This window comes from Eleutherodactylus coqui, chromosome 1, assembly GCF_035609145.1.
Source record: "Eleutherodactylus coqui strain aEleCoq1 chromosome 1, aEleCoq1.hap1, whole genome shotgun sequence".
In the NCBI taxonomy this organism is placed as follows: domain Eukaryota; kingdom Metazoa; phylum Chordata; class Amphibia; order Anura; family Eleutherodactylidae; genus Eleutherodactylus; species Eleutherodactylus coqui.
The window spans coordinates 496,638,461-496,760,469 of NC_089837.1; the positions used below are offsets into that span (position 1 = coordinate 496,638,461).

General features: G+C 46.7%; 1 protein-coding gene and 1 non-coding gene across 2 annotated transcripts; both read right to left on the bottom strand.

Annotated features, from left to right (window-relative positions):
* Window positions 1–45,066: 45,066 nt before the first annotated feature.
* On the bottom strand, window positions 45,067–109,054 carry CEP295 (centrosomal protein 295). The gene is made up of 29 exons (XM_066586928.1): window positions 108,916–109,054; window positions 102,138–102,279; window positions 98,453–98,653; window positions 95,042–95,166; window positions 88,917–89,010; window positions 86,770–86,886; window positions 84,375–84,515; window positions 84,022–84,205; window positions 81,063–81,230; window positions 80,774–80,965; window positions 78,972–79,078; window positions 75,383–75,568; window positions 74,356–74,453; window positions 70,577–71,492; window positions 69,399–69,519; window positions 68,021–68,224; window positions 67,676–67,879; window positions 65,609–65,715; window positions 64,493–64,607; window positions 59,751–59,966; window positions 59,375–59,529; window positions 59,167–59,296; window positions 57,176–57,729; window positions 56,485–56,622; window positions 53,523–53,619; window positions 52,372–52,563; window positions 50,445–50,553; window positions 49,697–49,796; window positions 45,067–46,526 (listed from the first exon to the last, which is right to left on the bottom strand). Exons 2-29 carry the CDS (start codon window positions 102,258–102,260, stop codon window positions 46,494–46,496), a joined length of 5,127 nt encoding a protein of 1,708 aa, XP_066443025.1. The 5' UTR covers window positions 102,261–102,279; window positions 108,916–109,054; the 3' UTR covers window positions 45,067–46,493.
* Window positions 65,469–65,537, bottom strand: LOC136594603 (small nucleolar RNA U2-19). Its single transcript, XR_010788595.1, has one exon. It is a non-coding gene; the product is annotated as a small nucleolar RNA U2-19 (small nucleolar RNA).
* Window positions 109,055–122,009: the final 12,955 nt, after the last annotated feature.

Genomic DNA, 122,009 nt, shown 5'->3' on the forward strand with positions numbered 1-122,009 from the left:
ATCCCGTTAGGTCCTCCATTTCTTTTATTCCCTGTACCGCGTTAAGCCACTGCACTATCGACGGAGGAGATGTCAGACGCCAGAGTTTCGGTATGCAGGAACGCGCTGCGTTAACCAGATGACGCACTACCGATTGCTTGTATACTGCAAGAGGGATCTCGTTATGGTGGAGAAGAAAAAAGGCAGGAGTTTTGGGTATTGCATATTGCGTGAATTTCGAGGTAATCTTCCAACTCTCCATCCAGAAGCTCGCCAGCACCGGGCAGTCCCAGAAAATGTGTAGGAGGGTCCCTTGATCTGTGTTTTATCTCCAGCACAGGGGGGAGACCGCAGGGAATATATTTTTTTTTAATTTGGCTGGCACTCTGTACCATCGTGATAGCACCTTGTATCCGGCTTCCTGAGTTTTGCTGGAAATGGATGCAGAGTGTGTGAGTGTGCATATTTTTTTCTATTTCTAGTTGGGAGAGAGTTATTGAGAGATCCTCCTCCCATTTCTGGGCGAAACTGGGTGGTTGGAAGTCTGTCTGTGTATTGAGGATGTCATATACTCGAGATAGCGTGTGTCTGTGAGAGCCTTCGGCACTACATATGGTTTCGAACTGCGTTTTTGGGCCCATAAGTGCGCTCGGGTGTGGGAGTGTGTTGAGGAAATGTCTCAATTGTACAGTTTGCCAGAACGGGATTGGCGGTAGATCTTGTGACCCTGTCAGTTGCGCTGCGTTTAGCCATTGCCCTTCGTGTATGAAGTGAGTTGCTTGGAAACTACCTTTTTGGGCCCAGTTACGGAATACTTTATCCTTCGTCCCTGGTGCGAACGCTGGGTTGCCTAGGATTGGGAGCATTGGTGACGAACTGGGGGCTATGTTTGCTTTTGACAGTGTTTTTGCAGTTATCGCCAGGGTGGGGCCTATTGTGGGGTGTTGGGTCAGTTCTCTTGGGAACTGCTCCGGTAGCCATGGAAGAACTTTCAGGGGGATAGTCGTTACCCCTTGTTCGATGGCAACCCATTGCTTAAGGGACCCGTGTCTGTGCCAGTCTATTATTCGTGTTGGGTGGGTTGCTTGGTGGTATTGTGTAAAATTAGGTAGGCCCACCCCACCTTCCTTTTTGGGTCTCATTAGTGTGTTCCGTGAGATGCGCCTTGGTTTGTTCGCCCAGATGAATTTGGATGTAAGCGAGGAGAGTTGTTGGAGGAACTGCTTGGGTACATGAATAGGGAGCGCCTGGAGCAGGTAGAGGATTCTGGGTAGAATGTTCATCTTAAAGATTGCGCATCTCCCAAACCACGAGTGTAGTCCCTTGGTCCACGAACTCAGGTCTGCTTTAATTTTGTTTAAGAGTATGGGATAATTGGCTGCATACAGTCCTTCTACACCCGGGGTGAGGTTTGTGCCCAAGTATTGGATATGGTTGGTTGCCCACGCGAAGGGGAACAAGTTTTTAAGTTCACTGACTAGTGAGTGTGGGAGGGATACATTGAGAGCCGCCGATTTGTGATAGTTGATTTTGAAGTTTGACACTTCCGAGTACTGTTTGATTTCGGCTAGTAGGTTTGGTAGTGATATAACAGGTCATCGGCGTATGCCGCTATTTTGTGTTCCATGTTGGGGGTTTTGATCCCTGATACGTCAGGGTTGGCGCGAATTCTGACCAGGAGGGGTTCTAGGCACAGAATGAAAATCAAGGGCGATAGGGGGCACCCCTGTCTCGTCCCGTTTGTGATCGTGAATGGGTCTGACACTTGCCCGTGGACTCTGACCGAGGCCGATGGGACTGAGTATAGGCTAGAGATCCACTTTATCATTTTGGGTCCCATTCCCAGGTGGGTCATTGTGGCGAGCAGGAACTCCCAGTCTACCCTGTCGAACGCTTTTTCGGCATCCATTAACAGAAGAAGGGCCGGCGTCGCAGATTTTTTGGCCAGGTGGATTAGGTTTGCAGCTTTTATGGTATTATCTCTTGCTTCCCTTGACGGGACGAATCCCACCTGTGAATTGTGTTTTGAAGCAGTGGGGAGATCCTGCTCGCCAGTATTTTGGCAAACAGCTTTAAGTCCACGTTCAGGAGGGAAATGGGCCTGTAGCTCTGGCATAAAGAGGGGTCCTTTCCCTCTTTGGAGATTACAGTGATATGGGCTCTCAGAGTGTCATTGTGCATTTCTGTTCCTGAAGTGAGTGAGTTGAATGCAAGTAGGAAGTGTGGGGTTAGGGTCTCTTTGTATTTTTTGTAGTATGCCAGGGTGAGTCCATGTGGCCCTGGGGATTTTCCTATTTGACTTTCTGATAGTGCAGCTTCTGCTTCTTCTTGCGTAATTGGCTCTTCTAGCCTCTCTAGCGTCTCCTGTGTGATTTTGCGTATATTTGCGTGTTGCAAATATTCCTTTATTTTACTCCTGTGCCTCTCCCTATCTTCTTCCGACCGCGGGGGGGGGGGGGGGGGGGGTGTTAGGTTATATAAGGCGTGGTAGTAAGCACGGAACGCTCCTGTTATCTGCTGGGGAAGGTGAACCATTTGCCTGGCGTGAGCTGAGATGTGCGGGACGTATGTCTTTGTTCCGTTCGCCCTGAGAGCACGCGCCAGGGTACGGCTTGGTTTGTTACCGTATACGTAATAGTGGCGTCTGCATTTAACTAGGGCCCCCTTTGCTTGACCCAGGCACACTGATCTCATCTTCTCTCTTAGCTGGATTAGTTCTGCCCCCACTGTGCTGTTTTGGTTAGATTTGTGTAGAGTTTCTAGTACTTGAATTTGGTTTAGTAGACCACGTAGGTGGGCTCCTCTTTCTTTTTTAATGCGGGACCCTAAACCTATCAAGTGGCCCCTGATTACGCATTTGTGAGCCTCCCATATAACTAGTGGATCTGTGTCCGGTGTACAGTTATTTTTGAAGTATTCTGCTATAGCTTTTTGGATTTTTCCTGCTGTCTCTGGATTGTGGATGAGGGACTCGTTTAGGCGCCAATGCCACGCTCTTTTGTGTGACGGGGAGTGTTACTGAGATGGAGATGGGCGCGTGGTCGGATAGTGTGATGTTGTCTATCTCTGCTGCTGTCACGCAGTGTTGAGTGGTGTACTAGGGAAAAAAAAAATCGATCCTGGAGTAGTCGCCAGGGTCTACCTGGATTTGGTTGGAGAGTGACTTACTTGTGTCTGTGGTGGTTAGGAAGTGGCAGGGGGTAGGGTTCAGGGGGGAAGGGGGTGCGGGCGAGACACACAGGGGGATGAGGGGGTGGGGGGTAGACGAGGCAAATTCTAAAGTCTTTTCGACTTAACCAGGGGACCAGTGTCCCTCCAGCCGGTGAGAGGACACCGGTAACCCTGTAGCCCTACAGGGGGAAAAACGTGGCAATGCACGGGAGGACCCGCTGCCGCGCGTCTTCAGCGAAACGGGTCGCCGGGGTGCGCCCGTGGGCGTGCTCGTTGTTTATCGTTCCCTTGTCAGGGAAGGTGATCAGGTGCTGTTGAGGTTATTCGCTGCTGTTGCGGTGAACCATGTCGCCGCAGCTTGTATGATTTACCTTTTCATGTGGCCTTCGTTAGATGTCGAGAGGGGGGGGAGTTCGTGGAGAATAGGTTTTGTCTACTGCCCTTTACCACGAGGTGTAAGGACGTTTGGGTACTTTCGTCATGGAGGCAAAGTGTCCTGAGTCAATGAAGATTCCTGTTTGTCTCGGTTGGCGCATGGAACTCTGTTTGACTGGTGGCTGATTTAAAGTCTGCGTTGTGTCTGGCGCCTGTAAACTGTGGCCAGCTCTCCCCGATGTTGGGGTGCGATCACGGGTTCAGGATGCCTTGGGGTCTCTAGGTTTTATATGTTGGGTGATGCTGGGTCTTAGGGTATGGTCCAGTCTGGAATTGGCGTTGGCGGGGTTCCTAAGAATTCAAATGCTCCTTCCAAGTCCGCGGGGGTCTTGACCATAAAGAGCTTGCCTCATTTTCTGAGAATCAAATGAAATGGGTATCCCCAACGATATGTCGCCTTAGCTTTGCGTGCCGCTTCCAGTAAGGGACGTATCAGTCTCGTACTGTTTAATGTCAGTCTGGAGACATCTGGTAGAATGGTAATGTCTGTTCCATTGTATTTGATGGGACCCTGTTCCCAGGCCAGGCGCTGCAGCTCCTCTTTTTGCCTGTAAAAGTGTACCCTGCAGAGTACGTCTCTTGGTAGGTTCGGGTTCCGTGGTCTACCCCCTTGCAGGCGGTGCACTCTATCTAGTTCTATCGATCTGTTCTCAGGGCATTGTAGCATCTTATTGAAGATGGCCGTTACGTGTTCGTATAGGTCGTCTGGGGGGATTTCTTCGGGTAAGCCCCTAAGTTTGAGGTTGTTGCGTCGAACTCTATTTTCGATGTCATCTAGATGTAATGTTAATTCTCTTAGTTGTTTCTGTTGTTGTTCAATTGTGTGTTTCATTTGTTGAAGGTCTGTAGACGGGGCTGTGGCTTTCTGTTCTAAGTCTACAACTCGCTCTGTTAGCTCCTGCACTGCGAGGCTGACCGCGTTGATTTCCGTGCTGTGTTTTTCCTCAATACGCCTGATGTGCGTGTCGAGGTCTGTTTTGGTAGGTAGAGCTTGGATCATTATCTAGAGGGCCTGTAAAGTCTGCGAGTCATCTAGTGGCGGGGACTGCATAGTATGGGCACCCGCTGCACCTGCCATTGCTGGCGTAAGTTAGGCCATCGTGTGTGGGTCTCCGTTATTGTTGCCCCTTTCCGTGCTTGCACTTCATGTGGCCCTTGTGTCTATCCCCTGCGATGGGGAGGCCCAGGAGGTTGTGGTGCCCCTTGCTTGGCCTTTGCTCTTCTTGGCTGCTGCTGGGGTATGGTGTTTCTGGGACTTGCCCTGCAGTTATTGGGGAGGTAGGGCTCTTCTGCTTTCCCTTTTGTGGGTTCTGTGTTGTCCCCTGCTTCAGGTCTTCCTTCCTCTCACTGATCTTGTTGTGCTTTGCACTGCACTGTGTGTCCCCCGGCAGGTCCCCTGTGTTGGGAGGCATGCACTCCATGTGCTGGTCTGGCGCCATCTTGGAGGAGCTGTGCCTGGTGTCTGAGGCGGCCCCCTGGCTTTCTGCTGGGCTTCTCGGCATGCTGCCTGCAGGCACCACTTCTCTCTTGCTGGCTGTAGTCCCCTTCGGGCTGGCCGCGCTTCGCGCTGGGGCTTCCGTTCCTCCTGTGCTGCTGCGCACCGCCTCTCTCGGACTGCTCGGCGCCATGTTGGAGGATTTGCCCGCCGTGTTTCCCGAGCCGGCGCCGTTCAGGAAGCGGCTGATCGGAGTGCCGCCGACGGCCGGTGAATCTCCCCTCTTCCTCCCTCCTCGTTTCAGGGCTGGTAGGCACTGCATAGTGGCTGTTTGGCCGGTATTCTGCTTGATCACGGCGACGGAGCTCTGGAGAACACGACCTCACTCCTCCATGCTCAGGCCACGCCCCCGTGCATCACTTCTTAAAACAAAGAGGATGCGATGTCTCCAGGCATACCCAATTCATCATGGACCTTCTAGCATTTTCACTTACCCATAACTATTTTCTGTTCAATGGCAGGATCTTCCACCAGCTCACGGGCACCACGATGGGGAGTCCAGCTGCCCCATCTTATGCAAACTTGTTCCTGGGCTGGTGGGAGGAACAAATGGTCTTTTCTGAAAGTAACACCGTCTGGACCAAACATATTTTAGTTTGTTACCGCTATATAGACGATGTCCTCCTATTATGGACGGGGACTAGAGTTGACTTTCAGGGCTTTGTTCAACAGCTCAGCTCGAATGAAATAAATCTGAAGGTTGCGTCTGAGCTACAGGAAAAATCCATCGCTTTCCTTTATATTCGCATCACTAAGACCTCACAGGGCCAACTGTCTTCCTCTCTTCATAGAAAGGAAACAGCCACAAACAGCCTCCTTTCTTGGCATAGTTTCCACCCTTTCCCCCCTTCGCAGAGGAATACCGAAGGGACAGTTTCTGAGGCTAAGAAGGAACTGCTCCTCTGAAGCAGAGTTCCTGCAGGAAGGGGACAATCTCAAACAGAGATTTCTGCAAAGAGGATATCCAGCCTATATACTAGAACAGGCAGAACAGAACGGAACTTTTGAGACAACGGGTTAAACCATTGGATCAGACCCTCAGGGTGATAGGCACCTTTGATGATGGTGTTCGATTCATAAAAGATCTCCTTCAGAAATACTGGTACATCCTGAGGGATGATCCTGACCTGAGGAAACCGCTTCCAGAAACTTTCCTTATTACTTTTAGGAGGGGCAGAAACTTGAAGGACAGAATAGTGAAGAGTCATCTAAATTCTTTATCGGACAAATGCACTTGGTTGGCCTCCCTACGTCCAAATGGGACTTTTCCATGTAATGAGTGCCAAGCCTGTACCTTTATTGGAAGAGGAGAGAATTCCCAGAGTGCGGCCACTGGAGTCTCATATAAAATTCGAGATTTCATCAACTGCAAATCCGTCAACTTGGTTTACATCACCACATGTACCTGCTCACTGAACTATGTTGGTAGGACAACACAACAGTTCAGGAGACGGATTTTAGGACATGTCGGCAATATTAGAAGAGGCGAAAGCACACCCCTTGCTAACCACATGCGTCTCAAACATGCGGGGGATGAACTCAACTTAAAGTTTCAGGGCGCAGAATTAATACGCACCCATGGTAGGAGAGGCAATGTCGACAAAAAGGTCTTACAGAAAGAGACCCAATGGATCTATAGAATCAACTCGGTGGATCCTAAAGGCCTCAATGAAGTGCTATCCTTCAACTGTTTCCTTTAATTAAAAAAAAAATTTTTGTTCCACAAGATTGGTCTTTTAGTATCTTTCAATTTCCTACCTTGTTGGTTTTCATTTATCATGTATCCTGAATATTGCATATCATCTAACCATTGAGTTTGTGTTACTATCATATTATTTCTTCATTTGGAATTTACCAGCCGGATATCATCATGTTATTATATGCTTCATTTTACTACTCCAGTAGTATAATGCTCATGTGGCCACTCCAAACTTCTTTGAAGCGATCATAATTCCCCCACATATTCAGCCCCATTCTATCTACAAATTGCTCCCATTACATATATTCTTTATTGTGTTGGGGGTGATTAATTTGCTCTTCATTAGCAGATTATTTCACTTCCCCAAACAATACCTGATGGGATAACATTAGTCTTATCACCATGGTAACACAAGCTCCCTTGGGTCTCCGGTTGCGGAGCACAGTAGCGTCATTACGCTCTGACGTCATCAGATTACGCAGAGCTGGGGTCTCCAGCTCTATAGCAACCGGATCCGACACCGTCATGGCAGCTGGCTCTCGGGCGGCACTGCGTCATCACCCTTGGACGTGATGACGTCCTTGATTTTCATCGCTGCTGCTGGTCTGTGGCTAAGATCATCGGAACGATCCTGCATTCAGCTATTTACTTCATCTATCAGGGGAGCTCATTCTATGGGGACTAAATCGGAGAAGTACATTTCTAGGGTTGCATATATAGGAGATCGCTATTGCTATTGGGTATGACCTTTACAGCCCAACCCATCTGTGGGCGGGACTGAGCACCCTAGCAAGCATTCATTTGCGTCTGGGTACCACACCTCCTTGGGGGGTATCCAATTCTGCCCCACTTAAGGATCATAGCAGCTTGCTGGCCTCATTGATCTCCAGTCTACCTTCCAGGCTGGAGATACTGCCACGTTCGATATCCCTCTGCTATTAGGCATATTATAAGATCTAGTTTGGGTTATTTTTTCCCATTATAACTGATCTTATTTATCTTACGTTGCCTTGGAGCATTATCTCAGATTGGCATAGTGACTTTAGGAGGGTGTTGATTATGGAATTTCCAGCCAAAGGAATCTACACCATGGGGCTATATTCTCAACCCCTCTGATCATCTTTCTAGGTCTCTCAGGGTCCGGAGTGATCATTATGCGCATGTAGCGGGACTCGCTTAATTTCTGGACCCCTGGGTGAACCGTTGAACATGGCACGGGTGACTATTTCTATCCAGTCAAGCGCTGCGGAATAAGTTGGCGCTATACAAATAAAGATTATTATTATTATTATCCAGTTTAAGCAATTTTTGGTGCATGGGTAGTCCCTTGTGCCGCATATTTATCGAAGTTCATTTAAGACAAAACATATTGCTAATATTGTGAAAACATTTAGCGAATCCATAGTGGACAGTCTCCTACAGAGAGTCTCAGTATCCTTGACACATTGTCATTGGCATTCACAGTTGGCCGGTACAATAGGAAATTCTAGTTTACATATCTTTTCCATCTATTATAAGTTCCTGATGAATCAGTCACATGACAGAAACGTGTCAAACCTAATCTATTCGAACGAAATTAACAAATCCATCTGAGTGATCTAAATTGAGCCACTTTTACGTATCACTATTCTTCAGTGTAACGAATGAACCCGAATCGGTCATCTTTGTCTAAAAATTGGTCACAAGGTGTATTAACCAGCTGTCATATTTTCTTTCCATTTGGTACCTTAAAGTATGCTAGGTTAAGTACTACTGGACACTATACTATTGAAGATCCAGTAAAATCGTATTTTGGTTTTCCTTAACCTCAATACACGTACTATTAGGACCCCTTACCTTTATGGGAGGTCCACCAGGGTACCCCTTTCTATATTCATTGGTCTTTGGATGGTTCACTATCCAGTTGTTCATTGATACATATTCTCTATCCAACGCTGACCACGAATATATGTGTTGTGTTTTGTTTTGTTTTTTCGTTGTATGTGTCTTTGGGGCAGTATATTATATTTTAAATAAATTTTAAAAAGTTACATTTTTAAAAGGGGACAATCCAGTGATAGCATCCTCCTTCATCACTCTAGGGTGGAGCTCAAGCTCCTCTGTACCCATAGGGACAGGAAGAACACTAAAGAATGCTGGTGCCCTTTTGAACTCTCCTCTTCCTGTCCCAGCAGGTCAGAGGGCAGCCTCCATGTGTGCTGACAATGGTAAACACTTATTTCTACTCTCTTCCACGCTGATATGTAATGATAATGTATTATTGTGACATTTCATGCAAAAATATTTATAAAAATATTATATAATTTTTCTTCATAGCTCCTAAGTTGTTCCACCATAAGTGATAGGGATGAGGATGAGGTCACTTAGCTTTACATACCTGGAGAATCCCTAATCTGTTCTCTCCAGTTTCAATGCTTCTATAACAGACCAGTGGAGGTGTTATCACAAAGTTGATGATTCCTTCTCCCCGAACATTTGTCCAACCACCTGTAAGTACTTCAAGACATGATGCTTCCCTGATTTCTCCTTGTGCAGATTCCATCCCACGCTCATATTCTGACTCCAAAAGAGGCTCTAGGAATATGATGGTTGTAATAGTTTAAAAGTTTCCTACCAATATGCATTTTCAGTTATTGACCATGCTGATACAGAAGCATATATTGCGCTTACAAGGACACGATCAATTTGCTCCTGACTTTCAGGTGTTATTTTATCTATAAATTAAGGAATTGTGTATTTTTGTGAGGCCAGGGTTTGCAACACTTCTTTTCTTGAAGATGCTGCTGGTGAAAAAACACCTCGTAACGATCCAGAACCAGCAGAAATAGGCCTTATGTCCACGGGCATGTCGGATTCTGCATGCGGATTATCCACAGCGGGAGATCGTGGATACAGGTTTTTTCCATGCAGATGAATGCAATCTCAATAATGAATAAAAAAGGAAAAAAATAAATAGGGTCTCACCTCACCAGCAGTGCCTCCGGTATAGGGGGGGGGAAAAACAATATCTGTTTCCCAGCAGAAGCTCCGTCCTCAGATGGCCGTTGGCAATCAGCTAAACTTCATGAGAGAAACCGTGGATATGGAGGAGGACTTCAACCATTATAAAGAATAACCTTATTGATTAAAACGCATAGATCTGACAGGTAAACGCTGAATGCGTTTCGACCAGACAGTGGCCTTTATCAACAGCTGTCTGAGGCCACTGTCTGGCTGAAACGCGTTCAGCGTTTACCTGTCAGATGTATGCGTTTTAATGCTGCAGGTTGACCATCGCAAGCTTTGACAAGTTGCTGGAGATGCTGCGGCCCCATTTGACATACCGAGACTCCAACATGCGGCAGTGCATCACCCCTGAGCAGCGTCTGCCCATCCCGTTAAGATCAAGCTTCACTCTGTCTTTTTGTCCTTAAATATTTTTTCATTTTGAATTGTTTTGTTTTTTTTAAATTCAGTTTTGCCCTGTAATTTTTACACCTAGAATGTGTTGGCTCAGCTGTGCACGCATAGCTGCGTGGGCACGGCCATGTATGCATGCATAGCTGCGTGGGCACAGTAATGGGAGCTCTTTTGCCTCCTGTGTTGTGTGTGATTTGTATTTTACTTGCCACCCTTTGTTCCTTAAATTAGTTTCTGTGTTTGTCCTTTTTTGCGTAGAATTTTTGAAATTTCTAACCTGTTATCTGTGTTGTTACAGATTCCGGGTCATCGGAAACTCATTTGCTTCATTGCATTTTGAGTTTCTGAGCGCGATGTCACCACCCACGGAGCAGCAATGGCTGGAGATCGCTGATGGATTTGAAGAAACGGCGCAGTTCCGCAACTGCATTGGAGCTATGGATGGTAAGCATATCCGGGTAAAGAAGCCGCGGTACTCAGGGTCCCAATATTTTAATTTTAAACAGTACTGTTCGCTAGTCTTTTTGGCAGTAGCTGGTAACAATTACCAATTTGTACTAGTTGATATCAGGGCCTATGGAAGCTCTGCTAATGCTCGCATGCTTCACGGTAGCTTCCTGGTTCTTCAGGTCCAACGCTCCCAATCGTAATTGGCACAGATGAGGGCTTTGGCCTGTCAACCCACGTTCTGCGGCCATTTCCCCGCAGAGGGTTTGACACAAGACAACGAGTCTTTAATTATCGACTCACGCAGGCTCAGGTTTTCGTGGAATGTGCCTTTGGAATTCTTACCAGTAAATGGCGAGTTTTCCTAGACACTGTTCAGATGGAACCAGAGAACGTGTGCGCAGTAGTTAAAGCTGCTGTGGCTCTGTACAATTATTGCTGGCTCAATGACGCGGGTTGGACGCTTGCGGATGATCAAATTCCTACTACTACAACAGTTGCTGGTGGTGCTCAGAACCAAGCAATTAGGCCAACATCTTTTGGGCTGCGTATTGGAGACCACTTCGCGGACTACTTACTGACTCCAAAGGAAAAAGTTATGTGGCAGTTGGCCTCGATCAACGAAGCCTGGGGAACAGGACTTTCTGAACTGGGATCATTGCTTCTTTTTACCGACCCAAATTATTTTTTTTAGCTAGTGTTTTTGGATTTTTTGATAGTTAGGGACCCGCAAAAAAATAAGTACCTTTGACGTTGGCTTGTGAGCTTACATAATATGGTGAATTTTGCAAAATCACTCCTGAAGGAGTGTTGTGTATTTGTACATTCGCCCATATTATAAACTAATACCTCATTTGGTTTCAGATTATTTTTTTTTTTACAATTTTTTTTTTATAAGTAAGTAATCTTAAAACCAGTGTATTTTTGGGGAGTTTTCGTGTATGCTGAGTGCGTAGTGTGAAGTATCTCAGCACACCTACCATCAAGGCCATGGACGCTGCCATTTTTTATTTTAACAAGATATCTATGGGGCTAATTTAAATGTAGGAGGGTGCTGATAGAAACCAGCAATAGGCACTACTAGTATCAATAGGCTAGCAGAGGGATCGTCCTAGCAGCCTTAGAAAAGCTCTCCTGCTTATCAACCTCTCCTACCTATTTTTTCAGCCAGTACTCAGCACCTGTAAATCAGGTGCTGCCAATACATAATTGAACTAGTACTGGGCTTACTAAGCTGCACCTCCGATAGTACTCAGCCCCTTTAAATCAGGTGCTGTTAGTGCATTACGGAACCAGTATTGGGCTTTGATCTTGTCAATAAGGTGATTGGACCTCTGTTGCCACTGCTGTAATACCAAAAAGCAGTGTCCTCAGACTGCTATCATCCAATTGTGAAACTTAGGGCTTATTTACACAAGCGTATATCGGCGGGCGTTTCCACGGCCGGCCAATATACGCTTCCATATGAGCAGTCCCACCCGCCCCCTCCCAGTCACCGGCTCTCTGTCTCTCTCCGTCTCTCTCCTCCCCTCCGATTGGTTTGCAATGGGAGTGGGTGGAGCTAAGCTCCTACCCCCTTCTCTTGTGCATACCCAGCAATGGGAGTGGGCGGGGCAGAGCAGAGATTAGCGCCGACCCTTTTCCCCCATTGCAAATGCTGGAGTGGAGGAGAGAGGCAGAGAGCCAGTGAGGGAGAGTGAAAGGGGGAACTGCTTAGATGGAAGCGTATATCAAATGAAAATTAGAAAGCACCTTAGCTTTATCATATGCAGTCCCAGCTCCAGCAGATCCTTTCACAGGCAATCCATGAGACCCAGCTTCACCACCCAGATCCAAGTGGTTAAAAAAGCTATTCTTTTCTCCAAGGAAAAATAAAGAAGCCGATGTGTCAATATAAAAAGGATATACTTTTTTTTAATTCCATATGTGCCATTACATATCCACAGGTAAAGTCCAACAGAGGACACGTTTCCACTTCTGCTGGAGCCTTGATCACCTCAGTGAATGACTTCCTTTTATAGGAAGTACAATTAAAATCAAACAGAGCAGCTGGTTTTTAACTCTTAATGGTTCAGACTTGGATTCATTATATACTGACATGCAAATATTATATTATCTTCTCTGAATAAAACACGCGAGCAGTATGCGCTGACATTACAACTGTAGTTCCATCAAATGATACAATATTAATACATAGTATGTCATGTGGACACCACATGTTGCTAGATCAAGAAAGACAACAAGAGTATGTATACAGGTCAAACAACTTATTCAGAATAGAATAACTGAAATATATTATATGAAAACATCATGTATTAATATAAAAAAACATGCGAAGGGTCAATAATCCAGAGGGCCTCTCTCTTTAGGACTTGGGTTTGATCAACATCTAATTTTTTACAATTACTGATTTTTTCTATACCGTAAAAAGGAAAAAAATACATTTCCATGATGTTCTTGGATAAAGTGTTTTGCTGCAGCGGAGGAATTAACACTACCACTTTTTATTTGTCGAAGGTGTTCACTAGAGATGAGCGAGCACTGCCTTTAGCGAGTATCTCCCCCGCTCGGGACGGAAGGTTCAGGTGCCGGCGCGGGGGAGCGGTGAGTAGCGGCAGTCAGCAGGAGGGAGGGAGAGATCTCCCCTCCCTTTCGCCCCACTCTCCCCTGCAGCTCAGTGCCCGCTGCCGGCACCCGAACCTTCCGTCTCGAGCGGGGAGATACTCGCTAAAGGCAATGCTCGCTCGAGCAATTGCCTTTAGCGAGTATACTCGCTCATCTTTAGTGTTCACCAATCCTTATTTTTAGTTTTTGTGTGGTGCAACCCACATATTTAAGATTGCACCTATTACATGATATGATATAAATGATATGTTTAGAGTTACAGTTAATATATATTTTTTTTGCATTATACCTATCTGTAAAGTGTGTGACTGCATTTTATCACACACCTCCTACCTTTGCATTCCACATCTATAAGAACCTTTATGGCTTATCCACTGAAGGCCACCTTTTTTGGGATTTTGAAACAAGATTGGAGACAAGATTTTTGTTCTTTCTAGACACACACAGCACCCCATTTTCCAGAATATTAGGGAATCATCTTGTTTTAAAATAGGAAGAAAATGGGGAAAAAAAGGCTCTTAATCTTATAAAAATCTCTGCTGTATGGGGATGAAAAAAACCATTTTTAAATTTTTGTAGTGAAAATGACAAAGAAAAAGTATCTCCGCGCTCATGTGGAAAAGATGGGAGTAGTCAGTATCTTCAAGGTACGTAATATGGACTTTTAATATAATGGAATATGAGCAGCGCGTTTCGGCTATATGCCGCCTTTCTCAAGCTCAAATATACACAGAATGAAACAACACAGACAAATATAAAACTTACATTTTTCATGGATTTGCTGCGGGAGGACACCGTGGGAGGTACTCCAGCATTACAGCGGGAGGGAGGGCCCGCTGTATGGAGTGTTGCATAATCTCATGTCCCATGGAACGCACGTAGTGTTCCAAATTCTAAACTAACTTTATTACGCTTTGTCAGCGGACATACAGGTTCGCTCAATTATCATATCAGAAAACACGAGTATATTGAGTATATGCTCATATTACAACAACTATTTAGAATCCATAAGCATTCTTTCTAAAACATCATTCACATATTGTGTGCATAGATTTTATTCTTAAAAGTAAATTTCGCTTCCACATGTATACTTCATTCCTGTCGTAATCATTCTGGTCTCTTAATCACTATCTTTTTTTAGCTGTCTTTATAGAATCTTCCTTTTTGATTATTTGTCTTTCAATCTTTATTAAATGCATCATATTTCTCCATTTTAAATGAATCATGTATATTTTTTCTAAACTCGGTATGTCACTTTTTAATTCTTTTAACTTCTGTTCCCCTCACTCCTCCCATCGCAAACGCCGGAGTGGAGGAGAGAGGCTGTGAGGGCGGACTGCTTTAATGGAAGCGTATATTGGCTGGCTGTGAAAACACCGGCCGAGATACGCTCGTGTAAAATAAGCCCTTATAGCTAACAACCTCTGTCAGTCTTCATAATTGGGCTCTTGCATCTCCTGAAGACCATATTGGTGGTGAAACGCGTTGAGCTGAGCTAGAAGAGCTTAAGTTTCATGGTTGGCAGAGTAGGATATTAAAACCCATATATCACAGACTAACTTGAGTCAATACTATTGGAACCATACTCAGTGTCCAACTCATGGACACATGGTTTAGATCGGGTTATTCCACCTAAACCCAATATACAGGGTCATTCTTTTATGACCTGTCTTGAGAGCACTCCTTTCCTATATTTGGGTCTAAGTTTTGTGTTCTATCCGGTCTGTTACTGAGGTGTTAAGGTCCATATATATGTGCATGGGCATCATGCCACAGTTGTCTAGCCCTAGTGTGGGTGTTTTTAATGACTAAAAAAAGTTATCTACAAGATTTTAAAAAAAAAGTCCAGTCTATGACGAGTATCTCAGCACAACTTGTAATATTGGCAGTGCTGACATACTGCTTTTGGGAGTTTTTCAAATAGGATACCATTGATGACATATCCTCCTGATAGGTCATCAATAGTAGTTCTCTTTAAAACCCCTTTCAGGCCTCAGTCACACATGACCAGGGTATTCCAGACTCACCCCGGTATCTGCTATTCAACCCCCCAAGAAACAATCCGTACCACTTCTTAGTTGGAAATTTTTGGCCACAGCAGCCATTTATTAAAAATAGACAAAATTAAAACATTATCAGTTAACCTATACGGGGAGGAGGCCCTTGGAGTCCCAACCAAGAAATAAGGGTCTGGCGTATAATAACATAACCAACCGTACCTGGCCTCCAACCGTACTCCCGGCTCGGAGGCCCAACAAGCTCCCTCTGGGAGGCTATAAACACATAATATAACAGGCCACCCGGGATCACTTCTCTGGCCTTCACCATTGCGCCAGACCCAACCAAAATACCAGTAGGGTGATAATCGCTCCAGGTGAGGACGCCCCCACCGTAACTCCTTCCACCCACTATAAAACTGCCTCCAAGGACCCCCCCGCCACAGCCAGCACGACTTACCACCTAAGTCTGCGCCGCCCTCCACACCATCAGCGCCCTCTCTATGCCTTTCTGTATCCTCAACGACCACATGTCTGTACCTACGTCATTTAAATGCACGCCGTCACTTAACCAGTAACCTCCTACTCCCCCCTCTAGGCTCTCATGTCTTACTTTAATACCCCCGTTCCTTACAACGAAAGCCGAAATATGCCTGTTTATTTTGATCCGGGCTTTATTAATTTTATTGACCGATATCGCCATCCTCCACGACTTTCTGGGTAACATCTCCGACCATACAATTATCATGGCCGGGAACAATCTACGAAGTCTAAGAAAGTTGTGTTGGATAGCTCTCCTCACCTCCCTGACTGGACGTCCGCCGAGATCGTTCCCACCTGCGTGTATAACTAAAATATCTGGTGCCCTATCCAGCTCTGCATATGATGTAATTTCCGGCAACACCCTACCCCACATCATACACCGTATACCCATCCACCGAATAATGGCTTCCCTCCTAGAGATTCCCAGCTGCCATCCGTCCAGTCTAATATGCGCCCATTCTGCTGAAAACAAAGGAATGTCCCAGAATCCACACGAGCGCTGGACTGCCGCATGTCGAAACAAACCAAAAGAAAAAAGGAGGAGGGGCTGTGAGCAAAACCATACCCTTACATTTAGCGTTAGCATAATTCAACATTCACATTTTGTTTTTTTTTCTTTATATGTTCCCAAACCATCCTTCCGGTCGTATGAACAGAAGATACCTATTTGATTTCCAGCGTCCAATTTTTTTGTAAGACTCCAGGACTCAGACCCCGCTCATACGCCTCTGTTGCTGCACCTATTCTAAATGAATGTGATGAATATCCCATCTTCTCAAGGCCCAACTCCCACAACGCTTTACTTAAAAGTGCCCCAAACTGAACCTTAGATACAAAGGAACCATCTTATGTTGAAATAATGGCCCCTTGTTGCCCAGCACCTTTTCCATCAAGTTGATGAAGCACGTTACCGGGCACATCTGAGTACCCGACACCCTCCCTAATATGATCTTTTTCCCCTTTCCCATTTGATCTGTCTTAGATCGTCTCAACCTTATCTCGATCTGGTCTGTTTGCAACGTGACATCTGACCTTTCCAAACCTCTCCTTGTCTTGTTAGGGGACACCAATTCTCCAATGCGAAAGGCCCCAAAGAACGCAAAAGAAAAGACCGCTTGAAATAGCGCAACCTCTGTGTCATCCAGACAAATTTCTTCCAATAGTTTACCAATTTTCTCCAGCATTGAAAACGAAATTGGTCTCCTCCTGTCCTTCACCCTCCTTCCTTTTTTAAAATCTTTTACCGCCTGAGATATAATAAACCTTTTTGTAATGTCTTCCATGCTCCGAAATTTGAAACCAAAAGCCAAACCGGCCATCAATCTCTCAATCTTAGCCACTGACCAATTTGCCCTATGCGCCTCGCTCAACAACAACGCCCCTACCTTATCCTCATCCGAATGTACCTCCCCAATATTATTTATCCACTGCACCCATTCACTTCAGGCTGACTCGTAGGCCTTCCAGGTGCCGGCCACCAGCGACCCCCGAATCAGGTGCTCCACCGCACGTCGACCAATCGCCAAAGTTCTGGAGGGCATGCTCGTCCTTCCATGTCCGCCTCTGGCACCAGGGTCCGAAAGCGCTCCTACTGAAAGCGAGAGAGTGAATCAGCTATGCCTTTTTTTACCCCCGGAACATGTGCTGCAACGAACCAAGCATTCAACGTTAATCCCGACAATACCAATTGCCGCAACAAATCGATAACTGGCGTTGAATCTGCTGACCCTGCATTAATGGCCTGCATGACTCCCAAATTGTCACAACAAAATCTTACTTTTTTGTTCCTGAACGAATCCCCCCAAATCACTACTGCCACAACAATTGGAAACAACTCCAGCAAAGTTGAATTTCTGGTCAAACCGGCTGTCAATAATGCCAATAATTTATCTTTTGGTAGCCTGAATTCCATTGCCTCAGTGTCAATCGTGATCCCTAGGAAACTCAAACACGTAGTCGGCCCTTCTGTTTTTCCAGGAGCTAATGGTACACCGAAATGATTTGCCACCCATTGAACCGTTGCTAACAAATTGCCACACATCGGCAAATCTGCCTCACCGACGCATAAAAATCATCCAAGTAATGGATAATGGAACGCACTCCTGATACCTCATGCATCACCCATTCCAGAAAAGTGCTAAACGTTTCGAAATAAGCACATGAGATTGAACAACCCATGGGCAAACATCTGTCGACATACTACTGTCCCTCCCAAAAACACCCCAAAAGTTTGCAACTCTCCGGATGGAAACGAAAAGCCGATTCAATATCGGTCTTGGCTAACAAGGCTCCCTGACCATAATTTCGAACCCATTTTACCGCTGTGTCAAATGACGTGTAGTCCACTGAGCAAAGCTCAGGGTCAATACCGTCATTGACAGATGCCCCTTTTGGGTATGATAGATGCTGTATAAGCCGAAACTTATTCGGCTCTTTTTTCGGCACAACCCCAAGCGGTGACACAATCAGGTCTCTCCATGGTGGAGTTAAAAATGGACCCGCCATCCTTCCTAACCGTACCCCTTTTTCCAACTTATCATTTACCACTTCCCTATGCGACAACGCGGACTTCAAATTTTTTAACAAAAAAGGAACTATGTGCCCCGGAGGGGGTATACGAAAACCTTCCTTAAAACCGTTGAACAATAATACGCTTTTTTCCCAGTTCCCATATCTATTTAGATAAGGGACCATCTTTTGTAGACTCACCGGCGTCATCCCTTTTTCCACTATTACCGCCGCTTCTTCCCTTGTCCCTTCTAAAACAACGCGCTGCTCCACTGAGCAGACGTGCTTGAAACGACATGTGGCCCAAACTTGCATTTTCCTTCATTAAATAACCGACATACCCCGGGCTTCTTGATGCTAGGTTGCCCTGACTGTTGCCCGCCCCCCCCCCCCCCCACCCCGACCCCAACGCCGGCCGTGCCGACCCCTCCATGAAAAGGATGCCCGTACCTTGCCGGGGCCATCACTTTTAACCTAAGGCCTATGTCTTTGTTATCCCACCTTATACTTGGCCTAACCGCTTTTCGCTGACGAAATTGTTCATCATAGCAAAGCCAAGTCTGCCCGCCATAAGTACGATACGCCTCCCCTATCGCATCCAAATAGCAGAAAAGCCCCGAACAATTTTCAGGGGCTTTCTCACCTATCACATTAGCCAAAATAGCGAAGGCTTGCAACCAATTTTGAAATGTCTGCAGAATCAACCTCCAACGCTTCCTTTCCTCGTCTTCCTTCTTGGAATCAGTCCTTTTTCCTTTATCCAAGTTGAACTTTTCTAAAGGGAAAAGATCTCCACGTACTCATCTCTCCAAATTTTTTTCTTGAATGTCTTTTTTTAAATGGGCCCCTCAAAACACACGTAAACCTCCCCTATAGCCTTGTCATCTAAACGGATCGTGTCCCCATCTTTTTCTGTCTGTATTCCTATGGTTACCCCCGACACCCCGGACCCAGTAGTCAACCTTTGGCTCCCCCTAAAGCGCCCCTCTCCTGCAAACCGCTACCTGAACCTGCAGTCAACCACACCGCCACTGGCGATGCAGCTGCCTGGTTACCCAAACCCAGGCCCTGCTCACAGCGGACCAACATCTCACGCATGTTGCCCAATAATGTGCATATCTCTAATTCCTGCTGCCCGCCCCCTGAACCTTCCCCACTGCCTGCCGTAGCAAACTCGCCACCCCCCCCTAGGCAAATTAACGTTATCAAAGTTATGAAAATGTGACAGACAATCATGCTCACCGGGCCGCATGGGCGCTGTGATCCCATCAACTGTCCTCCGCGGATCCTGTCGTCTGTCGTCCGTCCGAGCTCCCTCTGTCACCGGTTCTTCCAGCTGGTAACGGAAAAGGCTCCTTTGCTGTGATTGTCCCGGATCTCCGAACTGCCCCGGGCCGATTTGACGCCCGTCCGGTTGTGGCACAAATATAGCTGACCTAATCTGCCGACTACCTCCTACCACCTCGCAGTGTATTCCTGCAAATGAGTCTCTGGGGTGCTCCGACAAGCTCCCCGTAGCCCTAGGCGGATATTCCTGCTCCTGCGACGATCCTGCCTCCTGCTGCTCGACTGGTTCCCAGGGGCGCTCTGACAAGCTCCCTGTGGCCCTAGGTGGATGTTCCTGCTGCCGCTCAGATTCTGCCTCCTGCTGCACCGCACGCGCTGAGCCCCTTTTCCCACTATCACGCTGCCTCCCCCCCCCCCCCCCCCCGGCCGTGTCCTGTCTGGACAAGATGGAGTCAGGCCTGGCAAGCCCCGCCCCCCGAGGAGAGCGAGACCTACGGCTGGCCGTTGGACCCGGGCGATGTCCAGGATTCCTCCTGACCGGTCTGTCTCCAGCGCCCCTGGCTGTGGGCGATGAGCGACCGGTCAGAGGGTCCCCGGAGGGGCTCCTTATCCTGCGCCGAGTCCGGGGCTCCGCCTCCTCGGCTATAAGCCTTGCTGGAGGTCTGGCTCTGCGCGCGCCGCGTCTGGGGTTCTTCACCGCTGCCTGCTCCCCTCTCTCCGCTCCTGACACCTGAGCCTGCAGCCACCCGGGGGGATGACGTTCCGGCGCTGCCCTGAGGACCGCTATGGCCTCTTCTACTGTCGCCATACCGGTAGGTCCTTAACCTTTTCTCCTCCTGGCCTCGTCCCGCCGCTGCACGCTCTCCGCTGCTTCTCACCGCCGCTATCAACTCCGGTGCTGCTGGGCTGCACTCCGCTGACTAAACTAACGGTGTTTATCGCTGGGCTCACTAGCTGTAGTTCACTCTCCACTATCTTCTCAAATATGGCGCTCCTGCCCAAATTACCCCCCTTATATGCACTCCCCCCACTGACCCCCCCCCCTATTTCCTTATCCAATCCCTAACCTGCCTAATCCAACTGTCACTCCCCCATCTCACCATATTAATTAACCCTTCCTATGCCTTTTTTGCTTTCCCTGCTAACCCTGTCATGCAGGGCCTACATCTATGTGCCCTTCGTGGCACGTTCTGGCCCTTTTCTTTACATGTGTACAAAACATGTGACCGAAGCAAAAAACAAAAAACGTACATAAAATAGTGCAATTGCTATCCCTTGATGCGGCTGTGACAGCTGCAGCAGGGGATTCATTGGATGTTAAACCCTTGGATGCTGTTACCTTCTGGGGCTTCACCTGGTTGTCAATGGGGCTGGAAAACATAAGGAGAAGATCGCGATTCTCTGCCACCGCTGTGACCGGGGATTACTTCATCCCTGTGGGGAGTCCCCTGATCACTGAACACTGTGACAGCACTGCCACAGTGTTCAGTGATGAGGGGAGTCCCGGTAGGGATGAAGAATTCGCCTGCCACAGCGGTGGCAGAGGATCGCGATGCTATCCCATTGCTTTCAATGGGGTCAGCGTTGCTGCCGCCCCATTGGAAGGAATGGGATGAAGGCATCCTCTGCGGTGATGGTTTTTGGTGGGGGGGCAAGAAATACAAGCCCTACTCCAAAAACAATCCATAGCTGCAAAAAAAAAAAACATCACTGTAGATAAACCAATCAGAGGCAGCGCTTTCAGGAAGCTGGGATTTTTCAATCCATGGCCAGAAGGGATGCCGAAAAAGAGTGCCGGGGACCAAGGAGATTGCACTTTTAAGGTGATGGATTTCTTTTTTCTTTTTTTTTTGGTCTGCAGCTAGGGATTATTTTTGGGGTAGGGCTTTCATTTAAAGCCCCTCCCAGAAAATAATTGCCACAAGGAGTCCCCTCATCAATGAACAATAGAACAGTTCTGTCACTTTGTTCAGTGATGAGGGGGACTCACCGTGGAGATGAAGCAATTCCCTACAACAGCTGTGGCAGGGGGTTCCATCAGTGCGATGTGGCACTCTGATTTTTATACGCTGTCCTTTCTTTTACAGGTGGCACTTTTTTTTGCGTTTCTAAAAACTGACATTAATTTTAATAGAGCCAATTTTTTTGCGCAACTATATATGTGCAAAAGAGGAAAAAAAAGCTCGTTTAACTGCGGCATCAAAAATAAAACAAACACAAGGCATTTTTCAGAAAAGAATGTTTTTTAAAAATACACAAAGATTTATCTATTATTATTATTTTTTTTTTTTTTTTTAACAAGGTCGCCTATAGACTTTGATAGTGGGGACCTGTGTCACTGCCAGAAGCTGTAGATTGCATAGAGGGCGCAGCTGGCTGTTGTGGGCTTTTCTACCAGTGGAGTCCCCTCATCACTGAAGCAGACAGATGCTGGCGGGTGTGCATATTGCCATGAGGATGATGGGGGTTGGTATGCACCATATACATGCCTATGGTACTGCTCAGGTGGGGTTGTTGCTGGTGGAGGGGTGGGGGATGTGGAAGAGTGGAGGCTGCTTATTTGCAATCAGACATTGTTGATGGCGCAGCCTGAGCGGCTCGATATTACAGTGCAGCTCATAAGGTATGTTTGGGGGGATTGGAAGACAGTTTTTTTAACAGGTAAAGAACTTTTCCTTGATTCCTTAGCCGCAGGCGTTCGGTCAGGGTTCTTAGAATTGCGGCCACATGGTCACCAAATAATTGTGCCGCTCCCTCCGAAGGGCTTTGACACTCAAGCAGTGCAATGACCTGTTTTTGCATCTCTTGCTGCCTCTGTACTGATGCTACAACTGTGTCATTTAATGACATTGCAGCTGGGGGTCTTCCCACCCTCCTTGGAAGTGGTTGGCTGCTAACGGATGGCACACTGTCGTCCTCCCCTACTGTAGGCTGTTCAGCCTCAGGTGCTGTTGAGGCAAGTTCAACTGCAAACCGGCACCAAGCATTTTTGCTTTTTCTATTTCCCATTTTTCCCTTTCCCCTTTTTAAAAAATTTAAACTCATTTATTAAATCGACATAGCTAAATGAGGATTTGTTTTTGTGGGACAAGTTGTATTTTCAAATGGTCCAATGTAATGTTCTTCAAAACTTTTCAAAAATTTCTGGGGAGAATTAGACGAAATAAATTTCTCTATCTTTCACTGCGTCTTGTTTTGACAGTGCATTTCTATTGTTTTTGTTTTTCCTTTTTGTTTCGAATCGTGACCCATAAAAGAGGATTTTTTAACTCACTGTAAAATCTCTTTCTTGTCTCGTCATTGGAGGACACAGCAAAGGCCGTGGGATATATACTACTGCCGCTAGGAGGCAACACTAAGCACAAAAAGTGTTATCTCCGCCCACTGGCTATATCCTCCCTGCCGACACCCGGCTAATCAGTTTGTATGCCAGCAGTAGGAGCAGCCATGCGGGAACGGAAAAACAATAGATAGCAATATGTCACAAAGGTTCTTACTGTAATGAAAACACAGCACCGTGTGCGACTTACAGAACCGGGGTCCTGGTCAGGACTAAACACGGTGTCATATAGAAAGGGTGGGTGCTGTGTCCCCCAATGGTGAGACAAGAAAGAGATTTTATGGTGAATCCTCTTTTCTCGCTCGTGTCACAGCAAACACCATGGGATGTTCCAAAGCAGTCCACAAGGGAGGGAAAGAAGGAAAATCCCCAACGCATGCAGTCAGTTTACAGTCGTCTGTAACCTTCCGCCTAGCGAAGCGTCGGCTGATGCAAAAAGTGTGAGTTTGGTAAAACTTAGAGAAAATGTGTAGGGACGACCAGGAACTCCCCTACACCCTTGCAAGGTGGAGGCACCATTGCCGACCGCCCATGAGGCTCCCATCACCCTGGCAGAGTGTCTTGTAACCTGAAACTGCAGTATCTTACCCATAGCCCGGTAGGCCTCAACCAGCACCGAGCGGATCCAGCGTGAGATGACAACATTTGGAGGCGGTGAGACTATGACTCAGACAGTCCAGTATCACGAATAGAGAATCAGAGCATCGGAATGACGAAGTCTGTTCCAAATAGATCTTCAGAGCTCGCACCAGGTCTAAAGAGTGCAGAGCCAGTCCCCTTGGGTGAACTGCCAACCGACAGTGACAGCAGCAGCAGTGTCCTCATTGATATGGGAAGACAACACCACCTTGGAGAGGAAAGAAGGAACCAGATGCAATACAACCTCATCCTGGTGGAACCCTGTAAAGGGTGGCTTTGCCGTGACCTCAGAGACCCTTTGGGGGGAAGTAACCGCCACCAGGAGGGCTACCTTCCAGGATAACCACCATGGTACCCTTGCTAATGGTTCGAATGGATGAGCCTGTAGGGCGTTCAAGACCAGATTCAAATACCAAGGTGGTACCGGGGAGCGAAACGGGGGTGCGGTGTAAAGAACAGTACCCAAGGGATGGAAATATAAGGATTTTTGGTATAACTTTTGGTAAAATCTCTTTCTCGTCATGTTCATTGGGGGACACAGCAAGACCTTGGGTATAGCTACTGCCACTAGGACTCGACACTAAGCAGAAATTGTTAACTCCTCCTGCACGGAATCACGCTAATCAGTTTTGTATGCAAGCAGTAGGAGCAGCCCAGTAGGAGCACAACATAGGAATAATCAAAAGTATGCAACAGAATAAATACTCTGGTACAGACATAAACGCCATATGCGACCACAGAGAACAAAAAGTTCTAACAGAACAGTTAGCCTCACAATGGGTGGGTGCTGTGTCCCCCAATGAACGTGCCGAGAAATATATTTTACGGTAAATTATACCAAAAATCCTTATTTCTCGTCCGTATCATTGGGGGACACTGTAAGACCTTGGGACGTTCCAGAGCAGTCTCAGAAAAGAGGGTGGGTTACTTACAATAAGACCTGTGCAGTCAGGGAACGGCTGCCTATAAGATTCTCCAACCTAGAGAGGTGTCCGCTGATGCAAAGGTATGTACCCTATAGAATTTTGAAAAAGTATGCTTTGAGGACCAAGTCGCTGCCTTGCACACTTGGAGGGCTCCATGGTGAACTGCCCAGGAAGCCCCCACCGTCCACGTTAGGTGAGCGGTCACAAAAAATGGGGGAGGCCGTCCCTTAGCGCGATAGGCCCCTGCCACCACCATACAAATTCATTTGAAAATGGTCACTTTGGAAGCCGCAGATCCCCGACGCGGCCCTTCAGGGATTACAAACAAGGACACTGTCAGTTGGAAGCCCTTGGTCCTGGAAATGGATATCCGTAAAGCCTGTACCAGGTACAGCCGATGCAAGGTCCATTCCTTTGGATGAGCTAGTGACAGACAAAAGGATGGGAGCACAATATCCTCATTGAGGTGGAAAGAGGACACAACCTTTGGTAGGAACGACGGTACTGGACGCAACACCATCTTGTTCTGATGGAAAGCCAGAAAGGGGGGCTTGACCGATAACGGGGCCAGCTCGGACACTCGGCGTATTGATGTGATTGCGACGAGGAAAACCACCCTCCAGGACAAAAGTCGCAACGGCGCCTCCTTTAACGGCTCAAAGGGATGAGGCTGTAGCGCATCCAGGACAAGATTCAGATCCGACACAGGCGTGCGTGATCGGAACGGAGGGGCCGCGTGGAAAACCTCCTGAAAAAAAGTGCGGATTGCCCCCCAACTTGGCGGCTAGCGGCCTCTGATAGAGGACAGACAGGGCTGAAACTTGGCCTTTCAGAGAGCTCAAATCCAGGCCCATGTCCAGACCCGCTTGTTGGAAGGACATATGAGCCAGAAAGAACCGCATTGTATGGAGATGACATTCTTTGCACCAAACAAAAAAATCGTTTTCAGACCCGATGGTAAATCTTGTTGATGAGGGTTTCCCTGCGCTAATCATGGTTCGAATGACCGGCTCCGTAAAACCATGCTCTCTCAGAATCGCGGCCTCAACAGCCATGCCGTCAAATGAAGTGACCCTAAATTCGGATGGAAGAGCGGACCCTGCGAAAGCAAGTCCTATTGATCCAGTAGTTGCCACGGTAAGTCGACGAGTAGGTACCATGCTAGCCAATCCGGCGCTATCAGAATTACGGGGCGTCCCTCATCCAGATCTTTTTGAGCACTCTTGGTATGAGCAGAAAAGGCGGAAAAACATACGGAAGGTGGAAATCAGACCACGGTATCACCAGCGCATCTACTGCCAGTGCTTGAGGGTCCTGAGACCTGGCCACAAAATGCTGTACTTTGCGGTTGAATCTGGACGCCATCGTGACCACGTCTGGTTGACCCCCAGCGATGACATATCGCCTGGAATACATCTGGGTGCAGCTCCCATTCTCCCAGGTCTACAGTTTCTCGGCTGAGAAAGTCCGCTATCCAATTATCCACCCCTGGTATGTATGCTGCTGAGATTGGTGGTAGGTGCAGCTCAGCCCAGTTGATTGAGTATCTTGGATACCTCGTCCATAGCTTGCACACTTCGGGTTCCTCCCTGGTGATTAATGCATGCGACCACCGTCACATTGTCCATCTCTATCTGCATTGGTCGGCCCCTGAGGTGGCGAGCAAAATGCTGCAGTTACCGTAGGATGGCCCGCAGCTCCAGGATATTGATCGGAAGCGTGGCCTACAGCCGGGACCAGATGCCCTGGGTGGACAGATTCCCCAGAGTACCCCTTCAACCGTAAAGGCTGGCGTCTGTGGTCAGCACTATCCACTGACAGGGAAGCAGTGAGCGTCTGCCCTGAGATCTGTCAGGGACCAGCTACCATAGCAGAGAGAGTCGGGTCTGGGATGAAACTAAGATCTGCTGGTCGAGAGAGTGTGTCGACCTGTTCCAATGCGATAGAATGAGTTGCTGAAGCGTCCTAGAATGAAACTGGGCAAAGGGATTTGCCTCGAACGATGACACCATCAAGCCCAGGACCCTCGTGCAGTACCGAATGGAAACTGACCTTTGAGGTAGCAACGACCAAATGCTCTTGTCAAGCAACGCCATCTTGGAATGGGACTGTGGGACTGAAACAGCTAGTGATTTTCCATGTCGAAGATGAAACCGAGGAATATCAGTCTTTGCATTGGAATCAGGCATGACTTGCTGCGCTTGATGATCCAGCCGAACCTTTCCAAGGTCTGCAGTGTTATCCGGAGACTTTCCAGGTTGTCTACCCAACATAGAGCCTTTACCAGTATGTTGTCAAAATAAGGAATGGCGACAATACCTCTGGTGTGGAGGAGAACCATCACCACCGCAAGTACCTTTGTGAACACTCGTGACGCCGTGGACAACCCGAAGGGCAGGACCGCGAACTGATAGTGACTTCCCTGAATCTCGAAGCGAAGAAACCGCTGGTGGGATCCGGCTATTGGGATGTGTAGATATGCATCTTTGATGACGATCGAAGAAAGGAACTCTCCTGGTTCCATGGAGGCGATGACCAACCATTGAGACTCCATGCGGAAATGCTTTGTCTTAATATAACGATTCAGCCATTTCAGGTCGAGAACCTGTCTGACCGTGCCGTCCTTTTTGGGAATCACAAACAGATTTGAATAGAAACCCCGTCTGTGCTAAAAAGGCGGAACTTGTACGACTACTCCCTGATAAAGCAGGTGGTTGACTGCGATAATAAGCTGTGCATCCTTTCTGAAGCCCTCAGTAACCTTGACCTGAAACAATGATTCGGTGGAAATGTTGCGAACTCTATGGCGTAGCCGGAGGAAACAATTTCCCGTACCCAAGTCGGACATGTGAGCTAGCCACACATCCCTGAACAGGGATAGCCGGCTCCCCAAACTGCCTTGATCGGGTGGGGACTGACCTTCATGCAGAAAACTTTGCTCCCATCGATTTAGATGTACAGGGGTGAGGCCACCAGGAGGTCCTGGTTCTGAAGAATGGGCCCCTCTTTTGTTCCTGCGGCTTTTTCTTGCTCTGTGACCATAGTCCAGATTAGGTACGTGGACTGTAGCGGCGAAAGGACCGGAAGTAGGATCTCTTTTTTTTGCGGAGCCTTTCCTCTTCTAGCCCTGTTTTGAGGAAGGAACGTGCTTTTTCCGCCCGTAGCTTCTTTAATTAACTTGTCCAGCTTGACTCCGAACATTCTGTTGCCAACAAAAGGGAGCTTGGTCAGTGCCTTTTTAGAGGACATGTCAGTGTGCCAACTTTGCGGCTGGAATGTCCTGCGAGACACCACTGAGGCTGCTGATGCACGGGCTAGGAATTTCACGGAATCCAAAGTCGCCACACAGACGAACTTTCCGGCCTGGATGATGTTGTCTGCTGCATCCACCAACTAATCGGTCTATGCACCTGAAAGAATGTCCCCGCGTAATTGTTTTGCCCACATAACCTTACTGACCCATGCAGATGCAAAAGTAAGTCGTAGAGCAGCCCCTACTGCCTGAAAGTTAGATTAAGACAAGGACTCTAACTTCCTACCTTGCAGATCAGAAAGCGATGCCACTTCGGTCGTGAGCAGAGTGGTGTGTTTGGACAGGCGCGACACAGTGGGATCTACAACGGGAGCGACCGACCCCTTCTCAAAGAGATCCTCTGGAAAGGGATAAGTGATGTCCCATGTCTTGCCAGGCTCCTTGAAGCGCCTGTCGGGGACTTTCCACTCACTCTCCAGGATCTACTCGAAGTTCTCATGGGGAGGAAATAACTGGCTTGGGGCACTTATGCCGCCTGAAGGACATGGCCGCAGTCGGAATAGCCAACGGCTCCTCTGTCACGGGGGAAACAGATGCTGTCAGCCCTGGAGCTTGCCGGGATGGGAGACAGTTTGCACAGCAAGGCTCAGACTGACCGCACGGAAATTTTGTGCTACAGTGAGCACAAGCATAAACCTTCTGGTCTGGGGTCGGACATGGTGTTAACAATACTGCGCGCAGAATGCTGCAAGTGATAACTGCAGGAGGGGTACAGCACAGGGGGAAGTTGCCTCATCAGAACTTACCCAATCCAGGGGCTGCCAGATCCCAGCTGGAGCTTCTGGGTTGCATAGAAAGAGTTTTCACAATGCAGACGCAGCAGACTGCACAAACGTGTGCCAATATGTGGAATTCTGCCAGAAAGCTCTGAGGAAGGAGGGATCAGACACCCCCAGTCCTGTAGTGGACTGCCTCCCATGTTTCCACGCTGAGCCACATGGGCGTGGCCTAAAGCCGGGCCCTACATTTTTAACCTCCAACTGGCCCATCCTTGAAGAAAATGCCGGGGAAGCGGCCCGCAGGGTGTGAAAAACAAACGCCGGCTGCCGCAGCCGCGAGCTCTGGAGGTGAGGTAGGCCCTGATGAAGCCTAGGCCTAAATCTTGTACCCCACCCGGCGGTAGTGACCTCCGCGTTCAGCGCTGTGGCCACCGCTAGTCAGGCAGAGTCCCGGCCATGTCATCAGCAAGAAGGTCTGAAAAACCAGGGACTAAAGTCTCAGTAGTCCGTCCTCGTTTCCCCACGGCAGTCCCTTTTCCAGCAGTGTTACTCACCACACTCGCCGTCACAGAAGATGGGAGTTGCTCCAGGGTGGGGAACACTGTGGCTGGCAGGCAGCGATCCATTGCGCAAAGGCATGTTCGAGCCACCTTGTCGTCTTTGGGTCGGGCACAAGCAGCACGGCGAAGACCTCGTACTAATCACCCTCCCCTGGGAGGCCATGGAAAATCCCTGCCCCCCCATATTCCCACAATCTTTGTCTTTTTGACGACCTAACTAACACATGTCTGCCTCCTGTAAACATTAAAGGGGTTGTCCCACGGCAAAATTGTAAATTTCTTCTCTGCCCAGTCCCCCTCCTAAAGCAAACATGATAATCTACCCGTGGAAAGCGAGTTTCTACTCACCGTTAGATCGTTTCATGAAGTTATAAAAATTCTTCCAAGATGGCCGCCTTCATTTCCCATGGTGCAGTGCAGGTCTTCTCCCATGGTGCACCGTGGATGTTCTCCAGTCTGAGCTCCACTGCCGATTACAGCCACCTCATTGGCTGATTGGCACCATGTGACGGGGCGGAGCTACACGATGATGCTGAGAAGGGGGAGGGGCCAGGACGCAGTTCGTGAGCAAGGACCTTCCAGAAGGGGATTCCTCTCTGCGCAAGCGCGACTGCTCCGGCGACCAGAGAAGCAGTTTGCTCGTCGCCATGGAGACGAGGACGCCAGCACCAGGAGAGGGGGTAAGTGTATAACTTCTGTATGGCCAATATTTAATGCACGATGTATATTACAAAGTGCATTAATATGGCCATACAGAAGTGCATAACTGCACTTGCTTCTGCGGGACAACCCCTTTAAGCTAACAACTGATTAGCATGATGCCTGCAGGAGAGGTATAGCTAGTAGAAGGAGTTAACACTTTCTGCTTAGTGTCCCTGTAGTAGACATGATGATTAATTAGCGTAAAATGTCTATTAATTTGTATAAACTAGATGTATTATGCAGCTATAGTGATTTAACTCTGTAGAGGCTAATGGCCGCATAATTCCATTATGGTAATTGCTGGACAATGGCATGGTGAAAGATGTGTTCTATAACGTTAGCCTAATGTAAAGCTCCTCTGCAGCCTCTTAAGGGTTAAAGTCCCATTGCTACACTACAAGACTGAAGAACGGTATCCATGTTGGGCGTTTTCCCAGCCCTCCCCCACCCTCAACTTCTGAGACAAAGAAGCTACTTTTGCCTGACCACTTGTTGAGGAGACAAAAACTGGCTCATACACTGGACCTGAGAGGGGTGTGTGGAGGGGCGAGGGATTCTATATGGCCCAACAAATGAAAATGCAATATGTTACTGATGTAATGTGTTATAGATCCATAAAGGACCGGTATTATGTGTTTCAATAAAATGAGGGTCTGAGCAATGTACCGCCCAGATCCTGTTTAGAGCTGAGACTTACATCTTGTGTCTGACTGGTTGTTATAAGGCATGTGCATGCCATACTACACAATTAGGAAGCTACAGAATACCCCAGAACCTGCTGGAGAAAATAGCTTCCAGTTCATCGCCTCCTATTGGCAGTAGCTATACCCAAGGTCTTGTTGTGTCCCCCAATGATACGGACGAGAAATATAAGCAGCCGCATATAAAGAAGTGAAATCAGATCTTTAACCACAAATACATGCCTAGGCATCTCGCATGCTCAGAGACGGAGGAAAAAAATAGATTATACCTACCCGACAATCGGGTTTCCAGGAGTCTCCACGACAGCACCAATTGAGATTGCCTCCTCCTCATGGGACAGGAACATACTGAGAGGTTAAAAGCTCCCCCACTTTCCTCAGTGGATTCTAACGAATTGCCAGGGTAGGGGCTTAACTTAAATCTTTACCCAACTGTTTTTTTTTTTTTGGGGGGGGGGGGGGGAATTATATTCTATAATTTCTTTTCCATCTTTTTAGGGGGGGAAGGTACGGGTGCTGTCGTGGAGACTCCTGGAAACCCGATTATCGGGTAGGTATAAGTTATTTTTTCCCCAGTCGTCTCCACGACAGCACCAATTGAGATGTACCAACTAAAGTCTTTTTCTAGGGTGGGATTGCCGCCGAGAGGACTTTGCGACGGAAGGCCATGTCCTCGTCCTGCTGCATTTTTACCCTGTAGTGTTTAATGAACTTGTGGGGTTTTTTCCAGACTGCGGCCTTGCATATCTGCTCAACCGAAGCTGAGCTATGTTCGGCCCATGAGGATGCTACTGCCCTTGTAGAATGGGATTTAAGAGCTAAGGCGATTTCCTTCCCGAGGGCTTTATAGGACTCTATGATGGCCAGGCGGATCCACCTGGCTATGGAGTTTTTTGCTGCTTTGCTCCCTTTATTTGGGCCACTGAACTGGACGAACAAGTTGTCGTCCCGCCTCCAGTGGCTTGTCGCCTCTATGTAGCCTAGGACTGCTCTCCTGACGTCCAGGCAGCTTAGGGTTTTTTCTTCCTCGTTTTTAGGCTTACTAAAGAATGAGGGAATTATTATATTTTGGGACCTATGAAAATGTGAGGCTGGGTTCACACAGGGCGTATTTGTCGCGGAAATGTCGCAGTTTTGCCGCAACCTTTCCGCATCTACGGCAAATCCGCATGCAATGGCCAAATTTAGACGCGGTTTTCACCGCGTATTTATCAGCGGTTCTACCGCCGGTAAATCCGCAGGACCTTTGCTGCGGAAAAAACGCAGCGTTTTTTTTGAGAGAGGCACGGTTTTAGTTGCTGATTTGCTTGCGTATTTTACTAGGTGCAGATTCTAAAAAAGACTTTCCTGTGAGGTCATCGTTCCCGCCCATTTCTGCACAGGGTAGGAAGAGCCTTGTATTTGTGGCCATTTTGTCTTGAGCTTTACCAGACATGGATCCTGCAAGAAGAATCCGCCTGAGGCGCGCGTATCGCCACACACTGATTGCCCTAGTGCTCTTCATTCATGGAGAAGAATCAGAAAAGGTAAGCAGTGGTTTTTATGGACATTGTGTGCTTCGTTTCCTTGTTGTTCGTTGATGCTTTGTGGACTACAGTGCGATTGCTGCCATGTGCTTTAATTCCTGCTATTATTCTTTTACAGACTGATCGTGCTTCCCGGCGTCAGAGCCGCTTTCGGGGGCATCCTATACTGACGGAGAGGGGGGGACGAGGGGCTATTTCGTGAGCCTGTACCAAGATTTAAAAAAGTGAAGTATAGCACGGGAATAGGTTTGAGGTTGCGCAAAGAATTTTTATTTATTTTAGCCCGCTCTCCCTTTCTCTCTCTGCAGCCATCCGGAGAAGTTCGTAGCCTTCTGCAGGCTGCCTATGGAGGCCTTTGAGCGCCTTCTGGAGCTGGTGCGCCGGGACCTGACGTACCAGGATACACAGATGAGGAAGGCGATCACTGCAGAAGAAAGGCTGCTCATCACCCTTCGGTAAGTAACCTTTGTTATACTTTCACAGTTGTTATATCTGTAATGTAATTTGCGACTGTAGAGCAAATTTTTATTAAATTATTTTTTTTCTGCGATTTTTGCGCAATACCGCTTTTTATTTTTCATGCGATGCTGTGATTGCTCCGGCAGTAGGACGTAATGCTATAGCATAACGTCACACTGCTTTTGGACAGCTAGGCTATCGAGCACCCCTTTCATTAGCACCCCGGCCATCATGACACCTGCACGGCTACCCCGATCTCACCGGGCGGGTGGGTGGTTGGTTGGTTGTCCGTGCGTGACACCAGAACAGCATTTGGGGTATGTAAAGTGGCATTTAAAGGGTTAACCCATTCCAATCCAATGTCGGACCTGCCCCAGCATCATAATTTCCCTCCACAGCTCCGATGTCGGGGCAGGCCCGACACTGCAGTGCAGGAGTGCATCTGCACCCGATCATCAGACACATCGGGTGATGATTCACTCCTGCACTGATCCTCATCAAGAATCTCCGAGGAGAAGGCAGAAATGGATTTTAACCCTTTCTGCCTCATTACATAGCGTAATGCAGGAGATTCCAGCCGGCGATCATGTGACCGTCGGTGTCACCTGACCCCCAGCGGTCCATGAACGCCGAGCCGGGAGCCTGCACTGTGGGGGGACCTGCTTACCTGTCCGGCGTCTTCCACATTCTCCCTTTTGTCTCCCAGCTCGGCGATCATGTGACCGCTGGGTGCCATCTGACCACAGCGGTCATATGATCGCCGAGTCGGGAGGCAGAGGGAGAATGTGGAAGACGCAGGACAGGTAAGCAGGTCCCCCCACGGTGCAGCGAGCACCTGCACCCTTCTGAACTCTCAGTTCAGGAGGGTGCAGGGAAATGTATTTTTTCTCATCCATTCTCCCCAGCTCCAATTTATTTGGAGCTGGGGAGAATGAATGAGAAAAATTTATTGGATTGGAAAGGGTTAATAGCCGCCACCGGCCCAGTGGCCGCGCACGGCTCTTGACCGCGTGTCTTAGTTGTAGCCACCTGACGCCCGTGCTGCGTGGAGGGAGACAGCGCCGCTAGCTCCCGCGATACACATTCTGCAACTGCTGGACATAGGTTTACTTTCGCGCCGTCACAAAGGGGTTCATGCAGCGGACGACTCACTCCATTGTTTAATTCGCAGGCGACGTTGCAGAAAATGTAAAGTTGTTCGTTTCGGGTATTGATCTGTTATCTTTCGGAGAGGCCGGTTGAACTGTTCGTTGTCTTCGGCATTTTCTCTTCTGCTACATAACACAGCCATCATCATCTGGTGGCTGGTTGACTTCGGAAAAAAATTGGCAGCAGAGAGATTGTTGAACTTACCATATCAGCAAACTTTGTTGTGCACCGACAGTCAACGGGACCTTGTTACGTTCCTGAGTGTGGCAGGAACATGTTTGCATTTTCCCATTCTCTCTCCCCTTATGTTGTGGATGGGGAGAATGGAAATCTGAACCATGTGTGGCGTGGAAAGTGGGAATTTAACCTCCCCCATGTATACCTTTGAATTGCACATCTTATTTCCTTCACACGAATTCTACTGCGTTCTCCAATAAATTTCGTGTTGAGAACAATATCTGAATACTGTATATATAGAAGTGTTGATGTAATGCAAATCTTCAGAGTGTACTAACTTTTGTTTCTCTTCTCTGCTTCTTTTCAGCTTCTTGGCCACAGGAGAGAGCTATACATCCCTGCATCTCCAATTTCGTGTTGGTAAATCTACCATCACCGAAATTGTGAGGTGCACATGCAGCGCCATCTGGCAGAAGTTGCAGCCCATCGTGATGCCTTCACCTACCGAGGACACTTGGCAACGTGTTGCAGCAGGCTTTCAAGCTGTTGCCAAATTTCCTAACTGCATAGGCGTGGTCGCCGGCAAACATGTGCGTGTGCTTCAGCCAGCCCACTTAGGCTCCAAATTCTACAATTACAAAAAAATTTTTTCAATTGTCCTGATGGCGGTGGCTGATGCACATAGCAAATTTGTTTGCATCGACGTTGGCGCTTATGGCAGCACTGGAGATTCTCGGGTGCTGCGAACTTCAGATTGGGATGCAAATTCTCCGAGATGGCGTTACGCTCCCAGCCCCACAACCTTTCCCGGGAACCACACATCCGCTCCCCTTTGTGATGGTATCGGATGAGGCTTTCCCGTTGATGCCAAACCTGTTGCGCCCATACCCACGAAGAGGACTGAATGCCCGGAAAAGGATTTTTAATTATAGGCTGAGCCAGGCACGTCGAGTGGTTGAGTGTGCCTTCGGGATTATGGTAAGTCAGTGGAGAGTTCTAGGGACTACCCTAATGGTAGACCCTAAAACAGTTGATGACCTTGTCGAGGCATGTTGTGTTCTTCACAACTACCTCCGGGACTATCGCCCCGAGGTAGATGTCGAAGAACCCGATCCTGACTTTGACACGGTCATCAACTGGGGGGGGGGGGGGGGGGGGGGGGGGGGTCGCACGCCTGCGACCACAGTGCAGGTACAAGAACTCTTCACTGACTATTTCCTTAATCGCGAAGGCACCGTGCCATGGCAGTTCTCCTGTGTCGGTAGTGTGCAGCCCTAACTGCAGTGTGACCCTCCCCCGGCGCCCAGCCCCAGAAGGACGCGGAAGACACATCAAAGGTCACTCCATGACGAATTTTCTGATTAAAGAAATTGTTAAACTGGTTGCACAATAAAATGTGTTTATATTTCAAGAAAAACATTGCTCTTCCATTTTTGTCGCCGCACAAAATACTTTAAATAGCTTAATGTGTTAGGGTATATGTATATATTGCCATATGTTTTTTATACCTGTATGCAAGTTCTATTCAATTCTAAAATGAGAAAAACTTAATCTGTCGCCTTACATCAGATATTCCAAAGGCCTTGCAAGGCGAAGACAAAATGTATCTTGAACACCACAAGGAAGAACAGGACACGAAGGCCGCATGCTTGGCTGTTTTCCCAGAAGCGCCGTATCTAGATAACGACTGTTCAACTACGTATATAATCATCAGTGTCTCAGCCGAAAATCCGGACTTCACATATATGGTTATGCAGGGAATTTGAGCCAATGAGATAATTACCCATTCCTTGTGATGAGACCAAAGGGTATAAGATCCCATGTAATCTGTAATAAAGTGCGCAGTCATGTCCCGTTGTGAGGAACTAAACCAGACCAGCAGGGCATTGGGGTGGGCCTGATTGGTGCTGTACGCAGAGAATTTCCCTGACAAATGAACATTGCAGGAGTATTGGTGTTGAAACGTATCCTTTTTGAAGCGTAGTTTACGATTACCACTACATGACTAGGAGAACAAATTTTGCACAAGCAATGGAACCACTTTCACAAGCTTGACGCCACACCACAACCTAGCGTTACATTAGCCACGCACCAGGAGTACATGAAAGCAACGTATGTTACCCTTTTTTTTTTTTACACGTAAATCCTGACAGAATTTTACATCACTGTCGGATAGCAGAATTCTGTGTTTGCTGTTATTTCTAGCCACAATAAGGAGGGCCTGTAGTTGCACACATTTGGCACGTGGTAACAGTACAAGTTTGTGGTGTAACGTTTTTCTCCGTCGCAGGTCGATCCACAACCAATTTGGCTTTCGCCACACTTGACAGATATACCGCAAGCGAAAATGCTGATGGGAACAGGCCGACAGACTGCCCCTGTGCACATCAGCATTTTTTGTAGTTTTTTTTCATGCTCGAACTCCGCTAACATACATTACACTGGAGCGAACATGAAGATACACACGAAAATAAATAAAGGCAAACAACAAAGAAGGACAATGACACCGAGAAGTGAGTTACCCCAACCTTGGAGGACAGCGAGGCAGCGGAAAAATCACACTGCACACGCAAACACAATCCTTCACGTACAGTCGCACAGCCAGCGAAGAATTTAATGGTCATGCCACTGACGGGAAGGAATGTGTGTGCCTTGCCTATTTAGCAGCAGAGCAGATAGTAGCCGGCAGTGAGCGATGTAAAAAAATTGCACCCCAATCTTTCCCATGACCATCCATTAGGATTTCTGGGACACCAGGCAACTCCATGCAGTGTTACACAAGGAACCAGCACTTTCCAATGGTAGCGTCTAAGACATTGCAGTTATCCCCATGCAACAGTTGTGATCACTGCAATGTCGTATAACTAATAAAAGAGCCTTCTCCAGTACTGGATTGAGATCCGGTTGGTGGGGAGTAAAGTACCGAGGTTGGGTGTTGCGATACAGAGGGCTGTTCATCAGTGAGAGAAACGACGATTGGGAAGGGGACCCGCCAGTGTCTTGAGAGCCATGGTGCATGGGGTATCCCGTTGTCCTAGAAACCCTGCCTGGTTGGTCAGGGAAAGATTGGGCTGGAGGCAACATGTGGTTTGATGGTGGTACTGCAAAGGCTGCATTTTTCATAGCCAAAGTGCTATCGGCAATGGGCCTTTGAGAAGCAAAAATGTGTGACACCGACCCGCACGGTAGATTACAGCATGGTGTCTAGGAGGAGGTCTTTAGGACCAAGAGGCGCCTTGAAAGACTAAGGTTTGCTAGAAAGTGCTGGAGTGAGAAGCAGAGAGACAGTCAGAGAAAGTTAGATATGTACACATTATTTGTTTAAGAAAGTATCCGTAAGTGAAATGTTGAAAAGTACAGTAAGTGATCAAGAGGTCAGGAGAGTGTCTATTGAAGGTTATATTGGCAGTTAGGTAGGGGAGAGAAGTATGAGGAACAAGCAAGTCGAGAAGAAAGTTACAATGCATGTGATTTTTTGGCAGAGAGAAAGAAGAAAAGGTGTATAATACAAGATAGATAATAGATATATATGTATATACTGTATGTGCAAATAGTTAACTGAGCTTGCTTTTAGAAGAGAAGGGTTTGTTTACCTAAAGCTGTAGAGTCTGTGTCTCGTTTTCAAGGACAAAGGTGGGGGCTTTCAGATTCACTCTAAGCTCAGGGCCACGTATTCTAAAATACTTCAGCGTTTAATACAGCATATAATAGCTTCAGTAGATAAGAAAGATAGAATGTCTCAGTCACTCAGCAAATTTTTTTTTCACATAATTTGTCAAAAATAGCGCTCATTCACAATCTCATCTCAATAGAATCATGTACTTTATAACATTAAAAGCACTCACCTCAATGTTTTTCAACTGATGTATGTTTGTAAAACTTTTTTTGTCTGTGCATCTGCATGTACTGGGACACCTTCAATAGGGGGTGACGGAGCAGACTTGAGCGCATGGATGAATGAGAGTTAGTGACCCGTGTTCGGGCTGTGGTGAGTGTGTGATGCAGGTAATGACTGGGGATAAAAGTCCCCCCCATGCATGGGACTTTGCTTGGTTGAGATGTGGACGTGTAGACTGTTAAGCTGAAATAAGCTGAGAAAAAAGACGCACGCAGCCAATATCAAAGGGGTGGAGCTAGATTATGTAGTACGTAATGTTTCATCCCTCTTCTCGACAAGGGAGGGGGTGAGGATCTTGAGCAGCTAGTAAAAGTTTTTGTTTTGTTTTTTCTCCTGTCTCAAATTTGATAAGACATTGCAGGCAGGAACAGACTAATAATGAATTCCCTTAAAGGGATATCACATTTCAAATATTAATAGATGTTTGTAGATTATTCTGCCCCGATGTAACTCATGTCTCTGTTATTGGTGCTAACATTTTACAGGCCTTATCTGCATCCATCAAATCTTTTTACAATGTTGTACTAACTTGAACCCTGCTACTATTTCTTCCAATTGCGTACCCGGGTTCAAAGGGCGGGAGGAGAAGGCATAGGTGATCTAGGTATTGCAAGTCAGCCATTTTTTAATTTTTTTTGCAAGCCATTTTTTAATTTTTTGCAACAAGATTCTGATCTATTTGAAATAGAATACCAGCCTGATTGTCTAGCATTAATGCAACAAGAAAATTTAAGTTTTAAAAAAGTTACTGAAAGCCCTTGTTAACAATGCATATTTTGAGTTGTTTTTTTATAGATGGTACCCAGGGTGATTGACGACTCCACACTGGATATGCAGTGGTTACGCAACAAGATGTCCTAAAAGCAGAATGCCTCCGCATGTCGCAGTACAAGAAGCGGAACTAAAGGCCCTTGCTGAGGCGAGTAGAGTGGCCACAGGTAAGACGGCAACCATTTACACTGACTCCCGGTATGCATTTGGCATAGCTCATGATTACGGCCCAACATGGAAGGCCAGACAGTTTTTTACCTCAGCAGGACAGCCAATTAAGAATGATGCAACAGTGCAGGGTCTCATGGAGGCCCTACTTCTACCTAACAAAGTGGAAAGCTCACACCAATTCCTACACCGGAGAAACCAGAGGCAACGCCATCACAGGCCACACAGCAAAAGCAGCGGCCCTGAAGCCATGGAAGAAAAGAAGAATTTGACAATAACTTTGGACTTTGATAAAAATTTGAACTTTGATAATAACTTTGGACTTTGCTATGCTAAAGACTTTACAGTTACAAGCCAGCAAGGAAGAAAAAGACAAATGGACTAAAAAGGGACGGCATATGGTGAACAGTCAGCAGCACTTGCCTACCACAGTCCCTGTGCCCCATGATGGCCCAGCTGACGCACGGAAAGACGCACCTCTTAAAGCAGTAATGATGTCGACGCTTGAACGAGGACGGGTGGCTCCTTGGTTTTCTGTAGCTGCTGCATCATTTGTCCAGTTTTGCATGATCTTTGCCGTAAGCAACAGGGCAGAAGTAAATTTGCCACATAACACTTGCCTAGGCCACTCTACCCATTTCAGGGATTGCAAATTGGCTACACTCAAATGTGCAATATGAATCCTACACTGAAGGTGAGAATCCAACACCGCATCGTGCTAAGAGAGAAGTTGACGCTCCAGGTGGTAACTTTGATCCACATGTATACATAGATGCAATAGGAGTGCCAAGGGGGGTGCCAGATGAATTTAATTCTAGAGATCAGGTTAAAGCAGGTTTTGAGTCCTTATTTGCTATTGTCACTGTTAATAATAATGTAGATTGGATGAATTATTATCTATTACAATCAGCAGAGGTTTGTAAACTACACCAGAGATGCTTTACAAGGGTTAGCTGACCAGTTAGGGCCCACTGCATCCATGGCGTTCCAAAATAGAGTAGCCCTGGATATGGTTTTAGCAGAAAGAGGTGGGGTATGTAATTTCATGTATGTGTATTATCCCTTTGATCAAAAAGAGTATGAGTTAGGGACTGGATAATGTGACACCAATGTTTCCCTTGTTTGAAAAAGATGAAGAGCCAGTTCCGATAATGCCAACCACATACGTTACCAGAAGAATGGAGAGATGGACTAGTACTGTGTCTTCCCCGGTCTCATAAGATGGACTGTCAGTGGAATTCCCATATGCCTAGGGACAGCACAGAAGACCTTAGGTTCCGGCGAGGGCACACCCTGTGGGGTGTTAACTCGTACAGATAGAGGGTATGGATGCCCGGAAATAAGCCCAGGGAATCCATGGCCTCCTTCTGAGGTGAGGTAGGGATCCCCCCCCCCCTCTTAGGAGTAGGGACTTACGGGCAAGTGGAGAAACCCTGACGCAAGGGAGAGACGACTGAGGAAGCGTGCAAAGTCTGATGCTTGATCTCCATATTAAGTTTTTTAGGGGGGTTTGTGAGGGTATATATATATTGCCATATGCTTTTTATGCTTTATACCTATATGCAAGTTCTATTCAATTCCAAATGAGAAAAAACTTATATGTCGCCTTACATCAGATATTCCAAAGGCCTTGCGAGGCGAAGACAAAATGTATTTTAAACACAGCAAAGAAGAATCGGACGCAGGACGCGTACTTGGCTGTTTTCCCGGAGGCACCAGTATTAAGATAACTATTCAACTATGTACATAATTTTCACTGTCTCAGGCCGGAAATCCAGACTTCCCATATATGGTTATGAGCCCATCACCCATTCCTGGTGATGAGACAAAGGGTATAAGATCTCATGTAATCTGTAATAAAGCGCGAAGCGCAGTCATGTCCCCGTGTGAGAAACTATACCAGACCTCCGTGTGGTGTCTCGTCTTACCGCCGGCAGCGGGGTGGGCCTGATTGGTGCTGTACTTAGAATTTTACCCTGACACTAGTACTCTTCCCAATATGGAAGGTACCACAGATCACAGCAAAACCAGATTAACGCAGAGTGGATTGGGCAGGGGGGGGGGGGGGGGCGCAGGCCTGTGGCACTCTAGCCAGTAGTGTCCCATAGTGTTCCAGTCGCATAGGACCCTACGCGCATGAAACACCGGCCGCCTCGCAGACCCCAACAGGGACTCCTTGCGCGGCGGCTGCATGATGCGTGGCGGACAGCGAAAATACGCAGCACAGTGCAAAATATATACCAGCCGGACCAGAGGATGCGCAGCCACCAAGCCTCAACACACATTGACCAAAGGCACAGAATAGGCATATACATACGCCACAAGGCATAAATAGAAGGCGCGCAGCAGCAAAACGCAGGAAAAAGGCTGCAGACGTGCTAGCCAGGACGGAGAGCGTCGCACAAGGGTGCGTGCCCATCCTGGGTCAACCACCTAGTCGATAGGAGCAGCAGGAGGGAACGGCAGCGGTCACTACGGGAACCTGCCGGAAGTTGAGACAGTCCACACAGCAGGACTCAGACTGACCGCGTGGGAATGTCGTGTTACAGCGAGCGCAGGTGTAAAGCGTGGCTCTGGCTGTAGGCTGTCCGGAACCTCCCGGTCTGGGGTGGGACATGGCATTCACACAATACTGCGCACAGTCACTGGGCAGTATTGGCGCGAGGTAAGCTGCAGGAGAGGTACAGCGCAGGGGAAGGATGCCTCAGGCAGAGCTTACCCTAAAGCGGACAGACAGATCCCAGCTGGAGCTTCTGGATCAGCGCTTCTCTTGTGCAGCAGCAGTTCTGGACACTAGCAGGTACCACAGGTCTCAGCAGTAGCCAGAGGGGGGGGGGAGGAGGAGGCAGAGCCTGGTAAAAATAGGGGGGGGGGGGGCAGGGTTCATTTGAATGGCCCTCCTATTGTGATTCCCACCTTCTGCCCTAGGCCCAAGCCGGGACCTAATGTTATATTAACCCCCATGCCGTCGCAGGCAGCCAGAACAGGGCGCCGCCGCAACTAATGGGCCCAGCAGCGACCGTGGCATGCGCTGTCCCGCACTCTGCCTGCCGAAGCACCAGGCGCAGGTGGGCTCGAAAAGCCGGGGGCCTCGATTTTCAGCCGCGCTGACCGGAAGTCCGGCGCGGGCCCGTGCAAAGCTCGACTCGGTCCGCCGCTATGCTCACAGGGGCCCCAGACAGGCCAAGGGAAGTGCAGGGCCTCAACTCTACGAACGCCGGCCAGGGCACGGTGTGAGCCGCACACATCGCCGCTGCTTGCCGCTACACCCACAGGGATCCCCAACTGCAGTGGGGGCCTATGCTCATGCCAGAGAGCAAGGGCAGCGCAGGGCCTGGAGGGCACGAAAAGCTGGGGTCCCCATGATGGCAACCATCCGTTGGGGGTAAAGGGGGGTTTCCTGCTGGTAGCTGACAGCCACAGAGGCCAAAGGCAGTGCTGGGGCTAATAGAGCCGGAAAAAAAAACAGCCAAAAAGCGCAGTGCTCACCGCGCCGTCATCACCGCGGGCTCTCACAGCAGTGGCGAGCCTCAGGTGGAAAAAGAAAAAAAGGGAGAGGAGAGGGAGGGTGGACAAAGGGAGAGATACTTACCCTCCTGTATACTCACCTCTCTTCCAGAAAATCGTACAGACATCTGTCCCCGGCCACGATGAACGTCCGTCGCGGCGTCCGTCTCCAGCAGTGTTCCCCACCGCACTCGCCATCGCGGAGGATGGGAGTTGCTTCAGGGTGGGGGTCCCTATAGCTGGTGGGCATTGATCTACTGCGCACAGTCACGATTGAGCCACCTTTTCTTCGTTGGGTTGGGCGCAAACACCACGGTGGAGACACGGTACTGTTCGCCCGTCCCTTGGAGGACAGGGAGGCCAGAGAAAAGCCCTGTCTCCCCGTATTCCCATAAGAAAAGTCTTCCATGCAGACCTAAACTACACGTCTGCCTCCTTGCAGACACTAAGCTAAAAACTGATCTAGCTGTATGTCTGCAGGTGGGATATAGCTAGTGGGAGGAGTTAACACTTATGCTTCGTGTCGCCTTTTTAAAAAAAAACAAAAAACACCATTTGTGTCCCTCTGGGGGACTTGCACCATACCACCGATGATCGCTACGATAAGGCATTGCAGGACTTCTCTCCTGCCATGCCTCATCGCTTATTATATCATTGGCAATGACAATGCAGGACGCCGGTATCTGGCGTACTGTTGCCATGGCAACCAGCCGGGCTCTCTGCGATAGCATCGCAAGAGCTGGCTGAAGTCACAGAGGGAGCGCCAGGGAAGGTGTTAACAGCGGGGTGGGGGGGGGGGATGAGGGTGGCGCATCTCTGATGCACCCCCGCTGTTGCAGCGGGAGGCCGGCTATTATCAGTGACAGCTGGCTCCCACTGCCGGATAGCGCGAGATCTGTCATGATATCGTCATTTTGCAAGAAGTACCCCGCTCCCATGATCTACCCTTACGTCATAGGGAGGGAAGGGGTTAAGAACACGCACAGAACTTCTTGCCAACACTAAACATCATGTTCGCCACAAGAAGTATAAATTAATTTTTTTCCACTGCTTATAGTACTTGTTTAGGGCTATTTCGCAATCGAGCATCGCTTTTTTTGAGTAACTGCCCACTCGGGTGAAAAGATTCGGGGGGGGGGGGGGGGGGGCGGCGTGGTGGAGCGGGGGGTAGAAGTGGGGAACCCCCTCACCTCCCCCCCCCCCACTCCTCTGCAACTCCCCGCTCAACCCAGTGCCCCCAGAATCTTTTCCCCGAGTAGGCAGTTACTCGAAAAAAGCGATGCTAGATTGCGAAAAAGCCCTAAACGAGTACGTTCGCTCATCTCTAGTAGGAATTTTTTCAAAATTAGATTGGTTTTGCAGCATCTGCCAATTCTTGGACAAGACAACAAATTGATGTCATACTTGACGAAGGAATCTCATGTGTGGCTAAACTTGGGTAAAGGCTCGGTCAGACAGGCATTTTTTGTTAGTTTCGGTCATCCTCTGGGCCTTAACTATCATCTTCTGTATACCAACAATTACTCGACTGTAGGAGGCCAGACCAGGTATACAAGTAAACTAGACTGGAGGCTTTTCCCTGCAGTACCCCCTAGTGGCACAAATGCATATTTCTTCTGCTTGAGAACTGTATTGAGAAGTACAGGGTCCAGGATTTGCCTGTCTTCAGCTGAGAGAATGTGCAATGATTTAAGACTTTACGAAAAGTCTCAGAAATCTTTCATTAAGGTCTTCATGTTATATAGTTTGAATACCATGTCATAGATATATTAATCATCATTGGAAAATAATTGGTTCATAGAGCGCTGCAGTGATTGGTTCTCAAGCGTGCGGCTCAGCCAATCAGAGCCAGCACTTCCTGGAAACTGGATTTATGAACTACCTGAGCAGGAAGCGCTGGCTACAAAAACAAGTGTCGCGGAACTTATCACCCATGTAAATAAGTCCATACAAAAGAATGGAGTTCATATTTGTGAGTTTTCTGCGTCTCTCAACACACAAAACTCATGTGAGATTTTTGCCCATGTCAATAAGCCCTAACAAACGCCTTTTTCCAGTTGACTCTTGGGAGAACTTAAGGGCTCATTTCAGACGAACGCAGCTTTCGCGCATGAAAAGAACACTTATATAAGAACCAATGGTTTCCTATGAAGCGATCACATGAAGGAATTTTAGACGTACTAAATACTCGCACTAATCAAATATAGGACATCCGTAGCTACAATGCTCGCATCTAAGGTCCATGCTGAGAGAAAAGATAGGAATTGACCTATCTTTGGTGCGCGATGTGCAGGAGTTTCCATTGACTCCTATGGGAGCAAGAGTCTATGGAAACTCCTGTGCGGGAAAAGAAGATTTCTGCCAGACTGAGGGAATATCCCGCTGTAAACTCCTGTTAGTCCTCGCAGGGTCTAAGAGGAATTCACAACAGGACATTTAAAATGTGCTTCTGGCGAGGCAGGAGTTACGGGGCTTCTCCAAGAACGCATGAGGGGTGGAGCTAGAGGTTCCACCCTTTAGCCCCGCACCCATATCTGCACTATGAGGATATCCCTCAGGGAACCCCCATAGCCCTGCTCTTTCTCTCACTGCTATGGGGAAATACTGAAGCCCTGCAGGGCTTCTTTTCCCTCTCTCCTCCTGGAACAGCTGTGCTTTTTTAAATGCAGCTGCGCATTCACGCAATTTTTCGCGCAGTCTAGACGATTTTTTTTGCGCACCTATACTGCGCTAATACAGCACTCGTGTGAACGAGGCCTAACACAAGTCTGTTAATAGTCAGATTGTGTTGGTCTATAATTGATTTTGCTAACAATCGGACCACATTTTATTAGGAATCCAGGAAATTTCAAAGGCCTGACTTATTTCTGGCAATTAGAATACAAAAAGCCAGTAAAAATCATCATGACCAACATTAGTTGTACAGAAACTTTTATTAAAAGGGAGATAAAGGAAAGTAACAGAATCCTTACACTCCATAAATAAAATAATCACATTCGATATATGAACAAATAAACATCTTAAAATAAAATACATTCATCATATGTTCCAATGGGCGTATCTGAAGCAGAAAATCAGCAGCAGATATAAAGCAGCCAAATCCAGACAGAATGATGCAGATTTTAATGCGGGTTTCAACATTTGCATTGCAAGAGGTTGAAATCTGTTGTCAAAATCCGCAACATAAATTGACATGCTGTCAATTTAAAAGGGAACCTGTCAGAGTTCATGCTGCCCGAATCAAGCATGTACCCGCGACAAGTCGGTGCATCGCTCCCTTGTAAGGGTTATTCTAAAACGCTGCAGTGTTTCAGAATAAACACATTATAAGGTTTTAGTCAGAAAGGAGCTCTTGAGTTTGAGGCCAGACGTGCCGCTTCTCCCAATCTGCATGCTGTCAGTTTTCTCCCTGTACATAGGCAGGGAGAGGAGCTGTCAATCAACATGCTGCGGGCAGGGAGAAGTCAGCGCAGCCCGCCTCTTTGACCCAAGAGCTCCGTTAAGAGTCAAACTTAAAAGTGTGTTAATTCTGAACCCGCTGCAGCACAATCCTTCCATGGGATCACAGTGCAGCACCAACCTGCTGATAGATTCCCCTTTAAATCCACATCGTATTGCAATTCTGATGCGGATTCCTCACCGCATGAATGAGATTCTTTAATATCTCGTCTCTGTATCTTGTACGGCAAATGCTGCAGATTTCCCTCAGCATTTACGTCCTATGTGCCCATAAACCTTTAAACATTGCGCACATTTGTTGGTAAAATCTATGAAGAGAATTAGTGAGGTCGGTCCGTTTTCAGTTGCAAGTTGTAAAATATCTTCTGACCGTATGAGGCAACAGCGGTGGAATCATAGAAGTGTTTATGCCAGAACAGTGGCATTTATTTAAAAAAAAAAAAAAAAAAACGATTGTGCCAATCAAAAAAATTTCCACCACTCTTACCACTTGTAACAAAAGTGAGCAACAGGTCTGCCTAGGAGCCGAATACATAGAACTGTGGATATTTAAAATCATCAATGCTATATATAAAAAAAATAAAACATAAAAGTAGTTTGTACCGGCGTAGAGACCCATAAAATGTTGGCCAATTTGGCCATTTCTACACACAAAGATCAGGCATGAATAGTAGGAGATGTCGTGGTAATGTAATGTTACATCCCCTGCTGGTTGCTGCCTGTCAGGGTTGTATGGGATTTGTAACAAGGAAATAGCTGCCTCCAATTCACCCACCATTATAAATGATCATAAAGTGCACGTGGGTGCCAGGAGACGCACTTTTCATGCAGCTCCAGATTTTTGGCATCAGATGTCTTCTTAGAAGTAGCTCACATTTGCTCATTCTGTCCCGCTCATCTCTTTGCTCTCAACTTTTCCAGCGTTCTCTGCAAGCAATAAGAAGGATTTAGCGCATTAATCCAGAGGGTTTACTAGTGTATAAAGGCCCTTTTACACGGGTAGATGATCAGCGTGTCTAAATATGCCAGCGGGCAGCTGACTCTTTCATGTGGGCATAACATTGATCACTGGTCGGCGGAGAGTCTCCTTTGGTAAGCAGGAAGACGTTCTGCTGAGTATGGAGACAAAACGATCCGACGATCACCGGTACACAAACGATTTATCGTTACAGTGTTAACCACGGTAACATGTGCTGATCGATACATTTGTCAATTGACACCCATTAAAACACACTGAGTTTCAGCCCATGTAAAAAGGCCCCACCGCCCATTAACTACTGTTGTCACAACTTATGCAGTGGGCTTCATTGTGGTCCTGTCACTACCGCCTGCCTCCCTGTGACTATAATGACAGCAGCTCTTATAGGCACAGAGAAACTTAGGAGAAAGACCACAATGTAATATATGTCATAAAAGGGGCGGTCAACCTTACAGGGAACAGGTGAGGTCCCCTAAACTGCCCTGGCACCACACTATAGTGACGCACGGTTTTCAGCAGTCTGTCACATAGTGATCGGTCTCTGGTGGTTTTACAAGGGTTCCTTTTGAAACTTTGTGGGCTGGAATAGAGACAAGTCCAATAATCCTTTATGTATGTTCTTATAGTCACACTCTCCCCGCCCTCTTCCTCCCTCCAGATGCTGATTGGCAGGTCTTTCTGTGTTACTGTGCGTAAAGAGGGACCTGCCAATCAGCATCTGGAGGGAGGAAGAGCGACTATATGAACATACATGAGCTTTATTGGACTCATCTCCATTCCAGCCCTGTTAAGTTTCCAAAGGAAGACTTGCAAAACCACCAAACTGATCACTATGTGACAGACCGCTGAAATAGAAATGTCACTATAGCTTGCTGCCCACAGTCCAGGCAGCTTAGGGGACCTTACAGGTCTCTTTAAAAGAAACACTCCAGGTAACACAGATACAATGTGATATGTCTAAATTTGCGCCCATCCTGCGCTTTTTGGGCACTGCTAGCTGATCATTAAATTCAGTCCAACTTAAAAAAATCACCATTCAGCCTTATCAGCAGTTCTCCATGGGAGTGCTGATAGCATTGTTTCCCCCTGGAGAACAAACCATATGAGTACAGATAAAAGCCTGGGCTATTAACTGCATTCAGCTAAGGCTTCATTTGCACACTAAATTGCTATTGAGTAGCTGAGTAGCTACTTGAAACTTTATGCAAAATGATCGCTCAAAGCCGTCACTCAAACTGTCGTTTGAGCGATCATCTGCTGGTGTAAATGGGCCTTTAACCCCTTAATCACCCGGCCCCTTTTTCTTTTTCCATTTTCGTTTTTTCCTCCCCCTTTCAAAAAAAAAAGTAACTCCTTTATTTATCCATCAACATCGCTGTATGAGGGCTTGTTTTTTGCGGGACAAGTTGTATATTTCAATGGCGCTATTTAAAGTACCATATAACGTACTGAAAAACTTTTAAAAAATTTTAAGTGGAGTAAAATGAAAAAAAAACAAAACATTCCACCATCTTTCGGTGCGTCCTATTTTTTATGGCGCACAAACTAAAACAAAAACGACATAACTTTATTCTAAGGGTCGGTACGATTACTACGATACCAAACCTGTATTTTTTTCAATTATTTTCTGCCGTCATTTTGTGCGCGCAATAACTTTATTTTTCCGTCGACGTAGATGAGCAAGGGCTCATTTTTTGCGGATTGTCCTGTAGTTTCCGATAGTATAAATTTGGAATAATACGACTTTTTGATCGCTTTTTATTGCGTTTTTTCTGGGAGACAGTGTAACTAAAAAAGGGCATTTCTGGCATGCTTTATTTTTCGGACGACGTTTACCGTGCGGGAAAAATAATGCGCTACTTTGATAGTTTGGACTTTTACGGATGCGGCGATACCAAATACATCTATTTTTATTTTAGGATTTAGATTTTTTAATAGATATGGCAAAAGGGGGGTGATTTAAACTTTTAAAACATTTTTTTTTTTACTTTAAAGTAAAGTCCCACTGGGGGACTACAACCAGCGATGCTTTGATCACTCCTACAGTATGACGTAATGCTATAGCATTACGTCATACTGCCATTTAAGAGGCAGTCTATCAAGCCACCCAACGGGGATGGCTTGATAGGCAGTCTGCTAAGGCAGCCCTGGGGCCTTTCATTAGGCCCCCAGCTGCCATGACACCTACATGGCTCCCCCGATCTCACCGCGAAATTGACAGCGGCATTTAAATGGTTAATAGCCGCGATCAGCCGAACGCGGCTATTGCCCGTGAGAGTCAGCTGTTATAAACAGCTGACCCCCGCACTGTATGAAGAGAGGTTGCCCCGCAACCTTTCTTCATACATACCCCGCCGCTCCATGACATACCTATATGTCATGGAGCGGGAAGGGGTTAATTGGCAGGAGGAATGGCGATAGCCAGTTGCCAATTTATTCATACGTTTCAAGGAGGAATAACAGAGGAACAAGAGACAGTAGAATTCTAAAGGCTGATTTACACGGGCCGATGATCGCTCAAACAACAGTCTGAGTAACAGCTTTGAGTGATAATTGTGCATAAAGTATTAAGTAGCTACTCAGCTACTTAAGTACCATTTAGGTGTGCAAATGAAGCCTTCACTGAACACAGTTAATAGCCCGAGGCAATTATCTGCGCTCAGATCCTTTGTTCTCAACGGGGAAACAATTCTATCAGCACTCCCATGGAGAACTACTGATAAAAGTGAATGACGATTTTTAGGTTAGCTTGAATTTAACGATCAGCTAGCAGTGCCTGAAAAGCGGACGATGGGCGCACATTTACACGCACCGATTATCGCTAAAACGATCGCCGATGAGCGATTTATTTTAGCGATTATAGGCTGATGTAAATGGGCCCTAAGAAAAGCTAAGCCAGAATTGTTATTTGATAGGGAATACAAGTATTCCAGACAAGTCAAGAGGTGAGAGATCGTCTTGAAAAGGGGATGTCCAAGAATCTCAGAAAATAGTTGCTGTCCATGCATGGAGCCTATGGAAACCTGTCCTAGGAGGGAGCGTGCATGTGCAGACCAGAGGCTGGAGAGTCCATGCATGAAATCAAGTCCATCTGTACAAGTATGAATAAAGTTCTCACCTTCTTAAACTCTTTTGCTTTCTCGCGGTTCTTTGCGTAGCTTTCCTGCCGCATCTTGTCATCTCTCCGCAGTTTAACTTCATCAAGCTGATTATATAACCTTGTGGGGAGTAAATACATACAGAGTATGAACTGGCAAGTAGTTGTGCTACATCCAGCATCAGTGCTATATTCCTCCTTTCACTGCTGCATCTTTTTGCACACTTTTTAGGCCGGTTTCACACAGATCCGGCTCAAAATACCGGAATAAAAACCGCTGCATGCATTCTTCATTCGGAGACCAGGAAAGCAGAACCCCGAGTGCAGATGTGAAACCACCCTCCGACCTACACGTTATACCTCCAGGAGGTGCAAGAATAAAGCTGACACTCGTTAATAGGATAGGAGAGGATGTGTCCCTACAGTCTGCACTAACTTCGTCCTGCTGCAGAGGAGTTTGTATCAGGTAAATAGGAAAAAGATTAACTAATAGAATGGAAAGTCACATTCCAGATCCATGACCAATCACATAATAAAATACAAGGCGTCTTGTCAAGGTTTTAAAAATTTTGCACCAAATTCCACATCTTCCAGGAAGCTTTTAATGCAAATTTCACACTTAAAGACAGCAATCCTGCAACCAAATCCGCAAGCAAAGACATACAAGTTTGCTCGCGGTGGAATCATAAATAATGAAAAACTACAAAGAACAGTTTTTCTAGAGCCCGTTGTGTTTCTTCATAGGATGGGCTTTATTTACAATAATTACCGTATAGTGCGCTGGTGCATCTCTATCTCAGACAGTCTGCGGTCTTCCGGGGTGCACACTTTGACCTCAACCACCTTTTTCAGCCGTCCTCCATCATGAGGGACCGCTTCTGTGAGAGGAACAAAAAAAATAAAAAATACAGTTAGGGCTCATGTCCACGGGCAAAATAAGAATTAAAATCCGCAGCGGATTTTAACTCTTATCCTGCCCGTGGATCCGCACCCCATAGGGATGCATTGACCACCCGCGGGTAGATAAATACCTGCGGATGGTCAATAAAAGGGATTTTAAAAAAAATGGAGCATGAAAAAATCTGGACCACGCTCCATTTTCATGCGGGTCTCCCGCGGGCTTCTATTGAAGCCTATGGAAGCCGTCCGGATCCGTGGGAGACAAAAATCGGGATTTACTCACACGCTCCGTTTCTTCTCTTCGCGCGGCGTCATCTTCTCTCCGTCGCGGCCGGATCTTTTTTCTTCGGGGCGGCGCATGCGCGGGGCACGTCACCGACGTCATCATGCGCATCCGCCGAGCCGAAGAAAGAAGATCCGGCCGCGACGCAGAGAAGATGGCGCCGCCGCGAAGAGAAGAAACGGAGCGGATGGGAGGTGAGTTTATTCTCATTTATTCCTATTTTCAGCGCTCATGTCCGCGGGGCAGGAGGGACCCGCTGCAGATTCTACATGGAGAATCCGTAGCGGGCCTGATTTTCCCCGTGGACATGAGGCCTTAAAGAGATTCCACAACACGTGAATGGGAAAGAAAAGTTGACAAGACTGTCCAAGATCAGGAAAGAACAAGAGTTTTTTCTCCTTCAGAAACAGGAGCACCCTATGGGTTGTGTCTGGTACTGCAGCTCAAACCTATTCAAGTGAATGCTGCAATACGAGGCACAACCTGTGAACAAGAAGGGCAACGTTTTAAAAGAAAAAACATAAAATATAAAGTATAGACCTCACCTCAAACCTCTAGAGCCTGGCGATTGTTGCGCCATACACACAATCAAATTTGAGAGTACAATAAAGGCATCATGACACAATCTTTCGCTGTGTAGCCCTTGCCTCCCTCTCATTAACTCCTCTCCATATGACGTAAGGGTACGTCCTGGAGGCGGTGTACTTACCGCAACTGGACGTACCCTTACGCCATAGGGATAGCATGAAATCATAAGGAGATGCCGCCACCCCCCCCCCCCTGGCAAAATAATCGTACCGACCCGCAGAAAAAAAAATGTAGTGTGTCACGTATGCTGCATAATTAACGCTTTAAAAAAAAATTTATGGCAGAATTGATGCGTTTTCTCTCCCCGCGATCATAAAAAAAAAAGTTTTACAATATAGTCTATGTACCCAAAAATGGCACCAATAAAAACTACAGTTCACCACGCAAAAAACAAGCCCTCATACGGCGTCAATGAAAAAATAAAAGTTATGGCTTTTGAAAAATGGAGATAAAAATCTGCCAAAAATCATTGCGTCCTTACGCCCAAAATAGGCCGTGTCCTTAAGGGGTTAATATAATAACACTGATGCTCTAATGTATGAAAGTCTGTAGTACTGACAGGAATACCCCTTTAAAAAGAGCCTCAGACTTATGGCATATCCACAAGATGAGTGTGGGACCTATACCAGAGTTAGGGCCCCTGGTGACCCCGAATGTGGTAGCCAAGTGCCCTGCACCACACTGTGTAAAACCCATTGAGTCCCGTGTGCAGTACGCAAGCAGCGAGCTATACGGTTTCCATAACTAGTGAGCTGCAGAAACAGTGTAGCTCAGTCAAGTTTGGCCGTTGACATCATCCCAGACCCCTTGTAATCAGTGGTGTTATCTCTGTCTAGTCTAGCTGAGGTCGGAACAGCCCTTTTAGTGCATTTATGGCATCGTGTGTACTATAAAACAAAGCAGACAAGCTGCCATAAACACTCACCAGAGCTGGAGCGCTCATCCTCATGGGTGGCGGACACATTCGTGAGATTAGAGGACTGACTCTCCGGCTTTGGTTCTCGGCTTTTCTTCATTTCTTGGACTCTTTTGGAGGAGCTCTCAATGAAACCTCTTTTCTTCCTTAGTAAGGCTTCTTGCAGGCTTGCCGGAGTAGATGTATATTCAAGACTCATTTCTGAAGGCGCATATATAAAAGACAGGTGATTGGGGGTGAAAAAACTTTAAGTGCTATTTTATCAATTTCCCAAGTGGTGACATATCACTATGTGCCGACTGCTTGGACCCCCCCACAAACCTGTCATTGAAAGACTCCTAGTTCTCTCCTGCACATCTGTGCCCCAGGCCAGGTAGTCTGCTGCTCCAGATCCGCACTAATCAGCTGATATCAGGCCAGTTGTCACTGCAGATATCTGTCCACACTGCAGGCACTGACGTCAATGGGAGCTGTGCTGAAATACCAACCCGGCAGCTGCACTACGGACCGAACCCAACAACCAAGTGGTAGAGCCCATCCAATCAACTCTTGGTTAGCTATCCTAAGGACAGGTTATCAATAGTAAAGTCCTGGACAAGCCCTTTAAGCAGGCCCGTGTTGAAGCGCCCTGCACACCCATTAGCCAGGTGCACAGCTGTGCAAGAGAAATGCTGAATCAGACTATTATCGATCTTAAAGGATTTATCCAACTTTATGCTTCAATGGCAGTTTTTCCTCCCAAAACCGCGGTCACACCTTTCGTTGCCCTCAGTGGTGCGGTGCTGAAGCTCCAGTGGTCTCTCTAGTTATTGTTCAGACGCAGGCACCATGTGACCGCTGCAGCCAAAAGGTCATTTGCCCTACTATTGGCATCACTACTCAGCAAAGGGAGCCATAATACCAGAAGTACAGCATTTGACCACTGATTGGCTGCAACAGTCACCAGTAGTATTAAACATCCATGCTGCCGGCATGTAAACAAGAGACCGGTAAAGGACGGTTGGATCATCGGGGAATGAGAGCACGATCCTTTTTTGTGCACAAATAGTAGCCATTTGTCTACCGCAAAACTCCGATATCGCACCTATGCCATAAAATTATGTGATGGAAAGATCCCTTTAAAAATCGACCCTGTGATTCAGATGATCAAAACTGGTTACCTGCAAAGTGCTGTGATAAAGACATGCCCAATGAAGCCCGATCAGATACTTGAAGGCCTGAAGCATCCACCTCTGGCTGAAGATGATGAAAAGAGCTCTGTCAAGAGAGGAAAAGGGTTACAATCAATATTACATACTACACTAGGCTGACAAAACTATTGGGACATAGAATGAAATTCGGTTTTATTCACATTTTCTTAAATACTATGCTGGGTCACCTTTGGCCTCAACGACTGCAGTGCCCTTCCTAGGCTGCTTTCCACCAAATTCTGATAGATGTCTGGGGGGGGTTTGCCTGCATTCCTCGAGGAGGGTTTCAGATAGTGATGGATGGGAATGATGGGTGTGCAGACTTGGCGTTTTGTGTTTGTCCCAAAGATGCTCAATGGGATGGAGATCTGGATTTTGGGCTGGTCAATGAAGTTTGCAGACGTTCCACTCCTCAAACCAAGCCTCAACTCTGCATGCCGTATGACATGGTACTCGGTCATGTTGGTGGAGACATAGAGCTGTACCTAAGTATTACCACTGGTGTTGAGGGTAAACTTCACTATAAAAAATGGCCCTAGTTTTTCCCAGTAGAAACACCCTTACACCATAACCCAACCTCCTCAAGACCTCACGGTTGAGATAATGCAGTCGTGTAGAAACAGCTCTCCAGACAACCGCCACACCCAAGTGCAGCCATCCAATCGGAAGCTGTTGTACCGTGAATCAGCTCTCCACAACACTTGCTTCTACTTCTAGTCCAAAAACAACGCTCCAAGCACCTCTGTACATTCACTGCTGTGATGTTGGGCTTGTGTGCAGCCGTTCGTCCACGGTAACCCTTCACATACAGTTCCTACAGATGATTCTGGTGCCAATGGAGGTTCCGATGGCCTGCGAGATCTCCTGAATGAGTGTTTCAGCAGACGATACACATGATGCTTCACAGCTCATCCAAGGTTTCGTCGTCCATGTTCCTTCAGTCTACAGGGTCTCCCTGAATACGGTTGCACCGCACATACCAGATGTTTTTCCATTTCTGAGTAACATTGCCAACAATAAGACTTTGGAAGGTCCAGAAGTGAGGCGATGTCCCATACTGATTGGTAAAGCCCCATTTAGACATAAGGATTATTGCTCAAAAGACATCTTTTGAGCAATACTCTTTGTGTCTAAATGTGCCCATCTTTCAGTTTTCTGCCGAACGATGGTTTTCAGTTCTACTTGAAAACCATGGTTTAGCAGAACAGCTGATAAGCAGGACCACATGCTGTGTTCTGCCAGCTGAGATCTGATAACAGTTGATAACATTGTTACAGCTGTTTTCAGTTCTCACCCTGCCATGGCAGGCTGTGACTGCTGTCCATGATGCTGAATTCTGCATAGGGAGCGTGGCTGAACAATACAGCTAATTACAGAGCTCAGACCTCCTGCTGAGTTCTGTAACAGCTCCTCGAAGCTCATTTGATGCAAGTGAAGCTGATAAGTACTAATAACAATTAGTACCTATTAGTACTTTTATGCAAAACGATCGCTGATCTTTCAATATTTGAACGATATCCGTTTGTGTAAATGGGCCCTTACTCAGGTGCCATCCCACCACCAGACCCCATTGTCAAACACCTGATGGCATTCCGATGGTTTCTGGGATATCCTGCGTGTTATTCTCCTTTATACCCAATGATCACACATCCAATTTTCATGTCCCCTTTCACCTGACAGCGCAGGTTAGTGAGAATACGAATGATTTCGGTCGACATAGTGTATGTAGTCAGTCAGTCGTCAGATATACGAAATCAGTGACTTGATTATCAATTAGCGTATTCCAAATGTCCTATGTAACACATGCGGAAGTGATCTATAGCCTGGGATTACACACAAACCCGGTGGTGCAACAGCTGCAGTGCAGAGGATTACATACACTCAGCTTTCAGAGGTTTTTCATGCAACCGTTTCACAAACATACGAATGATGACATACTGCTGAACCTGACCCCTCTTCAGGTATGTTCACACTGCGCAAGTCTCATGTGGGTTCCAATTGTAATGGAAATCCAAGAATTAATTCAAGCAACAGATTTTTACATAGGTGAGTGTGCGGACCCCCCCAAACAGCATATTACTTATTGATGTGGATTACAAGTTGCACATGGTACACAGATCAACCCTACTGAATGCAGCTAATCCGTGTGCAGATCCGCAACAGAAATCCAAGGTTTAGTCTCAGATTCCACCAACAGATACTACTGCAAAATCTGCCATGTGAACGTACCCTTAAAGGGGTTGTCTCATGAAATCAAGTGGGGTTATATACTTCTGTATGGCCATATTAATGCACTTTGTAATATACATCGTGCATTAATTATGAGCCATACAGAAGTTATTCACTTACCTGTTCCGTTGCTAGCGTCCCCGTCGCCATGGATCCGTCTAAAATCGCCGTCTTCTGGCGATTTTAGACGCGCTTGCACTGTGCGGTCTTCTGTGCGGTGAATGGGGCCGCTCGTGCCGGAGAGCTGGTCCTCGTAGCTCCGCCCCGTCACGTGTGCCGATTCCAGCCAATCAGGAGGCTGGAATCGGCAATGGACCGCACAGAGCCCACGGTGCACCATGGGAGAAGACCCGCAGTGCATCGTGGGTGAAGATCCCGGCGGCCATCTTAGTAAGGTAAGGAAGAAGTCGCCGCAGCGTGGGGATTCGGGTAAGTACTAAACGTTTTTGTTTTTTTTAAACACATGCATTGGGTTTGGCTCGTGCCGAACGGGGGGCCTATTGAAAGAAAAAAAACCCCGTTTCGGCGTGAGACAACCCCTTTAAGGATGCAGCCAATATTAGTGTGGACGTCATTATGTGGTGTGGACAGTCAGATAGCCATAACCTTTTACTTTTTCTGCTAGTTACAAGAGCTGTAATTACATGGTGAAAGGCTCTTCATCGAACAGGTAAGATGTGTTACACCCAGGAGAGCACCTTACCTGCGGCGTGTTTCCATCATCTTGATCAGAGACCGTTCTGGGGGTGGCCAGGGGCTCGGAGCATACCACGCTGCTGTCGTTCAGGCTGAGCAGAGTTAAATCTGGTTCTTCCAGGATACCGCGGATTGAGTCCGAGTCCTAACACAAAATATACTGATTATCTGTAAAGGGGTTTTCCCACCACTGAAAATAGTTTCACAGCCACTCTGTCTACTTCACAGTTGCTTCTGACCAGGCCATGTGACTGACCAAATTGCCCTCAGCATGTCCCGAAATTCTGATAGTGGTAGTCACAAATGCACACCACTCACTTCAATGGGACTGCCAGAGCTAGCGGAGTGCTTGAATTCTGCTATCGTCAGCAATTCCAACTGAAGTGAATATTGGTGCATGCGCAGCACCACTGCCAAAAATTTAGAGATGCGTGCAGCAGTTGGACCCCCACTGAGCAGAATGTTCTCAATCTATAGGATGGAAAATAACGTGTCAAACCCCTTTGGGGTGCATTCACATAGCCGATTTGCTGCGAATTTTGGTGCAGATCTGCAGCAGATTCAACTCTTTCAACTTGAATTTAATAGAAAGGGTAAAATCTGCTGCAGATCCGCAACAAAAATCAACAGCAAATCATGAAAGTGTGAACGCACCTTTAATGGGGATCCTATAGACTAAGCATTAGTATTTTACTCACCCATGTGCGGATAACGCTTGACAGAAAACCAGCAGAAGATCCTGTCGTCAGGCTAGATAAGGACTGGAGAGAAGATCTGGAGTGAGATGAGCGAGTCATGTTCTCAGATCTTGGGGTCTGATCAGCTTGATTAGAGCCTTCGTCAGAATGTTGAGGATCCCTACGGTATGTGCTCGCTTCTGCACCCTGATCCGCCTGTGCAGTAGGCAGCTCCTCAAAACGAACGCTTCTCACGCTGTTTCTCTCCAAAGATTCGGATATTGGATGTTCAGACAGTTCAGACTCCTCCAGAGTCGCCTGTGCGGCCACAAGTTCATGGAACGATCTGCTCTCCTCTGCCGCACTCATCAGGATGTTAGACAAGTGTTGACTAGCGAAGGGTCTGTGACTGACGTAAGGCTTACGAGAAACAGCAACAGACTGTGAAACATCACGCTGCAAGGGATCTTCCTGTTCCTGACTGGAAACTAGATAGGACGGTTCTTCGTGTCCGCTTATATTTGGCTCATTAAGTGTGGACTCTGGGTGTAATGGAAGAAAAGATCCAGAAGAATCTAAAGGGGGAAAAACATCAACCATCAATCCTGACCCACATGAGCAATATTTAGACATTGTCATATATTACATGCAAAATAAAAAAAGCATTTATCCCAAAAGGCTGTGTTACCGCTACGCTGGACTGGCTGGACGAGCAATGAGTTTACAGAAGCACCGTTTTCTATGGTTACCTGCAACTGCCACTAGAGAGCGCATGAGCTTACGGAATACTGTTATACATTGAAAGGGGGTTTCTGAACTTATATTTGTGTGCGCTGAGCGCTCATCAGATGATCACAAGTATTTATTGTTTTCATGATCTCACCCAGCATGTTGCTGCACCGCGCATGCAAGGGTTGGATCACATCAGTGTCAGAGGTTCCACTAAAAAACGTGACGCAATTGTGCAGCAAGCAGCGCTATTTCGTCCTGTATATTCTGGTAAAATGCTGGACTGCAATCGAACAGACCCCATTATAATCCACGGGGCTCCATTCGGTTACATCAGACAGAACCGGTGACGTTTTCCTGCTCCCCTAACAGAGCAGGCAGTAGAAACTCCCTAATGCTGATGTGAACGAGCCCGGATCCATTTTTAAAGATGGGAAAACCCTTGAACTCAATAACTAGACTGTATGGAATAGGTGACATTTAGAGGCAAGCTGCAGGCAATCTAGGAGATTACGCACATCTGTTCAGAGATGAGGTCCGGAGACCCACGGTCAGGCGGTGGTACACTGCTGCACTCCGTACGTGGAATATATGGAGCAGAAGACAGTGTGGCCGGGCCCTAACTGAGAGCAGACATCTTTAAAGGGGTGTTACAATCTTGACTTTTCATAGCCGAGATGGAAAAACTGAGCTGTATTCAAACAGCTGTCGGAAACAGTCAAGTGCTTCAGCACAGCACTATTGGCATAACTCTTATAGAGGTGGAGGAGAGCTGTACAGACAATGCAGGACAGAGCGCTATGTGGGTTCTGTAGGTCCCATTCACTGCAATGATAGCTACAGAAAAGGCATCGGGCTGAAGGGCTCTGCTATTTTCGTAGTTAACGGCTGAGTGGTTGGTAACTATAGCAGCGGTTTCACACGTTGGCTATGAAAAGCGAAGAATTAGAACAAAGCCACAAAAGTTGCAGAACTTGTTATACAATCAAGTGAACTTTATTTTTGACAGACGCATACAATATGAACTCGGATTAAGTGTACGAACCCTCACAGGTTGAACGGTCAGAACAGAAAAGTTCAGCACTGCTCAATGTGAAAAACCTGCAGTCCAGACAAAAAAAAAATATATTTTTTTTTAAAAAATCACGTGCGCCATTTACCACCTAGCACATATTTATATAAGACACACACGAGCTCTGTTCACTCAGCAGAAAGCGTCATCATATGAAAAGCTTGTGACCGCTATATATTTATCACTGCCGCCTGTATTGTACTCCACTTACCTGCCTCATGGTGCCTCCTGGGCGAACTTCTCCCCATATTCTGTGAGTGGAACAAACCGACAGATGAGCCGAGAGTCGGCGTGTTATATGGGAGCTGGGATGCAGAATGATTTCTGCCGCTTCTGGAACTCTTGGAACAAACAGAATTCAATCAGCAGATTTGGATGAGACAAAATATCAGAGCAGGCCATAAACAATGAAATCCTACCTGCCCCAAGTCCGGCATGCTTTGTGGGCTGCTCCGGTCCTCAGAATGGGCATAGGATAGAGTGGAAACACTGAAGTCGGGCTTTGGATCCAGTGAGTGGAATGTGGTTGACAGGTGGTTATCAGCAGCCGAAATATCAGCAGGCACTTCAGGAGCTGCAAGAAATCAGAAGGGGGTAATGATCACCATCTATCCACAAAGTATAAATGTCTCCGTACCCCGCACCTTTGACAACTGGAGAGTCCCTGTATGGAAATTAGGCCCTGGACCTCGGAGTGCAGCATAAAAAGTTTTCTGTGGGAGAACAATATCCTAAGCAACTGTGTAACCCCCGAACTGCCCGGAACTAAAGTGTTACAAGAGTCACGTTACTTACAGTGAAAACTCAGGTTTCTTTCTAGAGAGGCGCTGAGATCTTTGGTGTATTTCTCTATGATTTGCTGGATTTGGCTTCGATTTCCCACTGAACTCAAATAATCACTCCATGTTGTTGCAGGAGGGATCCCAGTTGTAGCAGCTGATGGACTGGAGACGCTGTCATTATTTACCTCAATGGCGGAATAGTTACATCTCTGGAGGTCCGATAGGAGATCTGAAAGACATTATGTGTGTGTATAGGGGGAATCTGCACATCACGGACATTTACTGCGAGTGTTGAAGTGTACATATAACACTAGTGTTACAGTAATGATATCTGTATGCTATACATCACCTGGTCATGTGTTTCTTATATCAGCTTAGGCTAATAAATAATTTGCAGAAGCATATAATGTTATTTCACTTTTGATACTTTACCAACATGTGAATTACCATATGACTGTATTAACCAATCCTGTATGAGCACAATAACGCCTATTTTGTGATGTAACGCTTGTCCATAAAAGCGATTGCATTCCTTTAAATAAATCAGAAGCGTACTGACTTGATACAGAGCATTGTGCCAATCTGTTACCTTTTGTGCACAAGCGTCTGCATAGCTTGGTCCACAAAGTGACCTTAAAGGGGTCAACCCCGATGCAGGGACTTAAAAAAAAAACCGCACAGCGCTTACCTGAATCCCCACGCTCCGGTGACTTCTTACTTACCGGTTGAAGATGGCCGCCGGGATCTTCTCCCTCGGTGGACCGCAGGGCTTCTGTGCGGTCCATTGCCGATTCCAGCCTCCTGATTGGCTGGAATCGGCACGTGACGGGGCGGAGCTACACGGAGCCGGCATCCTGCACGAGCGGCCCCATTGAGAAAAGAAGACGACCCGGACTGCGCAAGCGCGGCTAATTTGGCCATTAGACGCCGAAAATTAGTCGGCTCCATAGAAACGAGGACGCCAGCAACGGAGCAGGTAAGTGAAAAACTTCTTATAACTTCTGTATGGCTCATAATTAATACACAATGTACATTACAAAGTGCATTAATATGGCCATACAGAAGTGTATAGACCCACTTGCTGCCACGGGACAACCCCTTTAAGAGGAGCCTTGGTCGCTCCGCTAACTAGGCAACAAAAGAAAACGCAAAGTTTATTTGTTCCGGTTAGCTTATTATAAAATAGAATGGAAAGTAACTTTTCACTTCGAAAAAAGTTTGCTTTTGTTGTCAGGACATCGATAACTAAAAGTAAAGAATTTCGAATGGTTCAAGGACATACACCGTGAGAAAAGAGATTACTTACAATCATGAGCCAAAGTCATTATACAATGCAGAGATGTCCATACAGTTCAGAATTAATGAAAATGTCTGGTTCTTTCCATTAACCCCTTCCAGCAGCTCACTCTGCACATCTCAAGGAGTACAGTAGGGTCACATTCCTGTTGCAAGTTCTGAAGTATGATCAGTATGGCTGGGAGGCAAATGGAGACTTCCTGATGATTGTTTTCCCAATGGGTCTTCAAGGTGGTTTCACAAAGTTTCCTTGCTATCTTTGTCTTTGGGATAGCAGAGCCAAAACTGGACAGTGCCATCGATGAGACTGGCCTGAACGTATTGACTTCACTGTCGGATGAAGCAATGTCTAGTGAAAACCCCTAGTAGATCCCAAGATGATTCTGATGCCACCTCTTCACGTAAAACTTGGGCTTATGAAACAGTTTGTCACAACTCTAGATAAAGAATAAGAATCTACAGCGATGAAACCTCTACTAAAGGTCTTCCTGAAGCCGACGGAGGCCAAAGTAAAAGCTTGCATCATTGTGGGACCACAGATCAAGAGGATGATAAAATGTCTGACATTTCCTGACCTGCTCACAGAAGTACAGAAAGCAGTTTGGAACAATGTTCTTGTCGCGGTTCAGGTGAAATCATGAAGCAGACAACTATGTGGAGTTGGTGGAAACTATGGTGAAGAGATACGTCGCTATGGGCTGCAGTATGTCACTCAAGGTTCATATCCTGGATTCTAATCACGCTGGAGCATACTCCAAGGAACAAGGAGAAAGGTTCCACCAAGATATAAAGCAGTTTGAGAGTCGCTATCAAGGACAATACATCAAGATAATGATGGGTGACTACATGTGGGGGCTGGTGCGGGAAAATGACCCAAGTACACAGTAATCAATCGAAAAGAACCAGACAGACATTTTAATTAATTCTGCATTGTATGGATATATTCTGTCAGCTGCACCTCAAGAACATCACAAGAATCCGCTCTTTTCTCACTGTAGACACGCTAAAAACGCTTATTATTGCCCTAATCTATTCATGGCTCAATTATTGCAACCCGTTGCTGATCGGCCTCCCCTGCTCCAGACTCTACCCCCCCCCCCCCCCTCCCCAATCCATCCTGAATGTGGCAGCCAGGCTCATCTTCCTGTCCAGACGGTACTCGGATGCCTTTGCCCTGTGCCAGTCACTGCACTGGCTACCTTCATCCACAAAGCCCTCCACAGCGCAGCATTACCAAAGTCCCAGGCAATCCAGGACTCGCAGACCTTCAGACGTGCTCTAAAAATGCACCTCTTCAGGAAGGCATACCTTAAACAAACCCCTCTGTACTCCACCTGATAACATGCTCCCTGACCTACTGACTGCAATCCCTGCTAGCCATCATAAACCACTCCTGCAGTCATACCGATTCTGTCGTCACACGGCTAAATGTCTGACCATTGTCTATGTAGAGCATCCCTCACTCTCCACCTCGCCATACCGTGCACATCTCCAGCCATTTTACCCTCTGTATCACCCCATTACTTGTAGTATGTAAGCTCGTTGGAGCAGGACCCTCACCCCTATTGTTTTATCAACTGATTACTTTGTAACCGTGGTCCTGTAATTTTTGTACTTTTGTCTTTCTGTATCCCCCGTCTATGTAAGCGCTGCGGAATATGTTGGCGCTATACAAATAAAGATTATTATTATTCTGCATTGTATAATTACTTTGGCTCATAATTGTATGTCATTTTTTGTCCTTTAAACATTCAATATCCTATATTTTTAATTATCGATGTCCTGACCACAAAAGCAAACTTTTTTCAAAGTGAAAGTTATTTTCCATTCTATTTTAGAATAAGCTAACAGGAACAAAAACTTTTCTTAGACACAAAAATTGTGTTGCTTAGTGTAATCTATTCGCAATTCATTCTAAGGCTACAAACACAAAACTCATTTGAATATGAACTCCATTCTTATGCAGGAACTTCTTCACGTTAGCCATTTTGTTCCTCGAAGTTATGTTGGAAGGTAAAAAAAAAATAAATTACTGCACGTTTTATTTTTTTTGCGTGCCTCGGAACACATCTTTTCAATGGGACCTTAAAGACATTGCATAGAACTCGCAGGTTGTGCAATGTTATGTTTCTCATTGAAATCAATGGGAAACACTTGCGATAGGCTGACGTGCGTGTCACAGATGTGATGCAAGGCTTTTTTTTTTGCATGAAAAACACCTTGCATCCGTGAGCAAAACGCACATGAACAAGCGTGATATCTGGCAGAGTTTCAGTCGGATATCGCGCTCACCCGTGTGAATGTAGCCGAAGACAGCTGAGACTATCTAGGATGGTTATCACTAAAGCGAGATCTTACACCGAGACTCTTCAGCAGTTTTCACCTGCACAGCGATGCTTGGGGGTCACAAGCTGAGCGGAGAATGGAGCTGCAATGCTGAAGGGACCTCTGTTCTGTGATTCTTGGAATGTGGGGACCCTCCGCCAATCATGATGTTATTGCATATTTTAGCAATAAGCCATTATATGATGGGAACACCCCCTTTAAGCCTAAATGTACCCCAAGTACTATAGCATGTTAATTAGAGATGAGCGAATATACTCGTTTCGAGTAATTACTCGATCGAGCACCGCTATTTTCGAGTACTTCCGTACTCGGGTGAAAAGATTCGGGGGGCTCTCTCCCCCCCCCCCCTCCCCACTCCCCGCTGCAACCCCCCACTCACCCACGGCGCCCCCCGAATCTTTTCACCCAAGTACGGAAGTACTCGAAAATCGCGGTACTCGAGTGAAAAAGGGGCGTATCCGAGTATGTTCGCTCATCTCTAATGTTAATCCTTTCCAGTCACCTGACAGGCTCCACACCAGGTGAGTCCACCATTGATTTTTTCTATGCCATCTCTATATAGAATTATATATTTCCATGATTTTATAAAACTGCTATTTATACAACTCGGGAACATGGACACACTATTTTCTCTTCTTTCCAAGGTTCGACATTGAGATCTCCCTGCATAGCTCCCATGTTAGGAGAGGTCCAACACAGGTTTTTAACACTATGCAGAAGAGCGGTCAGATATCGGAGTTCTCTTCTACATGCATATATTACACTATGTGGAGGGGTGGGGGCACCTCCGACATGGGACCTCTCCATACTGTAATATACATATGCAGAAGAGAACTCAGATGTCTGACCGCTCTTCTGCATATTGTAATATACATATTAACACCTTTAATTTTCAAAAAATTGCCAATAAAATCATCCTGACTGCTCATTTTTATGCATTTCTGTTGAGTGATTCCAAGGAATCCACAAAGCGCTTTCCCACAAAAAAAAAAAAAAAAAAAAAAAAAAAGGGCTGGGGAGTGGGTGGCAGGGGAATGGGATTGGAAAGGGTTAATATTTTCTACTACTGTATTAGTAGTTTGCAGTAAAGAGTACATCACACAAGGAAAATACCAGTGTTTCCAGGACTTGAATCAGTTTTCTCGCTGGTCAGGAAGCTGCCTGATGATATGGTTGTGGAGGATAAATCACAGACCGAATTTGGGCTCCTTCCTTGTCCAGTTGACCCCTGGATAGAAATATAGGCTTAAAACCGTTCCCCTTACCACAATGCATTACAGGAGTTGTACTAAGATAACAAGTTATCCCCTATCCTGATCAATGCTGAGACCCCACTGATTGAGAACAGAGTCCTGTGTCCCACGTCGTCCTCACTGAGAGGTTACTGCACCCCCACAGTGTGGAGAACACTGAATGGAACGACGGCCGCTCCCATTCACTTTCAATTGGACTGTGGAGATGGTGAGCGCAGGCACTTGGGTATTTCTGCCAGGCCCAATGAAATGAATGGGGCTGACGGAAATGCATTATTCCACTCATTCTGACATCACTGTAGGGGCAAAGCGACCCCCACAGTGCCAGGCAAAGGGGAACACAGGACCCCCGTTCTTGATATCGGTGGGAGTTTCGGCAGTGAGACCCCCACCGGTCAGCATGTTATCCCCTTACCTTTGGATAGGGGAGATCTTGTAACTCTGGTACAACCCTACCTGTGACACTCTGAGCTCAGATCAAGTGTAGAAACCACCACAAGATGTGTCTGGTGAGAAGAAGATGCATCATGGCTCAGATTGGAGAGACATACAACACACAAACATTCCTGAAGGACACTTCCACATGTACAAGGAGTTAGAAAGCCGCCTGCGTTCAAGGCTTATAGAAACTGTTCTAGGGAACAATTCAGAAGAACAGACTCTATAAAAAGCAGCTGTCACCGGTTTCCCCACTGATGTCAATGAGAAAATCCATGTCAAGTCCAAAAAAAAAAAAAAAAGACTGCAGGGGCCACAGCAAGCACTTGTGAAAGTACCTATCACACTCTCAAGACACACACAAGGAAAAGCAGGACACAAGAGACAAAACACGGGCTTCTCAGATCAGCATAAATCATGTACCGGTTGCCCAAGTACTCAGATTTGGCTAAATTTCATCATTGATCATTTTTTCAAAAATGACCTCAGAGGGTGGAGCCGGTTTACGGATGGCATCAAATGATGTAATAATACTTACGGGGCCGGAAGCTCCTTCCACCATTGAAAGGGGTTTAGGGAATGAATGCCTGTGACCGGTGGGAATCTCATACGGACTTTGGTGTGAGCCTGGAGTAAATGAATGATCTAAAAAGGATATAAAGAGAATTGGACGTGTCCAACGTCACGTCACTGTTTTTGTAAAGATGGTTAAGGTGCATTCACACACACGAGATCTGCCCAATTAGGGTATGGCCAGATATTGCACATGAAATGGATTTAAAATTATGTAATTCACATCAGCAATATTTCTTTTAGACCGATGGTCCAAGATAGAAAAACTTCTGTGTGTTGTATTTTTGGGCGATTCTTGTATAAGAATCTTCTATTCTTTCTTACGGCAAGAGAAAAAAAAAAAAAACACACGCGCGCGCATGTAAATTCAAGTTTCATGTGAGTGATAAAAGTTTTATATCTTTACTATTGAAAAATATGCAATTTTCAATCATGCAGACCAGGAAAGGACCATGGTGCTTGCAGGAGGGGTATAGCTAGTGGGAGGTGTTAACACTTTTATGCTTAGTGTCGCCTCCTAGTGGCACAAGCTATACCCAAGTATTTACTGTGTCCCCCCAATGATACAGGCGAGAAACTTACATTGCTGCGATGAATTTTGCTAAAAAAAGCGTATTGCATCGCAATCACAGGTCAAGAGTGCAATGCCATCTTCCTTTAACCCCTTCATGACGCGACTTTTTTTTTCTTTTTTCCATTGTTGTTTCCCCCCCCTTAAAAAATCATAACTCCTTTATCCATCGACATCGCTATATGAGGGCTTTTTTTTGCAGGACGAGTTGTATTTTTTAGTGGTGCTATTTAAAAGTACCGTACTATATAATGTACTGAAAAACTTTTAAAAAATTCTAAGTGGAGTAAAATGAAAAAAAACAAACCACATTCCGCCATCTTTCAGTGCGTCTTGTTTCTACGGCGCACAAACTGCAACAAAAATGACATAACTTTATTCTATGGGTCAGTACAATTACTACGATACCAAACTTGTATAGTTTTTTTTTTTTTTTTTTTACTATACTACTTTTTTTTTTAAAGACATTTAATTTTTTTCAAGTATTTTCTGCGGTCATCTTGTGTGCGCGATAACCTTTTTATTTTTCTGTCGACGTAGTTTAGCGATGGCTCATTTTTTGCAGAATGTCCAGTAGTTTCCGTTAATACCAATTCAGAATACATACGACTTTTTGATCGCTTTTTATTGCGTTTTTTCTGGGAGACAGGGGGACTGAAAAAGTGCATTTCTGGCGTTTAGTTTTTTTTTTTTTCCCCCGGACGACGTTCACGTTACGGGGTAAATAATGTGCTACTTTGATAGATCGGACTTTTATGGACGCGGCGATACCAAATATGTATTTTTATTTTATTATTTAGACTTTTTATATTTCTATTATAGATATGGCAAAAGGGGGGTGATTTTAACTTTTATTATTTTTTTTTTTACAATTAAAAAAAAACAATTTTTATTGCTTTTTTTTAACTTTACTTTTACAACATGTGATACTTTGAGCGCTCCTGCAGTAAGACGTAATGCCATAGCATTACGTCATACTGCATTCTGACGGGCAGTCTCTCAAGGCAGCCCTGGGGCCTTTCTGAAGGCCCCCGGCAGCCATGACACCTGCACGGCTCCCCCGATCTCACTGCGGTTCGGGGGGCTTTAAATGCCGCTGTCAGAATTGACACCCGCGGCTATTGCCCGCGGGTGTCAGTGGTAATAAATAGCTGACGCCCGCGCTGTATGTAGAGAGTTCGCCTCGCGACCTCTCCGCATACATACCCCAACGCTCCAGGATGTAAATGTACATCCTGGAGCGGGAAGGAGTTAAAGTAACCCTCCAGTCCTAGACAAAACCTAGATTGCCACACCGCTTCTCAGACTACTCACGTGAGCAGCACAGGCCAATCAAAGCAGTGTGTTTAAAACTTCCGATACACTACTAATGCACAGTGAGCATCAGGTAGCCAGATAAGTGGGGCGGCCATCTTGATTTGTCTGAGAGTGGAGAGCTGCTTTAAGAGTTTTATCCCTTACCTCTTCTTGTTGGGTCATGTGATCCATCTAAAGACAGGGTGTCTCTCCACGATAACTTCACATGATTTTGGTTTGGTGTCTCGTCTCCGATGCTGACCAATAACCCAGACAGGTCCGCTGGTATTATAGTGGAGTCAGTGCTCATCTTACTGATGTCTGGGTGAGCACCTACAGGTTCACCGAATCCAGATCCAGCATCCTGACCTAATATATATGGACCACAGAGAATTAACATTCTACGTTGTGCGACAACTTCTAAATATAGTTTGGCAAAGTAGTAGTTAAACCAGAAGATCATAAGATCATGTAACTCAAAATCCAGCTACACGATAGGTTCCACTTTACCAGGTTGGTTTTCTTTAAGTTCAGGAACTCCTGTGCTGGAGCGTCTGAAACTGGCGCTGGGCGTCTCCACTTCCAGGATGGCGCTCAGCTCATGCTGCTGCAGGAACGGTCCCAATTTTGTCTTTGTAACAGGTGGCTTTGAAGGCCTCCACTTCTGATCTCTTCCTGGAGGTCTCATCAGGGAATGATTATGGGGTGAAAAGTCTAAAGAAATGACAAAAATTCAAAAACGGGGGACGATTACAGTTGCTATACTTAAATAGAGGGGGTTGTCAGAGTTCAAAAGGGGCTGCCCAGTGTACCATTTTTAAATTCATTAATAGAGTAGGAATGTATAGGAGATTATATATACACACACACACAAAATTCTGCTCGCATCCCTTTCTTATATCAGTACAGTAGCCTCTATCTGCACAGCAACATGGACTAAACATCGCTTCCATCATGTGAGCCACCAAACATGTGACTCCTGTGTGCCGCTCTGCCCGTTTCTGGGGTTGCTTCTCACCCGTAATGACATCACTCTGACTATAGTGTGGCCGAGCATGTGCGGTCAGTGGTCCATTTATTTCAATGGGAGTGATGGCAGATGCTGCTTAGATATCTCGGCAGTCCCATTAAAAGTACACTTGTGGGCTTGTACGACCAGACCTTCATTTAGCCTCCTTCTCACTGCCAGGGGGTGCAGTAATCCCGCAGTGAAACAATGGGGAACACGGGACCCCCATTCAAGATCAACGTGGGCCACCCGCCGAGATCACTAACAAACAGCGCATTATCCCCTATGATGTGGCTAGGGAATATCTTGAAACTCTGGTAAACCCCTTTAAGTTAATCACCAGAGGCGCAAGTGTAGGACCCCCGCCGATCAACTAGTGATGACCTACCTTGATGATAGGTCAGTAATAGTAAAGTCAAAAAAAAAAAAAAAGAAGACCTTAAAGTTATGTTTCAATGGAAAGGACATCTTGAGGTCCCCAAGTCCAAAGCGTTAATGAAGCAGTTGTGAGCATGCGTGGCTGTTGCTCCATTCACATCTATTGAGATAGCGGAGTACAGCACTTGGCCATCTCCTTCATTCCCATAGAACTAAATGGAGTGGTGGTCACACATGTACATCCCTCTCACAGAGCTCTCAGGACCCCTGTTCTCGTGAACAGTCGGGGTCCCGGCCTTCATACAATCACTTATCCTATAGAAATGTGGTACATGCTGTTTATGAGAAATCCTCTTTAATGAATTAGATTATTTTTTTTCTCCAATTCGCCACCTTGGCCAAAAAAATAAAGATCAGGTTCTCTACAATCTAAAAGGAAAAACTAAACCACAAATTTGCAGCTTTTGAATTCATTCGTTGGTGGCCATTAGCTTCACTTACTTGTAATTGTTGAGATGTCTTCCGCATCGTCCTCCATTGCCTTCAGCAGTGCTGACATAAACCGATACCGCTCACGTTCAGGAATCATGTGGAGATCAGCACCGACCGCCCCCTGTTCAGGCTTCAAAACAGAACACAAGTGGCGATTTAGAGCTCCTGTCCATGGGGCGATTGTGCATTGCGTTACTCGCGGCGATAATCCGGCCAAGGGCAACACAGTGCACACTTTCGATAGCGTTGCTATGAAAAGCGCAGCCTCCTGTCCATGAGCGGAGAAACGTAGCGATTCTCTGCTCACAGGACTCAAAAAGCGGTATGCCGCGGTGAGCCCATCTGTCAGATAGGCTCACCGCAGAGAGCTAACAGTTCTCTCTTCTGCTTCCGGGGGGTGGAATATTGCTAGCAATATTCTGCCTCGCCCGTGGACAGGGGGCCTTAAGGGCTATGGAAACCTTTGTGCATGAAAAATCAACACACACATATCTAAGCAAGTCCCTGCAGAAACAATGATGCACTTATCTGTTTTTTTGCATTAAGTTTTCTTTCTCACGCATTTAGAAATCCTCATACTTGGTTTAAAGGCTCAACTGCGTTCACATTTCTGTCTGTGTGGGGTTTGTTCCCAGTGCTGGTAAGCTGGTCTATCATGAATGCGCACAAACTCAACATCCCTGCTCTTTTAAAGGCTGTGTAGCATAACCACGCCCACTCAATATTACACAGCTATCTCTCAGCCTATCTCATTCTGAGAAAGTGCTGGTTGTTCCTCCTCACTGCTGATAAAGCCAGAAAAATAAACCCAGAATGAATTACAGCCCTCTGTAATAGTAGCCATCTCTGTGCTTTGTCCTCTTGATCTTCTCCATCATCCCTGCTATGGTAATAGCTCAGTGGAATGGCAGTGAATGCAAGTTCACTACAGGCTAGGCAAGAGGCTGAGAAAGAACCTATCAGTTTGCTAAAATTTTAGTCTTTCAGTTTCAGGGTCGTGGAAAACAATGCAAGCATAGAAATCAAAGCAGAATTTTTTTAAAGAAAACTAATTATAAAAAAAAAAGTCTTAATTTCTAAAAACACACTGATTATAAGGAAAAAAAGATATACATAGCCTTCAAGATATTGCAAATGACTTCTATAAATAATTGTTATTTTTAACCACTTTTTCTACTATTCCTCACCTCTGTGGATCCAAGCAGCTTCTCTAGTGACTCCTGGTGCCTTAGCATTTGTTCCTCCAGCTCCTTCTGTTTGTTTAGGAGATGCTGCTCATGACTTTTTTGGTTGGACAGTAGAGATTCTCGTTGCTGGTCCAGATGTATTTGCATTTCCTTCAGATGGTCCTGTTGGTTACGGATCTCTGCAGCAGAAGATAGAAGTCTCTCCCGAAATTCTTGCACACTGGAGAAGTCTCCCAGGGGTAGAGGCTCTCTTTTTGCTTCAGGAAGCGTGAATGAGATGCTTGGTTCGGAAAACTCAACCTGAGGCAGATCTAAAGAAAGTGCCAAAGGAAGTGGGAGGTAAGAAGTAGCAGAGGAGGAGTCAGGATCTCCCGGACTAGAGGTTGAGGAAAGTTTTTCTGAACCAAGTAAAATATCTTGAGATCTAACTCTGTCTTCAGTTGGACTGTGAGAGAATAGTCCTTTTGGACTTCTTCCTCCAAGGAAAGTTTGTTGTGAAGAGTCCACACTAACAGGGCTCTGTGTTGTAGGTTCATAGGAATCCGTGGCAAGGAAATCACTTACAGATGAAGGAATGGAATCAAAATTCTGCTGAAGAGACATACCACTTCTCAGACTCCTTTGTTGAGTCTTTGCTGGATCTTGTGACATACTCTGAGACGATTTCAGCTTTTCTGTAGACAGAGAACGACCTGGTGAGGATACTAAGGCACTCTGACCAGGAAGGGAGGACGGGATAGCACGTCGATTATTTTCAGAGTAGTCCGATTGTGACTGTTGAAGACTCCTTGTGTTTTCTTGACCCTTATTTGGGCTTCCTACACTTGATGTGGACAAATGAGGATAACGATTCTTCAACAGTAACTGATATTCCTGTAAACGTTTCCGTGCTTCCTCCACAGATTGCTGGTGAACCCTAAAACATGAAGGAAAGTCCATTAGTATGAAAGGCAAGGTGCAGATAAAATATTCCTAGGGCATTTATAACCAACTAGCTCACCAGTCGAGCGTTGCTGCGAAGACAGACAGACATACGTTTTTTTTATATATAGATAACAACCAATCACAGCGCAGCTTTCATGTTACCTTAGCAGTATAAAATATAACAACCAATCACAGCGCAGCTTTCATGTTACCTTAGCAGTAAGAGAAACAACAACCAATCACAGCGCAACTTTTATTCTGCCTCAGCAATATAAAAAATAGCAACCAATCACAGCGCAGCATTCATTTTACCTCAGCAGTATAATATATAGCAACTAGAGATGAGCGAACTTACTCATTTAGGGCGTTTTTGCACTCGAGCACCACTTTTTCCGAGTAACCAACTACTCGGACGAAAAGATTCGGGGGGCGCCGGGGGTGAGCTCTCCCCTGTTCCCCACAGCAAACCCCGTTTGCTCCACCACGCCGCCGCCCTCAGCAGTATAAGAAATAGCAACCAATCACAGGAGTGTACTCAACAACTTCCCAAAGTTTCATGGCGATTGGATGAATGGTGTAGGAATGCATAAAGGACGGACAGAGATATATATATATATATATATATATATGACATCAGGAAGTGAGAGAATTAGATTCCGTACGTAAAATTTGGACGCTAATTCTTTTGCGCTTAGAATTGAATAATCGAGTTGGGACCCATTAGCTTTTCCTTTTTATGACATAATCAATGGCCGTGCCAAATTTCACATTGGGAAGTGAGAGAATTAGTGGCAATGATGGAAATCGAACGATCTACGTGGGGGGGTTGTAACTGTCGATGACGCACGCACGCCATTTATCGTAGCATAAATCTACTATGCCTATAATCTTCCCAGGAGTGTACTCAACAACTTCCCAAAGTTTCATGGCGATTGGATGAATGGTGTAGTAATGCATGACAGACAGACAGACAGACAGACAGACAGACAGACAGACAGACGGTTACAAAGATTAGGAGGCACGTGCGTGTGTTTTGTCTAGTATTAGACTTGACCTTCATTGAAGCGGATATTACTGCACTACAGTATCAGGCACAGCCTATGGGCAAAGATGGCATGTTTCTGTAAGATAGCAATTCATTCTACAATAGTCTTACAAAATCCCTTAACCCTTTCCAATCCACTGTATGACGTCTAAAGACATTATAATTTAAGGCTGTACAGCTCCAATGTTGGAAGACACCGGTCAGGGTTTTCTAAGGCCTCATGTCCACAGGTAAATTGTCATTTTAAATCCGCAGCTATTTTCCCGCACACGGATCCACGCCCCATAGGGATGCATTGGACACCCGCAGGTAGTTGGAATACCTCCGGACGTCATTTTCCCCTTCAGGCGCGGATTGGGTGTGCGGGGAAAAAAACGCGACATGCTCCATTTTAGTGTGGGTCTCCCGCAGGCTTCTATTGAAGCCCAAGGAAGCCGTCCGGATCCGCGGCACACCCGCGCTTGAATTCTGATCTCCACGCGCAGAAGAGCAGGAGTTCAATTAGAAAATGGAGTGCCCAGCGCATGCGCGCGGCACGCTGCCGGCGTGCTGAGCACATCCGCCGGGCTGAAGAAAGACGATCCGGCCGCGATGGAGGGCAGGTCCACAGCGTCCGGACAGGTAAGTAAATTCTTATTTTTTAGCATCATTTTCGCGGGAAAGGAGGGACCCTGCAGGATTCTCCATGAATAATCCACGGCGGGCCCGATTTTCCCCGTGGACATGAGGCCTTACTGTATACTGCCAGCCTCTCTGCTGTCGGAGCCAATCCAACATGTCACCTCATGCAGTACTGGCTTTAGCCAGCAGATAGTGCCATTGTATAATGGCAGAAAAAGAGTAAGCCCCCAAAGAAAATCAGGATGCTAATTGGATTGGAAAGGGTTAAACATACTGGCAACCAAAAACATGTGCAATACATTACAAGGTTATCAGAGTGGGAGATGGTACAATGCCTCAGCATTGCCACTTATTACATGGTAGCTTACCTGCACGTTAATGCCCAAACTATTACCAGGTCTTGTAAGAGGACTACACTATAAGCCAGAGTCTTCTCCAGAAGGAAATAACCATGTAGAGAGACTTTTTTTTTTTTTGCTTTTTTTTGGGGGGGGGGGGGGGGGGGGGGGGGTTTGCCCCTCATCAATGTACATTGTCATCCAGTCAGTGTAAAGAGACTTACAGGACGTGCAATGCTCTTCTGGTATGCAAATGAGATGTTAGAATGCCTCTACAGCGCCACCTACTAGAAGGTAGCTTTCCTGCAAGTCAATGTCCGACCTTTTAAAGTCGTACATTGTCTTGTAACAACGACTGGCAATATAAGCCAAAACCAGAGTCTTCTCCCGGAGGAATAGATTTCATGGCCTTTTAAGTCTCCTTGTGTGAGCCTTATGTTCACGACCTGAAGGTTGTGAGTTCAATCCCAGCATGGATCAGGTAGCCGGCTCACGGTTGATTCAGCCTTCCATCACTCAGAGGCCGGTAAAATGAGTACCCAGCTTGCTGGGGAAAGGAATAAAAAGATGACTGGGGAAGGCAAACAACCTCGCAAAATCAGTGCGCCGAGAAAACGTCACAATGTGACGTCACCATTGCACCCGGGGACTTTAAGTCTCCTCCTCACAGTGACTAGGTGCTCTCCACAAGGAGAACCTGTACCCCTCCCAGCTAGAATATATAAGGGCTAAGGCTTTCATTATGGTATTTTAAAAGGCATGAATCTTCAAAATGCTAGCAGCATTAAAGCTTTGATCAAGATCAGTAGAGAGTGGCACACTTTGAAGTTGGTGAGTAGGTTAATAAATACCTATTTTGCTCTATCAGTCGCTGCTGGTACTCCCGAATTATCTGAATATGTAAACTTTCGGCTGAGGTGTTTAACTGTGCAGCCGTGACTGCAGACTCCTAGAAAAGAGAAGGATGCATTAAAAAAATGTAATTCCATAACCCATCACACTTTTCCATCTGAGCAGAACGCACCCACACCTTGCCATGTTATCTGTGGTTGAGCATTTTGGTAGATAAGGACACAACATACAACACAAGACGTTTATTATACTAAAAGGCAACTTCAAATCTCAACTTCGCAGAAGAATGTGGGAGTACAAACTTAGGACTATCTTTGATACTCTCAACACAGGCATAAATGATTCTCAAGGTTTTATGGTGGGATGAGCTAAGAAATCTGGTGCAAAGATAACACACAGGCCCGGTCCTCCCTTCTCTGTGGACGAGAGAATCTGTAACAGACCCCGAATTCTGTAAAGATCTTTTTTTCTCCCCATTACACATAAATAAGATTTTTAAAACCCCATCCACAAGCGTTTCAGGCAGGTATGGAAAAAATGCTGTAAAGTAAGAAGTTTTTTCAAAAATAGATGATGTCTGATTCCAAACTTATTCTGCAGCAGAACAAGTAGCCAATATCATTAAGATTTTCAGTATAAAGAAGAACAAGGAGTCCTGGAAGTGAGGATATGGCCCCACAGAGCCCATAGAGTCTGTCTGGAATTACAGAAAGAGACAGAAGGAGTGGAACGAGCTAACATCCAAAGATCTGTGCTTAGGATATTTGGAACCACCTCTCTGCGGAGCTCCTTCAAAAACTGTGTGCAAGTGTCCCTAGAAGAATTAATGTTGCTTTGGCAACACCAAATATTGATGTGATTCACATTTCTCTTTTCTTCATTCACTTAGTAACTTACAAACTCTTGTATTTTTGAAAGCATTCTTACTTTGCAGCCTTGTCCCACACCTGCCTAAAACCTTTGCACAGTCTGTAAAGTGCTGCAGACTTCCGGTGCGGGGGCAGTAGCTTATATTTGTACACTCACCGCTGGTTTCTCATCCACCACTGCTGGCACTGGTTTTTCCTTCTGTTCCGTCGCACTGCTTTCCTGGTCCACTTCCTGCGCCTGTAGTCGCACCTTATGAAATTCTGCCTCTAAACTTCTTCTCTGCTCTTCTAGTTTATTTATCAATTCCAGCTGTTCTCGCTTCTGTTGCTCCAGGTCTTCCATCTGTAAAAACAGGAATACATTATCAGAGTTCTAGAGGTACATACAAAAACTGTGGAAAGTCTGAGAATGCTCTCAGCAGAGTACACGTCGGGAACCCGAATCTGCAATCCCTACCTCCCAGCCTTTTCCCCACCTGCCTAATTGATTTTAACCCTCAAATGTGTAATTGTATTTGCGGATGTACTGCGGAGCGTCCGCACCCATTGACTTTTATTGAGCCCGCCCGCACGGAATCCGCACTGAAATGGAGCACGCTGCGATTTGTTTTCCCCACCAAATGGTTCGCTAAACAAATCCGCATGCTTAAATTGAGTTGCAGGTGCCAGGGCGTCTCTATGGGCACTTTGCATTGCGGATCTTCCATAGGGGTGACCCGTGTGGATTCCGCAAATCAAATCCGCCTGTGGACATTGGGGGCCTTAAAATACTTTTACTAGTGACGATCAATAGTTGATTGGCAGGGGGTACTCCACTTGGAAGCCTCACCAACCAGCTGATCCCTGGGCCAGCTGTCAGTATGGACAGTACTAGATGCAGATAAAAGCCCATTTACACACAACGATTGTCGATAGTTAAAGCAAACAACTCAATGACTTTTTTTGCTTTCGAATGATGTGTTTACATGTTAAGATAATCGTTTTAAATTCTCACCCATTCCCTTCTTTGCTGGGTATTTGGTACTATTTATATGAAAAGTGCCCATAGATAAGATAAGTGAACAATTGTTTGCTCAGACAGTAGAAATGAGCGAGTATACTCGCTAAGGGCAATTGCTCAAGCGAGCATTGCCTTTAGCGAGTACCTGCCCACTCGAGACAGAAGGTTCGGGTGCCGGCGCGGGGGAGCGGTGAGTAGCGGCTGTCAGGAGGGAGCGGGGGGGAAGAGAGCGATCTCCCCTCCATTCCGTCCCACATTCCCTCACAGCTCCTTGCCCGCTGCCGGCACCCGAACCTTCTGTCTCGAGCGGGGGAGATACTCGCTAAAGGCAATGCTCGCTCGAGCAATTGCCCTTAGCGAGTATACTCGCTCATCTCTATCAGACAGGTATTTGTTTATGTGAAGACTCTAGGTGGGCGTTTTTTAATTAGTGCGAAGAAAAAGCCATCCTGTTTGGCTGGGCAAACAATCGCCCCTCCCCTCAAGTAGTTAGATTTTAACTGCATTTGTTCAGTCTTTCAAACGACAAGTAAAAAGAACTAACGACTATTTTTCTGCAGACAAGCTCAGCGACCAACGACAAGTGAACGAATCGTGCACGATGGCTTTGTGTTTACATGGAACGATTATTGCTCGCTTTCGCTCGTTGGAATGAATTTTGAGCAACAATCGTTGCGTGTAAATGGGCCGTAATGCTGTTTACATTGCAGGTGTTCAGTCAGACATGATTTTAGCTACCCATCATAAATTCCATTTCTCGTCATGCTCATTAGAGGACACAGCTACCAAAAGTACAGCTGCTGCCACTAGGAGGCGATATCAAACACGAAGTGTTAATTCCTCCCACTAGCTATGCGCTTCCTGCAGGCACCAAGCTAAAAACAGTTTATACATAAGCAAGAGCAAGGATCCTTGTTGTAACCGAGACGTTTGAGTTTCTCTTCTGAAGAACCGGATGGGTGCCGTAACCCTCAATGAATGTGATGAGAAATGGTTTCTTTTTATGGTAACAATCTTGTTTTCCTGTCAGTGTCACTGGGGGGATACAGCAACCTTGGGGTATTTTAGAGCAGAGCACAAGGGGTGGGTAAAAAAAAAAGTGAGCGCGGTCAATATAATCGAATGATCCACCAGTTTCCTTAGAAGTTAGAAAAAACATGAATTAATAAACAGCCCTCCTTGCTAGGAAGGCTGAGGCTCCATGATGTAAGCCACATAGGAAGAGTACACTGGGCTGGAAAGAAAAGGGTATTGGGGTGGGGGAGGCCCAGCAGGGGACCCCATGGCTGACGGGAAGCAAAGTAATTTGTGATACTCTAGTCCACGTTTTCTTCTTGGAGATGGGAGTAACACAGACTTATTTAGCACTTTTGGGGATAAATAGGGAAGTTATGTGCCCTGCAAGGAAAGCCTCCTGATTGGCCACAAGGAGCTTGCTTGCCCACCCCTTGGGTAGTGGCTGTGCTAGGCCTCAGACCACTGCCTGGATTAATACATGGCTCTGCAAGACATTCTCCCCTACCCTCTCCCAAGTGCAACCCGCAGAGAAGCCGCAAATGAGCGGCATAGAAGATCCGACCCGTAAATCAAATCATGGTATTTGTATAGCGCCAACTTATTCCGCAGCGCTTTCAGGTAATTATTACTTATTAAGGAAGGTGAGTGAGAGCAACGTAACAGACAGCCAGCGGAGGGGGCAGAGCCCTGAACACAAGCAGAAGTCCTACCAGGCAAATGACAATCCCTATCAGGAGGAGGAGCACAGCAGGAGGAAGCGGCACGTGGCTAACCTGTGACCAAATAGCTGGAAGGGGAGTCAGAGGCTATAGAACCATAGCGGTAGCAGATGAAAAGTGGGGTTATGTACACTTACCGGGCTGTCATACTCGCCTATGTAACGAGAATGGTGTCTGTACTTCAGCAACATGTACCCCTGAGCTTGCCAACCTTTGTAAAGCAAGAGTGCTGTGGTAAATGGGGGTGGGTCTGCCTCCAAGTAACAGCATCTATACCTGCGGTCTTCAGCTGTATCCCCCAACAACACAGTCAAGAAATGGATTTATCTCAGTGCCTGCAGAAGGGGCATAACTGGTGGGAGGAACTAAGACTTTTTGTAATTCATGTTGCCTCCTAGTAAAAGCAACTACACACTAAAGGCCCATTTAGACAACGATTATTGCTTAAAATTCGCTCAAAATCTTTTGAGCAATAACCATTCATCTAAACGCGCTGCCATTGTGCACTATTCGTTCATCGCTGATTTTTAGCAAGCTAAAAGTCAGTGATAACTTATCAGCACCGCACGCTGAGTTCTCAGCGGGATACCGCTGATAGCATTCTTTCAGCTGGTATCCTGCTTGGACTTCAGTGGGATAGCTCTGATAGCTCCGAGAACAAAGCAGACGTTTGCATATATAAAGCAGCTGCTGTTCTCCGAGCTGTCAGAGGTCTCTCGCTCTGCCTTCATTTAACTCTTAAGTAGCTAATTAGCTACTTAAGCGTTTATGCAAGGATTATCGCTCAAAAGTGTGACTCAAACTGTCGTTTGAGCGATCATCTTTCAGTGTAAATGGGGCTTTAGGTTTGCTGTGTTGCAAAGATGGACAGAGCATTTGCATAGGAGGAGATTAAAATACCAGAATGATACCTTCTAAATAGTACAGTCTGGGTGGGGCGCTGTATCACCCTTAAAGTACCCTGAGCAGGTAACCAAGTGCCCTAGTAAGAGCAGTGAAGAACAGCTCACCTTTTTCTTCTTCTCTGCCTCCATTCTGATGCGCATGGCTTGTTCCTGAGGATGGAGCAGAATCGACTTCCCGGCTAGAACTGTGTTGTCAGTCACTTCATTAAAGTCTAAGAGGGCGAAAAAAACCCGATCAAAGTGCAGAATTACTGATTGCGTTAAATAATACATCTGACGGGAAGAGTCAGAGATACACATGGTACAGGGGAACAAAGACATCAAATAGAATATTAGAGCAAAGCGCTGAACAATGACTTATCCCAAACTCCAAGAACTTGTTCGCATTTGTCTTGAGAACCTTCACTGGCCTTTCTGGTATTATTGAGGGCTAGATTAGAGCGGTCTACTAGAGAAGGGCTATTCCTACCAGAATTTTGATGAAACCCATATAAAGTATATGATCATTGTCAGGGCCTGGCCAATATCAGTTTGGACTATGATCCAAAATTCGGAAAGTGATGCACGCCGCTCATAGGCTCTCAAGTTAAAAAAAAAAATGAGGCAAAGTTTAACTTGACTTTTAACATCCACGATAACCTTCTGTGCCAGTTTATTTACAGTGTACCATTTCAATTGCTTTCCAATCGGTTTTGTTAAGATAACAGCTTTCAAATGGCTTAAGACAAGATAACTCTTCTGATAGCTTTCAGCAACAGTTAAACGTTGCTACATTTGTTTACTGTTCAGTATATGTTTTTAACCGAATTAAAGAAATAAAATTAAAGTTTTATTAAAAGGATGACTGGGCAGAAGAGGGCTTATGGATACATTTGACATTTTATGATGCAAGCTTTCCCGTTACGTACACTGCACAGAATGAACGCATCCTTACTGTCATGAACGGAAGCAATGAGGCGCATGAACCCTTTTAGCAAAGTGAAGAATTGTCCTGGAGACGTGTCCATACTTCACCTGCATCTACATATGGTAAAAATGAATGGCATATGGATCTCTTTAGCTTTGTATATGCATACAATACACTCAGTGGCCACTAGAATTAACCCCATCTAGTAGAGTGTTGGACCTCCTTTGGCCTTCAGAACGGCAGCAGTTCGTTGTGGTATAGTTGCTGCAAATTAGCTGGAGGTGCTGACATTCTCTGACTATATGACAAGAAGGGGTCATCAATTCCTGCTGCTTATGCCAAATTCTGATCTCCCATCAGCTAGAGAAATCTGGATTCATCTGACCAGGTTTTTCCACTGCTCCAATTTTTACACTCTTTTGCCCACTGGAGTCTCACCTTTCTGTTTCAGCAATGGTGCTGAAACTAGTTGTCTGCTATTACAGCCCATGTGTGATAAGGAACCATGAGTTATGCATTCAAACACACTATGTGAAGTAGTATGTAGCTGCAATTTCCATGACTGTGCAGCACCTGTTTATCAGAACGATTCCCAACATCCTCCTCTGACCCCTTTCGGCGAGGAGCTGTCTACATCTGCAGGATCTCCTTTCGCTGGATGTTTTCCTTCATCACACCATTCTCTGTATACTCTCCACACCGCTGCATGAGAAAACCCTACACGGTTGGCAGTGACATCCTGGCCCCGGCTAATCTACTACCGATGACCGGGCCTCGGTGATAGTCACTCAGATCGATGGATTTTCCCATCCTAACGTGGATTCACAATTAAACGGATCCACAGAAAACTTATGTAATTTTATGCTGCACTCCAGGGCCACAAATCTAAATTTCCATACAGGGTGGCTCTAATTTTGAGAGGGCCTTGGCTCTAGTAAAGTGACCAGTGTATACAGAAGTGTTAACTAAGCCAGCCAACAGTATGATTGAGAGGAATTACCGATCTCAGATTTCTTTCCCTCCTCTTGGATAACTTCTCCGGATTCACGTTCGGTAGGCAGAGACCCGGACTCCAGCGTGTCACTGATGGTGTCTGCAGTGTCGGCTTTAGCATGCCACTGGTCCTTCTGAGTCCTTATTCTGTTTAACAGCCTCTTCAGCACTTTCTTGGATTGTGGCTCTTTGGCTTCTTCTAAACAAAAGAGAACAAAAACACAGATAAAAAAATCAGGACTCCGCATCATACTCCACGGGAGGCCACACCAAAACTGCAGATCCCACATCCTTACCTTGTGGTTCTTCTACAGAGGAGACGTCCTCATGTCCTCCCGAATGCTGCTCCGTTCCAGAGACCACCTCTGGCTCCACAGTCAGATCAAGATCTTCATCCACACTGGTTACAGAGGGATCGGGCAGGGGCTGTGGTTTGAGATGGAGGACCAGATCGCCTCGCATTTCTTAAAAATCACAAATAAAATGGGATGAGATAAATGTAGGAAAAGTTGTGGTTGTAGGCGCAAATCCTATATAAACTCAAAGAGGCACGAGACGGGTTTTTGAATTAGACTCCTGTTTTTAATTGATAATTCAGCATATAGGCAGGATTTGGGGCCGTTGTTCCCCTGCCTCAGTATTTTAGCTGGGGATACACTGTACATATAATGGGGGGATACGTTTGATAGATAGGGGCATAATTACATAAAATGTAAATTTATGATCGGAAAAGAAAAAGAATTGTGAGAGATAAGTAAACAAAATGTAGAACACAAGCAAACAATTAAATTACCAATTAAATAAGAGTAATTGTGTACAGAACTTCCAATTTGATGTATGAGCCAATTCTAGGTTCACGTTTATAACGATATAATTAGATGCTTTGAAATATTTCAAATACTATCACTAATCAATGTGTAATAAAAAACTGGAGTTTGTTAAAAATGAACTACGTATAATTTATTGAACTCGTGTTTTTATCATACATAGATTAGTGATATTTAGAGACGAGCGAGTCTACTCGCTAAAGGCAATTGCTCAAGAGAGCATTGCCTTTAGCGAGTATGTCCCTGCTCGAAACAGAAGGTTCAGGTGCTGGCGCAGGGGGAGCGGTGAGTAGCGGCAGTCAGCAGGAGGGAGCGGGGGGGAGGAAGAGAGGGAGAGAGAGATCTCCCCTCCGTTCCACCCCGCAGCTCCCTGCCCGCCGCCGTCACCCGAACCTTCTGTCTCGAGCGGGCAGGTACTCGCTCATCTCTAGTGATATTTTAAATACTATTTCGAAGTATCTAATTATATCGTTATAAACGTGAACCTAGAATTAGCTCATACAAATTGAACGTTCTGTACATAATTACTCTTATTTAATTTGGTAATTAATTGTTTGCTTGAGTTCTACATTTCTTCATATCTCTCATAAATCTTTTCTTTTACTATCATAAGTTTAAATTTTACCTAATTATTTCCCTATGTATCAAAAGCATTCCCCTTTATATGTACAGTGTATCCCCAGCTAAAATACTGAGGAAGGAGCGCAACGCCCCCAAAACGCGTCTATATGCTGGATTGATTTTCAATAAAAACAGAAGTCGAGCTCAAAAACCCGTCTCGTGCCTTTGAGTTAAATGGGATTGCGCCTACAACCACAATTTTTCCTACATTTATCTCATGTACTTGCACCCCTCCCCTTGGAAGGTGTGACGTTTCATGGACTGGCTGCACACTCTTAGACTCGTCAAGAATCAATCAATTTCATTCCCATACTTAGAATAAGGGAGGAGAAAAAAACAAAATAAATTTTCAAACCAAACATCCGTATATAGATTTGCTCCGCCCCTTTTTTTCTTCTCATCTTTCATTAAAAAGGGTTGGCTATTTTTGAAAAATGTTGAAGAAAGGGTGTTCCATCACCGGGTGCCCCTGCAAAGAGTCATTATCTACAGAGGAACCTGGCAGCAACTCATCAAATCCTCTGCAGTGCAACCTCAGGTGAACTGTCCATTTAAAGAGCTTTTCTGGGACTGCGATACTAATGAGCATCCCTTAGGCTAGGTCATCAATGTCCAATTGGTGGCAGTTCACCAATTCAGACCGACCCTGATGATCAGCTGTATGAAGAGGACGCAGCACTCAAGCAAGCACCACTGCCTCTTCCCTGTATACCAGGGACAGCACCGTACATTTTGTAGTGGTGGTGCCTGGTATAGCAATTCAATTGAATAGAACCAATCTGCTCTGAGGACACATGATAAATGAACATAGCAATTTTGACCTAAGAAGAGGCCATGGCACTCATCTGAGCATTGTGGTGTTATGAAAACAGCTGAACAGCAGGAGTCCTGAGCAGCGGACCGCCCAAAAATACAATATTGATGATCTATTCTAAGGAGGACTCCTCAATATCAGTGTCGCAGAAAACCACTTTAATTGACGTGCTGGGTCTTCCAAAGTAGAAGACCCTCTTTGTAGCAGTCAATCTCTATATATTGGGTATATTCACATGGATGAGATTTTAACAAATCTTATCCTCATATTGCACATATTTCCTCAGAAATCCACATGGAATGGACATGAGGCGCAGATTTCAAATCCACAGCAGGGGAATATTTTTATGGCGTGGATTTTCAGCACAGATTTTTCCTCTTCTGAAATCTGTGTGTTGCCTGTAGATTTGGATGCAGATTATCAGACGGATCTGCGGTGGAAAATGCGCTACATGTGAGCGTGGCTTAATAGTTGTAAACGTTAACAACTATCTGTAAGAGCTATTTAAAGTCATCTAAAGTTTTTGCAAACTCACTCATCACTGGGATACGCCAGATTTTCACTGGTTGGGGGAATGAGAGTTGGAAGCCCCCTAATAATCACTAAACGTAAGGGCAACCAGTGGGAACTATGAGGTCAGACATGACATAATTTACTCAAACCCACAGGATTTCCAGAGCACTGAGAATTATATGCCAATAACACCCTATACATTGAAGGTGTGAAATCTGTGCGGCATGCCCAATTTTACACATGGGATGTGTTCAGATATGGCAGATTTGCTGCCAATTTGGGAACTGATTCTTCACAATTTTGAAAGTCAATTTTCTAAGTGTGTGTTCACGCAGGCCACGTTGATACTCTTTAGGATTGAGAAAGGATCCGTCTCCTGTGCTTATTGTCGCCCACTCTTGAACTACACCATCAATACCAACAACCCTACTATGTGGGAAGAGCAAGGATACAAATGAGATCAGATAAAACTCATCTTACTTGCACTTCTTGTATACATGTCCTCGAATGCAGTCTCAAGATCCCTCTGCCATTCTGCCCGGACTTCTGCTCGTCGGTAGGCGGGCTCAAACAACTGCTGCGGCATCTTTGCCACAATCTGCCGCCGTCTGGACAGGTCGTCCTGCTGCATCTGTTCCAGTTCTTTCATAAGCCTCTCCCTGTCCTTGGGGTGTGGGGAAATAGAAGTACATAAAAGCAAATCCGACCTAAATTATTAGCACCACTGACGTATTTCAAGCTTTGTTGGAATATCTATCCTGAAATTTACATTACGAATATGGATTTCTGGGTTTTGCCCATTAGTGCCGATTGCATCCACCTGTATTACTTACCTGTGCGAGCTGAACCATTTTTAAAGCGTGAGATCCGCGGAGGCTTGCCTTCTCCATTTGTTCCCGCCTGTCGCGTTCCTCTTCTTGTTGAAGAGCGATGAGCCTCTTCTCTTCCTCCACCGCCGCGGAGCGAGCATCAGTCTGGCAAGTAATAGATATGGCTGGTGAATGATACATTCCCATCGGTGCTCATTGCCGGTCCAGAGGAACAGGTACAAGACGTGTATCCAAAGGAGCATCCGGCTAGGGCTACGCGGACACTTCAAGTCCAAACCAGTCAAGCTACAAAAGTCATGCGTGACTTGTCTGGGACTTGCTGTTACAACATCATTGGTTGCATTCTGTCAGGTGTAGCAAGTCGACCGCGTTCATATGTTAGGGCTGCATGGTGACATTGGTTGAGCGACACCAAAATCCCAAAGTCACATCACTACATGCAACATGAAAGTTGCAAACACTCTAAAGTGGTTAGATATGTGGTCACGGATCGCAAGTGACTATTCCAGCACAGAGTTTAGGGTTAACCCTGCTGAAGGGGCCGCTCCGGCGCGAGCACGCCGGACAGAAGAGGGCAGACTATGCAAGCGCGTCTAATCCAGGCAGAAGAAGGCTTCGGTCGGCGCCATGGAGACGGGGACACCAACACCGGAGGGGGTAAGTATATAACTTCTGTATGGCCAATATTTAATGCACGATGTATATTACAAAGTGCATTAATGTGGCCATACAGAAGTGCTTAACCCCACTTGCTTTCGCGGGACAACCCCTTTAACCCTTTCCAATCCACTGTCTGACGTCTTAAGACATTCTGATTGAAGGCTGTACAGCTCCGATGTCGGAAGACGTCCGGCAGGGTATTCTTATTGTATATTATTAGTCGCTCTGTTGTCGGGGGCCTCTCCAGCATGTTCCATACCACAGTACTGGCTCTAGCCAACGAGTGGCGCCATTGTATAATGGCAGAAAGAGGAAAAACTCCTAGGAAACCCTGAATCCAAAATTGGATTGCAAAGGGTTAAGATAAATTCATCACTTATATCATTTATTGCAATATAATGGTATTACTGCTGGTATTCTATGAAGACAAGCTAAAGGAAGGCCCTTCAAAAGGTCCTGGGCTGGCATGGCAACCAAACGGCACCTCGCGATCTCATCAGGGTGGGCTATTCAGGATCCCTAGACCTCAATTGTAGCATTTAATTGCTACAGTTGAGAGCACCATTGCAATGGTTAAAGCGAGCTTACCCCGGGCGCATATGGAGCAAACTGTTCTCTGGATCTGGCTCCAAACAAACCCTAAGCACCCAGGATATGCATATACATCCTTGGGCAGTAAGAGCTTAAAGCTGTGCCACCCAATATGGCTGCCCACAGCACAGAGGACACCAAGCTTTTCCACAAAATTAACAAAAGATCCTGAATAAAAGGGAATGCCTGAAGCCTACATTTTATTTTTTACTAATTAAAAACCAGATACTAACACATAATCCATTTTCCTTATCTAGTTTTAAATTTTCTGAAAAGATTTTTTTTTTTTTTTAATTTTGTACAATGTACATGACTACGGGGGCGGCCATCTTGCTTGACCGGCTGGTCTACTCTGTTAACAGCTTCAACAGATTTCCTTTACAGGAACCTGTAAGTCTGCAGATGTACATTGACTTCTATGGGAGAGTGTTGTGGGCATGCTCTATGACATGAAGGAAGGTGGAGGAGGTGAGCTGTGACCATCAGCCATTGTGAATGGCAGATCCTGTGTTCTCTATAAGTGTTACCTTCAATTCTAGAGATACCTTTACATGGTACAACCATCAGGTGCATAAGCGACTACACAGGAGCAATAGTCATTCAAGTGAATGGAGGCGGAGCAGCTGGGGAGCGTTATGACCTGCCTGCCTCCAGTAAACAGGACACGCTCATAGGAGTGACTCCTGTTTACACTGAGCGAGAAGCAGCTCAACAGTTCCGTGAACTGAACGGATAACGACAACTGAGAGACTTCTTGCTCAGCACCCTTTCAGGGGCCGTGTGTACACCGGCTAACAATCTATCATTTGAGTGATTACTTGGGCGGCTATCGGCCTGCGCAAAAGGTACCTTAACCGTGCCTGTGATAACGAGGCGACTGCTCAGATGGTCTCTACAGAACAGGAAGTGTCATGTCAATAGTGGTCAGTGTGAAAACTGCAGGATTTCAGGATTTTATATATAAATATATTGATATACAACATGACAGAAAAAATAATTCTTCAGAAAAAGATTACAAAATTTGATTTAACCCCTTAATGACGCAGTCCCTTTTTTGTAATATGTAAAATAATACTTTATTGATCTTATTTTTCCTAAGCCCTCCTGGAAGGGGGGTTAACAATTTGAGGTATTCCATTTTATTCACCTGCTCGGTGTCCATCTCTCGGTCTACGTAGGCTTCAGGTAAGTGGTAGTGGGAGGAAGAGAAGCTGTTGACATTGCAGACATTCACCAATGGGAGACGCTTTGCAACTTCAATGTTCTGTTTTCAAGTAAAAGAAAAAAAAAAAAAAAAAAAAACACCACCTTTCAGCACAAAGTTCTCCACCAAAACATTCTTGTGGGTTCTGCAATTTAAAAGCATTATAAACACTTATGGTGGGTGCCTGGCTACTGAGACCCCCTGCCTGGGTTCCTTATCCCAGTGGTGAATATTTCAGATGGTGCAACAATTTAGTTCAACTTTGTGTGAGTTAAGGCCCACTTACACGCAAAGATAATCCTTCAAAAACGACTGAAAAATTGAAAGATTTAGTGGTCTATTTGCATAAAATGTTAATAGCAATTAACGCTTTATCATCTTCATTTGCATGTAAAGGGCCTCCATGTAAAAGCTGTTTGCAGAGCCCAGCATTGTTTAATCACACACTAAGCTGTGCACACAACTGCATTGTTCTGCTTGTGGCTCCCAGCAGAATACAATGTTATCTGCCCCCTCCTGTGGAGATAACAGCTTGCGGTCTATTGTGAGATACTTTATATCTCAGTAGCTGAAGGATGGATTTTAAGTTCACCTTAAAATCATCGTTCAGAGGAAAAGTGAACAATGGCAGCGTTTACATGTAACGATTATGGCTCATTTCCGGTCGTTTGAACTCATTTTGAGCATTAATCGTTACGTAAATGTGCCTTTACATTACTTCCCCAGCAAGTATGGTGACCACCACCCTGTTCTCAATATCATGGGGGTGTCTCAGTGGTCAGACCTCCAGTGATCGTATTTTTATGACACATCAACTAAAAATATACCACAAAACCGCACCACTTTAATAACGTCATACTGTGTGTAATAATCATATCCCAATCCCCATCCAAGACTCTAGAGAATATCAGGGTGGAACTCAGGGACCCGAAGCCAGAAGAATACATTGAACGGCCACTCTATTAGAGACACCGGCTCTTTCAAGATTGGAGCTTCCCTCTATGAAAATCCTCCCCGTGACCCCGGAGTGCGGCATAAAAATCACATGACAAGTTTCCCGTTGATCAGTTTCAGTGTGAATGCACATTAGATAGGAAAATTGAGCGATCGGAGCGACTTCCAACGAGGCCGGTCAGGTAGACTAACTGGGTCTACAGTTTCACTGCCAGCCTTGTGGGGTTTCCTCATGCAGCGGTGTGGAGACTAGACAGAAAATGGTGTGATAGAGGAGGAACATCCAGCGAAAGGGGATCCTGTGGATGTAAACAACTTGCCGCCCAAAGGGGTCAGAGGAGGATGTCAGGAATCATTCTGATGAACAGGAGCTGCAGTGTCAAGCAATTTGTAGCTGAATACAATGCTGGCGCTCCAAATAACATGTCCAGATGCACAACTTGTCGTTCCTTAGCATGGATGAGTTATAACAGCAGGTGACCAGTTCAAGCGACATCGCTGTCTAAAACTTGTATCACTGAGCTGTGAATAAACGTGATCAGATGGATCCAGATTTCTGTTGCCCCGTGCTGATGGGAGTCAGAATTTGGCACAAGCAGCATGACTCCATGAACCCTTCCTGTTAGCTGGTCAGAACATGTCAGCACATCCATCTAATCTGCAGCGACTACAAGAAACTTCCTGTCCGCAGGGGCCGATATTCCTGCAGAACCATTTCATCACCCAGTGGAATCAATGCCATGATGAATTACTGCAGTTCTAAAGGCCAAAGTAGGTCCAACGTGCTACCAGATGGGTGTCTCTAATATACTGACCGTTCAGGAGGCAACCACCCAACCCCTTTGAGTAACCCCTTCGCGGTGCAGCTCACCCCCACACATAATTGTTGTCAATTACAGCAATGAAAGGCTTCTTTTGCTTGTCGGATTCTTGTAATATTGAAGACAAGTCCATAAAGGATCCCATTATACTAGAAATGTTATGTAGCAAGCAACATGTTCACAGTACAAAGCAGAAAGTACAGCAGAATAATGTATATTAAGGTGAACCGGCAGCAGCCGTCAATACCGCCGCAGAATGAGGTCACGCCAGCTGGGAGATTATTCAGTAAGTCCTTTATACCGCTATGGATTTACCTGAAGTGGATCCGGCGGTGGAGGTGGGAGACTGGCAATTTTTGCTGCTCGTTCCTTTTCAATGTCAAGTGCTTTTTTCCGTGCTTTAATATGCCTGAGAGAGTGCAGAAAACATAACGAGGACACTGTGAAGAGGATGAAACGCTCGCTGCCGAAGGCTGTAGGAAAAACTGCAATGAAAGTAGTGAGGGGTATTCCCATCTCAGCGAGTTATCCCTTATCCACACACTAAACTTTAGGCCTGCTCTAAAAACGCACCTCTTAAGGGAGGCTTACCACATCCCCTAAACCAAACCCCTCTGAACTCCACCGGATAACATGCTCCCTGACCTACCGACTGTAGTTCCTGCTAGCCGCAATCAACCGGCTCACAATTTGACCATTGTCTATGTCTATAGCATCCCTTACTCTCCCCCCGCCATACCGTGCACATCTCCACCCCTTTACCTTCTGCATCAGCCCATTATCTGTAGTGTTTGAGCGGGCCGATCACCCCCACTGTCTCCATCAATTGATTACTACATGTAACCGTGGTCTTGTTTGCTTTCCCTTGATTTGTAAGCACTGCGGAATATGTTGGTGTTATATAAAGATTATTATTATTATCCACAGGAGAGGGGAAAACTTGCTGTTTGGTGGGGTCCGACCACTGGGGCTTCCACTGATCCCGAGATATCACCCCCAATCCACCCTGTTGACACTGTGGATAGGGAATAACTTGCTAACATGCGAATACCCCTTTAAGGCCTCATGTCCACGACACATGCGGATTCCACATGGGGAATCCTGCACGGAATCCACCTGCTCTTCCCACAGAATCTGCGGACCATCCGCAACGTCAACTGCGGACGGGCTGCAGGTCGGACGGCTTCAATCAACTACAATGGAAGCTGTCCGTACGGGAACCGCAGTAAAATGGAGCATGCTGCGATTTTTCAGCCGCGCATGGAAACCGCAACTGGTTTCCCCTCCTGTGCACGAAGAATCATTTTTCCATACCAACGTCAGACGCACATCGATCAGATATTGATGACCTATGCAGAGCATAGGTGATCAACATTATACTAATGGAAGCCCCTTTAAAGGAAAGCAACAATTTTTGTTACATCCTGTAAAATTCATTTTTAGTCATGTTCTTTGGAGGACCAGCAAGACCTTGGGGTATAGCTGCTGCCACTAGGAGGCGACACCAACATCGGTTTAGTTCCTGCCCCAAATTATACCCCTTTTACAAATAAAGAAGGTGGAATAATACCTCCACAGTGCCACCTATATTGGAAGGCAGCATTCCTTTAAGTCAAAGTTAGACTCTCTATAAAAGCCTTGTAACAATGACCAGGAATTAAAAGCAAAGCCAGACTCCGTGTACAGACAGCTGTTCAGGGTGTTTGCCCTTTACTGGTGTACAGCAGGATTCTGGCCTATGACGAGGGTCAGAAACGCTATCTTTTCTCCTTAGGGAAAGCACCTAGACGGTGAGTAAAGAGACTCAAAAGGCCATTTATGCTCCTCTGGGTAATATGCAAATAAGGGAGATGAAATAATACCTCAACAGCACCAACCATTAGAAGGCAGCATTCCTTCAAGTCAAAGTTAGACTCTTTATGCAAGCCTTGTAAAAACCCTGACGCAGCCACATGTATATAGAGCCTGGCTTTTCTTTTAATTCCTGGTCATGTTATAAGGCTTGTATAAAGAGTCTAACTTTGACTTGAAGGAATGCTGCCTTCCAAGAGGTGGCACTGTGGAGATATTATTTCATCTCCCTTATTTGCATATTACCCAGGAGGAGCATAAATGGCCTCCTCACTGACCGTCCAGGCGCTCCCCCTAAAAAGAAACGATAGTGTTTCTAACCCTTCTTGCAGGCACTGATCTAAATCAGTTTGTATGTAAGTGGTGAGAGAACACAAATTAAACAAGTCAATTATTACAGACCATAACAGGAAATGGTACAGGTAAAAAAAAATCAGGAAAGACTGAGGATCCCTTCTGGAGAAATCACAAAAGTCAGCTAGGTGGGTGCCACGTATCCCCATTGATGTGACCATGGTGGTGGGGAGGGATAATGGGACAGACCGTGGGATGTTCGAAAGCCATCTCCAGGGGCGAAGTTAGACCCATAGACCCATGTACGCAAGAGGATGCAAAGAAATGCACTCAGGAGAACTTATTATATAATTTAGCTTTGTACTCATTTTACCGACCTCGGAAGGCTGACTCAACCTTGAGCTACCTGAACCATGCGGGGATTGAACTCACAAACCTTCAGGTTGTGAGCAAGAGCTTAGGACTACATTCTGCTGCCTTAAAGGAGATGTCTCAAGGAAGCAGTGAATTTTTTTTTTTTTGCCCAGTCCCCCTAATTAAGCAAACATTACTAATTACGCCTGTAAATGACTTTTCTAGCTGGTTTCTACTTACCGTTCCAGCGTTTCAGCAACTTATAAAAATTTTGCCAAGATGGCCGCCAGCTCTTTTCCCTTCGCTCGCTGCAGCCCGACGTGCGCGCTCCCGAGACGCTACCAGCTGTGTCTCCATGGCAACCAGACGCCCCGCAGCCGCCGACCGGACCCCTGGAGTGAACACGGCCGACCAGTCACCCACCGCCAGGCAGAAGGTAACCGGCGCATTGCCGCCCCCCCCCCCCCCCCATCACAGCGGCAGCCCCCCCGGTTCAGCGACAGCCCCCCCCCCCGGCGTAGCAACAGCCCCCCCCCCCCGGCCTAGCGACAGCCCCCCCCCCCCCCCCGGCCCAGCGCTAGTTCCCCCGGCCCAGCGACAGCCCCCCCCCCCGGCCCAGCGCTAGTTCCCCCGGCCCAGCGACAGCCCCCCCCCCCGGCCCAGCGCTAGTTCCCCCGGCCCAGCGACAGCCCCCCCCCCCGGCCCAGCGCTAGTTCCCCCGGCCCAGCGACAGCCCCCCCCGGCCCAGCGACAGCCCCCCCCTGGCCCAGCGCTATTTCCCCCGGCCTAGCGACAGCCCCCCCCCGGCCTAGCGCTAGTTCCCCCCCGGCGTAGCGCTAGTTCCCCCCCGGCCTAGCGACAGCCCCCCCCCCCGGCCCAGCGACAGCCCCCCCGGCACAGTGACGACAGCCCCCCCCGGCACAGTGACGACAGCCCCCCCCCCCCCCCGGCACAGTGACGACAGCCCCCCCCCCCCCCCCCGGCACAGTGACGACAGCCCCCCCCCCCCCCCCCCGGCACAGTGACGACAGCCCCCCCCCCCCCCCCCCGGCACAGTGACGACAGCCCCCCCCCCCCCCCCCGGCACAGTGACGACAGCCCCCCCCCCCCCCCCCCCCCGGCACAGTGACGACAGCCCCCCCCCCCCCCCCCGGCACAGTGACGACAGCCCCCCCCCCCCCCCCCGGCACAGTGACGACAGCCCCCCCCCCCCCCCGGCACAGTGACGACAGCCCCCCCCCCCCGGCACAGTGACGACAGCCCCCCCCCCCCGGCACAGTGACGACAGCCCCCGCCCCCCCCCCGGCACAGTGACGACAGCCCCCGCCCCCCCCCCCCCCCCGGCACAGTGACGACAGCCCCCCCCCCCCGGCACAGTGACGACAGCCCCCCCCCCCCCCCGGCACAGTGACGACAGCCCCCCCCCCCCCCCGGCACAGTGACGACAGCCCCCCCCCCCCCCCCGGCACAGTGACGACAGCCCCCCCCCCCCCCCCCCGGCACAGTGACGACAGCCCCCCCCCCGGCGCAGCAGCAGCCCCCCCGGCCCATCACTTACCAGGACGGCAGGACAGCTGGGCGGCTTCTCCGGACAGCTGGGCGGCTCTGCACCTTCCTCTAACAGAGGATGGTACAGAATGGCCGCTCCAGCGCGCTCCCGAGCAGTGACAGCTCATCTGCGCATGCGCAGAAGAGCTGTTGCGGGGAGCACACTGAAGCGGCTCGTGCTGAAAGGAGAAGACCGGACTGCGCAAGCGCGTCTAAAAAAGCAAGCTGCCAGCGAATTTAGACGGAACCATGGAGACGAGGACGCTAGCAACGGAGCAGGTAAGTGAATAACTTCTGTATGGCTCATATTTAATGCACAATGTACATTACAAAGTGCATTAATATGGCCATACGGAAGTGTATAGACCCACTTGATTTCGCGAGACAACCTCTTTAACACTCTGCACCACAGGAGGCTCTTAGAGCAAGTGAGAAGACGACTGACAAGGGCTTTGAGCTTCCTAGAGATAAGGACGCTTCACAAATTGCTGAAGGTGAGGGAGAAGACAAAACTTGACCTTCAAGTAGGCTGAAGGACGGGCAAGAAAAAGAAAAGAGCAAAGTACAGTGCTGTATCAGGTTTGCTAGCAGCAAAAGACAAACCAACATTATGGTTGAACCGATGTTGAAAATGATCTTCTACCTCGAGTTCGTCAAGGAGAAAAGGCTCCATTCTCAGGACTGCTTGGTACTGACTGTGAAGTTGATCCTCTAGTTGTCCACTATCAGAACATAGCAGGCCAGAAGAGCTTGAATGTGGGACTTAGTCCACCGTAGTATGCTGGCCGTGTCTGACGTGGTAATGCAGGTTTTTCACACTAAAGACCAGTAAGCCATCATGGGCCTTGGCAACTGATGAGGAAAAAAAAAAAAACACATGGGGAAGCATTTTATTTCTGCACTGTTACACTTGAACAGGACTGACCTGTAGCTCCAGCGCTGCAAGGCAACAGCGTTAAACACAGAAACCCCATGCTGTTCTTAGTTATGGCCAAATGATTACCGAGCCTCCACGTAATCTGGGAACGGAGACTGCAGCTCCTATGTTCCTGTATGCAGGGTGTACGGGGGCTTAAATTGATGGCCAACTATGTGATGATGAGGGAAGTGAGGTGGAAAACTACTTAGTGCAGGTATGAAGCCTGGACGTCAGGATGATACTTTCCAGAGAGATTTGTGCAGTTGCTGATGCATTTTGATACAACTGGCCAACAAAGCATATACAATAGTTGCGTTGATTTCTTATAGACTTACTCTCAAGGCTCCTTAAGAGGAGGTTGGCCTGTTTGAGGAGTTTCTCAGGGCTGCAGATTGCAGTGTAGAGAAGTCTTAAGAAGATGCAGGTGGTCGCTGGTCGAGGAGAAGGGGCCTTGAAATATGCAGTAAGTAGGAGGACGTCACTCCCCATATCACATGCAATCTGGTAGACGTGAAGCATTAGGCCTAAATTAATGATGGCTTCGGGAAGAGGCAGTGCTCTGGTCTGGAATCTGCAGCTCATGTTGTGACATCTATGGTTCGCTATATTACCTCTCCCCGCTGCTGTCGAACATTAAGACAAGGATAGGAAGTTTCTTCTTAGGTGGCTCTATTGTTAAGCCCCCTGCAGATAGCAAGCAAGGTCGCTTGATGGGAGTGGCGAGTGCTCCTGATCTATGATAAGGGAGTGGGGAAGGGATGCTGCATACTTACCTCCGTGGTTGTCCACCTCTGGTATATAGATAGGTAACTCCGAGTCCAGCAGGGTTACCACTCCGGTGTTCCTTCCCCTTGTGAAGGGAGGACCAGGAATTATGGCACTGGATGACCCCATGGCTGGTGGGTTACAGGAGAGTTAGTGCTTCGTTGAGCCACCTTTTCTTCTGTGAGGTAGGGAAGAGAATAGTGGGTTTATGGCCTAAGCTGTACCCCCTCCTGGGTGGGGTAACAAGAAGATAATTCCATTCTGTATTCCCAGCCTAGGAGAAAACATAAAACAATGGACCTGCTGAGGTCTGCCTCCTACGGACACCAAGCTAAAACCGATTAGCTCAGTGCCTGCAGGAGGAGCACGGCTGGTGGGGAGGAAGTAACACTTTTTGTACTTTGTGTCGCCGCCTAGTGGCAGCAGCTTTACCCCAAGGTCTTGCTGTGTCCAATAACACGGAAGAGAAAACAAGGCTTTGTTTTTCTGGTAAGGAAAGAATGTCCTAACTCCACACCAGCAAAACATCTCTACATCCTTGACATCTTGTCCAGATTCTATAACCTCTACAGCAAATGGCCATCCGATTGTGGAGGGAACCAACCGCATCTACAGGAGCGCCTCAGAACCATTAACGTAAGGCTTACATGGGCGCTTACCACGTCTAGTGCCTCAGAACCATCAACGTAAAGCTTACACGGGCACTTACCAGGTCTGCGCTTGATGCTGCTTCTCTTTGTGTTGCTTTAAATCTTTCAAAGCCTCCCTGTGTCTCTTCTCAGCTTTTTCATTATTTACAGCCACTGCCTTTTTACTTGCCTTCAAATCAGGCTCCTTGGAGTGAAGAAAAAACATACAGCGAGGTAATGAGCCAAGAATGACATAAAGAACAACAGGGGGTATGCAGTACAGTCATAAACCACTACTTAGTTAAAAGATATCTCCTATCCAAAGTATAGGCATAACTACGCTCGGCAGGGGGCTCACCACCGAGATCCTCACCAACTCTAAGAACGGGGGTCACTGTCTGTTCTAATCTATACTCCCACTCACAGCGATGTCAGACTGAATAGAGCGCTGCTGCTGCTCCTCCATTCATTTCAGTGGGGCTGACAGAAATTGCCAGGCACTTGTACTCTATCTCCGGCAATCCCAAAGAATAGAGCAATCTAGTCTTCCATACAGGAAGGGGAGAATTCAGTAAGCCCACAGTGAGGATGAGGGACACCGCATCCCCATTTTCGGGATCGGTGGGGGTCTCAGTTGTGACCCCCCCCCCCCCCCACAGATCTAAAAGCTATTCCCCATCCCATGTATAAGAGGTTAACTTTACATTTTGGGATAACCCCTTTAAAGGCAATCTGTCACATTTTCTGACCCTTCTGAATTACTTACTACTTGTATTCACCATGAAATAAGAATTCCGAATTATCTTTATTGTAACTCAGGACTGTGTTGTTACTCTCATTCCTCATGGAAATTTATGAATGGATTGACACCTGGGTGCTACTAGTTGGGGGGAGTGCTCCTTTACAGCAACACTGTCCAATCAGTGCTAACAGTGAGGCGGTGTAGAAACATGCCCCTTTGGCAAGGACAATAGTAACACCCAGTGTGACCGTGAATGCGAGTCTCGTCAGGTGCATAATCACATTGCTATAGAATGACCACCAGGGGGAGCCAAATGTCTTCGCTCTGCACTAGAGCAACTTGTAAAAAGGCAAATATTGCTGTTTTTTAGGATGTATACTAATATATTTAAAAGGGAACCGGTCACCTTCTATGAGCACCATAAACTAAGTTATGGTGCTTATAGGACAGGTCCTGCAGAGTGTAGGAATGTAATTCTTATACTTACCCGGCTCTCCGTTCCCTCGCCGTCACCCCAGGAAGTCGGCACTTTGCCTATTAGCGTGGATCTTTTCATTTAGCCGATGCTTGCACACTCCACTGCTCTCTGTGGAAGTGCATGCACGGGCTGAATAAAAGAAAAAGTCATGCTTATAGACAGAGTACCAAATTCCTGGTGTGGCAGCGTGGGAACGGAGAGCCGGGTAAGTAAAAAGTACACCCCTGGATTTAGTATGACCTATCCTATAAGCACCATAACTAAGATTATGGTGCTTACGGGAGGTCAGATTCCCTTTAAAACAGTTGTGCCAAGACCATCACCACTGATCATAAGGCGTATTAGTGCGTAGAACATCATAGACTGGAGTCCAACGCTCCGGACCCCCTCTATGACCTACGATGGAAAGCAGTTCAGTTGGAGCAGCTCCCCTAGTGGCAAACCTTGTACTAGCCAGGTATTACAGGACAGCCATTTATATGAAGGTCAGTGCTGTAATACTACATTTTCCCTGCAGCGGACGTATACGGCTGACCACTACACCGCCTAGCAAAATCAGTCGATTGTTGGGAGTCCCAAAAGCAGGACCCTGCGTTCTCAGAGGGGTTATACGAGTTTGCAGAACCCCTTCAATGATGGGAAAATCCCTTCTAGACCATCAGGTGTTGAATTAATGGAATTCAATGATAATATACCCCTCAAATGCACATCAGAGGTACACTTTAAATGAAGTTTCCGCATAGACTTAATTAGGATTGGCCCTAATCTGTTGTGAACGTTCTCATAGCTTGCTTTAAGGAAGTCACACGGCATCAGATGGTAATTAGCTCAATACTCTTGGAATAAATTATGGATAAATCTAATAAAACAAAAGTTGTCTTTCATTCTTGCACCCGGAGCGAGATGTGACAAATTAATCCCTTGTCTGCAAAAACAGGATTTACCCAAAGCCTAGAAGCAGGAGGATTACAAGGTAAGGTTCTTAGGTGGCTTAAGTAGCTGCTTCTGTGGGATCAGTGATGAAATAAGAAACAGAAAGCGAAGGTAGAGAACCCGGGCGCTGCAGACTATTGCAGAACTACAGTAACCAGCACGGTCAGGAGAGGCTAGAGCTTCTGATGATCGGCCTTATGTGATGACTGCAATGTCTACGTCTGAGCGTCTCTGTAACATCCTTCATATTCCAAATGATGGAAACCGGCTTATACAAAACACAAAGCTACCAATTTAAAGGGATACCAAAACTTAAAGGGATTTTCCATTCAAATACTACTCAGGATAAGCCATCAATAGTTGATCGTCTAGGATCCACCGCTCGGGACCCCGGCAGGTCAGCTGATTGAGCGCCGATAGTCAGCATCCCAATATACAGAAATTGTCGCGGAAGCAGTTGGCTCCGATCCCATGTCATGGCTGGTACCTGTAATTGCAGGTGTAGCTGTTACTCATTTTAATGCAATTACAAGTGCCAGCCACTACATGGGGGTTGGAGCTAAATGATTCTGCTCTGATCCCTATGTATTATGGCGCTAACAGTGGGAGCCCAATCAGCCAGGGTCTAGAGCGGTGGATCCCAGCCAATCAACTATTGATGGTTTATCCTGAGGATAGGTTATCAATAATATTTCCTTGGAAAACCCCCTAAAAAGTCAACATAATTATAATAAGTGCTACTAATGTCAGTCACACGTGTATGTAAATGTATCTGGAGGGTGCAAGAACTAAAGGTAAGTAAAGGCCCATTTACACGTAACGATCATTACTCAAAATTAATTCAAATGACTGATAATTGTTGCATGTAAATGCAGGCATCCTGCAGTTTTCGCTTGAACGATGATTTTAAGGTGAACTTAAAATCCATCATTCAGCTAATGAGAGATAAAGCACACTTATCTCCAGTCGGTAGATAACATTGTAATCTGCCGGCAGCCGTGTCGAGAACAATGCAGCTGTTTGCAGAGCCCTGCGTGTGACCAATCAGATGCCAAGCTGTGCAAACAGCTCCTGGAGGTCCTTTTACATGCAAATGAAGATGAAGTGTTAATGGCCATTAACACTTTATGCAAACAGATCGCAAAATCTTTCGTTTGAAATATTATCTTTGCGCGTAAATGGGCCTTTACATAAAGCAGCGTGCTTGAGGACAGGACTCCATTTTAGCTATCGCATAGTGACTCTCTCCAGCCCAAATTGGCTAATAACAGAGGACAATAGATTACAGTCGACAGGACGCCGAAAAGACATTTATAGACTTTAGGGTCAGTGTCGTACATTTTCTTTGGCCTGTCTGTGTCCTTCTCCGATGGCGCTGAGTGTGGACAGATAGATTTTTTCCAAGGCTTGGAGCTTCTCGGCCTGGGCGGCTTCCCACTTGGCTCTCAGGTCTTCTGCCACTTGCTGAAGCTGCTGATCTCTTCTTTCCTTAACATCTTGGCGGATCTGCTGAGCGATGAACTTCTCCTGCTCTCGGACCTGGAGAGATCACAAGCCAATTAGCAGCATCAGAGGGTAAACCGTGACAGAACAAAGTTTGAGAGTAGAAGAGAACCCCATCTATAGATGCTCCTAGACCGAACAATTCTAGTTTTCTAAAAAAAAAAAAAAAAAAAAAAAAAAAAGAAGTGTCTGAACAAAAGCCAACAGCGAATGAGAATCGTTCACTTTTCGTTCGACGTTTATTTTCTGAAGGCATAAAAATCATCCCGCGCGACCGAAATACGCAACGATGAATATACACTGGGCAAAAAGACGCCTATGGGAGCTGGACGAAGGAAGGAAGGGAGGGGGAGGCATTATAGCAGAACTAATGCTACAAAAGCTTACAGGTACCCCTATGTAGGCATTGGCAGGCATCCTGAGAACTTTTGCTAGCGAGGGGTTTCCGGGGTGAGAGATAGAATTTTATTAAAAATTACGCTCACGGTCGTGTGAATGGGCGAGAAGACGATGGCTGTGATAGCGGAAAAATGTCCATTCATGCCAATAAACCGCGTGGACGAGAAAACGTAAAACCGCCTACGCTCATGTGAAAGAGCTCTAATAGTGACAGAGGATTTCTCCATTATATACCTAGCTATCCATGAAATATGGAATATGTGGGTTTTTAAATACCCCTTTTTCAATGCGCGCCAAAGAAGATTAGACCTTTTAGTATAATTTGGGTTATAGTGCCTCAGGCAAATTGTGAATAGTCACGTACCAGAACTGTTCTTGGGCCGCTCTCACACAGGCGGTGTTTTATAGCGTTTTAGTGGGCGTTTCAAATGCTGTACTGAACCTCCATTGATTTTATTTTAGTGTATTTCAACGTTTTTACTGTGCCACATCACCCATCGCAATAATGGGGTGCGTTAAAAACACTGAACATGTTGAACGTGTTTATAAAATGCTATTCCAAAATGCCTGTGAGAGCCTGGCCTTTGTGGGGCCGCTGTTCACTGGTTAGCAAAGCTAGAAGCCTCAATTCAAAAACTAGTACCCCCGAAAACCAGTTAGAGCTTTTCATTGAAAGCGTTGTACCAGAATTAAAGGGGTATTCTGGTTGTGAAGCGAATTCGGAAAGATTCCAGATATAGAAGGTGTTTGCGCCACGTTTATGCCCAGCTGGTTGTGGGTATAAATCGAACAGTCATTACCTTGTTATCCTCTCCTCAGTTTCTGATGGTTTGCCACATCACCATTTTCCAAGATGGCCACCGCATTCCAGCTTTAAAAACTACACTTCACATAATTCCCTGCTCTGTACTTTCTTCCTGTGCATTTTCCCACTAAGCGCTGCCCTGCTATTGGTCAGCAATCCGGTCCCGAGAGCTCAATAGGAAAAAAAAAAAAGAAGAAAAAAAACAGTTCCTACTGAGCATGCCCGACCTGTACCACTGTCTACAGGACGTATCCAGGGTAACGTGGGAAGACACACTTCAGATGTGTCGGGAGAAGGTAATGGTTTAAAGCCCTTTTAAACGTGATGAGTATCAGGCAAGCGGTGCCCGACACTTCCCCATGTATCCTCGCTCCGTGCTGTTACCAAGAAGCGAATATCGCTGGATAGCTCATAGGCGGCCAAGCAGGGTGGCGGGCGGCTGCAGGAGACTTTGCAAAAAAGAGTATCCTTTTAAGTATCCACAGGATAGGTGAGAAGTCTGATCAGTGGGGGACTCACCACTAAGACCCCCATGGATCCTAAGAATGGTGGACCCATGTCTCCCTCTTCTCGTTACTGCAGGGTTGCTTCTCCTACCGATAGGGACTTCAAATGGAGTGATGACTGCGCAAGCACGACCGCTGCTCCAGGAGTTTGAATAGGGTTGATTGAAATAGCAAACACTCAGATTTGTTCCGCAGTCCCTCTGAAGATGACCGGAGCTCCATGTATGACCACTGCTCTGTTCAACCTCCTTCTCACTGTAGGGATTGCAGAAAGCCTGCAATGGAGGAGGAGAGGGGGACACGGGACCCCCATTCTTGGGATCACTTGGGGTCTCAACAGTAAGACACCCACCGATTAGACTTTTCTCACATCTTGTGGATGCTGATTCTGGTAAATGCACTTTAAATATCTTTATCCTGCCCCCCCCCCCCCCATAAGCTCTATGACTTGGGGTCCTTTTACACAAGCTGAGTTTCGTTAGAACAAGCGAGTGACATCACCGCTAACTCGCTCGCTCTCGTGCAGCCTATATATACGGGCAGATACATCGTTGGCTCCTTCAAATGTGAACCGTTCAGTCTTTCACACTCGCTGACTGAGCGATAGCTGTTTAAGGGCTCGTTCACATGGGTGTAATGTCACCTCGTATTACACACGCGTAATATTCTGCAGGTAATACATGGTGAGGGGAGGCAGTGAAAGTCAATGGACTTTCACTGTTCCATGCACACCAACGTGTAGAAGTAAATCACAGCATGCTCTATTTCTCTGTGTAGCTGTGAGCCGCAAACCTACCATGTTTCCCCAAAAATAAGACCCTGTGTTTATTAATTTTTGCCCCAAAAGAGGCACAGGGTCTTATTTTCGGGGGATGTCTCATCATACTTACCTAGCAGGCACCGTCTGGGTCCCTCCCACTGGTATCTGGAGCTCCAGTGCTTTTTCTTCAGTCCTGAGCCACCAACAGAGGATCGCTTGCTGGTAACGGGGTTTGTAAACCCCGCCTCCAGCAACCGATGGCTCTGATTGGTTCTCGAGCGCCGCGGCTCAGCCAATCAATGCAGTGCTTGAAGAACCAATCACAGCCATCGAATTGGACCAATCAATGCAGTGCTCGAAGAAATAATCACAGCCATCGCAATGGACCAATGCGATGGCTGTGATTGGTTCTTCATGCGCTGCATTGATTGGCTGAACCGCGGCGCTCGAGAACCAGAGCCATTGCTTGCTGGAGGTGGGGTAAATAAACCCTGTTACCAGCAAATGATCTTCTTGCAAGAGCAATGGAGCTCTCGAGACAAGCAGGAGGTAATTTATTGCCTTTTTAAAAATTATTCTTATGTAGTGTAGCTAGGCCTTATTTTAGGGGTAGGTCTTACTTTTGGGTACACACGGTAGTATGGGCAGTGTACAATACAATGTCCATATGCAATGCATTGCGTATGAGCAGCATTTCCATACACATCACCCCCTCAGAATAGGACTGGGAATAAAAAAAAAAAAGGAAGAAGAAGAAGAAGTGTCACAGGACGCAGCCCATACAGGGTCTCTGCCGGCTCCTGCCAGCAAAGAGTCTGGCTGCTAACGTGCAAAACACCCTTTACGCATACGCCCGTGTGAATGAGCCCATAACCAAACAATAGGTGAGCGAGCCAACGATGGTTTTCATGACTGCAGAAAATGAACAACAATCGAAAAGAATGATCATCGCTCGGTCGTTGGCTGTGTTTTGACCGAAAGATTGTGGTTCACTTTTGCTCATTTGAACGCTGAACGACTGTCTACACCGGATCTATACTGCAGACTCACCTGCTGTAGGCGCAGCTTCCTCCTCCGCTCCCGTTCTTGCTGTAGTATTGAAGCCTCTTCGTTCGGGCTCAGCCTCAGGGCGCTCGTTGTGGCCACTTTCCGCTTCATGTTTTCGCTGCACATCAGACATCGGCACCAAGGGCTGTAAAATTTTAGACATTAGGTTCCTCATTTATCAAAACTGTCTAACAGTAAGACGGTCCTTGTTGCTCATAGCAACCAATCACGGCGCAGCTTTCATCTTACCATAGCAGTTTCAGAAATGAAAGCTGTGCTGTGATTGGTTGCTATGGGCAACAAGGACAGTCTTAGGCCCAATGTCCATGGGCAGGTTTGATTTGGGGAAGAACCGCAAATCAAGCCATCCATAGATACACACGGGCGTCCGCAATTGAAATAAAGCACCCAGATTTGATTTGCGGTCCGGAAAAAAATAAAATAAAGTTGCAGCATGCTCCCTTTTCCCTGCAGATCCCGCACAGGCGGCTTCCTGCGGATTTCACGGGAAAGCAGGAGTTTAAAAAAAAAAAAAAAAAACTCCACTGCGCATATGCGGCGGCGTGCTGGACAGCACTTGCGCACATCAGCAGGGAAGTACAGAGAAGAGTAGAATCCCGCCGTGTCCTCGGTCGCGGTCAGGGTCGGATTCTGCTGCGGGCTACCACATATGGAATCCAATCCGCCCGTGGACATGAGGCCACAACATTCCCAGTATACACGTAAATATATCCAACACCAGGCAATTATCTAATTACAGGGCGATTATCTCGCTAGGAAACGCAAATATTCCTCAAGGCCTGTGCAAGGGTGGCTCACACAGGTGTATGATTACTGCATATTCCGCGTGCGCTGTATGCCCTGCGATACGCTGTAATTCCCAGGCAATCAATTACATTGCCTCACGCAGTTCCGCTCACATTAGCGTATTGGAATTGCGTAATACACGAGCGTAAGAAAGAACACAGCACGTTCTATTCTGCCGCGTATATACGCATGATAGAGCCATTGTTCCTTATGGGCTCATATATACGCATGCCCATACACCATTACATTCGCGACGGCGCAGGAAATATAAACAAGAGGGAAAATAAGTCATGCGCAGTACAATTTCGCTACCATACGTGGCACTATGACGGCTCTAACGCGGTAAAACGCTCCGTGACCCATGCAGCGTTGTACACTAACGGCCGTGTGAGCGCCACCTAAGGCCGCGCCCACATCTGCGCTGAGACCGCCATTTGAAGGTTTTATCAGAAGGATTCAGCAGAAAATAAGTAACGCGGGACTTTTTTTGTTCGGTAAAACGCCAATCAGCTGAACGGACCCCCCTATAGTCAACGGGCGCGTTCAGATAGTCATAAGACGGATCCGTTCGGCCTTTCGTGCTTCCATAAACGCAGGACGTGAAAGCAGCAGAATTTCTGTCAGATTCTGTATGAAAAAAAATGACCTGAATGAAGATTTTGGCGCAGATTTATGAAGACTGTCTAACACAATCTGTCTTTGTTGCCCATAGCAACCAATCACAGCGCAGTTTTCATCCCACCTCAGAAGGAAGAGGAATGGAAGTGGTGCCGTGATTGGTTGCTATGGGCAACAAAGACAGTTATTGTTTTAGACCGTTTTATGCTACCCCATAATATATGTCTATTGAACCATCACACCTCTCAACAACACAGACCGTACCGTGACGCCAAGGCGCGACCGCCACATATACGCAGTGTGTGGTTGTTTGTGAATGCTGACAAATGGGATCATTTAACCCCTTCAAGGCCCAAGATGTACATGTAAGTCCGAGCTGCGCAGAGTTAATACGGTGCGGCTGCAGAAGCCGAGCTAGCTCTCTCTCTCTAATTATATATATAGGCTGTACAAGCCACGATCAGCGTTCACGTAGATCGCTCTCGTTAGCCTTTCCATATTCACTACATACTTGGGCAGCAAGACAACGGGCCCTTCTGTGTTTTTTTTTTTTGCGCATGTAATTACACTGAGTGTATACATGTACAAAAACCCGCAGGACGGGCCGAAATATGCAGGGTGATGCCAAAACCCGGATAGGCTGCGCGAACGAGCCCGTAGGATGCTTTCATGCGGGACGGAAGCGCCAGCACAGCTGAAATCTGCCCGCAATTCCACATCAAAGTCCGCAGTTGCCCAGAGTTAGGCCGCATGCACATGGGCGGATTTGAATTGCAGAATCCACAGCGGGCATCTGCCCCCGGATTCCGCAGGAAGTACTGCCCATAGCATGCTACGGCAAAGTGATTGTTCATGCACATGGAAATTAATTGCAATTTCCGCTCACAGAGGAAGACAAAAAAATTTAAATAAATAATTTTAAAAAATTTTAAAATTGCAGCATGCTCTATTTTTCTGCGGCCCCGCACGGACGGCTTCCATTGCAGTCAATGGAAGCCGTCCGCCCTTGCGCAAATAACCTTGTGGAAGGGTCACAGGACCTGCGCCGAACCATCTGCAGTAAAGAAAAAGACGACAGGTACGCAGGGTTCCCGGCCGTGGCCAGGACCAGACTCCGCATGCCGGCGGGCCTTAGGGGTTCCATATAGTATGGTACATGTAACAGGCTGCACGTGGCCCACTCCCCTATACAGTGGGGGAAAAACAGTATTTAGTCAGATCCCAATTGTACAAGTTCTAACCTGTAATTGACCCATAGGTAGACCTCAACTATGAGAGACGACATGAGAAAACACATCCAGATATTCACATTGTCTGATTTTTAACGAATTTGCAAATTATGGTGGAAAATAAGTATTTGGTCAATAACAAAAATTCACCTCAATACTTTGTTATATATCCTTTATTGGCAATGACAGAGGCCAAACGTTTTCTGTAAGTCCTCACAAGGTTGGCACACACTGTGGCTGGTATGTTGGCCCATTCCTCCATGCAGATCTCCTCAAGAGCAGTGATGTTTTGGGGCCGTCGCTGGGCAACACGGACTTTCAACTCCATCCAAAGGTTTTCTATAGGGTTGAGATCTGTAGAATGTTAGGCCACTCCAGGACCTTGAAATGCTTCTTACGAAGCCACTCCTTCGTTGCCCTGGCGGTGTGCTTGGAATCATTGTCATGCTGAAAGACCCAGCCACGTTTTATCTTCAGTGCCCTTGCTGATGGAAGGAGGTTTGCACTCAATCTCACGATACATGGCCCCATTCATTCTTTCATGTATATGGATCAGTTGTCGTGGTAACAGCCCCAAAGCATGATGTTGGCGACCCCATGCTTCACAGTAAGTATGGTGCTCTTTGGATGCAACTCAGCATTCTTTCTCCTCCAAACACGCCGAGTTGTGTTTCTGCTAAACAGTTCTACTTTGGTTTCATCTGACCATATGACATTCTCCCAATACTCTTCTGGATCACCCAAATGCTCTCTGGCAAACGTCAGTCGGCCCCGGACATGTACTGGCTTAAGCAGGAGGACACGTCTGGCACTGCAGGATCTGAGTCCCTGGCGGCGTAGTGTGTTACTGATGGTGGCCCTTGTTACGTTGGTCCCAGCTCTCTGCATTCACTAGGTTCCCCTGTGTGGTTCTGGGATTTTTGCTCACCGTCCTTGTGATCATTTTGACCCCACAGGGTGAGATCTTGCGTGGAGCCCCAGATCGAGGGAGATTATAAGTGGTCTTGTATCTCTTCCATTCTCTAATTATTGCTCCCACAGTTGATTTCTTCACACCAAGCTGCTTGCCTATTGCACATTCATTCTTCCCAGTCTGGTGCAGGGCTACAATTTTGTTTCTGGTGTCCTTCGACAGCTCTTCGGTCTTCACCATAGTGGAGTTTGGAGTGTGACTGCTTGAGGTTGTGGACTGGTGTCTGCTAGAGATGAGCGAGCATACTCGCTAAGGCAAACTACTCGAGTGAGTACCTGCCCGCTCGTCGGTGAGTTGCGGGAGTGAGTAGGGAGGAGTGGGGGGTGGGAGAGAGAGATCTCCCCTCCGTTCCTCCCTGCTCTCCCCCGCCGCTCCCCGTCGGCACCCGAATCTTTAGAGATGAGCGGGCAGGTACTCGAATAAGGCACTACTCGCTCGAGTAGTTTGCCTTAGCGAGTATGCTCGCTCATCTCCAGTGTCTTTTATACTGATAAGGTCAAACAGGTGCCATTACTACAGGTAATGAGTGGAGGACAGAGGAGCCTCTTACAGAAGAAGTTACAGGTCTGTGAGACCCAGAAATCTTGCTTGTTTGTAGGAGACCAAATACTTATTTTCCACCATCATTTGCAAATACATTTGTTAAAAATCATACAATGTGATTTTCTGGATGTGTTTCCTCATGTTGTCTCTCCTAGTTGAGGTCTGCCTACGATGTCAATTACAGGCCTCTCATCTTTTTAAGTGGGAGAACTTGTACAATTGGTATCTATCTGACTAAATACTTTTTTTCCCCACTGTAGTTATGACCTACGCACTGTTTGGAAAAGCAGAAGGGTCCAGGGTAAAAATCCCTAAGAGTCCCGTGTAACAGAATCCTGGGATACGGATGTTTTTAGGCCTCATGTCCACGGGGAAAATCGGGCCCGCTACGGATTCTCCATGTAGAATCTGCAGCGGGTCCCTCCTGCCCCGCGGACATGAGCGCCGAAAAGGAGAATAAATGAGAATAAACTTACCTCCCACCCGCTCCGTTTCTTCTCTTCGCCGCGGCGTCATCTTCTCTCGTCGCGGCCGGATCTTCATTCTTCGGCCCGGCGGATGTGCACGATGACGTCGGTGACGTGCCCCGCGCATGCGCCGGTCCGAAGCAAAATTATCCGGCCGCGGCTGAGAGAAGATGGCGCGGCGCCGAAGAGAAGAAACGGAGCGGGTAAGTAAAATCTGATTTTTGTGTCCCGCGGATCCGGACGGCTTCCATAGGCTTCAATAGAAGCCCGCGGGAGCCGTCCCCGCGGGAGACCCGCAGGAAAATGGAGCATGGCCCAGATTTTTTCATGCTCCATTTTTTTTTAAATCACTTTTATTGACGATCCGCGGGTATTTATGTACCCGCGGGTGGTCAATGCATCCCTATGGGGTGCGGATCCGCATGCAGGAAATCCGCTGCGGATCCTAAATCCTATTTTCCCCGTGGACATGAGCCCTTAGTGCCTTTTTTCACACATAATTAAGGTCAGCATTTTTCGTAGAGGCCTCTCTACAGAAGAGAAAAAAATGTAACGCGGGCTTTAATGTAACAGCCTGGCCAGGTTTACGGGGAATCCTATTTGCTGCAGCAGTCATGCGGCGTTCTATATACTCATATACACTTCACCCCCCTGCCCCCCACGTATTTATTTTACTCTAAAAACCCAATTACGGGGGCGTTCACACAGCAGATTAGCAGTAGTTTTTACCCTTTCAATGGAATAGAAGGGGTGAAATCTGCTGCAGACCCTCACCCCACTGTTTACACGTAACCATGGTAACCACTACAGGAACGACCACATGCATTACTAAGACCTCACGCACACGGGCGGATTTTTGCTGCGGAACCCAGAGCGGGCGTCCGCAGCAATAACCCTCCACAGCAGGCTCTGGGAAAATGTTCCTTCATGCACACGAGCGAAGACCAATGGTGGTCTCCACTCGCGGATGGAAAATAAATACATTACAACATGCTCCATTTTCCCACACGGACGATTTCCGTTGAAGTCAATGGAGGCCATCCGACCCGTGGTCCTTCTGCGGGAAAAAGAAGATTTAAAAAGTACAGAGAAGCTAGAAGAAGAGCGGTCCACTGGGACGCCGGCGAAGAAGGCCGCTTCACACACAGGTATGCAGGGTCATCATCCGCGGTCAGGGTCGGATTCCGTGCGGGATTCCGCAGGCGGAATCCAGACCTGCCGAGTGCATGAGGCCCAACCTGAAGGTCCTTCTACACGGGCGATCACGGAGCCAGAAGGGTCCCCCAACGCTTATCACCCATCAACCAGCCAATGAGCAGGCGAACGCCCCGTTGTCAGAGCGTTGAGTCTCACGGAGAGATATACAGCCGGCTCATCGGGACAGACCATCGCTCGGCGCCATAAGACATCGCTCGGCTCGCACGGACGGATTAAGGCAGCGCTGACCAGCTGGCAAGTCGTCACATCAGCGGCTTCTGGTGCAGATCCGTAAGACAAGTCACCGGACAGAATCCAGATGTGTTTCTGCATGCGGACGCGGTCCATAGGCAGCGCTAAAAACCGCAAAGTGGATTCACGCCAGAAAACCGTAGATTTTGACGCAGGTTTTAGAGCGGGTCAGACGAAAAATCCCACCGTGTTAACAGCCTCCGGCTCCGTCCGCACGGCGCAGATTTGAAGTTCGCAATCAACATTTAGCAGAAAATCCACATCGAAAAATCGCACCGTTTAGTGCAGAATTCACCCCCTCATCTGAAAAGGGGAAATCTGCACAGAAAATCCACAGCAACCACGACTTCTGCGCAGTGGGCGGAGTGAAACCAACGGGCGCTGAGCCGGAACTGCGCTAAAGTTGCAGCAACAAATGCCCTGACTTGCATCCATTTCAAACCCTTGGCTCTAGAGCTGGTGAAGAACCACAAGTCCCAGCATGTTATTAGAGCTGCAGAGCATGCTGGGACTTGTAGTTGCAGAAAGCCTGGAGACCCGGATGGGTGCAGACAATAACAGGAGTGTTCCACAATGTAATGGACCTAAAAACAATGGAAGGTCTAATCTGCAGTTCCTATATCTGACCACAGGTGGAGCTATATAAATGTACGCAATGCACTGATAAGACCGGCTCGGCGTTGCATCTCCCGTACCTGCTTCCAGCCGCCGCTCAGCTGCTCTCCGCTCCCGTCCGCACATCACATCCACTAAACGGCTGTGTTCCTCTACAAGAACCGTCACTTCCGCTCTTCAAACAAGCCGCCAATGCCGAGCCAGACAGCGGGAAGCATGGAGCAACGCAGCGGGGGAGGAGCGCTCTAACGACTGCACGGGAGAAGAGGACAAGCCACGCCCACTTCATGCTCCAGGAGGTGGTCGTAGCGCCAGCATCACCATAGAGTTCACTAGCAATGAAACCATAGAGTTCAGCATTGCCGGCGAGAGTGCTCTGCGCATGCGCTTTATTAGCAGCGTACAAACTAATCTTGCTATCACTTTGGGCTTGTGTGTTGGGGTCTCAGTGATCTGTGGGCTGGGCGAGCGTGACATCGGACCGATATATAAGATTGCGTGTGAAGGTCGCATGTATTTTCAATAGGAAAAATTGAAAACCAGTGCGATTTCTTTCTTTAAAGGCGCCTTCACACTTGCGATCGCGATATCGCTGCGTTTTTTTAACGCAAATGTCAATAGGACTTTCTAATGTTAAGAAGCATTGCAAGTTGGCGCTTCTGCGATTTTTGTGCGACTGACATTTGCGTTAAAAAAAAACGCGGCGCCCCCTTCGGAGATTTCTGCAGACTTGCATCACAGTCGGGTGCGATGTGACTTTTAACACTGAAACTACTGGAAGCACTGGTGAGCTTTTCGCATGGGTGAAAAAGACGTGCGCCAATCACAAGTACACGGATGTGAAGCAGTGCGTTCAAGCAAGAACGCACCGCGCTCGAATCATAGGTTTAAAGTATGTTCACACTGCAGAACTGTCCATGTGAATTCCGCCCAAAAACAACACGTAAAAATCCATGTTTTTGACGCGTTTTTTGCCGTGGATCCGTACGCGGAGTGGGCAAAATTCTAGTTCGGAATTCTGACACAGAAACTAAAAAAGAAACAGGATGTTACTGCTTTTTAGTGTCGTTTCTTCATCGGAATTCTGTACCCAGATTTTGCCCATTGACAGGGTAAACTCCACGGGCGGGTCCGCGCCAAAAACAGAAGCAGAAAACCAGAGATTTTGAAGCCGTTTTTGAGGTGGAATTCAAGTGGAAATTTTCTTGGAGAATTCCACGGTGTGAATGAACCCTGCGGCCCCTCACACTACGGCCCCTCACGCTGCGGCCCCTCACGCTGCGGCCCTCACACTGCGGCCCCTCACACTGCGGCCCCTCACACTGCGGCCCCTCACGCTGCGACCCCTCACGCTGCGGCCCCTCACGCTGCAGCCCCTCACGCTGCGGCCCCTCACGCTGCGACCCCTCACGCTGCGACCCCTCACGCTGCGGCCCCTCACGCTGCGGCCCCTCACGCTGCGGCCCCTCACGCTGCGGCCCCTCACACACAAGCATTATAACGCCGCGTTTTACAGTGTTGAGAGCATCATTTTCCGCGTTTTTGTGAGCGTTTTACTGCCTATTATGTGCCGTGACAACGCAGGCAAAGTAAGCGGATGGCGTCGCCATTTTTCCCCCCTCCTGGTGGCACAGTCAGCAGTGTTTAAACCGCTCTCCACTGCATTTTTAACGCCATTCATTTCAATGGGCGATCCAGGGCGCCAAAAATGCGCTGAACGCCTGAAAATAAAACATACAGCGTCCTTTTTAGTGCGTGTTAGAAACGCTCGTCCGAGAAGCCCACATGAATAGAGGCTGCAGTGTTTTAAAAAACCGCCTATGTGAGAGAGGCCTGAGAGCGCCTTCACACTGGCAATCGCGATATCGCCGCAAGAAAATTATAGCACAACCGCATATGTGCTTATGCGATGTCTGAGCGTCAGCTCACGCATTGCGAAAAAAATTGCGCTATTTTATCGCCCATATGAAAACCGACCTAAGAGTTCCATATCGGTCTGAGAAATTCGAGATAGATATCGCGCTTGTAAAATTGCATTTTTACCTCGCGTGCGAATCGCATCGCGTTCCTGAACATGTGGTTTTCACGCTTGTTTTTTTCAATTGGAAATTCCCACGATCTTTGCACGTACGCGCAAGTGTGACACAAGTGCGATGTGGTTTTTAACTCACCCGAGTTTTCTGCCAAATTGTAGAAAAATAGTAATTTTTAAAAATCTTTTCTTGTGTGCAATTTTTTTCTTTGGTGGGTGGTAGCGCTGTTCAGGCAGTGCATACTATTAGTAGCGCATGTCTACTGATGTTTTCTCAGTTTTCGTAGTTTTTTAGTTGTAACTAGAGATGAGCGAACGTACTCGGCCACGCCCCTTTTTCACCCGAGCACCGCGATTTTCGAGTACTTCCGAACTCGGGCGAAAAGATTCGGGGGGCGCCGTGGGTGAGTGGGGGTTTGCAGCGGGGAGTGGGGGGGGGAGAGGGAGAGAGAGAGGGCCCCCCCTCTTCCCCGCTGCTACGCCCCGCTCCGCCACGCCTCCCGGCGCCCCCCGAATCTTTTCACCCGAGTATGGAAGTACTCGAAAATCGCGGTGCTCGATCGAGTAATTACTCAAAACGAGTACATTCGCTCATCTCTAGTTGTAACATTTTTAGGCTAGGGCGCTATATGGGGCTATGAATCCCGCCCCCATATCGCACTCCCCAATGTGAATTTTCCGAGGATGCAAGGTATTTTCCTGGTAAAACAGCCTTGCATCACTGCGGGGATGAAGGGATCCTCCATCACGGCTGCGGCAGAGGATCGCAGAGTTTCTCCCATTCCTTTTAATGGGTCAGGTGCCGCGAGAGCACGAAGAGTCAAAATCAGCTGCATATCGGCAGCTGATTTCCGCAGATGTCTCCCGCATAGCAGCGCATCGCATCGCGGTGCCATACGGGAAAACATCGCTCATGTGTATGACTCCATTCAAAAGAACGAGGTTCATATTTGTGCGTCTCGCAACGCACAAGTCTCGTGCGATTTGGTCGCCCGCGTGAAGTCAGTCTTAAGGCAGCGGTACGTTATTATGTCCGTTTAACTTGAGCTGTTTTTTTTCTTTTCGGCTTATACGCCGTTCTTTAAAAATAATGGCGCGTAGGAGGTAAAGTGTAGAGCAGACCTACGCAGTGCTTTGTTCCAGTAGTTCTGGTAGCGATTCCAAAAGTGCAACAGAGGCAGAAATTAATTCCGGCAGCGATGGCTCTAGTTTTAGCGCCAGCCCTACAGTAGGTGAAGCAGTTGTTAAGTCGTCAGGGCCGAGTCCTGCGGTGTCCCCCGCAATGTGGGATTCTGCAGATTTATTTCCCCCCAAAAAACCCAATTTGCAGCAACTCCGGGTGTAAATTCCCCCCTCCAAGACTTCTCCAGAGCAGCACCGGTCCTCTGGAATGTGCTACCAAAGGCTAACCAGGCAATTCAGGACTCGCAGAACTTCAGGCGTGCTCTGAAAACGCACCTCTTCAGGGAGGCATACCGCATTCCCTAAACAAACCCCTCTGTACTCCGCCTGATAACATGCTCCCTGACCTACTGACTGCAATCCCTGCTAGCCATCATAAACCGCCCCTGCAGTCATACTGTTTCTGCCGTCACACGGCTAAATGTCTGACCATTGTCTGTGTATAGCCTCCCTCACTCTGCACCTCACCATACAGTGCACATCTCCAGCCCCTTTACCTTCTGTATCCCCCCCATTATCTGTAGTATGTAAGCTCGTTGGAGCAGGACCCGCACCCCTATTGTCTCCATCAACTGATTACTATGTAACCGTGGTTCTGTAATGTTTGTATTTTGTCTTTCTGTATTCCCCCCTGTCTATGTAAGCGCTGCGGAATATGTTGGCGCTATACAAATAAAGATTATTATTATTACATGTGGACGGCACTAGTTTTGCCGCCTTTGATTTTTTAAATTTATTTATCAGTAATAAAGTTGTGGAATTAGTTGTTCAGCAGACGAATCTCTATGCTGGACAATTTATTGCAGAGCATCCCACCTCTGTCTATTGCAGACGGCGGACCCCCACAAGTGTCCCAGAAACATTTTTTGGGAATCATTTTGTTAACCCTTTCCAATCCAATTTTGGATTCAGGGTTTCCTAAAAGGCTTTCTCTTTTTGCTGTTATTCAACGGCGCCATCTGCTGGCTAAAGCCAGTGTGTGTGTGCCAGAGAGGCTCCGACAGCGGAGTGGCTGGCAATAGATGGCAAGAATACCCTGTCGGACATCTTCTGACATTGGAGCTGTACAAGCTTCAATCAGAATGTAGGAAGACGTCAGACAGTGGATTGGAAAGGGTTAATGGGTTTAGTGAAATAAATCTTCCATCCGCTCGTACTGGTCCACCAGGGCTGTGCATGTGACCCCCTGTATTACTGGCAGTTATACCCTGAACCCTCTTTAAAAGCTAACACGTTTCTTCCATGTAACTGACAATTCCCAAGTCCCCCCAAGAGATGACTTGCCTGTGATCGATTAATAAATGGAGCCCCCTAATCTCCGTGCTAAAAGAATCCTTTCAAAATTTCCATACCCCTGAGAAGAATCTGTCAGTTGATGAGTCCCTGATGAGCTTCAGGGCTCTAACTTGCGGAGCCGCACTCAATAGAGGCCACCGGGTGAAGGGGTGCGCTGAAGGCGCGAAGACTCTGCAGGTGAGGGGAGCGCTGTGTCTGCGGAAATCAGCTGCCCATATGCAGCAGATTTTGAATCAAAACCTGCACCGAGGTTGTGAATGTGGAAATGCTGCGGGATTTCCGTTACGTGTAAACGTACCCTTAAAGGGGTTGTCATGTTGTAAACTATTGATAGCCTATTTACAGGATAGGCCATCAATAGTAGAACAGCAGGAGTCTGCCGACCAAGTTCCTTAAGGCCCATTAAGACACAACGATTATCGCTTAAAATATATGACTTTTGAGCGATAATCGTTGTGTCATTTACAGCGCAAGATAATCACTCAAACGTTGAGCAATGACCTTGCGCTCTGAGGGGAGGATGCAGAAGACAAGCGGGGCGACTTGTCTTCTGCATCCAGCTGTTCCCCGCTCAGAGCGCCCGGCCACCTCGCTTGTCTTCTGCATCCAGCTGTTCCCCGCTCAGAGCGCCCGGCCACCTCGCTTGTCTTCTGCATCCAGCTGTTCCCTGCTCAGAACGCTCGGCTGTTATACAGCCTAGCGCTCCGAGAGGAGAATGCAGGAGACAAGCGGGGTGGCCGCGCTTGTCTTCTGCATCTCGCTGTCCTTTTCTCAGAGCACCCGGCTGTTATACCTCAGAGCGGAGGATGCAGAAGACAAGCGGGGTGGCCCCGCTTGTCTTCTGCATCCAACTGTTCCCCACCCCGAGCGCCCGGCTGTTATACAGCCGAACGCTTGGAGCGGAGGATGCTGAAGACAAGCAGGGTGTCCTCGCTTGTCTTCTGCATCCAGCTGTTCTCTGCACAGCTGTTATACAGCTGAGCGCGGTATGAAGAACAGAGCTGGACGACTGTGTTCTTCATACCCGGCTGTCATCAGGGAGCAGGATACAGATGAAACAATAGTACCAGCTGTATCCCTCTCTGAACCCCTGATAAAGCTCATCGTTGTCTTTCAGCATGCTGAAAGATCAGTGATCAGCGACTAGTTAACGATAACTGCACGATGTCAATGTAGTTAGACACAATGATAATCGCTCAAAAGACAGCTTTTGAGCGAATTTTGAGCGATAATCGTTGTGTCTAAATGGGCTTTTACTGATCAGCTGCTCACTGGGTTGATACATTCTTAAATTGAGCTAATTTGTGCAGGAAGCAGACAGCTCCGTTTTTATTGTAGTGGCCAGGCTTGGCTTTACACACAGAGGTCTCATTCACTTCAATGGGAATTTTATGTGTAATACCAAGGCTTGCCGCTGTACTGGGAATGGAGCTGTCTGCTTCCTGCAGAAATTAACTCAATAAACAAGCATGCTGACCCATGCTTGTTTGTTGATCACCGGCTGATCGGTAAGGATCTTGGGTGACAGAGCGCTGCTGATCTACTATTGATGACCTGTCCTGCGTGTCAACTGGAAAAACCTTTTAATGAATAGATTGGATACACTTAGACGGTTATCAATAGATGTTGTTATAAAATTATATATTAAAACTAAGTTAGACATTTTTAAATGATTAATATTGAAAACCGCCAGAAAACGTAAACTGGATGATATACATTTTCCAGCAGCAGGTGGCAGCAGAGGGCACATCTACTACCAGAGCATCTATAGGGCTGCATGGTGACTTTGGTTGTGCGACTAAAGATCGCAGTGTAGCCCAGCAATCTTGGATGTCACAGAAGTGAATGCGGTCGTATGGAGATTCACAAATAGCTGCGAGCGCAGAACGAACCCCCCCCCCCCCCAAAAAAAAAGATAGGTCCTGCAATCTTGCATTTCTCATTGTGTGTAAAAGGGCCCTTAGGGCTCCTTCACACGGGCGATAAAATCGTGCAAGATTTGTGCATTGCGAGACTCACAAATATGAAACCCATTCTTTTGAAACCAATGGGAGAACATCGCGATCCCCTGCTGCATCTGTGACGGCTGCAGCAGGGGATTCCTTCAGTGATCTTCTACCATTGATTTCAATGGGGAGGCCCCATTAGAAACAATGGGAAAACATAATGATCTCCTGTTGTGGCTGTCACAGGCACGGCAGGAGATTCCTTCAGCCCTGCTGAAATGGGAGGCTGTTTCCCTGTGAAAACACCTCGCATCCAGGGCTTTTCATAAGCATTGCGAGGGCGATATCAGGCGTGAATCATGGCCCGATATCACTCTCACCAGTGTGCAGGAGCCCTTAGAAATTCAGAAGTGACATAGAAGTTTTATTATGGCTCTCCTGGACTTGGCAGTGATAAACCTTTGGCTGCCTGCAGACAGCCGGTCGGATCCCGCTGCAAGAATTCTCGCAGCGGGACCCGACTCAAGCCCCTGCAGGGACCAGCGCGGCACTCACCTGCTCCTGCGGCTCTGTAATGTGCCGGCTGCCGCCCAGCCGGTGCATGCGCAGAGCGGAGCCAGCGGACGGAGAGTGACAGTGAAATAGTGCATGCCGTGATTTGTTTTCCGTGCAAGATTTCGCGCGGACAAATCGTGTCCATCTGCATAGGATTGTGTTTTCTAACGCAATCTTCCACGGGCGGAAATTCTGCGGGAAATCCCGCCTGTGTGCAGGGGGCATTAAACAGAGTAAACAGGTCCAAGGCCAAGCCACTGTCCCGCAGTCACAATCAGTTGACCTTCTGGACCAGCTTTGATCTTAGAGCCACCTCATTCCTCAAGAGACAAAGACTAGTAAATAGATAACTGCAGAACCCCTTTCAGTCTCAAAAGATATTCAGGTTTGTTTTTGTAGTAAAGAGACCTCTTAGGTCACTATTATACAAGCGCTGCTAAAGGTGTTTTCTGGGCATTTACTTTTGGTGACCTATCCCTGAATGTGCAATAGAAGACATTTCTCCCATTGATTTCATACAGCTTGAATCAACCTGTGTAAAATCATCTATAGTACATAATGTCATCCAAAAAATCTGAAGAGATTCATGCGGATAAATGACAAGGCCGACGGTCAATACTAGATGCTTGAGATCTACGGACCCTCAGTTGTCACTGCATTAAAATCAGGCATGATTCTGTAATGTAAATCACTGCATGGGCTCAGAAATACTTCCAGAAATCATTGTCTGTGAACACAGTACGCTGTGCAATCCACAAGTGCAAGATAAAGCCGTATCATGCAAATAGGAAGCCGTATATCATATAACCCAGAAACGTTGGCATCTTCTCTGGGCCAAAGCTCATTTATAAAGGACTGAAGCAAAATGGAAAACTGTTCTGTGGTCAGATGAATCAAATTTTGAAATTGTTAGGATGCCATCACACTTGCGATGGCGATATCGCTGCGTTTCTTTTACACGAATGTCAATAGGACTTTCTAATGTTAAAAACGCATTGCACAAAAATAGCGAAGGACAAACTTGCGATTTTTGTGCGATGCGTTTTTAATATTAGAAAGTCCTATTGACATTTGCGCTAAAAAAAACGCTGCAATCACAAGTGTGAAGGAACCCTTAATGAAAACCACGGATGCGATGTCCGGCGGACTCAAGAAGGGAGGAATCATCCAGCTTGTTGTAAGCGCACAGTTCAAAAGGCTGCATCTCTGATGGTATGGGGTGGCATTAGTGCCTATGGCATGGGCAGCTCACACATCCTGAAAGACACTATCAATGCTGAGCAGTATATAGAGGTTGTAGAAGAATATGTTCCCATCCAGACGTCTCTTTCAAGGAAGGCCTTGGCTATTTCAGCACCACATATTGCATCCATCATCAGACAAGAATGGGACAACATTCCTCTCCCAAACCTCCAGCAATTGGTCTCGTCACTTCCCAGAAGAGGGGATGCTACACAATGGTAGACATGGCCCTGCCCCAACTTTTGTGGGATGTGTTGCTTGCTGCCATCAGTTTCTAAATGAGTTAATTTTTTAAAATGAAATGGAAAAAAAATGCCTCCCTTTCCCCCTCTGATATGTTGTATGTTTTACTGTGAATAGAATATGGTTGATGAGTGTTACGGCTAAAAAAATATATGGCCGTTTAGGGAAAGCTGAGTGTACCTTGTGAATGACGTCACATGACCCATGCTACGGCGATAGCCTGCTGAGGGACAGCAGAGTGTACCCTGCGACTGAAGTCCAGGTGACCCATGCAGTACGGCTGCCACACCTCGACTTCAGTACATCATAGGACGGAGGAATTAAATAAATGACAGAGCCCACACAGTTATGGATTCATCAAAGAATTCCCACCCGATCGATATCGGGCATTTTTATTTATAGTCCCCTTACATTGGGGTGCCACAACATCATTGGACAGTTAACTATGCACGTTTATTGGTTAGTTTTCAATCCAACATCTTCATAGGTCAATTTAAAGGGGTTGTCCCGCGAAAGCAAGTGGGGTTATACACTTCTGTATGGCCATATTAATGCACTTTGTAATGTACATCATGCATTAATTATGAGCCATACAGAAGTTATTCACTTACCTGTTCCGTTGCTAGCGTCCTCGTCTCCATGGTGCCGTCTAATTTCAGCGTCTAATCGCCCGATTAGACGCGCTTGCACAGTCCGGTCTTCTCCCTGGTGAATGGGGCCGCTCGTGCCGGAGAGCTGGTCCTCGTAGCTCCGCCCCGTCACGTGTGCCGATTCCAGCCAATCAGGAGGCTGGAATCAGCAATGGACCGCACAGAGCCCACGGTGCACCATGGGAGAAGACCCGCGGTGCATCGTGGGTGAAGATCCCGGCGGCCATCTTGCTAAGGTAAGGAAGAAGTCGCCGCAGCGCAGGGATTCGGGTAAGTACTAAACGTTTTTTTTTTTTAACACATGCATTGGGTTTGTCTCGCGCCGAACGGGGGGGGGGGGGGGGGGGGGGCTATTGAAAAAAAAAAAAAACGTTTCGGCGCGGGACAACCCCTTTAACCCTTCTTCATGTCCATTGGTTACATCTCATTATTTCTAAATTCCAAGTTCTTTGGACAGTTCTCAATCCGACCTTTGATTGGTTACTTCTTAGACATTACATGGCATTCATTGGATACATTCTGATTCTTCATTTGCATACCTTCAAGAAACTTTGCAGTGAATAACCTCTTGACTGAGTGCCAAGAGGCCAAGTAAAAACTTCTTATCTCATCTCAGCATATGTGTCCCTGTACACAGCTAAGAACATGGTCATGTGATTTATCTAATACATTTCATTATGTTTCTGTGGTGTAGGTATTAATTCAAACATCACTTGTATATACACATAGATATGCTATTCCTGAGCCATGTTTACCCGTGTGGTGCGCCATTTCTGGTATTGGTAGCGATCCCGAGGCAAAAATATATATATATATATATATATATATTGTAGCAAGGGGGGTACTCTTGCCTCGGGATCGCTACCAATACCAGAAATGGCGCACCACACGGGTAAACATGGCTCAGGAATAGCATATCTCTTTGTCTGGCTCCTGCCACGTTTATTTTACAGCACAGCAAATCACACAATGTCCATAATCTCAGTAAGCACTCCAACTTGGGTGGGAGTCCAGGGGCGTCCCCTGTTGGACTCTTGCCTTTTCAGACCACCAGCCTGCAGCACCTTCCTATGCTGAGCCGGTCCTCTCTCTCTCTGCATACCACAGGAGTTCCTTTTCAATTGCAGTCTGGCTCTCCCAGGTGTTGAGGTTAGGGGCGTCACCCTGTCAACCTCTGGCCTTCTTGGTCTGCACCAGACGCTGGGCTAGCAGCCCTCCCAGCTCCACTGAGCTGTCTTTCTGACTCTCTCAGCCAAACACTCTCTCTCTCTTGTCTTTGGCAGGAACCGGCTTTTATCTGGTTCCTGCTCCACCCCTTGGTTAACCCTCGCACCAGAAGTCCTGTCTCTGGCCCTCTACAGGCCCTTCTGTGTACTGCACTGCTACAATATATATATATATATATATATATTGGACACGTTGTTTTCTGGTATATTCGATGGTGTCTGCTAAATTCATACTAACTATATATATATCAATTGTCCATAATCAAATATTTTCCGTTACAATGAGATTTCAAAATCCTTGCATTCTGTTTTACTTTACATTTATTTACATTTTATACAACGTCCCAACTTTTTGTAATTGGGATTGTAGAAAAAGCGTCACTCTTATCCATGGGTTGTATGCCATACTGCATTCACTTCTATGAGACTGAGTTGCAATACCAAAAGACACAGCCAATGGACACAAGTGGCGTTGTATCCGAAGAGAAAAACAAGCCAACTTATTTTTTCTCACACGGCCCCTTTAAAGAGTACCTGATTTTTAATATGCAGCATCATGAAATTTCTAAAGACTTTGGCAAGAAAGCTCAGGTTGTCCCTCAAAAATAAGTTATCCTCCATTCACAAGACAGGGGAAAACTAGCTGATCGGTAGCGGTTCAACCGCAGGGACCTTCACCCATCACAAGAATGGGGGTCCTGAAGTCCCCGAATGAATGTAGAGATGGTCATGCATGCACAACACTGTTCTATTTATTTCAATGGGATTGATAGAGCCAGCCAAGTTCAAGCACTCGGCCATCCCTGACAGTCCCATTAAAATGAATGCAGTGCCAGCGACTGCCACTCCATATTCTCGGAGGCCTTCAGGATCCCAGTTCTCATGACTGGTGGAGGTCCAATGTCGGGTACCTACAAATTAGTTACTTATTCCCTATCCTGTGACTAGAAAATAACCACTTCATCTACCACTGTTTGATTATCCAATACACAAGGGTGGCTCATATTCGCTGACTCAGCAAAGTATCCTGGGAAATAAATTTGGAATGTGCTCTAGGAAATGGAGTTATGTGATCTTGACCAGCCTCTTGACCGCTGTACGCCATTCCTTGCAGCAATTAACCCAGATCTCATCTATGATAGGAATAGTTGTCCATGTATGTAAGTGCCTGGTAATTAAACATTAGATTCTGCGCGGCTCCACGGAGTGAGCGAAGCACATGAGGGATAATCACGGTAATTACAGGCGCTATTTATAGTCTCCACTGATAGGCCGTATAAATAATGTATCATTCATTCGGACCTTGCAGAACTGAGAACACAGAAAAAGTAAAAATGGTGACTATGTAACAGTTACACTCGGGACCCATTTATGTAGTTTGCCGGCATATTTTTTAAATTGTCTTTATTGAACAGGTCAGGGCAAACACTTAGCATTACAGTAAATTTGTTGGATTTTTTCTCTTTACATGGATGTGTTGTCATGGCCTGCCTTTTTAATATTATTTATACTAAACATAACAGACTAAACATTAAAATAAGTAAGAGTTAAATCAAACTCTTGACCCATTATGACCACGGATATTTTTTGGTCTACTGACCTGTACCTTGAAGATCTTCTAAATCGTGGAGTCCCCACATGGCTACGGCACGGCCTAAGTGTATCACCCTAAATGGGTACGTCCCCTATTATCATCTGTTCCTGGAACCAACAGGTATAATAGAAGCAGTCTCTTAGTTTGTCTTTTACCCTTTGTGGTAGTAATTGAATAAAACTCCCCCAGGTTTCAAAGAAGGCTTGTACTCTCTTTTCCTTGAAAAGTGATGTCTCCGCCCAGTCCATCTGGAACAGGAACGCTAGCTTGTCCAGGAACAGCCTGAACGGAGGCCCTGTTGGTTGAATCCATGTTTGTAGGATGGCTTTCAGACCTGCTGCTGCTATAAAGTGTAATAATTTCCTAATGCCTCTTGAGCACCGATATATTTCAGGGTCTAAATACCCAAATATTGCCCACGTTGGTTCTTGTGGGCAGAAATTCGTCAAGTATGTTTTTGTGTATTCGCTTATTCGTGTCCAGAAGGCCTGTATTGAGGGGCATGTCCACAAGCTGTGATATAGGTTTGCTTGAGGTGCCTGACATTTGAAACATTTTGAAGTAGTGTAGATTCCTATATGGAACCCCCTGCCTGGGGTTATGTATGACCTGTGGGCAATTTGTAGCCTCATCTCCAGAAACCTTGCCGATGGTAGGTATCTGTGTGCTGAGGTCAGTATTATCAGTGTTGGGGTGAAGTCTGGGTTGTCCAGAGCCCATTTTCCAATCCCCAGGTCTATGTCATCTTGCTCTCTCATGTTTCTTATTGCCCTATACAACTTTGAGATCATGCCCCGTGGCCCTGTTTTTTTTAGCTATCCATGTGTCTCTTGTCTGTGCCCAATTGACTTCTGGGAGTTTTGGTATTTTGCCCGCATATTTAATTTTTTGCAAAAAATTGTCTGCAGTTTTTGGTAAAATTAAAAAAATTGTATCATCTATTACATGAAGTCAAGGGAAAATTCTGCATCATTAGTACAAGCTATTACTCACTGAAGGTGCCGTCTCATTAAAGAGAAGCCCTTTCATAGAGGATGGACCAATTATGAGCCATAGTGGAGATCTGGTGAGTATCAGCAGCTCCAACACTTGTGAACTCACCACAATGCAGGGGATTTGGAACATTGTAGTAGAAAAACAGAGCTCAAAGCTCAATAAAACCTCTTAAAAAGAAGCTGCCAGGGATTTATGAAGCCCTAACCATGGGT

Excerpts from the sequence above, each read along its gene's own strand:
- CEP295 (XM_066586928.1), bottom strand. The coding sequence starts at position 102,260 with ATGTGCAGCGAAAACATGAAGCGGAAAGTGGCCACAACGAGCGCCCTG. Across the intron at positions 71,493-74,355 it reads CGACTGATAGAGCAAAATAG|GGTTCACCAGCAATCTGTGG; the intron begins GTATTTATTAAC and ends TTCATGTTTTAG. Across the intron at positions 65,716-67,675 it reads ACATGACCCAACAAGAAGAG|ATCATTCATTTACTCCAGGC; the intron begins GTAAGGGATAAA and ends TATCCTTTTTAG.